Raw genomic sequence first — 101975 nt, forward strand, 5'->3', positions numbered from 1 at the left:
ATATGTTGCATTATGACATGAGACAAAAAATTTTTTAAAAATAAAATGGGGTCTTGCAATGTTGCCCAGGCTAGTTGAAAACTCCTGGGCTCAAGTCATTCCACCCCAGCCTCCAGAGTAGCTGGGGTTAAAGGCATGTATCACTGTGCCCAGTTAGACGCATTTTTAAGCAAGGAAACAGAAGAAAGAGAATTCTTTATAGAGGCTTTGGAGAAATAACACCATTAAAAGTATTCATACTATTATCTGGTACTAAAATACAATAGTGAGGCTAAAAAAAACTCTTTCAAAAATGCTTCAAAATATATTAAGACCATGTTTTACTAATGCTACTGCTACTCCTAAGTGTTTTGCTTTGTTTTGAGACAGGGTTTCACTCTGTCACCCACGCTGGAGTGCAATGGTGTGATCACAGCTCACTGCAGCCTCAACCTCACGGGCTCAACTGACCCTCCCACCTCAGCCTCCCTAGTAGTTGGGACCACAGGTGTGTGCCACCACGCCTTGTTTTTTTTTTTTTTTGAGACAGAGTCTTGTTCTGTTGCCCAGGCTGGAGTGCAGTGATGCAGTCTTGGCTTACTGCAACCTCTGCCTCCTAGGTTCAAGCGATTCTCCTGCTTCAGTCTCCTAAGTAGCTGGGATTACAGGCACGTGCCACCACACCTGGCTAATTTTTGTATTTTTAGTAGAGACGGGGTTCTGCCATGTTGGCCAGGCTGGTCTCGAACTCCTGACCTCAGGTGATCCACCCACCTGGGCCTCCCAAAATGCTGGGATTACAGGCATGAGCCACTGTGCTCGGTCTGTTATTTTTCTGTATAGATGGGGTTTTGCTATGTTGCCCAGGCTGGTCTCGAACTCCTAGGCTCTAGTGATCCACCTGCCTCGGCCTCCCAAAGTGCTGGGATTACAAGTATGAGCCACTGTGCCCAGCCAACAAAATGGTTTTAAGTCTCCTTCCTTCTCTTTTATGGGTGTGGGGAGTCAGCATTTCTTTAAACTTTGCACATTATAGGTACTTAGTAAATTATTTACTAAGTGAATGATTTTCTTTTTTGCTTGACACAAGTAGCTTAGTAATAAAAGTGCCCAGGCAAAATGCCAGAGATACCTTGAAGAGCTCAGAGTGGTACTCCAGTAGAAACCAGACCAGTTGTTCTGCCCACACTTTTAATAATGATTTGGTCTGCGAAACTGATATGGCAAGAGTTTTCAGGACCACTGTTTTATTATCATACTGTAAACAGAAACATTAACATTAGCATAAATGGTTTTTAAAGGAAAAAAATAGCAAAAAAATGGTAAAACTTAGCAAAATTTTTCACTTGGTTTTGCAACTTGTAGGCATTGGGCTTTGACGCCACGCCATAAAAGTAAGTAGCCGTCGTAATTCTTCTCTAATGTTCGGCAACAGCAATCTTAGATATAGTTGTATTGCTTCAAGTGCTTCTGCCCTTTTCTCATTTTCTGTTATATGGGTTACAAAGAAAACAAAGCATAGGATGAAAAATGGAGAGTATAGTAAGTATTTATTTAGTAGTCAATTAAAATGCTACAATGTTGTATTGGTTTGCAGGTTCTTTTCTACAATTAAAACTTTTTATTATGGAATTATATAATTCTATGTAATATGTGATGTAGCTATATCCAGCATTATCGAACATTATTTTGTTTTTAACATGAAATTATATGGCCACTTACATAGCTAAAAAATGACATGTCATTCACTTTTTATTTTGCTGAAAGTTTATCAAATTAATAACTCAGAAGTTAGTATTTCTAGGTACCTCAGTTCTTAAATCCTTATACTATATCATATGCTTTTTTCTTTCTTTTTTTTTTTTTTGAGACGGAGTCTCGCTCTGTCACCCAGGCTGGAGTGCAGTGGCACGATCTCGGCTCACTACAAGCTCTGCCTCCCGGGTTCATGCCATTCTCCTGCCTCAGCCTCCAGAGTAGCTGCGACTACAGGCGCCCGCCATTACACCTGGCTAATTTTTGGTATTTTTAGTAGAGATGGGGTTTCACCATGTTGGCCAGGCTGATCTCGAACTCCTGACCTCAGGTGACTCACCCTGCGTCGGCCTCCCAAAATGCTGGGATTACAGGTGTGAGTCACCGCGCCCGGCTATATCATGTTTCTTAGAATGTCCCTGCGATGCTCTGTGATGTATTCCTTAGATTTATGCACTATACTATATTAGTTACATTTGATAATAGAATTTACAAGGTAGGCAATAGTAGTGAAGTAAAACAAGACTTCCTGAAGTACCTTGACATCATAGAAGAAAAATATTAAAATGTAATACTCATAGAGTATACACAATTTTCTATTTCATCTTGTATATTTTAAAGTATTTTATTACACTAAAAATTAAAGTATAAACATCCTGTCTTACCTAAAAGTTCAATAAGTCCTGAATAAATATCAAAATACTCATCAGTTAATAGGCAATCTCTCTCTTGAGCATAGTATTTTGCTATGACATCAAAGAGTATCTTCTGACTGTTCAATCTTGTCTCTTCATTTCTGTTTTGCAGTAACTGCTAATTATAACTACTAACTGGTCAGGGAAATACTCCAAGCATTCAATTGCTGCATTAAGCTAGTTATTGATCCTAGAGGGAAAATGCAAACCAAAATAAAGCAACGGTTAACATTTCCATTTAACTAAAGCACTATTTGATAAAACATGATAAAAACTAGCTTATTAAAGCTAGATAAATCTAAAGAAGAAATTATTTTTTGGGAGAAGCATTTCAATACATTTCGCTGGATGAGTGAAGGACTGTATGAGAGGGAATGGCTGTATTCCTTACTGAATACCACCACACCTTTATGGACCTTTATTTTCAAGAAGTTAAAATAATTTTTAATGAACGCTTTATTATTTATTTCTAATTTTGTTAGTAGTTACCCTCCCTTTTCCTGCTCCGATGAGATGCATATGGTTCTATTATTATTTGAAAATAAGATACCAAATATTTCCCTAACCTAGATGTACTGTTTACCCCACCATACATTGTTTCCACAGTAAGATAAGAAATTTAGGGTCCTGTCATCCCTGCCCTCCAGTGACTCCTTTAGAAGGCCTTTATTTCTCCCTTTTCCATATCTGCTGCCCTCCCAATCCCCAGGTTTTGCCAAGATAGGTTAGTATTTATTGTAATTTCCCTTAAGGATATGTCCCTTTTTTTTGACTTTTTTTTTTTTTTTTTTTTGGTGCAGGGTCTTACTCTGTTGCCAAGGCTGGAGTACAGTGGCATGATCTCGGCTCACTGCAACCTCTACCTCCTGGGCTCAAGCAATCGTCTCACTTCAGCCTCCCGAGTACCTGGGACTATAGGCGTGCACCATCACGCCCGACTAATTTTTGTATTTTTTATAGAGATGGGGTTTTGCTGTGGTTGCTCAGGCTGGTCTCAAACTTCTGGACTCAAGTGATCCATCTGCCTTGGGCTTCCAAAGTGCTAGGATTATAGGTGTGGGCAACTGTGCCTGGCCTGAATTCTTTATAATCCTCAAATATCTTTCTTTCCTTCCTCCCTCCCTCCCTCTCCCCTTTTGTTCCTTTCTTTCTCCCTCCCTCCTTCCCTCTCTTTCTTCTTTTTTAAATATGACACAGGGTCTCGCTATGTCACCCAGCTAGAGCGCAGTGACATAGTCATAGCTCGCTCTAACTTCCAACTCCTGGGCTCATGTGATCCTTTCACCTCAGCTTCTTGGGCAGCTGAGACTACAGACATGTGCTGTCATGCCTAGCTAATTAAATTTTTTTTGTTTTTTTTTTTAGAGAGACAGGGTCTCGCTATGTTGTCTTCCTTGAATTCCTGGCCTCAAGCAATCGTCTCACCTTAGCCTCCCAAGTTGCTGGGATTACAGGCCCTTTGGCCCTTCTTTCCTTCTTTCTCTTTTTTTTCTCCTGACAGATGAATAGTACATCTTGCCTAATATGTGTGATTGTCTTCCAGATCCTAGTATTGCAGATGAAAAGACTAATGAAAGTTTGATTGCTTTTCTCTTACAGATAACCTGCCCCTTCTGCCTGGAAGCTTTTTAAGGCAGACTGGCTCCTGTGGGTTCCCTGCAGAGGCACCTGCAGAAATCCTGTTTCTTTTCTGGTGTCCCTATACTACCCCTGACTCAAGGGCAGGAAGACTCAGCCCTTTGTTTGGGTCTTTCTTGGCCTATTGCGAATAAGAGAAATCTGCCATGTACAAACAGGACCACAGTTGACTAAGAGGGTCCAGAGGTCTCTGATCACTAATCTCTTCACAAGATACGACGTTTTCTGGTCCTCAGCTTTGGTGTCTAATCTTCTTTCCTTGTTTGGCTCACATAGGAGGAAGCACTATATCAGTTCTCCCTGCTGGAATCCCAATAGTACTCAAGGTCTAATGCCTATAGTTTCCATCAGCTGCTTTATTCAGAAGTGAGAAATAGCTTGGAGTTGGGAGTAAACGGGAAAGGAGGCTCATTCAGGGTTCCCTTAATCTCTTATCTACAAATTAGGCTGATGTTATGATAGGGCTTATCTCGTCAGATTATAATTTTTTCTCTCATGTATGTCTCCCCTTCTAGACTATGGATTCTTCTAGGGCAGGGATAAATAAGCTGGTAGAAACTGGGATGGCTATATTATTTAGGATAATAAAATGGAAATGACAGAATTTTGGATGGTGCAGGGAGAAGACGACTGACATATAAATGAATTCATATGAACCAAACCACTCTGATTTCCAGTGATCTTGTAGGTCATGACCGATGGCTTTGTTAGATCAAATGGGGATTCATAATGATAATTTATAAAAGAGAGATGGTATCAGCTTATAACATGAATATTTTCTCACATTTTAAAATAGCAAGGGCAAATATGTGAAAAAAACTGTTTATAAATTATTTGACAATAACAATGGTCACTTATTCAGTAGACATAAACTTGGAATAAGTTCTCTGTCTAGGCAAGTATTAGCGGTAACAAGATCTTCCTCTTTGTTTAATAGAAGATTTTGTGTTTTAACTGGAGGCTCCAAAATATTGTCCAAGAATGGAAGGTGAATCGATCAAAGAAGACATAATAATGTTTGTTCTTTCCAAACATCTTGTATAACTTGAAAAGGAAAGTAATGCAATGATCAAGATTGGCAAATAAAACATACACATTCAACCAATATTATAAAATAATTCTATTTCTAAATAATACAAAAGCAAAACTGGTTCAGTAGTAATATTATGGGTTAATTTAATGATTAGATAATTTACACTTGTTATATTACAATTTTTCAAGATTGATCTTAAACATCAGAGTTATGAGCCATATTAATTTTTTGTTATGCTGATCATAAAGACACATTCCAAATATAAAAAACTACTAGTCATGCTTATAACTTATATTATACATCTGAAAGAATATAAGATTACTATTTATCTTTCTATTTATAGTAACACAGATAATTGTAGTTCGTTGTTTTTAAACTAAAATACAGTATTAGGCCAATTTTATCTTGGATTTCCAGTCATTCCTGTTAAGTTCCTGTTAAGTTTTTCATCACCCTAACCATCATCATAATTAATACTTTGTTTTTCCTTTATTTTTATTTTATTTTTATTTATTTACTTATTTTTTGAGACAGAGTGTCACTCTGCCCAGGTTGGAATGCAGTGGTGCAGTCTCGGCTCACTGCAACCTCTACCTCCCCTGCCGAAGCGATTCTCCTGCCTCAGCCTCCAGAGTAGCTGGGACTACAGGTGTGCACCACCACGCCAGACTAATTTTTGTATTTTTAGTAGAGATGGGGTTTCACCATGCTGGCCAGGCTGGTCTCAAACTTCTGACCTCAAGTGATCCACCTGCCTTGGCCTCCCAAAGCGCTGGGATTACAGGTGTGAGCCACCGCACCCGGCCTGTTTTTATTTATTTATTTATTTTTGAGATGGAGTTTTGCTCTTATTGCTCAGGCTGGAGTGCAATGGCACACCACAGCCTCTGCCTCCTGGGTTCAGGTGATTTCTCCTGCCTCAGCCTACTGAGGAGCTGGGATTACAGGCATGCGCCACCACGCATGGCTAATTTTATGTTTTTAGTAAAGACAGGGTTCCTCCATGTTGGTCAGGCTGGTCTTGAACTCCCGACCTCAGGTGATCTGCCTGCCTTGGCCTCCCAAAGTGCTGAGATTACAGGCATGAGCCACTGTGCCCGACCTATTTTTTATTTTTTAAGGCTAGTCAAGTGAAGCAGTGGAAGTGGAGAAGGAACAAAGAAATCTGTAACTGGTTGTAATCAATTAGTTGTAAATACCATTGCACTTGGACCAGCCTGGTTTTCCTTTAATCTAACAAAATTACAAAAGCAATGTTATAGTAAGTTTCCTGCAGAGCTCCCAAGCCAGTGGCCTGTGGACTAAATTTGGCCCACAGCCACGATTTGCTTGGTTATAAAGTACTTTGAAGAAAATTAATGTATAAAAATGGGAGATTTCATGTGAAATTCTAAAATGTATAGATAGATAGATAGATAGATAGATAGATAGATAGATAGATAGATAGATAGATAGGGTCTTGCTCTGTCATCCAGGCTGGAGTGCCATAATATGATCATAGCTCACTGCAGTCTCAAACTCCTGTTCTAAGTGCCAGGGATATAAAGGTAAACAAAACAAGCAACCATAAAACAAAAACAGGATGCCACAAGAAAGGAAATTCTGAGAAGTTAAAAGTGCTTTTAGGAAAAAGTAAAAAAAGAAGAAAAAAATGAAAAGTGCTTTTAGGTATCAGTAAGAAAACTGGAGGATACATTTGAAGATACTTCCTAGTAGGTAAAACAAAAAAATCCCGAAAATATGAACAATAAGAGAGAAAAATATATACAAATTACTGCCTGGGCGAAAGAGTGAAACTGTGTCTCGATGGCCAGCCGAGGTGGCTCATGCCTGTAATACCAGCACTTTGGGAGGCTGAGGCAGGTGGATCACTTGAGGTCAGGAGTACGAGACCAGCCTGGCCAACATGGTGAAACCCCGTGTCTGCTAAAAATACAAAAATTAGCCAGGTGTGGTGGTGGGCACCTGTAGTCCCAGCTACTCTGGAGGTTGAGGCAGGAGAATCACTTGGAGGTTGGAGTGAGCCAAGATCACACCACTGCGCTCTAGCCTGGGCAATGTTGAGTGAGACTCCGTCTCAAAAAAAAAAAAAAAAAAGAGAGTTATCTTTTAGCTTGTCTTCTCAATTCCACACCCTTTCTTTGGGCACCTTGTATTTCCTTTATCATGCCAATGTTAACTATTGTTGATAAATCATACTCCTCCAGCGTGCAAGTCATGACTAGTCTTGCTTCTGGTCATGGTTTGACCAAATGGAGTAAAGGGCCATTAATGAATTTTGTATATATCTCTCCTAACTGCCCTGGCTACGGTGCTCTTTTTTCTGCCATTAGTGGCATTTTAAGGAGAGAAACACTAGTAGATGAAGTACATAGTAAAGGGGAGTGGTGCAATAGGTAGTCTAGCTAGTTTGTTGTGAGAAAGGGAAAGAGTAGGAAGATGTTTGGGAGGAGTATATACAATGGACAAAGGATACACTCATAAGAAGATGGTCTTGCAGTACAAATACTAAGGACTGTGGTGAGTCCGTATGTTTTCTCTCGTAGTACAGACTATAGCACCTCCAGTTAATCTGGTCATGGTCATTGTAAAAAATGAATTAAGTGTTACTAGATGTATACTGCCTCACCTGTCTTACCTGATGTAATTGCTCTGTAGAAGAAAACTCCTACAGGGAAGAGGAGGGAGTCAACACACTAATACACTACTTAAATCACATTTAAAACGTCAGTTCTTGGAAACAGTGAAAGTATTAGCGATTGCCTAAGGTTAGAGAGAACGGAGGAAAGAGTAGATGAAGCACAGAGAATTTTTAGGGCAGTGAAACTATTCTGTATGATACTATAATGACAGATATATGTCATCAAAAATTTATACAAACCCATAGAATGTACAATACCAAGACTGAGCCTTAATGTAAACTATGGGCTTTGGGTGATAATGATGTATCAATGTAGATTCATTGATTATAACAAAAGCACCACTTCGGTGCAGGATGTTGATAATGGGGAAGGTTGTGTGTGAGTGGAAGCAAGGGGTATGTGGGAACTGTACTTTCTGCTCTATTTTGCTGTGACCTTGAAACTGCTCATAAGAACCTGTTAAAAAGAAGTTAGTTCTTCCTTACCAAGTTCTGAAAACAATAATGAAAACAAATTACCTTCTTTTGAAAGCCGGAGAAAAGGTTTCTGAACTGTGATATTTGGACATAAAGCTGGATTCCCATTTATTGTATGAATAAGTTCCTCAATTCTTTCCTCACCAATCTCTTGTGCTAGAGGATTTGAAATCATTTCATATTCTGGTCTGTTAAAAAATAATATGTGGCTCTTTTCATTATACACAGAACCAAAATTTCAAATATACATTTAAATTAATGTATTAAAATTTATTCATACATTCTCTATTTCCAAAAAGGATTTCAGGCAGCTTATAATAAAATATGCAAATAATTCATTTAATAGACTATCACCAAAAGAGGACAAATTAGAATTCTAAATCCAGAAGAAAAGCATATATGCTAATTCTAAGGTTAACATAGTTGTTATGATGGAAGAGAAAGTTTTTGATCTGAGTTTCCAGAAAACCTTGGCTTTTAATACATTGGCTAAGTCATTTTTCAAAATTAGAAAGCATATCCATTCCTTAGAAGACATAGTTTTTCCTGGTATAAATTCTGAAAAATGTATGTGATAATGTCTTCAACAACTAAGCAAAACAGAAAACAAAAATGTATTTGCTCTAAGGAAAACAAAATGTTGTAAAGGAAAAGGAATAACATATTTTTGGTTACAGCAACAGATGCTGCTATATTGGGAACAGTAAAAACTACCGAGATATAATTCACATCCCATACAATTCACTTTTTTTTTGAGACAGATTCTCACTGTGTCGCCCTGGCTGGAGTACAGTGGCACAATCTTGGCTAACAGCAACCTCCACCTCCCCAGCTCAAGCGATTCTTGTGCCTCACTCAGCCACTTGAATAGCTAGCATTACAGGCACCTGCCACCACACCCCGCTAATTTTTGCATTTTTAGTAGAAATTTTCTACTTTGCATTTTTAGTAGAAATTTTTAGTAGAAATTTTCTACTAAAAATGCAAAAATTGGCCAGGCTGGTTTCGAACTCCTGTCCATCTCGCCTCAGCGTGGGCCACCCTGCCTGGCCAAAAGTCACCCTTTTAAAGTGTATAACTCAATGCTTTCTAGTACATTCACAAAGTTGTGCAGTCATCACTATTATCTAATTCTAGTCTATTGCATCATTCCAGTTTTAGAGGAGATGCATAAGTGTATTAATTTTTACATGGATTTTTTTTTAATTGGCTTCTGAAAAAAAGTACACATTCGAGTTTAGCGCAATAAAGATAGTTCTTCTAGGGTCTAAATAAAATATATTACAGTATCTTAGGTAACACTAACTTCAAGGTTTCTTTTGGTTTTATTTCATCATTGAACTCATTCAGCATCCTTTTGTCTTTTGCAACAATTGTAAGATGATTTATTGCCTAGAAACGTGTAGAGACGTGTTGGAATCTTCAAATTCCAATTCCTTTTCTTTTTTGAAAAGCTTCTTCATTCCTACTGGTTCAAATACTTTGTGATTCATTAGAACTTGGCAAAGACGAACTCCTTTAAGACGAGAGATCTCATTGCTACTTAGGCATGTATTTTGCATACGACGACTTAAGACCACATTGACAGCATCAGAACCAGTAAAACAGTCTTCGTATGTTCGTAAACGATGCCTCCTTCTTTTTATTTTCACTTGGGCCTGAAGAGAGTGAATAATACCATCCCATAGCTGAGTAGCTTGAAAAGGACCAGAGCGTCCTGAAAAAAATTAAATATACATTTCTAACAAATCTAGATTATACAAAAATATGCAAACTTTTCAGTTTTGACAACCTTATGCCTGTTGAAGGCATATCTGCTGCTAACATCCTTCTTATGTGTCATTTCACATCTTACATAAACTATAGTATATTTATTCAGTTGCACCATGTGGGTCTGCCAATAAAAACAGAGCAAACCTAGGAACTTGCTTTACTGATGTGAAATATATTATTACCTAAATTTATATACCCTTATTACATGGTTAACTACTAGCTATACTTAATCTTCAAGAATGTTATTTTAGGGCACATTTAAAAGTAATGCAAATACATTTGAGTATTGATTATTACAGAGTTGTGGCTTCACCAAACTCTTTGCCTTTTCTTTTTGCCCTTTTGAACAATGGTAAGCTCTTCATTAGGGAGATCAAGGCAAGGAACTAAATAATCAATTTTTTAAAATTGTTTAAAACAGCTGTTTAAAAAGTTTGCTGAGGCCAGGCACAGTGGCTCATACCTGTAATCCCAGCACTTTGGGAGGCCAAGGCAGGCAGATCACCTGAGGTCAGGAGTTCGAGACCAGCCTGGCCAACATGGTGAGACTCTGCCTCTCCTAAAAATACAAAAATTAGCTGAGTGTGGTGGCGTGCGCCTGTAATCCCACTTACTCGGGAGGCTGAGGCAGGAGAATCTCTTGAACCCAGGAGGTGGAGGTTGCGGTGAGCTGAAATTGCGCCACTGCACTCCAGCCTTGGTGACAGAGCAAGACTCTGTCTCCAAAACAAAAAAAAAGTTTGCTGAAAAACGAAACAGAGGGTCACATACCCACTTGAGTCGAATACTTGAATATAACCCAATTATCTAAATTATGAAATGAAACTACCAAACATTGCAGAGATACTGGGCTCTAGAAAGTGCTTCCACTGTTGCTCCCAATTAAGGGGTTTAGATAAAGATGTGCCTTATCTTACATGAACATATTGGCCAATGAAAAAAAAAACAGTCCTTATCACATGCTGAACTTACTCTCCAAATAAAAGAAATCTCACTTCTCTGGGCAAAAAGAAAAAAAAATTGCTGAGAAATAATGAAAACCTAAAAACAATAAAAATGTCCATTACTGGCCAGGTTCAGTGGTGGCTCATGCCTGTAATCCCAGCACTTTGGGAGGCTGAAGCAGAAGGATCGCATGAGCTCAGGATTTCAAGACCAGCTTGGGCAACACAGGGAGACGCTATAAAAAATACAAAAAATTAGTGGGGCATGGTGGCATGCTCCTATAGTCCCAGCTGCTCAGGAGGCTGAGGTGGGAGGATCACTTGAGCCGGGGAGGTCAAGGCTGCAGTGAGCTATGACCTCCACACTGCACTCCAGTCTGGGCAACAGAGTGAGACTTTGTCTCAATTAGAAACAAAAACGGTTGGCCAAGTTCGGTAGCTCACGCCTGTAATTCCAACACTTTGGGAGGCTGAGACAGGTGGAGGTCAGGAGTTCAAGACCACGCTGGCCATCATGGTGAAATCCTATCTCTACTAAAAATACAACACAAAAAAATTTAGCTGGGCATGGTGTCGTGCACCTGTAATCCCAGCTACTTGGGAAGCTGAGGCAGGAGAATTGCTTGAACCCAGGAGGTGGAGGTTGCAGTGAGCCGAGATCACATCATTGCACTTCAGCCTGGGCAATGGAAAAAAAAAAAAACGACAACAGTCTATTACCTGAAAAAAACAGTTAAATTATGATATACCCTTACTATAGAATAGTAGCCAGCCATTAGAAAGAATGAAGTAGAGCTATGTTTATAGTGTGCAAGGATCTCATTAAGAAGGGAAAAATAAAAACCCAAAACAAAATTTTTTTTAAAATGAGCTGAGCAGAACAACTTGTATATTATTATCCTACTTAGGTAAAAATGAATTCCCAACCTACATAAAAATGTATGTAAATAAACAGAAAGAACTGGAAGAATAAACTTCAAACGAGTAACCTTGGGGAAGAAGGATTGTAATGGTGGCTGATGAAAGAGGATGTTCATTTTTTAATATATGTTTTTCATTTGAGCCCAGTCAAGTTAACATCATTTTTTATTCTATGTTTCTGACTTGTTATAATGGGCACATATAAATTCATATTTTAATTAACTGGAGACAGTAAAAACTACTGAGATATAGTTCACATGCCATAAAATTCACCCTTTTAAAGTGTACAATTCAGTGTTTTCTAGTACATTCACAAAGTTGTACAGCCATCACTATTGTCTGATTTCAGACCATTGCATCATTCCACAAAGAAACCTATAGTTCGTAGTCATTCTTCATTCTTCCCCACCCCAGTAAAATTTTAATTAAAACATTTAAAGAATGATAAGGGAATAACTTAGAACATCTAGAATGTTTTTCTAGATTTGCAGGGGGAAGTGGGTAGAATCCAAGAATTTAAGCTCTCTTCTCCGACTACGTATAACCGCAAAAGGTATGCCCAACTACACGTATGTTTACGATAAAATGACAAATAAAAATCCACCACCCTCAAATTCCTTCTGTAACAGAAGTCACCCGTCTAATCACTCCAGAAATCTTATCCCCAGACATTGTGGGCAGAGCGTAGACTAAGGAGGGGAGGCCAGAAAGTGATGGGCGGAGTTGGGCAGGAGGGTACTCGAAGGAGTTGGCGGAAGACAGAGCGGTGGAGCCTAGCTGTTTTCCATGGACAATCTACCTCTCTAACCTTCCTTAAACAAGTAGGCTAGATTAAAGAAATCACTCCTCTAGCTCAAGGAACTTGCCCTCTAGTACTTTAACCCCTTGTTGCTCTAAGTGTAGCCTAGGGACCAGCAGCATTGGTGCCATCTGGACATGTATTAGAAACGCAGATTATCAGACCCTACTCCTCAATCAGAATCTGCATTTTCACAAGATCCTAGGGATTCGTATGTATATTAAAGTTTGGGAAAAAATGCTTTCCTGCATGCTCCAAGGGCACTTCACCAGAGTAACCCCTAAAAAGCCTCAGTCCTGGGTCCCCCAGTCCAGTGCCTGGGAGACCACGAAGGGGGCGGGCTAGGAAATGGGCGGGGCCCTGGACCGATGAGGAGCAGAGTCCCAGCCGCCCGCTCCCCTCAGCTCCCCACTCCACCTTCACTACACCTTTGACTAGGATATACAGGGCTGCATGTCCTCCTTTTCCGGCAGAAGCCACCTCTACGGTTCATGGAACTTGGCCCGTTCAGCCCTGGGCCCGGAAGCTCGTTCTGACTGCCAAGTCTACGGAACCGCGGAGTCAAAAGAACCGCCATAAGCTCGCGTGCTGGTTCCTCCTCTGGCACCATAGCCCCGCCCCCAACTGACACCAGGGGGCGGAGAGAAGTCCTGGCCCCGCCTCTTCCGAACCAGCAGGAAGTGACGTCATGCCCCCGGCCAGCAGGTCTTTTAGTCTTTTTCCCCCTCCCTTACTCTTCGTCCCCAGTCCCTCCCCTCCTCACCCCCTTCCCTCCTCCAGCTCCGACGTTTGCGACCGCGGGGGCGGCGGAGGATATGGAGTAAAGCCGGAGTCAGCGGCCAGGCACCAAGGCAAAGCAGGAATAGCCAGGCGGCGTTTGTTAGGGGGGCGGGGGGAAAGAGCCCCAGCACCGCCCCTCCTGGAAGGAGAAGGAAGAGGTAAGTGACCGGCCGCCGGCACCGAGCAACCTCCCTCACTGGCCGCGCTCTCGCCTGGGCTCCCGGGGCCGGCGAGGAGGGAATGGAGGACTCGCGCCCGGGGTAGGCCTCCCGGGGCCGCCTGGGCTGGTGAATGTTGCCTGGTGACGGGCCTGCCGGCGGCCGGCCGGGCGATCGGCGGTCGGCGCCCGCTCATAGCAGGGCTGGGCGACCAGCGAGCTCCGGGGAGCTGATCCGAGAGGGCCGAGTCCTCGGAAGAGGCCTTGAGGCGACGGGAGACCGGGGATCGGAGTCAGCTGCCGAAGGGAGAGCCCCCCATGCCGGCTGGGGAGCTCGGGTTTCGGTGGTGGAGAACGTGGTACCTTTCGGGGACATTGGACACTACTCTAGGACCGAGTGAGAGAGCTCCCCTCAGTTCTGAGATCTGGAATTCGGTAGCTTGGGTCACCAGCCGGGGCCCTGCCGCCCGCAGTCCTTCTCTGACAGTAGCTTTAGTTCTGGAATGGAAGGTTATTGTGTGTGAGGTGGGTGGGGCAGGTGTTTTGTTAAGACAAAAAACCCCACCGGTTACTCCTGCAGTCTTGTTTTTCTAAGCGGAAGAGAACGGATGGAGGAAGGTTTAGACCGATAAAGCTTGCAAAAACTTCTTGGACTCTGACTGAGCACATACCTGTGATCCGTAATTAAGGAGACCATATTATCAAATCCACCCTCTAAAGCACTCGAGGAGGCTCCAGACAAGCCGCTTAAAAGCGCTATATGCCTGTAGTGACTTCATTGGAAGGTGTCAACTGTTTTTTAGTACGTGAAACTCAGGAATTACTTGTGATGACACTTTTTAAAAACATTGGATTCTATGAATGAGTTTTCTAAGTAGCATGTCTCCGTTCTGAAAAATAAATAGTTTGGCAAAAATGCTCCAAATCAGCCTGTCACTGTAAAACCCCGTCATGTTCTGGTGATGGCTTGAAAGTGAGATGCTTGAAGATTCCTTTTGGACTTTGCAGGTTTGTTGTTGTTGTTTGGTTTGCTGTCTTATTCTTTAGCACAAATATTTTTAAAATATTTAAAAATGAAATCAGCTGAGTATATAAATTACTTCTTGAGGCAACATTAAACTGTAATCTTAAAGAATGCTTTTGGGGGATTGTGTAAAGGAAGGGAACCTAATGGAAGGTGAGGGCCTTCATTCTTTTTAGGTTTACATTACTCACATGCAGAAACCTATTTGGTCTCTAAGATTCATAAATACCCAATAAAATATATACAGGCACATTGTACTTCTGTAGTATGGAATACTTCCTGTACAGATCAACCCTGTTACTGGGAATAACTACTCATACTCACATGTTTGAAATTCATGATATACCTCCCTTCCCTCACCCCAGGAAGAAAAATAGCTCCTCTTACTGTGTTTAACTCCGTGGGTAGCATCACTATCCATTCTTTTCTATAGAAGTTGAAGTTTGACAGTTCCTCTCTCATGCCTCATACTCAGTCTCTCATGAAGTCCTGTTGATTTTGCCTCTTGAATATCTCTTGACTCTTGTCTACTCTTAGTCTGTAACAGTAGTCCTCCTGTTCCAAGCCACTGCCATCTCTCATCTTGACCACTTCCCTAGCTTCCTGATTATGGTCTGCTTGCATCTACTGTTGTCTCCTGTAGTTTTCCACACCAGACTTAGTGACTTTTTCAAAATGTAGACCTAATAACATTGTCTTTGTGTTTAAAATCTTTCAGTGGCTTCTCGCTATTTTTAAGTAAATCGAACATATTAACATGCCTTACAAGCTCTGCATAGTCGGTCCCCTTTCCAATCTCATCTCCACTGTGCTTTCTGACATTCCCTTTCTCCCCTAGTCACTCTGTCTTTTCTGTTCTCCTGCTTCAAGTATGTGGCTTTGGTTATGCTACTTCCTCTGCTTGGAAATGCCCTTCCTTTCTTTTTTTAGCCAATTATGCCTATTCATCATTCAGCTTACTTCAGGGAAGACTTTCCTGATTAGAATAGATTCTCCTGATTATGTGTTCTTACCACACCATTGAAGAGTTGCCATGTTTATTAATACTTAATAAATTAATTAGACCTTCCTCATCTCCTGATGTGTAAGTGCTGAATGTTTGTTAAATGAATTCATTTTATGCTTACTGAATGTGCCAGTAATTGTACTTAACATTTACCTCATCATCACCGTTAATCCTTATAACAATCACTTGAGGTATAGCTAGCTTTTCCCCTTTTTATAGATTAGAAATAGTGTTAGGGTGGGTAGTTAGTCATGGCTGTAGTAAATATTAGAATTGGCATTTGAACTCAGATTTCCTTACCACTGAAGACTGTGTACTTAACCATTTAACTTAATTTTAGCACTTTGCTGTTCATCAGAATCACTTGGGGAGCTTTCTCAGGATACAGATACACTTCATCTTTATAGGTTCCGATTCCAAAGGTTTGAGATACTACATAGGCATCTATATGGTTTAAGAAGTCATCCAGGTTATTTAGATGTTCATCAGAATTTGAAAACCACTATCTTAGACAGTACTTGTGTTTTATGAGTTTATTTTCATACATTGTATTTGAGATTTTATACTTTTTTTTTTTTTTTTTTTGAGACAGAGTCTCGCTCTGTCGCCCAGGCTGGAGTGCAGTGGCATGATCTCGGCTCACTGCAACCTCTGCCTCCTGGGTTCACGGCATTCTCCTGCCTCAGCCTCCCGAGTAGCTGGGGCTACAGGTGCCCGCCACCATGCCCGGCTAATTTTTTTGTATTTTTAGTAGAGACTGAGTTTCACTGTGTTAGCCAGGATGGTCTTGATCTCCTGACCTCGTGATCCACCCGCCTCGGCCTCCCAAAGTGCTGGGATTACAGGCATGAGCCACCGCGCCTGGCCGAGATTTTATGCTTTCTTAAATTAAGGAAGAACTGTAGACTTTAAGGAAATAATCATTTAGTCTAATTTCCTACCCAGTTATTCCTTTTCCCTCTTCTCTAGCTGGAAGGCCTGCATAGAGATAAACTGTCATCCCTCTGCTACTGCTTTAAAAAAAATTACAATAATTTCAAGAATCTGATTAACTTCTTGTTGTAAAAACTATAGTTCACTAATTACATGGACTGGAAATAGCTTCAAAAAACTTGGATGTAATTTTTCCTCAGATCTTACTTATTGTTTAAATTACTAATTTGATATTTAAGCATATGTTGCCTAAAATTTCATGTTGCTTTTTTTTTTTTTTGTATTTTTTTTTTTATTTACATAGAGACAGGGTTTCACTATGTTGCCCAGGCTGGTCTCAAACTCCTGAGCTCAAGTGATCCTCCTGCCTTGGCCTCCCAAAGTGCTAGGATTACAGGCGTGAGCCATTGTACTTGGCCTCATGTTGCTTTTTAAATCTTATTGTACAGTGGTCTTAAAATTTGTGACCAACGACGGAAACTGAATGTTTTACTTCTTGTTTCTCCCACTGCTTTCACCCATGGTGAAAAGCATAGTGCTTTTCACCTAGTAGGTACCTAATAATTCGTGTACTAACTTGGCTGTACATTGCTGAGTCTCTTCAGTTTTTTATGTTCATTTTTAAAATCAGGCTTGTCTTCTGTAATCTGTTCTGGCTCAACTGTGTCTGATAATTAGATACTTTTTATAATTGTAAAGAGAATGATTGTACTCAGCTGTTTTAATCTTTGTTCTGAATAAGATTAAACATGATTTCTGTGTAGAACAAAGAAGAGCATTATCCATTTTTTGAAAACTTTCTTTTTAAAAACTTCTAGTAATCTCTGAGTGCTCCCACAAACAGAAACGTATATTTCAAGAATACATCTTAAGGCCAACTCTGGCCTTAAGGTTAGCCCTGCTCCTTTCAGAGCAGCTAAAAAAAAAAGAGAGAGAAGGTATCTTAAGATCATCTTTCTTTAAATACAGGCAGCTAAGTACTGCATATGGGAGTATAAGCACACATTTTTTCCCCCAGATTTTGTGAAGCATTTAACCATATTTCATGTCTTCTGAATGTAATTTTTATTTAGAATTACAAAAATTCATTGAATAACTGTAAGTGATTATATAAATGGTATTCTCTTATTTTCAGGCATTTACATACAAATCTCAGACCTTTGTGCCCCTTTAAGGGATAAAGCAAACTATTTTGAGTTTCTTTGTTTTATATTGCTGTTCTTTGTAGTCAGTGTCTATTATTTTGTGCTTTTTGAAAGTCTAGTCTCTGCTAGGTGCCATGAGACTGAAAGTTATTAAATGTAACTTCATTGCCAGATGTAATTACAATAAGCTTTTTATTTGCATTGCAGTGACTTCAACAAAAATGGAAGCTCATTCTGCTTTTTAATATTTTATTCTCGGGATTGTAAGCTTGGGAAGCTGGGGACAAAATTAAAAATATATTCCTGGGGAAGTATAGGACTGTATGTATTCATGTTATTTGAAAATTCAGAAAGTCTTTCTTAAGCATAAATATAATTTTACCTGTTGTATTTCTTGCTGTATCTAGAATTCATGAGCAGGCAGGACTGAAAGAATTGCCAGTTCCTTTCAGCCACCTGCTGTCAAATGCTGTAACACTCATCCGACTTTCTGCCAGGTGCATGCAAAATCTAGTATTACAACAGATTCACATTCTGGTTCTACTGAAAGCCAGGTGATGGCTGAGCTAGATGGTAGAGAGATACAATCTTGGAATCATACTGAAGCTACCCCAAATCCTATTTTGGCTGAGATTTAGGAAGGGAAGATGATTGAATTTCTAGTGAATTATAATAAATGGTATGCAATGAGAAATGCCTTACATGAATAAGAATTTTCATCATTTATAATTTTGTCATTGGAAAATATAGGCTTTTTTCTTCATTAATCAAAGGAAAAATGAAAAGCTATAATTTTAAGAAAAGATATTTGGACTCTAAGTTTCTTACATGTCAAATGGCTATGCTAATAATTCAAAATCTCAAATTTAAGTTCAGGTCTTATTTTACAGGCTCCTTGGAGATTACTCAGTCCTTGACCTTCTGTAATTTTCATGGTATTCTTCTTGGGTCTCCTTGGGTGATATTTTTCAAGGCCATAGTCTACCATACTGGCTCATGGTACACCAATTTTTACGTTCAGTCTGGACGGTTTTTTCTAAGTTTTTGGACTGCGTGTCTAAAAACCTACCAGATACCTCCATCTGAGTGTCATTCAGGCACTCAAATTCTACATGTCCAAAGTTGAGTTCTTCCCTCATAAAACAACTGGCTTCTATATGTCCTGTCTTGGTAAATGGCTTCACCTTCCAGCAAGACTCTGAAATTGGAGGTGGGGTAGACTTCTTAGTTTTGTCCTTTTCTTCTCTTGGTTTTAAATTGTTTCTTAATTTTTCCTTTCTTCTCCTTTCTCACTGCTATTTTTGTAATTCAGCAACCTTTCTCCCTTTAAAAATTTGTTTAAAATGTGAAATATAACGCATAAAAGTATATAATGTAGTTGAACATGTAAATACAAAATCTGTATAACTAGCACCTTTGAAATACCTCCTTTACCCACCATCTCTTCTCTATCTTCCTTGTCCATGTTTCCTTTATTTTCTTGCTTTGTATATATTCTGAATTATAAATATCCCTGAATTGCATATTGAAGTTCTCTTCAGTCTTGCCGTATTCTCAGCCTCCACTTTTAGTATATCTTCCACTCTGCTTGATAGAGTGATTGATCATCTTACTTATGCCTGAAACCCTTCTGTGGCTTCCATAGCTTGATTTCTTACTACTCAATGTCCTTGGTGATCTGGCTTTTTAGTCCCCTTTGCCATACTTTCTCCTTTTTCTTTAGCTTTTAACTGAACTTGGTTTTCACTTTGTGATTTTACTCCTACAGTTCTCCTATTCTCTATCCAGTTTACTCCTCTAGCATGACTGTTTTTGGGAAACATTCTATTCCTCTTCTTTTTGTTCCTATAACACTGTGCATGTATATTCTGTAGCATTTTATCACCTGTAGGCTAATGCTGTGGTGGTTTTGTCTGTCTTCCCCTTTGATGTAAGATGTTTCATAGCTTTTCATTTACTTCCTTCCCAGTTTCTCATATGGTATCAGATACATAGTGGATGGTCAGTAAATATTAAACCACCAAATGAATTTCCATGCCTATTCTCTGCCGTATGTACACCAGTGTTGACTCTGGATGACGGATAGCACCTCAAAATTGAATATCAATTCTGAAAATACGCTTTGTTTTCATATGGAACTCTGTAGTTTTCAGACCACACCATAGTCTTCCTCCCTTACGAATCTTGGCACATGGTATTATAATCCCTTCCGGAATACTTCTTCTGCCTTTTCTTACCTGAAAAATACTTTATAGTTTTGAGCCCATCTTAATATTTCCATAGCATGTACATTCTTACCACAGGTTATTTGCTGTAACTCTTTGCAGGACTGAGTCTGCTATTGGATGGAGTCCCTAAAAAGCAGAACCTCTGTATTCTCAGTGTATAACAAGGTGCAAGGCATTTAATATGTAGCTTATCAGGCAGCCTTAGAGGAATGGATATGTATGGTTTTAAATAGAATTTTGTATCCTTTCACCTTCCCATCAAAATCAACAGCAGATGTTCCTAGAGAACAACTTGGCGTAGCCAGTAAATGTTTTCATAATGACAGTAGCTACATTTTCTAGCTGCTTACAAAAATGCAGCATTAAATTAGAAAGGGAAAGTGAGTCTCCATTTCCATTTATAGACAGTTCAAATCTTTAATAGAAGAAAGTGGGTTATACTTACGTAAGTAAAATTTTGTTGATAGAGAAAACGGGATACAAACTACCTGAGATCAGTGGTCTTCAAATATTTTTGCTTGTATATCAAATAATTTTGAATAATGTGTGCTCCTTTTGCACATTTTTAAAGTTGATCACATCTGGAGTTTTTGTTAAGAGTTTAAATAGTTGCACAATATCTAATTTCTAAATTGTTGTATATTGTGATAGTGCTTTACTTCATCAAAACCTTGGATTTTATCAATTGAAATGTGTTCTTATATCTCTGTGACAACCATCTTCTTAATTGTAATTCTGTGATAGATAGCATGTGTTCTTGTTGTTATTAACATCTGTCCTGAAAGAAGCAAGGTATAGCCTCCTTCAGTATTTCTTACCAAACTTCCTTGTGCTTTACTCTTAAGTGGCTTTCTTTTAGAATTAAATCTACAAGTTGCATCCCCCTCCTCCCACAAAATTTTTTACACCTAGGAAAATGGCCTACGGTAACACTGGGATGGCTGAGAGAAATACTTTGTTTTAGTCAAGTGGGAAAAAATTGTGAAGAAAGAAGCAGTTAAGGAAAATCTTCAGGACATAGACTTGGTCTCAGGCAAATCAATTTTAGGAAAGAGTACACATGGAAGTTGACAATTTGGAAAGTGATAGGACTTTAAAACTTTGTTTGTGCCATAGACCCTTTTGACAATTTAGTAAAGCCTGTGAATCCCTTCTCACAGTAATATTCTAGAATCAATTTGTCACTTTCTACAGAAAGCCTGCTGGGATTCTGGTTGAATTGTGTTGAGTTTGTAGATTATTAAGGATAATTGACACATTAACCATACTGAATCTTCCAATTCATGATCATAGTATATCATTCCGTTTATTTAGGTTTTCTTCAGTTTCTGTTAGCAGTTTTTTGTTTTCATTGTATAGATCTTGCATAGCTTGTTAAATTTATTCATAGATATTTCATACCCTTGAAACATTATTTTTAATTTTTAAATTTTCTAATAGAAATACCTAGAAATGCAATTTTTTTTTCAAGACAGGGTCTCACCCTGTCACCCAGGCTGGAGTGCATTAGTGTGATCACGCCTCACTGCATCCTCAACCTCCCAGGCTCAAGTGATCCTTCTGCCTCAGCCAACTGAGTAGCTAGGACTGCAGACATGTGCCACTGCTCCTGGCTAATTTTTAAAAACTTTTTGTTTTTAAAAATTATGTTTTTTTCCCAGGCTGATCTGGGAAATGTTTCCCAGGCTGATCTCAAACTCCTGTACTCAAGCAGTCCTTCCACCTCAGCCTCCCAAAGTTCTGGGATTACAGGCATGAATTACTATGCCCAGCCTAGAAATACAATCTTTTCAAATATGTTGTTCTTGTATTCTACTATCTTGCCAAACTTATATATTCGTTCTGGTAGCTTTTTTGTAGATTCATTCCTTCTGATGTTCTGTGTATGCAGTTGTGTCATTTGGGAATAAATTGTTTTCTTTCTTCACAGTCTGAATGCCTTTTATTTCATTTTCTTGCTTTATTGCCTTGGCTAGGACCTCTATTGGAATGTTGAATAGAAGTGGTAAAAGTGAGTATACCTACCTTGTTCTGAAACTTAGGGAGAAAAGTGGTCAGTATTTATCTTTAAATATAATATTAGCTGTAAATATTCAAAGATGCTGTTTATCAGGTTGAGGAAGTTCCTTTCTGTTCTTAGTTTCCTGAGGGTTTTGATTATGAATTGGTATTGAATTTTGTTAGTTTTTTTCTCTGCTTCTACTGAGATTATCTTGCTTTTTTTCATTATTCAGTTAATGTGAATTACATGGATTCATTTTTAAATGTTGAATTAACATTGCATTCCTGAAGTGAACCCCATTTGGTTATGGGGTTGGATGTGATGTTCTAATATCTTAAGGATTTTTACATATTAACGAGGAACATTGGTTTGCAGTTTTATTGCCATGGCATTATTTGGTGTTGATGTCAAGGTAATACTGACTCTATAACATGAAATGGAAAGTATCCTCTCCTCTTCTGTTTTCTGGGAGAGTTTGTGTGGACTTGGTATGATTTTTTTCCTTAAATGTTTGATGATATATGCTATTCATGTAGAAGCTTTAAGATTAGAATCTGTGGAATTTCTGTTGTTGGTCATTTGTGTCTTTTAAATTTTTTATTTTCTTTTTTTATTTTTATTTTTGAAACAGGATCCCACTCTTTGTCACCCAGGCCAGAGGGGAGTGGCACAATCATGGCTCACTGCAGCTTTGACCTCCCAGGCTTAAGCAATACTTCCACCTCAGCCTTCCAAGTAGCTGGGACCATAGCACACACTACCATGCCCTGCAAATTTTATTTTTCTTTTTTTGTAGAAACAGGGTCTCCTTATGTTGCTTAGGCTGGTCTTGAACTCCTGGGCTCAAGTGATCCTCCTGCTTTAGCCTCCCAGAGTGTTGGGATTACAAGCATGAGCCACTACACCTTGCTACAATTTTCTTGATGAATGCAGCTAAAGTTTTACTGATTTCATTGATCTTTTCAAAACTTTTTTTTTACTTCATTGGATTTTTTTTCCTCTTTTTCATTTCTCCATTAAATAAAGTATTAAATTACATTAAATTCAAATTACATTAAACTCTTTCATTGATTCCTCCTCTTCTGTGTACTTATTTTAATTTTCTCTTTTTCTAACTTCCTAAGGTGGAAGCTTAGACCATTATTACAGACTTTTAAACCCCCTAATATAAACATTTACAACTATAGATTTCTTTGTAAGTACTGCTTTAGTTACGACTCACAAATGTTCATTTTCATTCACTTCCAAATATTTTTTAAATTTCTTTGTGATTTCTTTTTTAGCCCTTGGATTATTTAAAAGTGTTGATTGGCCAGGCGTGGTGGCTCACACCTGTAATCCCAGCACTTTGGGAGGCCGAGGCAGGCGGATCACAAGGTCAGGAGATCGAGACTATCCTGGCTAACACAGTGAAACCCCATCTGTACTAAAGAATACAAAAAATTAGCCGGGCGTAGTGGCGAGCGCCTATAGTCCCAGCTACTTGGGAGGCTGAGGCAGGAGAATGGCGTGAACCCAGGAGGCGGAGGTTGTAGTGAGCCGAGGTTGTGCCACTGCACTCCGGCCTGGGCAACAGAGCAAGACTCTGTCTCAAAAAAAAAAAAAGTGTTGATTAATTTCCATATATTTGCAGTTTTTCTATGTATTTTAATCTATTATTGATTTCTAGTTTAATTTTATTGTAGTCAAAGAAAATAGTTTGTATTATTTCAGTAGTTATAAATATTTCGAGACTTGTTTCATAGCCAAACATATAGTTCATTTTAGTGAATGTTACATGTCTACATGAAAACAATTTGTCATTTGTAGAGTGACTGTTTTAGTTCAGGTTGTTTGGTAGTGCTGTTGAAGTCTCTGTCCTTACTGATTTTCTTCCTGCTTGCTCTGTGTTACTAAGTGAGAACTCGTGAAGTCTCCAACTATAATTATGAATTTGTCTATTTCTTCTGTCCATTCTGCCACTTTCTGCTGCATTTATTTTGAAGTTCTCTTATTGGGTGTGTACATATTTAGTATTGTTATGTCTTTTTGGTGAATTGACAACTTTGTCATTACAAAATGACCTCTTTGTCTTCAAGCTTATTCTGTTATTAATATAGCCACTCCAACTTGGTATATTTTCACATTCTTTCACCTGTGTTTTTATACTTTTAAAGTGGGTTTTTGTAAGCAGCATATAGTTAGGTCTTGCTTTTTTATCCAATTTGACAATCTCTGCCTTGTAATTGAAATTTTAAATTGTTTACACTTAATGTAATTTATTGATATGGTTGGATTTAAGTCAACCATCTTGCTATTTATTTTGTATTTGCTGCATTTGTTTTTTTTTTTCCTTCCTCTTTTCTGCTTCTTTTTATATTTATTCAGTTTACTTTAGGGTTTATTTTTATCTTTATAATTTAGTTATATCACTTTATTATTTTGTAGTTATTTTATTATTCAAGGGTTTACAGTATATATCATTTAACTTACCACAACCTGCCTTCAAATGATACTGTACTGCCTCACATATAATGTAAGGATCTTTAAAAAATATACTTACATTTCCCCCTCCTGTTCTTTCTCGTGCCAGTTCTTCTACATATGTTATAAGCACAATACATTTTTATTACTTTTGTTTTAAATGATCAGCTATCTTTTAAAGATATTATGACATGAAAAGTATTTTTTATATACCTACATCATTTTTATTTTTATTGTTCTGCTTTAAAAACTTTCTTGTTTTTTTTTTTCTTTTTCCTTTCTTTTCTTAGAGAGAGGGTCTTGTTCTGTCACCCAGGCTGGAGTACAGTGGCACAGTCACAGCTCACTGCAGCCTCCACCTCCTGGTCTCAATTGATTCTTCTGCCTCAGCCTCCTGAGTAGATGAGACTACAGTCAGGTGACACCATACCTGGATAACTTTTCTATTTTTTGTAGAGATGGGGTTTTACTATGTTGCCTAGGCTCGTCTCGAACTGCTGGGCTCAAGTGGTCCTCCCAGCTCTACTAGTTTTTATAGTGATTATCTGTTGTTTTTCTGAAAATGTCTTTATTTTACATTGAGTTTTGAAAGTTTTTTCCCCAACCTATAGAATTCTAGGTTGACAGTTTCCTTTACCAGTTTTAAAGACCTCATTCACTTGTTCTCTGGCATGTGTTGTTTCTGCCAAATCTGGGGAAATTCTTTTTTTTTTTTTGAGACAGAGTCTTGCTCCTCGCCAAGCTGGAGTGCCGTGGTGCGATCTCGGCTTACTGCAGCCTTCTCCTCCCGGGTTCAAGTGATTCTTCTGCCTCAGCCTCCTAAGTAGCTGGGACTACAGGTGTGCACCACCTTGCCCAGCTAAGTTTTGTATTTTTAGTAGAGATGGGGTTTCACCATGTTTGCCAGGATGGTCTCCATCTCTTGACCTCGTGATCTGCCTGCCTCAGCCTCCCAAAGTACTGGGATTACAGGCATGAGCCACCGCACCTGGCCAGTCTGGGGAAATTCTTATCTTTGTTCTTATGTGTAATTTACTTGTTTTCTGTGGCTGCTTCTAAGATTTTTCTTTTAATCACTGATTTTCAGCTATTTGGTATATCTATGTATGGGTTTCTTTGTGTTTATCCTGCGTGTGGTTTATTTAATTTCTTGGAGCTTTGTATAGCAGCAGTCCCCAACCTTTTTGGCACCAGGGACCAGTTTCCTGGAAGACAGTTTTTCCATGGATGGGATGTGGGGGACTTGGTTTCAGGGTGAAACTCTTCTACCTCAGATCATCAGGCATTAGTTAGATTCTCACAAGGAGCACACAACCTAAATCCCTCGCATGTGCAGTTTGCAGTAGGGTTCACGCTTCTATGAGAATCCATTGCTGCCACGTATCTGACAGGAGGCGGAGCTTAGGCAATAATGCTTGCTCGCCTACCGCTCCTCTGCTTTGCAGCCTGGTTCCTAAAAGGCCATGGACTGGTACTAATCTGTGGCCTGGGGGTTGGGATCTACTGTTGTGTAAGTCACATCATCTTGCTTCTTGGCATGTCAAATAGTTATTGATTGCCTGCTGAACATTGTGAATGTTACATTGTTTAGTATCTGAATTTTTTGTGCATGTTATATGTCTTCTTTTCATGACTATTGGGTTTTGTTCCGGTAGGCAGTTTAGTAATTTATTATTATTTCGGTTATTTGAGAATTGATTTTAGAGCAGATTTAGATTAGCTTTTACTCTAAGGGTGGTTTACCCCACTATTAAGGCATGGTTCTTACAAGATTTCTGCTAAATGTCTTAGTGGTCAGTGAAGACTCACTACTCCAGCTGATGAGATACCAAATGATTTGCAGCCTTGTGTGAACTTTGAAACTATTCAACTCGTAGCTCTCTAGTTTGGTTCTTGCCAGACCTGGTGGAGTGTCACACTATGTATGCATAAGCATGTGTGGGACCAGGGAACAGAGCATGAAGGGGACCTCTATGCATTTTCTTTAGCTTCATTCACTTTGAAATTGTGTCTCAGAACTTTCATCTACCTCCGCATTCTTGAATGCCAGTTTGTCCCTCCAGCTTCTCAATTCAGCTAGATAGCTACCTGGAATTCTGCTTTATGCTCTGTAGTTTGCAATGTGCCTCTGGGGCAATCCTGGTTCTCTTGTTAGTTCTCTTTCTTACTGGGATCAAAGGCTCTTGCTGCCTGTTCAATGTCTGAAAAATGTGTTTCATATATTTTGTTCAGTTTTCTAGTTGTTAAAAGCAAGAGGGCAGATTCACTCTTTGTTCCTCCCTTATGGCCAGAAGTTAGAGTAACTTATTCATTTATTTACTTAGAGTAATATTTTTAAATATATGAAATAAAAAGTATAGAATAAAAACATTATTTTGAAATAATTGTAATAACATTTCCATAACTACAAAATGGTTTTATGTATGTTGAATGCATTCAATATAAGAAAGCCTAGTATGGGGTCCTAATAATACCTCTAATTATCTTTGAAGTCTTTACCTGACTCCAGATTAGGAACTGCTACCTTAAAACTGTCTATGCCCATGTATTCCCTGAGAAGTCTTCAGGTAACCCTAGAGATACAGACATTATAGTTTGAAGAAAGCTTCCTTTAGCTTTCTTCAACTAAAGATGTCAACAGACATCATCACAATTAGAGTCTATTTTAATTTACCAAAGGAGAAAAGTTAAGCCTGGCAATTACTAATTATTAATACGGGTTGAATATCCCTAATCCAAAAATCTGAAGTGCTCCAAAATCTGAAACTTTTTGAGCAGTGACATGGTGCTTAAAGGAAATGCTCATTGGAGCATTTCGGATTTTAGATTTTTGAATTAGGGTTGCTCAATCAGTAAGTATGTAATGCAAGCATTCCAACATCTGAAAAAAATTAAAAAATCCAAAATGCTTCTGGTCCCAAGCATTTAGGATAAATATTCAACCTGTAACAACTACTGATCATTATGCTTATTAAAAATTACCAAATAAATATTATTATTAATGACACATCATTCATAACAAAGCTATGTAAAATTTTAAAAATAATCTTCAGATTTTATGCTTATGCTTATTTTTGATGCCTGTATGTATTTTATTGCCCCTTTACCATCAGTGCTTTTTTTTTTTTTTTTTTTTTCTTTTGGAGATAGAGTCTGGCTGTCACCCAGTCGGGAGTGCAATGGTGCTATCCCAGCTCACTGCAGCTCCCCATCCCGGGCTCAAACGATCCTTCCACCTCAGCCTTCCAAGTAGCTGGGAGTATAGGCACATGCCGCCATTCCTGGCTAATTTTCATATTTTTCGTAGAGACAGGGTTTCTCCATGCTTCCCAGGCTGGTCTCGAACTCGTGAGCTCAAGTGATCCACCTCCATCAGCCTCCCAAAGTGCTGGGATTACAAGCATGAGCCACTGTGCCTGGCCAATGCTTCTCTTTTAGGAGATTTTCTTAAGTGATTTGATAGTTGAATGTAATTATTATTTAATAATGAGTAAAACTTTTTATAAAATACCAATTTGGGCTAGACATGGTGGCTTATTTATTCCTGTAATCTCAGCACTTTGGGAAACCAAGATGGGAGGATCACATGAGGCTAGGAGTTTGAGACCAGCCTGGGCAACATAGCAAGACCCTGTCTCTACAGAAAAATAATAATAAAGAAAATACAAATTTATTGCTTAGTAAAACATTAGCATCTTTTAAGTTTTATATTGTTGTTTTTAATGTGAAGTGATCGACACCTGTGAAAAGGGGTGGAAAAAGAAAAAATAAGAGTAAATTTTTAAATGTGAAGTGAGAGACAGACCTTCTATATTTGTTGTTGTTGTTGTTGTTTTTGAGACAGAGTCTCGTGCTGTCACCCAGCCTGGAGTGCAGTAGTGCGATCTTAACTCTTGACTCACTGCAACTTCCGTCTCCCGGGTTCAAGCAATTCTTGTACCTCAGTCTCCCGAGTACTGGGATTATAGGCGCGCGCCACCATGCCTGGCTAATTTTTGTATTTTTGTAGAGATGGATTTTTGCCATGTTGGCCCGACTGGTCTTGAACTCCTGGCCTCAAATGATCCTCCTGCTTTGGCCTCTCAAACCCCACAAACCCCACTTTAAGTCTTTTTTTTTTTTTTTTTTTTTTTGAGATGCAGTCTCTCTCTGTCACCAAGGCTGGAGTGATCCCGGCTCACTGCAACCTCCACCTCCTGGGTTCAAGTGATTCTTGGGCCTCAGCCTCCCAAGTAGCTAGGACTACAGGCACCCACCACCATGCCTGGCTAATTTTTGTATTTTTAGTAGAGATGGCGTTTCACCATGTTGGCCAGCTGGTCTCAAACTTCTGGCCTCAGGTGATGCGCATGCCTTGGCCTCCCGAAGTGCTGGTATTACAGGCATGAGCCACCATGCCCATCCCCCACTATAAGTCTTACAGGATCCGTGTTATACAGTTGAGCAATATTCATTCTCTTTCTTAATGTCATTGTCAAGTGTGAATATATCTATTCCTGGTCAGTGAGAACTGAGGTTGAAACAAACAGTTTGATTTCTGGACTTACATTTGTACTAAAGTGTATTGGGTTCTCTGAGGACAAAACCAACATACAACTTTTATCTATATAGGATTATTCTGTTCGCTGTTTGGGAGATCTTATGCTTTTCAAATTAAACTATGAATAAATGCTTATACAAATAAGAAATGATCAGTTCTCCACTATCCTTCTGTTTTTCTAGGTGACTGTAACTACCCAATATTGCAGCCATGGAGTCCATGCTTAATAAATTGAAGAGTACTGTTACAAAAGTAACAGCTGATGTCACTAGTGCTGTAATGGGAAATCCTGTCACTAGAGAATTTGATGTTGGTCGACATATTGCCAGTGGTGGCAATGGGCTAGCTTGGAAGATTTTTAATGGCACAAAAAAGTCAACAAAGCAGGTAAGTTTTAATTCAGCATCCAGTTGGAAAAAACACACATGCTAAGAACCATAAAATGCATGTATGCATTTTTATGTTAAGAAATGCCAAAAGTTCTTAAATGAGTTTTTTATTTTTATTTATTTATTTATTTATTTTTTTGAGACGGAGTCTTGCTCTGTCACCCAGGCTGGAGTGCAGTGGCTGGATCTCAGCTCACTGCAAGCTCCTCCTCCCGGGTTCACGCCATTCTCCTGCCTCAGCCTCCCGAGTAGCTGGGACTACAGGCACCCGCCACTTCGCCCGGCTAGTTTTTTGTATTTTTTAGTAGAGACGGGGTTTCACCGTATTAGCCAGGATGGTCTCGATCTCCTGACCTCATGATCCGCCCGTCTCGGCCTCCCAAAGTGCTGGGATTACAGGCTTGAGCCACCGCGCCCGGCCTTAAATGAGTTTTTTAGTTCTCATTTTATCTTACGATGTCATACAAAAAACAAATGCTTTTAAATATGCTCTGAATCCTCCTGGTTACAGATATACTGTTTGACATACCATATCATCTTGAAATCTAATTTTGCTTACTTCATAAACATGTCAGTTGAGCAAACTAGTATATTAAATTGTAATATTTAGTGAAGTATATGTTTTAGGATAGAAATTGCCATGTTTGTTAAATTTTCTTTTCATGTTTGTCAGTATGTTACTGGCAAAATACCCAGTTAAATTTTTCAATGTTAAGTGTGTCTTAGTGCAGTCTTAGTGCTGGGATTACAGCGTGAGCCACTGTGCCAGGCCAAAATCACTGTTTTCAAAAGTACTTTTACTTCCCTACAAGTGAAATATATGGGTTGTAAAATGTAAAGGATTTCTTATATATACCTCCCAATAACTACCACAGTCATACAATTGTGGGTAGGCATTATTTGCTACTTTTCCGAAGTTAGCTTATTTTCCAGCTAAGTACATTGAAGACCAAATTGGCTTTGGTTATCCTTTTATGAAATAGGAATCTTAGTCCTGTGATAATTTGCTGGTATGTCATTTGTATCCAACCTGTTAAATCTTGTTTTTATTGCCATTTGGAAGTCTTTATTGAAATTCAGAGTTGATCTGCATCTGAAATGCTGATTGATTTGTTGCTTTTGAACATTGCTTTTTCTTCAATTCACCATAAGCTCATCCAAAAAAGTAAATGGTTTCTTGAGTATTGACTACCTAAAAACTATTAATGAGGTCATGAGTTGTGTAAATGAACAACCTCCTCTGATTCCAGCACACGTTGCTTTTACAATCAGTTATATAAGGGGAAAACAAAATAACATTTACAAAATTAGACATTTTTATTAAGGATGTGATAATATATAATAGCATCTCTGTGCCTAACCAGAAAGGTTCTAGGTAGTTGTGGTAATATCAGTATTTCATTTGCTGAAATCTCCTGATGATGTTGGAGCTTCTAGAACATGAGAACCAGGCACAAATGATAGACCCCCTTCTCAACTGCTGACTGTCAGCACTGGATTTTTTTAGGAAACTTTACTGCATTCCACTTTTTTTCTATATATATTGCTTTGGAATGAAAGGTGGTACACCAGTGAGCTCAGTGGATATAGGTTCAAATTTTCTTTTTTTGCCTCCATCAACTTGCAGGGGTCAGAACTAAGTATCCTGTCTTTACTACTGGTTAATTTTTTAAAGAATAGCTAAGTCCTTAACCACCTTGACATTGAAGCATCATTTAAATTTCCCCTTTAATTGAAAAGTTTTAATTCTTTCTCATTTGTCTCATTTTTACTCAGTGAATCATACCAAATATACGATCTAGAGCTGTGCTACCCAATATAGTAGCCAAAGTTAAATTAATTTAAATTCCTTAGTTGTACTAGTCACATTTCAAATGTTCCGTGGCCGCATGTGGCTCGTCTAGGACCACTGTACTGGACAATGTAGATATAGAACTTTCTATCTTTACAGAAAATTCTGTTGATAGGACAGTACTGATCTAGATAACCTGGAAGAAAAATAATGAAAAAAGATAACTGTTCTTGATCTCTTTTTTCTCCGTAAAGAGGCATTAAGACTCAGGGCGTCCTTTCTGCCCTCTCAGTCTTTCTTGTGCCGTGTTGCAGTTGTGTTATATGGCAGCATATATGATCTGAAATTTGACATTGAGTTTGAGGTAAACAATGGGTTAGGAGTTTGGGACAGGGGATTTTCACACATAGTTTTAATATTTGAAGATGGCCAGGTGCGGTGGCTCATACCTGTAATTCCATCACTTTGGGAGGCTGAGGTGGGCAGATCACTTGAGGTCGGGAGTTTTAGACCAGTCTGGGCAACGTGGTGAAACCGCATCTCTCCTAAAAATACAAAAATTAGCTGGGTGTGGTGGCACATGCCTATAGTACCAGCTACTCGAGAAGCTAAGGCAGGAGAATCTCTTGAACCTGGGAGGTGGAGGTTGCGGTGAGCTGAGATGGCGCCACTGCACTCCAGCCTAGGTGACAGAGCAAGACTCCGTCTCAAAAAAAAGAAAGAATAAGACATTAAGATTTTTCAGTTATTATTTGGATAAATTTACCAAATTATAAGGTTCGTAAACATATTGAAATTGATAGCTCTTTACTGATAGCTTATTGGCTTTTGAAGCTACTATTTAAGTTTTATACTAATGGTATATGCTATTAGTGAACTTGTAGAGCTGTTTAGTTTCTTTTTCTTTTTCTTTTCTTTTTTTTGAGACAGCGTCTCGCTCTTTCGCCCAGGCTGGAGTGCAATGGTGTGATCTGGGCTCCCTGCAACCACTGCCTCCCGGGTTGAAGCAATTCTCCCACCTCAGTATCCCGAGTAGCTAGGACTACAGGCGCGCGCCACCGTGGCTGGCTAATTTTTGTATTTTTGGTAGAGACGGGGTTTCACCACCTGGGCCAGACTGGTCTAAAACTCCCGATCTCAAGTGATCCGCCCGTCTCAGCCTCGCAAAGTGCTGGGATTCAGGCATGAGCCACCACGCCCGGCCTAGTTTCTTTTTTGAGTGTTCATTTAGAAGCGGCTCTTAGTTTCTCGTTATTATTTTTTTCTGGAATCTCAGCTGGGATGCTAAAGACATCTCCAGGTGATATTTAGAGAATAAAAATTGTGGTATTGGCCGGGCATGGTGGCTCATGCCTGTAGTCTCAGCACTTTGGGAGGCCAACCTGGAAGGACCCCTTCGCTCAGGAGTTTGAGACCAACATGTGCAATGTAGGGAGACTCTGTCTAAAAAAAATTGTGTAGTCTGCTTAATTTTTAAAATATAAACTTATTTTTAATAACTTATGTTCAGCATATTATAGAATATTGCACAAATCCTGAGTGTACAGCTTATGTTCACAGTGAATACACCCATGTAACCAGCATCCAGACCAATTAAAAAAAACTACTAATACTGGTGTCCTTTCCTAGTCATTATTCCTAACCACTACCCTGTCCTTTAACACTAGAATAATTCTGCCTGTTTTTGAACTTTATTTAAATAGAATTGTATATACTCTTATATTTGACCCCTTTTCCTTAATAGTATATGGATAAGCTAATCTGTGTTGTTGAACAACGCAGTTTTTCTTTTCATTGATAAGAGTACAGCTGTAGACATTCTTGTTTGTGCCATTGGCACATATGAGGCATTACCTAGGTATGGAATTGCTAGGTTGTAGTGTATGTGTTCATTGCCAAATAATTTTTCCAGTGTGATGCCAGTGTACTAGAAACTTCCACCAGCAGTTACAGTTTCTTCACATCCCTGCCAATGTTGTTATATAGTCTTTTTAATTTTAGACATTCTGGGTGGAGGGTTTATTTAATTTTTGAAAATTCAGTGAAATATTCCCTGCTTCCCTGTCTTCTGAACTTTAAGAATGTCTGATAGGTAATTCAGACATAGAATTTATACCATTATATTTCTGTTATAGCTTTCTAACTGACTTAGTCTTTTTACACAATTTCATGTTTTCAGGCTTAAAATGGTCATTTGAATATAGGTATTATTTTCAAACATATTGTTATGTTCTTTGTTATAAATATTTATTTGAGAGGCATTTCTGAGGCAAATGCCCTTGGTTGAATTTCGTTGACTTTGCTAATTTTTAAGTTATACTTTATTTAAACTAGTCATTAAAGATGGAAATTTTTATTTTGGCCAAGCTACAGATATAATGAGAAATGTTTACCATATATACGTACATACGTGTATGTCCTTTAAAAATTGGAATACTATGTTATCTGTTAGGTAGGAATATTATGACTATCAAGGCTGCTAATTTGTTTAAATGATTTCTAATAAAACACCACATACGTTTAATTTCCATCTCAGCTATGTCCCTGATTTTTACCTCCTTTCAAGTAGAAGAATAATTCTACATTTTGAAATTTCTTTCAACTGTCAAATATCAAGCTAAGGGATTTATTTTGGAAGAAGATGTTTAAAAAAATGTGTATGTATATGTATATGTTTATACATGTAATTTTGCCTGGTCTTGGGATATTTAAGCATTTATTTAGTAAGCATTTCTGTTGATCTTGACATAAGATTCTGTGTTGTCAAGGAATTACCCTTCAAAATTGATTAGTTTAACATTTATGAGTAGTCTTCTAGTATTCTACATTTATTATGACCTTTTATATTTGCTTTTGCAGTAGACCTTTTTTCTTGAAAAAAAAAAAAAAAAAAAAAAGGTAGCTTTGTGTTAGTTTGCTTTAAAAGTTGTATTTGTTGACCTGATATTTTTGCCCTACTTCAGGGGCTTCATAACACCTCCCTGAAATGACTGTTTCTATGAGGATAGTGAAGATTGATTGATTTCTAATAATTATTATATAATAAATACTTAATTGTTGTTCATATCTTACCCACTCTACCAAACGTCAGGTTGGCCATAATCCCTTCCTTACTATAAAATGTACAGGACATAATCCTTCCTTACTACAAAATATACATTGTGTTATCCAGATGCCAGTATTCATGGATGAGGCTTGCTAATATTATTTATACAAAAGCATAATTAAATTATAATAAATAATTAAATTAGAATAATTAATAGTTTTAAAATAAAGGAAACTTTTGTGCAAAGCCAAATATGCTAGTCATGTCACCTAGACAAAATATAATCATAAACTAGGAATTTTAAGGGGTATGTTTTTACCTTTCATTCTTCTCAACAACTTATTTTTAACTTAATGTAAATAAAAGTTTATATTTTGGTTTACTGTTTTGAAGAAAGAACATCCCAAAATCAGATGAAAAATAGAGTGTGTGATGCTTGATAGTCACCACCAGCCAGTCATGAGGGTCCATAAAATAGAGATCTCAGGGAACATCTGTGTTCCAGAAACCACCTCTGGTGCCTTAGTGGAGGTCGTGATCGCTGTTGGAAAATTATGTAATTTAAATTTTATTACTTAAAACTATCTTGTTATCAACAGAGCTCAACTTTGTAGTAAGCAAACTAGCTTCTTTGTTGTTTTTTTTCCCCCCCAGAGATGGCAGTTTTAATATGTTGCTCAGGCTGGAGTGCAGTGGCTATTCACAGGCACAACAATAGCTTACTACAGCCTTGACCTCCTGGGCTCAAGCGATCCTCCCACCTCAGCCTCCCAAGTAGCTGGGATTACAGGCATGTGCCACCATGCGTGACTCACAAGTAGCTCTTAAAAATTATAAATTAGGTCTGTATCAAATGGGACGTATACTGTATTGTGACAGATACTACAGTTTTTTAGAATATTTTCATAGCCTTTTTTGTTTAAAGTTAGGCTATTGAGAAAAAATACCTTTTAGTGAGTGTCTTTCTTTGCCAATGTTTTTAAAGAATAAGCAATGAATAAATAAAGAATAGTATGCCATATATTGCTTATATTTTGCTCTAATAATTTTTGTATTAAAAAACTCTCAAAATTTAACTACAGTTAACAGTTGTTGAATCTTAAGCAGAAGACATACTGGATGATTGTGCTATTTGATCTTTTCTGTATATTTGAAATTTTTGTTAATAAAAAGTTAAATATTTTAATTAAAAATGATAAAAAGCTTTAATTGCTTATCTTTATTTACTATCAGAAGGCAATAGATATCTGAGTATCTTCTAGGCATAACTGCTGGGTTCTGTGGTAGATACAGAGACACATAAGACATTGTTTCTTTCTTCAAGAAGATTGTAATACATAGAAGGTGATTGAACTTTTGCATAAGTGATATGTGTTAGCAGAGTGGGTAGTATAGAAAAGTAGTAAAAGAAAAATGTAAGTTAGAAATTAGATTATGGTATATTCTGATGAGAGGCTTTGTACAGTGTAATAGTTTTCTTTTAGGAAGTCAGTATGAGGCCTGAGGATTAACAACACAACCTTGTTAACATTGGTTAATTTTAATCAACTGATTGAAACAAAGAGAAAATATTTTTAAAATAGTTGATAACCTATTCTGACTTATTTAGGAATCTATCATCTTTGACCTAAAACAATGGACTGAGAGAATTCTGTGATTTTTTTTTTCTTTTCTTTTTTTCTTTTAAGAGATGGGTCCTTACCGTGTTGCCCAGGTTGGTCTTGAGCCCCTGGTGTCAAACCATTCTCCTGCCTCATTTTCACAGTGTTGGGATTACAAGCATGAACCACCATGCCCAGCCAGTGTTTTCTTTTTCTTCATGAACTGTAGTGTTCCTCTTTACATGTGGTGAAACTGCAAGAGCTATTTCATGTGGTCCTTTTTATATATATATATTTAGAACATCTTGAGCTGAGCATGGTGGCTCATACCTGTAATCTCAACACTTTGGGAGGTTGAGGTGGGAGGCTTGCTTGGGTCCAGGAGTTTGAGACCAGCCTGGGCAACATGGTGAGACCTTGTCTCTACAAAAAAATTAAAAAATTTGTCAGGCATAGTGGCACACGGCTGTGGTCCCAGCTACTCGGGAGACTGAGGTGAAGGGATCACTTCAGACCAGGAGGTGGAGGCTACAGTGAGCCATGATTGTGCCACTGCACTCCAGCCTGGGTGATAGAGTGAGACCCTGTCTCAAAAAAAAGAAAAAACAAAAAAAACAAAAAAAATCCTTGAAAAATAAAACATTTATTTATTTTTATTTATTTATTTTTTTTGAGATGGAATCTCGCTCTGCTGCCCAGGCTCCAAAGTGCTGGGATTACAGGCATGAGCTACCGCACCGGCCACAAAACATTTAAATTGGATGTATTTATAAAATGTGTTATAGCAGAAGACTTACTAAAATAAGATTGTGCACATGAATGGCAAGATGGGAACTTGAAGTTTTAGGTCATTTGTTTTTAGTTCAAATTAGTATTATGTAAAACTCTTACCTCCTGGTTGTCCTGTGCCTCGTAATGATCAGGAGTTAAGATGAGGTGTTTATATGAGTGCTATTTAAAGCTGTTACTCAGCCTAAATGACTGATTTCTTTCTTGAAGACATGCATCGTGTTTTACTTTGGTGTTCCGTATTTTCCCTGTGTTATTTCTGGGGCGACAGAATGATGTCTTGGCTAAAAATATAGTCCTGTGGACTGTGTTTGAAACTTGACTTTTTTTATCTTAGAAAACATTTTTCTTCTCCACAACATCCTCATTTGTAAAGTTAATATACTTGTCTCATAGGGTTTCTGTGAGGAATAGAATAATTCCTGAAAAGTACTTAGCACAGTGCTTGGCACATATAAATATACAAATGCTATCTATTGTTATTTCTATTATATAAATAGTTGACTTGGGAACCTCTTTATTTGTAAGATTTTCTAGTAGACTAATGCCTGAAACTTTAGCTGTAGAGTGTATTATATTTTCATGTTTTATCTCATTCTGTTTTTGACTCTGGTTTGAAAATAACAATGACCAAGGTTTGAGTTCAGGGTCAACATAATAAATGGCAGGAGTTAAATTCCATTTTGGGTTTGTGTGACTCTGGAAACTGGGCTCTTGATCACTGTTGTATTCTTACATGCTGCATGTTTATTTCTGTGTGACATGGGAATGGTATTGGGTTTATATCACATCATTTTGTTTAGCTTAATATATTGATGTTCCTTATCAAGTTGACAGGATGTTGAATCTCTATCTTTCAAAATTGATTCTTGACCATTGGTCTTGAATGTGTGTATCATTGATCATATATATGTGTCATTGATCAGATGGGTGTCAGCAGATAACTCATCAGTAATAGAAAAGTAACAAAATACAGGTCTTGATGTTAGTGGTGTAACGACATTAGCTGACATAAATTGAATATGTCAAGTACTAGAGTAAGTTCTTTTTATGTTACTGTGTGATTTATTCTTCAGTGTTCCTTTGAGGTATTCATACTATTCTTTATTCTTTTTTTTTTTTTTTTTTTTTCTGTTGAGAAAACTTGCCCAAAGGCAGCTGGTCAGTTGAAGGGAAATTGACTCAAAGTCTCCTCTGATCTGATGCCAACGTCTGGAGTGCTGTATAAATACATTCTCTGTTGTTTTATTGTAGTAAATGCTGCCTTATTCACAAATGCTTGGGGGAATGTTGTGTTTTAATTGAGTTACAGTGCTAAATAATTCCTTTTTGTTGCCACTTTTCAGAGACTTACTCCTCTAATATCCTTAACCCATTTATATACATAAGGAACCCTCATTTTACAAGTTATGTTTGAGAAATTTATCAGATTGGATTTTTTGCGGTGAATCTCTATGAGATGATTGAGTTGCCAGGCTAACTTGTGTAAATAATAATGCTAATATAGCAAAAATGCAGAAGAAAATAATTAGAAGAGAAAAAAATGAGAATAGAAGAATAATGTCTTGGATATTGATATTGATAGTTGAGTAGCAGTAGGTTTAATTTGAGGCTTTCAAAGACATAGAAATTCTGAAAGAGTTTCTAAATCTTTCAAGGAATTTTGGAAGGCTAGCATTCTTTGCTAATTTTGCTTCCAGTTTATTTTGCATTATTACCAAGACCACACATCAGTGATTTAATACATCACCTATCGGTAGAGTTTTTTTTAATTGATTTGTTAAGAGTAGGTAACTAGATGAGAACTGTTTTTCCTTGGGTATCTGAGGGATAGTGAAAGGAAGAAGATGATAGGGAGGATGTGTGCTTTTAATAGTATAAAATAAGCTGTGAATGATTTCAAAGAGAGGTGGTAGGAGAGCAAGTCCCTGTACTAGTAACCATTTACATTTACTGCCCCTAACAAGATGGGGGATAGGAAGGTATGAGATAGAATATAGATTATTCATATCTAAAAGATACTGCAAATTTGTTTTTCTTACAAACAAGTGCTCCCTGACATACAACCTTTCTTTCAAAAAGCATTTCAAGATTTCGTAGTATACTTCAGGATTATCATTGTAAGTTACATTTTAAATTTTTAAACATTTTCTTTGAATTCTGTGTCCGTAAGAGTTTACTACACAGGAAACAACAGACTGTACACAGTTAATATGTATCTGTGATAGCAGAATTCAAAGGTAAGGTTTTTTTCCTGTGTTCTTTAGATGAGGACTCTAGGTTTTACACCTTTCAAAATGTTTAGATTTACTATCATAAGGAAACCAACTCTTTGATATCAGAAAAGTATTACAATGATGCTAAAATTTTTATGGTGTAGTTATTTCTATTTGTAGATTGTGACGTTCATATAATTTTATTACTTTTCTATATTTCTTGACTAAAATTACCCAATTCTTTTATTTAGGAAGTGGCAGTTTTTGTCTTTGATAAAAAACTGATTGACAAGTATCAAAAATTTGAAAAGGATCAAATCATTGATTCTCTAAAACGAGGAGTCCAACAGTTAACTCGGCTTCGACACCCTCGACTTCTTACTGTCCAGCATCCTTTAGAGGAATCCAGGTAAATTTTTATAAAAACTTACATAGTAGACTTCCTGAACAAATAGTTAAAAATAATTTTATATTTGAAATCTGTCCGTTTCAAGTATTGTCAGTGAAAAATTCTTATACTGTCAGTGTTGAGTTCTTATACATTTGTTTTCTCCCTAAAATTTATTTGCACTGTCTATGTATATATCTCTCTTTGAAATATTAATACTTTCTTTACTTTTGCCATGATTCTGTACTTCAGTGCCTACCCTGTGCTCTTCACTACAGTAGTCAAAATAGAAGATGCAAGGGTATGGAATACAGTTCTTGCCTGAAAGTAGCTGTCCTTGCTAATTTGCTAGAATTTCTTGTCTCCTTTTCATTGGTACAGTATTTGGAAGCCAATTTTGTGTGTGTACCAACTACTGTTTCAGACATTTAACCTTCTACTATGCCCAGCATGTCAGTCCATAGCTCTCAGTTACTTTACCATCTATTTTTCTCAAGGGTGCACTTAGGAAGTGTTACTGAGAATGACAAGAAAATGAAATTTATGTAATCTTAACTGGACCCTCAAGCCTGTGGCACTTTTAATACTCCTTTAGATAACCTTTTCGACATTACTTATAACCCCAAATGTATGCCTTTCTTCCTTCTTCCTCAGCAGACTGTATTCCCCTCTCTTAATTCAGAAAATCTTAATCAGATCGTTTGGTATTTGTGTCCTGTGGCCCTGTTGGCCCTTAGGATTTTTAAGTATAGGGGAAAAATGGGAAGATGGAGGACACAGAGCTGGCAGGGTTCCAGGCTGTGTGGAATGAAGGTCCCATCTCCCTTCAATTGTACAGTTTTGCTTTTATTTTTTATTATATTTTGAGTTTCTGCAACTTGGAATCTTCAGTAACCCACCCTTCAAAGGCACAAGATCTTTTTTTTAAACATAAAAGGAAAAATACAAATATTTACTATGTGAAAAACTATGCTAAATGCTTTACATTGTTTAGTTTATCTAATTCTCACAATTAACACAGAACAGAGGATCAAAGAAACAATGGTTTTAAGTGCCAGAGCTAGGATTCATTTTGTCATTTTGATTCCTGAGTCCATGTTTTTATTTTTTACTGCACCCTGCTGTATCTACTCAAAAATATGCTCATGTGTCAGTTGATTGATCGAGACAGAGTCTCACTCTGTTGCCCAAGCTGGATTACAGTAGTGCCATCATAGCTCACTGCAGCCTCGAACTCCTGGGCTCAAGTGATCCTCCTGCCTCAGCCTCCCAAGTAGACTACTACAAGTATGTGCTACCATGCCCAGCTAATTTTTTGATTTTTAATTTAAAACTTTTTTGTTTTGTAGAGATGGGGTCTTATATATTACCCAGGCTTATCTTGAACTCTTGGCCTCAAGTGATCCTCCCTGGGATTACAGGTGTGAGTGACTGTGCCTGGCCTCTTTTTCTTTTTTAATTTTTGGGATGGGGTTTCGCTATCGTTGCCCAGGCTTGTCTTGAACTCCCGAGCTTAAGTGATCCTCCTGCCTCAGCCTCTTAAGTAGTTGGAACTACAGATGCATGCCACTGTACCTGGCTTGCTCATATGTCTCTTGCCATAAAAATATTTTTCATTGCCTTTCTTTTCATTGATAAACCCAGAACACTATAGTTTCTGTCTCTTTAATACTGTTGTGAATCCTGTATCCCAACATAGACTGTATCCCAGCGTAGAAATCTATGTAATCTTAACTGGACCCTCAAGCTTGTGGCACTTTTAACACTCCTTTAGATAACCTTTTCGACATTACTTATAACCCCAAATGTATGCCTTTCTTCCTTCTTCCTCAGCAGACTGTATTCCCCTCTCTTAATTCAGAAAATCTTAATCAGATCGTTTGGTATTTGTGTCCTGTGGCCCTGTTGGCCCTTAGGAATTTTAAGTATAGGGGAAAAATGGGAAGGTGGAGGACACAGAGCTTATCCCACACGTATCCTACACTTTCCTGACTCTGTATTTCTTGGTGCTATTTCCTCTGGAGTGTTTTCTATCAGTATCTCTAATGTCACCTATTAGAATCCTACCTATCCTTGTTATTTTATGTTGTATTTACATGCCTTATATCTCGTAATTACGTTTCAGGTCTCTTGAGGGGAGAAGGACTATGAGTTATACTTTTCTGTGTCCCTGCAGCTTTTTGTATAGCGATTTAAATATTATAGAATTAGGAATTTATTGCCAATCATGAAGAGAGACAATTCAAAGATTACTTTAAGATATCCTAATTGTTAGGTTGTAAAAATTGTAGTAGTATTGATAGAAATAGGGACACTTTAGGGAAGAAAAAGAAAACTTCCAGTTTTTAATGAATTAATAATACTGAGATGACACTGGAATTACCCAAAGGAAATGCACTACAGAAAGAGTAATTCAGATGACAGTCCAGAGTTGGTGATGTATATGGGGATGAGTCACTTACAGGCAGTAATTAAAACCTAAAACAAAGTGAGTTTTTCAAGAGTATGAGTAAAAGGAGCAGAGTACTGAGGAAAGAACCTTGAAATGTAGGGAAAACGAGAGCCAAAGAAAAAATTAGGAGAAATATTGTCGTATGGCAGGAGAATTGGCAGCATGTCATGGAAGCAAAAGGAAGGAAGAAAACCCACTAACACTGGGGAACACAGAATAAAAAAGAAAATAAGAACAGAGAAGAATTCGTTACATTTGACCAGTGAGAGGTTGTTAGTCACATTCAGTAATTTTAGTAGAATGACAGTTTGGAAGCTAAAAAAGTAGATTCAAAGGGACTTAGCAGAGAAGACACTCTGTGAGTCTGTAAGACAGGTCTTTTTTTTTTTTTTTTTTTTTGACCTTACAGTTCAACAAAAGCATGCCTTATGGTCCATTGTGTTAATGAGCTAAGTGTTGGGAGTACAGAATAAGGCAGCTTCCTTGATGATGGTTGAGCAGGTAGCAGGACAATGTGACCCTTTCTCTCCTTCAACCTAAGCTCTGTTTTTATTTCTTATATATTAAGCTTCTGCATATGCTCTCATTTGAAAAACAGATTTAAGGCAGAAGAAAAGTTATTCAGGTACTGGAACAGATGAGACATCTGTTAAAGGACATAACTGCCATTTAGCAGTTACTACGCAGGCCCAGAAGCTTGTTATATAGCCACGTTACTGAACTACTCTGTAGTTCTTCATTGCCAGAGCCTAAAGCCCAAGGCCTAAAATGTTAGGGCTTGAGTGGCAAATGCTTGGTAATTATAATACCTGTGGTTAGCTTATTGAGCTTACATGCTTTATGTATTTTACATGATTTTCTGATTTGATCTTTATATTAACCCTTTAAGGCGGATCTATTATCACCATTTTACAAACGGGTGAAGTGAGGCTCAGAACAATAGTGTCCATTGTTACCAAGATAGCACATAAGGATGCTGGGACTTAAAGTCAGGTATCTGTCCTCAAAGCCTGAGCTCTTGATCATTACTCTGTAAGGCCATTGAATGTTAATATCTAACATTTTCTGAGTTTATAAATATTCTTGTACATGAAAGACTAGTAATTTAAAAAATTTAATAACTGATACCTTTCAAAATGACATATAAAATAGATAAAAGCAAAACTGCTTTGTGAAGTGGGAACTGGGCTGCTGGAGCTAGCTATGCCTTGTCTCTCGTCCTGACTACTCCTATTCCAGGGTCATCTGTGGGAAATCCGGAAGTTCCTTTGAGCGTATTCTGAAAATTAACAGCTTTATAAATAAAGATAATACCATAGGTATAATGTAACGGTATTTTTAATTAGTTTATTGGTTTTCTGTAAAGAATATCAATCATTTGAACAAGACTGTTGAAGTAGTGTTTTATTTTCTCACTTTTTAAGTTTTAAAAAATATCACAATTATCACAACACTTAGTTTAAAAGACCAAGTGATTTATCTAGTATAATTTGTATGCAGAGGCTCCTAACTTTGTTGGTTTAAGTGGATTATGTCTATGCTGAAATTACCAAATGTAAAATAGTCTACTTTCTTGATAGTTTAATAGAAGTACTAATATTTTATGTATATTTGATTTTGATAATGTGTAATAATATGATAGTAAAAACCTTTTTCTTTTTTAAAACAGGGATTGCTTGGCATTTTGTACAGAACCAGTTTTTGCCAGTTTAGCCAATGTTCTTGGTAACTGGGAAAATCTACCTTCCCCTATATCTCCAGACATTAAGGATTATAAACTTTATGATGTAGAAACCAAATATGGTTTGCTTCAGGTATGTGTTTTTACTTAACATGTAAAAAAGAGTTGTTTCCTTTAAAATTGGTTTTAGCATTTCAAACTTATTAGCCATGTAAAACTACTTTATGTAAACTTTTGGTTCTTGTTAGTAATTTAATCATTATTCCTATGTTCTGGAAATTTTTTCTGCAGTTTGTTGTTAGGCTTAAATGATATTTTAAACATGTCAAACTGATAACATTGGTAACCTTTGGGGGGATCACTTATTGGCTGGTGGATGGAGTCAATTCCTTTTGATTCTTTCGAATTTTAAACTGAACAAATTTTATAAAGCATTCAATTGAAATAAAAAAGTCTTTGATAAAAATAAAAATTTTATCTTTAAGGAATTTACTTAGTAGATATCAAGCGGTATTGTTAGCCTTTTCTTTCTTTTCTTTTTTTTTTTTTGAGATGGAGTTTCATTCTTGTTGCCCAGGCTGGAGTGCAATGGCGCGATCTCAGCTCACTGCACCCTCTGCCTCCCGGGTTCAAGCGATTCTCCTGCCTCAGCCTCCTGAGTAGCTGGGATTACAGGCATGCGCCACCACGCATGGCTAATTTTTGTATTATTGGTAGAGACGGGGTTTTACCATGTTGGCCAGGCTGGTCTCGAACTCCTGACCTTGTGATCCACCCACCTTGGCCTCCCAAAGAGCTGGGATTACAGGCATGAGCCTCTGCGCCTGGCTAGCCTTTTCACATATGCTCATTTTTTTCAGATTTCCTTTCCCTGCTTACCAAAGTAGTATCTTCAAAGCTGACTTTGGCAGCTTATGCCTGTAGTCCCAGCACTCTGGGAAGCTGAGGAGGGAGGATCACTTGAGCTCAGGAGTTTGAGACAACCCTGGGCAAGACAACATAACAAGACCTTGTTTCTACAAAAAAATTTTTAAATATTAGCTGGGCATGGTGGCGTGCACCTGTAGTCCCAGCTACTCAGGAGGCTGAGGCAGGAGGATTGCTTGAGCTTGGGAGGTTGAGGATGCAGTGAGCTATGATAGTCATACTGCACTCCAGCCTGGGTGACAGAGTGAGAACCTATCTTAAAAAAAAAATAAAATAATATCTTCAGTGCCATAGAATAAATTTATATAGTAGATTCTAAGTTCCTTTTGGGCAGACATTATTTTTATTACATTTGAACAGCTTTATTAAGATATAATTGGCATACAGTAAACTACACATATTCAAAATATATGGTTTTATAAGTTCGACATATACTTACCTGTGAAACCATCACCACAATCAAGATAATTGCATCTATTCGTAACTCCCAAGAGCTTCCTCATACCCCTTGTAATCCCTCCTTCCTGTTCCTTGCAGTTTTTCTGTGCCTTATCTCAGAAAGTTACTGACCTGCTTTCTATCACTATGGATAGATTTGCATTTTCTAGAATTTTATAAGTGGAATCATATGGTACCTGTTCTTTTTCGGTCTGGCTTCTTTTTGTTTTTTGAGATGGAGTCTCACTCTCTTGCCCAGGCTGGAGTGCAGTAGCGCGATCTTGGCTCGCTGCAGCCTCCACCTCCTGGGTTCACGCCATTCTCCTGCCTCAGTCACCTGAGTAGCTGGGACTACAGGTGCCTGCCACCACGCCTGGCTAATCTTTTGTATTGTTGGTAGAGATGGGGTTTCACTGTGTTAACCAGGATGGTCTCAATCAATCTCCTGATCTCGTGATCCGCCCGCCTCGGCCTCCCAAAGTGCTGGGATTACAGGCGTGAGCCACCGTGCCCGTGCTGGTCTGGCTTCTTTTAACCAGCATAATATTTGAGATTCACATGTTGTGTGTATCAATAGTTGACTTTTTTTTTTTTTAAATGCCGAGTTGTTAATTTTATGAATATACCACAGTTAGTCAATTTGCCTGTTAATAATACTTAGGTTGTTTCTAGTTTTTGACTACTGTGCATAAAGCTGCTATGAACATTCATATACAAGTTTTCGTATGAACATACACATTCATTTCTCTTGATTAACCGAGTACTTGGGAGAGAAATGGCTAGATCGAATGGTATGTGTATGATTCACTTTTTAAGAAAATGATACTGTTTTCCATAGTGGTGGTGCCATTTTACATTTCTGTCAGCAGCATATAAGAATTCCATTTTTTTTCACATCTTTGCCAAAATCTGCTATGTTTGGTCTCTTTGGTATCAGTCATTCTAACAGGTGTGCAGTAGTATCTCATAGTGCTTTTAATTTGTATTTCTCTGATCAATAATGATAGCGAGCATCTTTTCATATGCTTCTTTGCCATCTGGATGTCTTTTTAGGTGAAATGCCTCTTCAGATATTTTGCCCATTTTTTTGAGTGGGTTGTTTTCTTATTATTGACTTATGTGTGGACACAGTACATAATTTACATAATTTACAAAGGTTTTCTCCCAGTTTGTGGCTTATCTTGTTATTCTCTTCACTGTATTTTTTAAATAATTGTGGCAAAATAACATCTTAACTTTTTAAAAATTATTTTTAACTTTTGTGGGTACATAGTAGGTATATATACTTATACATGAGATACTTTGATACAGGCATGCAATGTATAATTGCATCATGGGAAATGGGCATCCATCTCCTCAAGCATTTATCCTTTGTATTACAATCCATTATACTCTTTTAGCTATTTTTAAATGTACAATTAAATTATTACTGACTTTAGTCACCCTGTTGTGCTAGCAAATTCTAGGTCTTATTCATTTTTTTCTAACTGTTGTTTTTGTACCCATTAACCATCCCTACTTTCCCCCACCTCCTGCAATTGCCCTTCCTAGCCTCTGGTAACCATCTTTCTACTCTCCATCTCCATGAGTTCAATTGTTTTGATTTTTAGCTCCCACAAATAAGGGAGAACATTGGAAGTTTGTCTTTTTGTTCCTGAGTTATTTTGCTTAACATAAAGACCCCCGGTTCCCTCTGTGTTTTGTTGCAAGTGACAGGATCTCATCCTTTTTTATGACCGAATAATACTCCATTGTGTACATGTACCATATTTTCTGTACCTATTCATCTGTTGATGGACACTTAGTTTGCCTCTAAATCTTGATTATTGTGAAATATCAGCAAAGTGCAGATATCTCTTTGCTATACTGATTTCCTTTCTATTTTTGAGTATGCACCTAGGAGTGGGATTGCTGGATTGTATGGTAGCTCAAATTTTGGTTTTTTGAGGAACCTCCAAATTGTTCTTCATAGTTCTTGTACTAATTTACATCCCCCCGCAACAGTGTACGAGGGTTCTATTTTCTCCACATCCTCTCCAGCATTTGTTATTGCCTGTCTTTTGTATGAAGGCATTTTAACTAGAGTGAGATGATATCTCATTGTAGTTTTCATTTTTGTTTCTCTGATGATCATTGATGTTGGGTACCTTTTTTTATGCCTGTTTGCTATTTGTATGTCTTCTTTTGAGAAATGTCTATTCAAATCTTTTGTCCATTTTTGATCAGATTATTAGTTTTTTTTTTTTTTGATTGAGTTTTTTGAGTTCCTTATATATTCTGGTTGTTAATCCCTTGTCAGATGGGTAGTTTGCAAACATTTTCTCCTGCTCCGTGGATTGTCTCTTCACTTTATTGTTTATTTCATTTGATGTACACAAGCTTTTTAACTCGATGTGATCCCATTTGTCCGTTTTTACTTCGGTTACCTGTGCTCGTAGGGCATTATTCAAGAGTTCTTTGAGAACAATGTGTATTCTGTAGCCATTGGTTGAAATGTTCTGTAACTGTCTATTAGGTCCATTTAGTCTGTGGTACAGATTAAGTCTGATGTTTCTTTGTTGATTTTCTGTCTGGAAGATTTGTCCAGAATTGCTGTCAAGAACCTAGACCTGGATTTGGGCACCTCAAGAACCCACTTGGGGCTCTTCCCTGCTGTGGCCAAGCTGGTACCTAAGGTGCAAGACAAAGTTCCCTTTGCTTTTCCTCTGGTTTCTCAAATAAAAGGAGTCTTTCACCATAGCCACCACAGCTGGGAATGTTCTGGGTCACCGCCCCGAAACCAGCACAGCCCAAGACCCATGGCGTACTACGTGGGTATCACTATTGGTTATTCAGGGCCCGATGGCTCTTTAGTTAGCAGATGATGAATCCCGCCAGGACTGGGTCCTTCCCTTCAAGGCAGTGGGTCCCCTTTAGCCTAGGTATGTCTAGAAATGTCATCCATGAGCTGGGATCTAGATTGGGCCCTTAAGACTGCCTGGTGCTGTATTCTACTGTGGCTGAGCAGTTACCTAAATGCAAGACGAAGTCCTTTTTACACTTCACTCTCCTCTCTTCAGACAGAAGGAAGGAGACCCTTTTGTTGCTGCCAACTGCATTGCCTGGGGTTGGGGGAGGGATGGTGCAAGCACCCCCTTATCTGTCCCAGCTGTTGTCTCCCTAGATCTCCCTAGGACACTTGCCATCCTAGTCAGTTTACTCTAAGCCTAGCCCAGGACTAAGAGTTGCATAGAAATTGCAGTCCTTTACTATTTGGTATGTTTTTGCAGTGGCTGGTACTGGTTTTTCCTTTCCATATTTAGTGCTTCCTTCAGGAGCTCTTGTAAGGCAGGCCTTGTGGTGACAAAATCTCGCATCATTTGCTCGTCTGTGTAGGATTTTATTTCTCCTTCACTTATGAAGGTTAGTTTGGCTGGACATGAAATTCTGGGTTGAAAATTCTTTTCTTTAAGAGTATTGACTATTAGCCCCCACTCTCTTCTGGCTTATAGGGTTTCTGCAGAGAGATCTGCTGTTAATCTGATGGGCTTCTCTTTATGGGTAACCCAACCTTTCTCTCTGGCTGCCCTTAACATTTTGTCCTTCATTTCAACCTTGATGAATCTGATGATTATGTGTCTTGAGGTTGCTCTTCTCGAGGAGTATCTTTGTGGTGTTCTCTGTATTTTCTGAATTTGAATGTTGGCCTGTCTCGCTAGGTCGGGGAAGTTCTCCTGGATAATATCCTGAAGAGGATTTTCCAACTTGGTTCCATTTTCCCCTTCACTTTCAGGTACACCAGTCAAACGGAGTTTTGGTCTTTTCACATAGTCGCATATTTCTTGGAGGCTTTGTTCGTTCCTTTTCATTCTTTTTTCTCTAATCTTGTTTTGATACTTTATTTCATTAAGTTGATCTTCAGTCTCTGACATTCTTTCTTCTGCTTGATTGATTCGGCTATTAATAATTGTGTATGCTTCACAAAGTTCTCATGCTGTGTTTTTCAGCTCCATCAGGTCATTTATGTTATTCTCTAAACTGGTTATTCTAGTTAGCAATTCCTCTTTTTTCAAGGTTCTTAGCCTCCTTGCATTGGGTTAGAACATGCTTCTTTAGCTCAGAGGAGTTTGTTATAACCCACCTTCTGAAGCCTACTTCTGTTAATTCATCAAACTAATTCTCTGTCCAGTTTTGTTCCCTTGCTGGTGAGGAGTTGTGATCCTTTGGAGGAGAAGAAGCGTTCTGGTTTTTGGAATTTTCAGCCTTTTTGTGCTGTTTTTTCCTCATCTTCGTGGATTTGTGTACCTTTGGTCTTTGATGTTGGTGACCTTCAAATGGGATTTTTGTGTAGACGTCCTTTTTGTTGATGTTGATGCTTTCTGTCAATTCCTTTCTGTTCGTTAATTTTCCTTCTAACAGTCAGGCCCCTCTGCTGCATGTCTGTTAGAGTTTGCTGGAGGTCCACTCCAGACCCTGTTTGCCCTGTTTGCGGAGGCTGTAGAACAGCCAAAGATTGCTGCCTATTCCATCCTCTGGAAGCTTCATCCCAAAGAGGCACCCACCAGATGACAGCCGGAGCTGTCCTGTATGAGGTGTCTGTCTACTCCTGCTGGGAGGTGTCTCCCAGTCAGGAGGCACTGGGGTCAGGGACACACTTGATGAGGCAGTCTGTCCCTTAGCAGAGCTTGAGCGCTGTGCTGGGAGATCCGCTGCTCTCTTCAGAGCCAGTAGGCAGAAATGTTTAAGTCTTCTGAAGCTGTGCCACAGCTGCCTCTCCCTCCAATGCTCTGTCTCAGGGAAATGGGAGTTTTATCTATAAGCCCCTGACTGGGGCTGCTGCCTTTCTTTCAGAGATGCCCTGCCCAGAGAGGAGGAATCTAGAGAGGCAGACTGGTTATAGTGGCTTTGCAGCTACAGTGGGCTTTGCCCAGTGCGAACTTCTAGGTGACTTCGTTTACACTGTGAGGGAAAAACCGCCTACTCAAGCTTCAGTAATGGCAGACACCTCTCCCCCACCAAGCTCGAGTGTCCCAGGTCGATTTCAGACTGCTGTGCTGGCAGCAAGAATTTCAAGCCATTGGATCTTAGCTGGCTGGGCTCCTTGGGCATGGAATCTGCTGATGAAGACCACTTGGCTCCCTGACTTCAGCCTCCTTTCCAGGGGAGTGAACAGTTCTGTCACGCTGGAGTTCCAGGCACCACTAGGGTTTGAAAAACAAACTCCTGCAGCCAGCTTGGTGTCTGCCCAAACGGCACTCAGTTTTGTGCTTCAAACCCAGGGCCCTGGTGGTTTAGGCACCCAAGGGAATCTCCTCATCTGTAGGTTGCGAAGACCATGGGAAAAGCATAGTATCTGGGCCAGAATGCACCATCCCTCATGGGACACACAGTCCTTCACGGCTTCCCCTGGCTACAGGAGGGAGTTTCCCAACCCCTTGAGCTTCCCAGGTGAGGCCAAGCAGACTCTACTTCAGCTTACCCTCTGTGGTCTGCACCCACTGTCTACGGGCAAAATAATCAGCTAGCATCATAATGACAGGATCAAATTCACATATAGCAATATTAACCTTAAATGTAAACGGGCTAAACGCCCCAATTACACAGACTGGCAAATTGGATAAAGAGTCAAGGCCCATCAGTGTGCTGTATTCAGGAGACTCATCTCACATGCAAAGACACACATAGGCTCAAAATAAAAGGATGGAGGAATATTTACGAAGCAAATGGAAAAAAAAAAAAGTAGGGGTTGCAGTCCTAGTCTCTGATATAACAGCCTTTAACCAACAAAGATCAAAAAAGACAAAGAAGGGCACTACATAATGGTACAGGGATCAATGCAACAAGAGGAGCTAACTATCCTAAATATATATGCACCCAATACAGGAGCACCCAGATTTGTAAAGCAGGTTCTTAGAGACCTACAAAAAGACTTAGACTCCCACACAATAACAGTGGGAGACTTTACACCCCACTGTCAATATTAGACAGATCAATGAGACAGAAAATTAACAAAGATATTCAGGACTTGGAACTCACCTCTGGACCAAGTGACCCAAATAGACATCTACAGAACTCTCCCCCCAAATCAAAAGAACATACATTCTTCTCAGCACCACATCGCACTTATTCTAAAATTGACCATATAATTGGAAGTAAAACACTCCTCAGCAAATGCAAAAGAACAGAAATCATAACAGTCTCTCAGACCATAGTGCAATCAAATTAGAACTCAGGATTAAGAAACTCACTTAAAACCACACAACTATATGGAAACTGAAGAACCTGCTCCTGAATGACTACTGGGTAAATAATGAAATTAAGGCAGAAATCAATAAGGTATTTGAAACCAATGAGAACAAAGACACAACATACCAGAATCTCTGGGACACAGCTAAAGCAGTGTGTAGAGGGAAATTTATAGCACTAAATGTCCACAGGAGAAAGCAGGAAAGATCTAAAATCAACACCCTAACGTCACAATTAAAAGAAAAGCAAGAGCAAACAAATTTGAAAGCTAGCAGAAGACAAGAAATAACTAAGATTAGAGCAGAACTAAAGGAGATAGAGACATGACAAACCCTTAAAAAAATCAGGGAATCCAGGAGCTGGGTTTTTAAAAAGATTAACAAAATACATAGACTGCTAGCCAGACTAATAAAGAAGAAAGGAGAGAAGAATCAGATAGATGCAATAAAAAATGATAAAGGGGATATTACCACCGATCCCACAGAAATACAAACTACCATCAGAGAATACTATAAGCCCCCCTATGCAAATAAACTAGAAAGTCTAGAAGAAATGGATAAATTCCTGGACACATACACCTTCCCAGGACTAAACCAGGAAGAAGTCGAGTCCTTGAATAGACCTATAACAAATTCTGAAATTGATATAGTAATTAACAGCCTGCCAACCAAAAAAAGCCCAGGACCAGATGGGTTCACAGCCAAATTCTACCAGAGGTATAAGGAGCTAGTACCATTCCTTCTGAAACTATTTCAAACAATAGAAAAAGAGGGACTCCTCCCTAACTCATTTTATGAGGCCACCATCATCCTGATACCAAAACCTGGCAGATATGCAACAAAAAAAGAAAATTTCAGGCCAATATCCCTGATGAACATCGATGCAAAAATCCTCAATAAATACTGGCAAACCGAATCCAGCAGCACTTCAAAAAGCTTATCCACCACGATCAAGTTGTCTTCATACCTGGGATGCAAGGCTGGTTCAATATTGCAAATCATTAAACATAATCCATCACATAAACAGAACCAATGACAAAAACCATATGATTATGTCAATAGATGCAGAAAAGGCCTTTGATAAAATTCAACAGCCCTTCATGCTAAAAACTCAATAAACTAGGTATTGATGGAACGTATCTCAAAATAACAAGAGCCATTTATGACAGACTCACAGCCAGTATCATACTGAATGGGTAAAAGCTGGACGCATTCCCTTTGAAACCCGGCACAAATGCCCTCTCTTAGCACTCCTATTCAACATTGTATTGGAAGTTCTGGCCAGGGCAATCAGGCAAGAGAATGAAATAAAGGGTATTCAGATAGGAAGAGAGGAAGTCAAATTGTCTCTGTTTGCAGATGACATGATTGTGTATTTAGAAAACCCCATCGTCTCAGCCCCAAATCTCCTTAGCTGATAAGCAACTTCAGCAAAGTCTCAGGATACGAAATCAATAAAAAATAACAAGCATTGCTATGCAACAATAACGGACAAACAGAGAGCCAAAGAAGTGAACTCCCATTCACAATTGATACAAAGAGAATGAAATACCTAGGAATACAACTTACAAGGAATGTGAAGGACCTCTTCAAGGAGAGCTACAAACCACTGCTGAAGGAAATAAGAGAGGACACAAACAAATGGAAAAACATTCCATGCTCATGGGATAGGAAGAATTAATATCGTGAAAATGGCCATACTGCCTAAAGTAATTTATAGATTGAATGCTGTCCCCATCAAACTAGCATTGACTTTCTTCACAGAATTAGAAAAAAGTACTTTAAATTTCGTATGGAACCAAAAAAAGCCTATATAACCAAGGCAAACCTAAGCAAAAAAGAACAAAGCTGGAAGCGTCGTGCTACCTGACTTCAACCTATACTATAAGGCTGCAGTAACCAAAACAGCATGGTACTGGTACCAAAACAGATATATAGACCAAAGAAACAGAACAGAGGCCTCAGAAACAATGCCACACATCTACAACCATCTGATCTTTGACGAACCTGACGAAAACAAGCAATGGGGAAAGGATTTCCTATTTAATGAATGATGTTGGGAAAACTGGCTAGCCATATGCAGAAAACCGAAACTGGACCCTTATACAAAAACTAACTCAAGGTGGATTGAAGACTTAAACATAAGACCTAAAACCATAAAAACCCTAGAAAAAAAGCTAGGCAATACCATTCAGGACTTAGGCATGGGCAAAGACTTCATGACTAAAACACCAAAAGCAATGGCAACAAAAGCCAAAATTGACAAACAGAATCTAATTAAACTAAAGAGCTTCTGCACAGCCAAAGAAACTATCATCAGAGTGAACAGGCAACCTACAGAATGGGAGAAAAATTTTGCAATCTATCCATCTGACAAAGGGCTGATATCCAGAATCTGTAAGGAACTTAAAGAAATTTATAAGGAAAAACAACCCCATCAAAAAGTGGGCGAAGGATATGAACAGACACTTCTGAAAAGAACATTTATGTAGCCAACAAACATGAAAAAAAGCTCATCATTACTGGTCATTAGAGAAATGCAAATCAAAACCAGTAAGATACCATCTCATGCCAGTTAGAATGGCAATCATTAAAAAGTCAGGAAACAACAGATGCTGGAGAGGATGTGGAGAAATAGGAATGCTTTTACACTGCTGGTGGGAGTGTAAATTAGTTCAACCATTGTTGAAGACAGTATGGCGATTCTTCAAGGATCTAGAACCAAAAATACCATTTGATCCAGCAATCCCATTACTGGGTGTATACCCAAAGGATTATAAATGATTCTACTATAAAGACACATGTACACATATGTTTATTGCAGCACTATTCACAATAGGAAAGACTTGGAACCAGTCCAAATGCCCATCAGTGATAGACTGGATAAAGAAAATGTGGCACATATACACCATGGAATACTATGCAGCCATGATAAAGGATGAGTTCACGTCCTTTGCAGGGACGTGGATGAAGCTGGAAACTATCATTCTCAGCAAACTAACACAGAAACAGAAAACCAAACACCACATGTTCTCACTCGTAAGTGGGAGTTGAACAATGAGAACACATGGACACAGGGAAGGGAGCATCACACACCAGGGCCTGTCGAGGTGGGAAGCTAGGGAAGGGATAGCATTAGGAGAAATACCTAATGTAGGTGACGGGTTGATGGGTGCAGCAAACCACTGTGGCACATGTATACCTATGTAAAAAAACTGCATGTTCTGCACATGGATCACAGAACTTAAAGTGTAATAATTAAACAAAAAAGAAAAGAAATTGCAGTCCTTGTGTAGTCCTAGACTGCCTTTCAAGTTTATCTAGGTCCCCAGAACACTTTGGTTCATGGTGGAGAGGCCTGTCAAGAAACTCAAGTTCTGACCTCTGTGATGGATGATTCCCATCTGACTAGGTCTGGTTCAAGTGCTCCCTTAGAGCATGTATGCTAGTTGAGCCCAGCCTGGCTTTGCTTTCTGCTGTTACAGGGTAGCACTGATATCAGTATAAAGTCTCCTAGTCACTACACTCTCCTCCACGTGCACAGATTATGTCTCCATGCTGTACAGCCCCCATAAGGGACTGGGGAGAGATGGTGTTGGCAATTGAGGACTGACTGTGTAACCAGCCATGAAAGAGTACTTCTTCAGTGCCTCTTTCAGTGATACAAAGTTAAAACCAGGTACTGTGAGTGTTCACCTGATGTTTGGTTATTTTGATTTTTTATTTTATTTATTTATTTTTTGGTGCATAGCTAGTTTTTAAAATTTGGTGTTCCTGCGCAGGGAGGATATACGGTATAGGATTCTATTTAGCCATCTTATTCTTCCTTCTTCCATCTTAACCATTTTTAAGTGTACATTTGAGTCCATTCATTAAGTACATTCACATTGTCATGGAACCATCACCACCATACATCTCCACAGTTGTGTTCATCTTAGAAATCTGAAACCGTGCCCCTGAAACAATAGCTCCTTATTCCTCCAACTGCCCCTCCCTTCTTTCCCCTGGCAACCACAATTATAGTTTCTGTCTCTATGAATTTGACTACTCTAGGTACTTCATGTAAGTGAAATCATACTACCGTATCATACTACTGTTTGTCATTTTGTGACTGGCCTGTGTTAGCATAATGTTCTCAAAGTTCATCCATGTTGTAGCATTTATTAGAATTTCCTTCCTTTTAAAGGCTAAATAATATTCCATTGTATGTATATGCATAGCAAATCTAGTGTCCATTGATAAATGATAGTTGCTTATACATGTTATAAGCAGCTTATGTGCCCAGTCATCTATCAGTGGACACTTGAATTGCTTCCACATTTTGGCTATTATGAATAATGCTATGAAAATGGGTATACAAACATCTGTGTAAGACCCTGCTTTCAATTCTTTGGAGTATCTACCCAGAAATGGAATTGCTGGATCATACACTGATTCTATTTTTAGTTTGGGGGGGAACAATTATACTGTTTTACATAGCACCTATATTCCCACCAACGGTGCATAAAGATTCTAATTTCTCCTTATCCTCACCAGCAGTTATTATTTTTTTCTCCATATTTTAATTATCCCATGGTATGTAAAGATGTGGATTTTTTTTTTCTTTTTTTTTTCTTTTTTGGAGATGGAGTCTCGCTCTGTTGCCCAGGCTGGAGTTTAGTGGCGCGATCTCAGCTCACTACAACCGCCACCTCCCAGGTTCAAGTGATTCTTCTGCTTCAGCCTACCGAGTAGTTGGGTCTAGAGGCACGCGCCACCACACCTGGCTAATTTTTGTATTTTTGGTAGAGATGGGGTTTCACCATGTTGGCTAGGCTGGTCTCGAACTCCGACCTCCTGTGATCCACCTGCCTTGACCTCCCAAAGGGTTGGAATTACAGGCGTGAGCCACTGTGCCCAGCCTGAATTTTCTCTTTTTTTAAATAGTAGCCATCCTCATGGGTGTGAGGTGAGAGCTCATTGTGGTTTTGATTTGCATTTCCCTAATGATTAGTGACTTTGAGCATCTTTTCATGTGTTTATTGGCCTTTTGTGTTTTCTTTGGAATGTATGTTCAAGTCCTGGAAATCAGTGTTCATTGGTTTGCCAAAAGCTACTCCTTGGAAACAGAAATCTAACCTTTAGTTTTGGTTGACACATTTGGTGGTGATGTCAGGGACAAATATAAAAATTACCACATATTAATCCAATGTGAGAATAAGTGAACTTCAGTTGAATATTTGAAAACTGAGTACAATACTATTCAGGAAAACTGAATTTCAATCTGAAGTGTAAGTATATAAAAATCTTAATATTCATCATCTGCAGCTCAAAAATCAAAGATTTCCTCACTTTTCAAACTCAGGAACTGAATAAATTTGGACATCAAAGGATTCTTTATCTTTTCTTCTGCTTACATGCATATAAGAAGGAACTTAATAGGTGTACTCTGGTTTTATAACTAGATTTTTCTCACTAATCCTCAGATTGTCCTGGCAATTGACTACATCTATGTATACTTTGGTATTTATGATGAAATTTGATTTTTAGCTGACATGCAAAACTTTTATTGTGAGGAGTAGCAGTAATTATGATTTTTATGAGACATTTTACTGTAATTGAAAGGAGTTTTATTTAGTGTAAAATGTGTTTTTTCCATTTACAGGTTTCTGAAGGATTGTCATTCTTGCATAGCAGTGTGAAAATGGTACATGGAAATATTACTCCTGAAAATATAATTTTGAATAAAAGTGGAGCCTGGAAAATAATGGGTTTTGATTTTTGTGTATCATCAACCAATCCTTCTGAACAAGAGGTAATGAAAGTTTTAGTCTTCTAATTTTTGAGGCCAGGGAAATTTTGATTGTATCTGGAATGGACTGGAAATAGGCTATGTGGTACAGTGGTATGTTTAGATGTACAGCTTTATAGAAAATTTCTGGTGTTCATTGCACTTAAGAGTATTCTTTGGCACATTACTACCACAGTAGTTAATGTTACTTGAGAAAAGGATGCAAGAGTTAAATAAATTTAGGAACTATTTGGTTAAATAGGGTTTTTTTTTCCCCCCTCAGAATGTCAAATGCAGTAACACATGTGACTCTGTAGCAGTGTTTCCCGTTTATTGGGTCATGGAATATTCTTTATATTCTTAAGGAGCATAATCATAGCAATAGCAATAGCTAACATTCTTATTGAAGCACTTTTCCACACACTTTTTCTGTACTTGTTTAATCCTTACAACTCAATGGGGGGGTATAGGAATAATACAGATAAGTTAAGTAGGCTCAGAGCATAAAAGAACCTGCCTAAATTTAGGTAGATGTAAGTGATAGAGCCAGAATTTGAACACAGCCATTCCGCTTCCAAAGCACCTTTTCTTAATGATTATTAAGAATCATTAATGCCTATTCATACTTAGAGAAACACTGCATTAAATCAGTTCTGCTTTGTGTTGATTGGGTCTGCATGGCATAGAAGATCCTTGGTGATATGGCACCTTATGATCCTTGGTGATAGGTTTTTATTATATGTAGTTGTTAGAGGGCCTGTGATTTGACCTAAGATTTGTAAGTTGAGCAGCCATTTTTAAGGTAATTAGAACTAACTAGTATTGGTTGAATATATAGCATGAGTGGGTCAGACACTGTGCTAGGTCAAACTTCTACACATTTGTTTAATCCTTACTACAGTCTTTTGAACTTTTTAACTAAATCACATAGCTAATTAGTGAAAGAACAAATTTCAAACAATGGTCTCTATCTGAGCTCATACAACTTTTGAAGCCTGTGTATCATAAAACATGAGCCAGACCTTCACATGTTCATATTACATATTACAGTGATAATTTGTCTTCTGGAAGAGACTCCAGTAATCTCAGTTGTAACCGTTCTTATTTCTCAGTTTGTTGCATAAACTTTTTTACATTTGGGGATTTGGGAATTTTGGGATTGAAGATGTGATGGCATTTTTACTTGTATGACCGAGTAGAAATTTAAAGATAGATTGCTACTGCTTGATAGTTGTTTGGTTGAATTTGAAGTAACCCATGTAATTCCTTTTCTTCCTACAGCCTAAATTTCCTTGTAAAGAATGGGACCCAAATTTACCTTCATTGTGTCTTCCAAATCCTGAATATTTGGCTCCTGAATACATACTTTCTGTGAGCTGTGAAACAGCCAGTGATATGTATTCTTTAGGAACTGTTATGTATGCTGTATTTAATAAAGGGAAACCTATATTTGAAGTCAACAAGCAAGATATTTACAAGAGTTTCAGTAGGCAGTTGGATCAGGTATTTGCCTATAAATAATTTGCTTGCATTAAAAAATTTATTAAATGTGTCTGATTTTTTTCCAAAATGTGTTCAGGAAATTCTCTAAATGACATGAGTATCTCATTTTAAGTTTGTATAAGGTCTGTTTAATAATTTAATATATTTTTATTTTAACAAATTTGTAAGTAACGCAGACTAGGCCAGGTGCGCTGGTTCACGCCTGTAATCCTAGCACTTGGGGACACCCAAGGTGGGTGGATCACTTGAGTCCGGGAGTTCGAGACCAGCCGTAACATGGCTAAACACCTTCTCTACCAAAAAAAAAAAAAAAATACAAAAAATTAGCCGGGCTTGGTGGCACATGCCTGTAGTCCCAGCTACTTGGAAGGCCGAGGTGGGAGGATCAGTTGAGCCTGGGAGTTTGAGGCTGCAGTGAGCTGTGATTGTGCCATTGTATGCCAGCCTGGGGTGACATAGTGAGACCCTGTCTCAAAAAATTTCTTGTTTCAAATAAATAAAGAGGACTAGTTGAAGTTTGTTACTAGAACTTTAATCATGGCATTTGAGTAAACATAAATACTGGAACATTTTACTATAGGAATAGAAACAATTTTGGGTATTAAAGATAAGGATTTTGTTTTACAACAATAGAATTAACAATTTGTTTAAAATGTAGTCAGTATATTTGTAGTAAAATATTGAGTAAATTTTTAAATGTTTTCTTAAATGTATATATCATTTAAAATATTTTATACTCATTTAATGTTATCACTCTTTTGAATAGTTGAGTCGTTTAGGATCTAGTTCACTTACAAATATACCTGAGGAAGTTCGTGAACATGTAAAGCTACTGTTAAATGTAACTCCAACTGTAAGACCAGATGCAGATCAAATGACAAAGGTGAGTACATGTGGATTTCTGCCTAAGACGGAGGGACAAAAAATGAGTTGAAGTAGATTAAGTTTTTGGATTTTCTTTAATTTTTTTTTCCCCCAGAGATCCCTGTTCTGCGATTAAGTTCTTCTAAAGCAACAGTCAGATACAGCCCCAAGTAACCTCTGTATCCTTGAATGTATTAAATATTCAAGTTTGCTTAATCTTACACAGCTAAGTATGTACATAATTGCTCTGATAGAAAATTAAGATTTCAAATAAGCAGAGTGCTAACAGTCACAATTAAGTAAACAGATATTCTAGACTCCTGGACAATTCATATTCCTTTATTTCACTCATATAACCATGGAATTTTTTTTTTTTTTTTTTTTTTTTTTTTTTTTTTTTTTTTTTTTAAAAGACGGAGTTTCACTCTGTCATCCAGGCTGGAGTATAGTGGCACGATCTCAGCTCACTGCAACTTCCACCTCCCAGGTTCAAGCAATTCTCATGCCTCAGCCTCCCAAGTAGTTGGGATTACAGGCACCTACCACCACACCTGGCTAATTTTTGTATTTTTTGTAGAGACGGAGTTTCACCATGTTGGCCAGGCTGGTCTCAAACTCCTGACCTCGGGTGATCCACCGCCTCGGCCTCCCAAAGTGCTGGGATTATAGGCGTGAGCCACCGTGCCCAGGCCAACCATGGATTTTAACTAATAACTGGTATTTTTATGCCTTCAAGTTATTTTATTTAATCTTTCAATATTTTAGACTTACGTAAAAAAGTTTTTACCCAGCCTTTTCGCAGGTACAGATTCCAAAGATTTGAATTTTAAAAATAATTTATTTTCTTATTCAGAGTTTTATAATTAGAATATCTAAGGTGATCCTCAGCATTTTGCTAAATGTTTCTGATTATTTTTTTAACCATATTGTGACAGTTTCAGATGAGAGAAGTACTTTCAACTTAACATTTATCAAAATACTTTATTTCCTTTTTTTTTTTTTAGATTCCCTTCTTTGATGATGTTGGTGCAGTAACACTGCAATATTTTGATACCTTATTCCAAAGAGATAATCTTCAGAAATCACAGTTTTTCAAAGGACTGCCAAAGGTTCTACCAAAACTGCCCAAGGTTTGTTGTTGATAGTTTCTTATTAATAACCAGGATTTTAGAAGTTTAATGTTTATTTTGACTTACTACCATAACTCTTCCAAGGAAATAGTGTAACTTTGCCTGAGGTACATAAATGACTATAAAACACTGCCGACTGAAGCCAAAAGTTCAATGGACCTTTTTTTGCATGGTCCAAAAATAAATAGAATAAAAAATTAAGAAGGATACTAACTAGGCAGAGACAGCAGTTGGATATTAAAGGTCAGAAGAAGAGTCCACAAGCTATCATGTGGAGTTCACTGTCTCACCAGCAATTAAAGGGGTACCTCTGTTGATGTAAGCCTTTCCAATTCCTTTACTCCTTTTCTGACTTATTGAATGATGAGTGTAATACAGTTTTTAAAATGTTGGTGAATGCTGAAGAGGAATACTGGTTGGAATACTAATAATTCCTGGTTGTAAAAACATTTCCAGTGTTTAATCTGTCAGATATTCATTGGTTACCTACTGTTTGTCTGACCCTTTACTTAGATGCTATGGAGAGTAAAGAGGAGGCATAAAATATTGTCCCTGCTTTCACGCCCTTATAGTAAGTGTAGCTAGGGTTAACATGTGAAACAGTTAACAGTACATGATAGTGTTTATGTTGTGTGGTATGAATCATAAGTAATGAAGGAATTAAGAGGGAAACAAACATAGCCGTGAATACTAATTAGGGAAGGTTTCCTACAGGTAGGGTGACTGTGTGTCCCCTTTTACTCATGACCTTTCCAGTTTATGCTATTTATCCTTGCATAATTAGCAATAACATCCCATTGTACTCTCAAAATATACCAGTTTCCATCATAAATTGTACAGTCACCTTACCTAAAGAAATTAGAGGTTTCAGACTGTAGTGTTAATACTAAAAACCTGAAATAAATTTTATTTTTTTATAAAAAAACATTTTTGCCTTTCAGCGTGTCATTGTGCAGAGAATTTTGCCTTGTTTGACTTCAGAATTTGTAAACCCTGACATGGTACCTTTTGTTTTGCCCAATGTTCTACTGATTGCTGAGGAATGCACCAAAGAAGAATATGTCAAATTAATTCTACCTGAACTTGGCCCTGTGTTTAAGCAGCAGGAGCCAATCCAGGTATGTTATAGATATTTTTGTGTATTTTATCTACTGTTACTTATGATGGTGACTATCACTGAAAACAAAAGGAATGAATATATGACTTAAAAAAAACTGAGGTAAGTGTATGAGACTTTCTTTTCCATTAGTACATGTTCAAGGCAAACTATTTTTAAAATTATGATTAAGCTTTGCAGTTAAACGTCTATAGCTCCCCGTAAGTTACCATCTCAGAAAATAAACTGCAATGAAATTTTGCATGTGTTACACTGTTCTTTGTGTACTATATATATACTTTGTAGAAAGTTACAGGTTTAGGAAAATAAATACTTGTTTTTCTCTTGCACTTTGAAGTATTAGAAGTATTTTTGATTATTTTGTTATTTAAGTCTTTAATATGTAGGTGCTTTTTGCCAGTTGTTTCTCTCCATTTTATTGCTAATAACTACTTCCAGTAGAATAGGAAAATGCTTACAGCACCGTGGAAATAATGTGTGTGTGTATTGTAAGTGAAAAAAGTAATCAGTCTCTCATGTACATGATGTATATTTGCTACATTCAAGTTAATGTTGGATTTAAGAGCAGTAGGGTCACATACCTGGGTTGAACTGTGGCTTCTTTATCTCCTTACTTGAAGTATGACTTGCGTCATTACCATCTTAAAGCTTCTATTTCCTCATTTCTGCAATGAAAAGGATTGTTGAGATTAAATGAAATTTTCTGGCACATAGCAGATATTGTTACATGTTTGTACCACTGTATAATAATAGCTTATTAGTTATATATCAACTATCTGATTTAATGGTTTTATGATTCTTTGTAGTCCTTCCCTTGAAAGGAGGGGAACAGAAGCAAGTATATGGTGGTAAGGCGAGAGTTTCTGTGGATTAGGGAAAGAACAAGTGAGGGAGTGGTAGCCTTTGAAGCAGGATTCCCCCAAATGGTCAAGGTGTCATCTGGGAATGTTGGTGGAGCCACTGTTTCCTAAGCTATGCATCAGTCCAGATAGTACCCTAAGGAACCTATAATCTGAATTCTTATTTGTCTCCATTCTTTTTTCTCTTAGTTGTCCAGTTAAAAATACCTTTTGGGCCAGGTGCAGTGGCTCACGCCTGTAATCCCAGTTCTTTGGCATGCCAAAGCAGGCAGATTGCTTGAGCTCAGGAGTTCAAGACCAGTCTGGGCAACATGGTGAAACCCTGTCTCTACAAACAAATACAGAAATAAGCCGGGTGCTTGCCGGTGGTCCCAGCTACTTAGGAGGCTGAGGTGGGAGGATCACCTGAGCCCTGAGAGGTCAAGGCTGTGGTAGCTATGGTCGCGCCACTGCACTCCAGCCTGGGTGACAGAGTGAGTGAGACCCTGTCTCAAAAAATAAAAAAAATTTTTTTTCTTCTGAATATTCTTCCCTGAGTCTTGGCAGAACTAACTTCTGCATAAATAGAAGGGGCAGTATGTTCCTTATAATTTTGGTATGTGGAAGAATGACCAGGGACAACTTAAAAACATTTTTTTCTAAAATTTTTTTGTAAGAGATAGGGTCTTGCTATGTTGCCTTGGCTGGACTCAACTTCTGGGCTCAATCAATTCCCCTGTCTCAGCCTCCCAAATAGCTGGGACTGCAGGTATGTGCCACTGCACCTGGTGTCTGGAATTTTTTCTTACACTCCTTCTCAGTTCTATACTTTCTCTTTTTCTCTTGAGCTTCGTAGAAGCCAAGTGATGGAATTTACTTCTTTGGGATATCTCACTTTACTGGCTTTTTTCACCCTGTAGCTTTCCAGATAGTTGGTACATGTGGGCAAGTGATAGATTACTGTAGACATGTGAGAGGAGATTAGTCTTTATTTAATTAACATTTAAACTTAGAGCAGATGTTAAATATTGTGCCTCCAGAAATGTAAGAGACTTGATTTGTATGTTTTTGTCTTCCACGCCTTCAGGCTAGCAACATGGTGAGTGTCAAAATATATGAGTTATTCTTTTGAAGAAGCTTTACATTTGGCATATATTGAATCTCTTAAAGATTCCAGGTTTTAATACATTGTTTCTGTTTTCTAAACAGATTTTGTTAATTTTCCTACAAAAAATGGATTTGCTACTAACCAAAACCCCTCCTGATGAGATAAAGAACAGTGTTCTACCCATGGTTTACAGAGCACTAGAAGCTCCTTCCATTCAGATCCAGGTACAGTATTTGATTTGTTTTTCTTTAATGATGATTTTGATTCTTAAAGCAGAAGAAGAGGTATAAAGTACATTTTGGAGTTAAATCATAAAATATGTAACTCAATAGTAAATATATTTATCTTTTGAATCACATTATCGGTACACTGTAACTAAAATATATTTACTCCTAACTCATTTAAAGAATCAGTGTATTGTAAGTGAAAAAAGTAATCAGTCTGTGTACATAATACCTGTATTATGAGGTCGATTTGTTGCTTTTATATATCAGAAATGTACTATTATGGAAGAAGATTTGATATATTGTAGTTTGTATTATTGTATACCTTCTTCTTTCTGCTTCTTTGTAAACTGATAATTATGAACAAAAATTCCAAAGATACATTTGCCTTTTTCTTTTCTTTCTTTCTTTTTTTTTTTTTTTTTTTAGACAGAGTCTTGCTCTGTCACCCAGGCTGGAGTGCAGTGGCACAATCTCGGCTCACTGCATCCTCCGCCTTGTGGGTCCAAGCGATTGTCCTGCCTCAGCCTCCCTAGTAGCTGGAACTACAGGCACCTGTCACCACACCCGGCTAATTTTTGTATTTTTAGTAGAGACAGGGTTTCGCCATTTTGGCCAGGCTGGTCTCGAACTCCTGACCTCAGGCAATCCTCCTGCCTCAGCCTCCCAAAGTACTGGGATTATAAGCCTGAGCCACCATGCCTGGCCACATGTGCCTTTTGCTCATGAAAACATTGAGTAGGTATTTTCCCATACTCATAATTTTCCTTCATGCTTGGTAACTTAGTTTTCTGTGTAGAGATGCTGTTTCTTCTGCAGTGAAGTTAATTTGTACAGCAGGTAGATGGAAAAGCAAACAGTAATTTGGTGTGACCATTCTTAATGCATGTATAGTCATACTTTTGTTCCGCAAAGGCAATCTTAAAACACCATATACTTTACCAAACTGTTAGTTTTGCAGTCTTTGCGATTAAAATTTTGGTTCTATGAATTCTTTGTCTGAAAGAAATTCCAGATCACTATTAAAAGTGTAATTTAGTTTTTTCACTTTGAAAATACATACTTATGTTAAGAACATCTCACTGCACGATGGTTTCGTAGTAAAAGCTTATAGTCTCTGCCAGTATAGACATTTTAATAAAATAGGATTTTTTTAAAGTTATTTACTCTAAAGCTTTTTATTCTTAATATGAACCTAATACTACATATTTAAGGTCACTTTTTGGACTTAATTCAGTCTTTGTCTGCTAAGTTATTTCGTTTGTTCAAGGCTGTGAGGTTGATGTTAACATTTTTTTCCTTATAATTAGATTTGCCTTCTTAAAGGTGAGGGTATGCTGCCTTTGTCCAAATGACATGGATGAGTGGGGAAGGTGTGTCTACCTCTGTTTCTTAGTTCTTTCTAAAGAAATTGTGAATTATAGCCTCACAAAACATTACCACAGGCTCTGTGCAGCCAAGCTTGTTTTATATTTAGTGATATTAAAGAAGAGGGAGGGGAAGATTAAGTGATATGAAATTCATTTTTCATTATAGTTAGTTTGGCCAGTAAGTGTCAACAAGTATTTTATTGAAGTAGTATATAATTCAGATTGACTTTTGTAACTTTGCTAAGTTTTGGAAACCAGCATTTCTTTCTTTTTTTGTTTTCCAGGCTGGAGTGCAGTGGCACAATCTTGGCTCACTGCAACCTCCGCCTCCTGGGTTCAAGCAAGTCTCGTGCTTCAGCTTCCCAGGTACCTGGGATTGCATGCATGGGCTACCATGCCTGGCTAATTTTTTTTGTATTTTTAGTAGAGACAGGGTTTCACCATGTTGGCCAGGTTGGGGAAACCAGCATTTCTGGTACCATTCAGTGTAAGTCTTTAGTCACGAAATTAGCACTGTTTAGTTGATAAAGCATATCTAAACAATTAGGAGAATCCTAGAGAAAGCAAGAAATAAGAAATCTTTTCCTCAAGGTTCTTGCAAATAGTAGGCTAGAAAGTAACATCTGAAATTCATTTTTAAATTGAAGTTTTTAAAGTTAAGTTTGATTAGAAATATTTAAGAGGCTAGAGATGGTTCTGAAAACATTTGTACAGGTAGAAGATGGTTTGCAAAAGGTAGCGTTCTTAAAAAGAGGCATTATAAACATGTATATCAGACACAATTTTTGAAAATTAATTTACCTTTTAAATGGACATCAAAGTTACCTTCACCTCCACCCACCCATTATAAAGTGTAAAATAAGCAGAAGTTTCTGAGAATTTGCTTATTAGACTCCTTTGAGGTTCGATTTTGTGTTTTTCAGTCTCTTGTTATTAAGTTTCTCATCCCGGGCTGGGTGCCATGGCTCATGCCTGTAATTCCAGTGTTTAGGAGGCGAAGGCAGGGGGATCACCTGAGGTCTGGAGTTCGAGGCCACCCTGGCCAACATGGCGAAACCCCGTCTCTACTAAAAAAAATACAAAAACTAGCTGGGTGTGGTGGCAGGCACCTATAATTCCAGCTACTCAGGAGGTTGAGGCAGGGAGAATCGCTTGAACCCGAGAGGCAGAGGTTGCAGTGAGCTGAGATCGTGCCACTGCACTCCAGCCTGGGCGACAGAGTGAGACTCCGTCTCATAAATAAATAAATAAATAAATGTTCCTCATCCCGTCTCCTCTTTGGGAGAGAGCTCTCCCCTACGTTAGCTAAGTGATTTAGACAGAATTTAAGATTTGCCTCTTTGTAACGTCCTGCTCTGAGTTTGATTGGATAGCATGTCACTTTCCAGTCGCTTTTTAATAATACAGGTGTTAGGGGGTCCTTTCCTATAAGTCTGCCTGTCTCTGTCTCTCTGTCTTAAAGTCTGATCTTCTGTAAGGAAGCTCCTTATGGGAATATAGGAACGTAGTGTCCCACTGACTGCTTACCCTTGCCTATTCTTTTCTCCCAAATGTGGTCCTTAATTAATTAATTAATTAATTTTTGAGACACGCTTTCACTGTGTTGCTCAAGCTTGAGTGCAGTGGCCCAGACTTGAGTGCAGTGGCACAATCTTAGCTTGCTGCGGCCTTGACCTCCCATGCTCTCTCAGGCTCAAGTGATCCTCCCTCAGCCTTCCTAGTAGCAGGGACCACAGGAACACACACCACCATGCCTGGCTCGTTTTTAAATTTTATCAGTCACTTAATTATTAATAGTTCTGAGTGGATGCAAACAATTAACTCTCTTGCATTTGCCTTTTGGAAGCCTAAGAATAAGTTAAAGCAAATAAAATATATCCAGTGTTCTGATAACAGATTTATAGTAGTTAATTTATTTCTACCATCTAACTATAAATGGATGTCTTGAAGTTTGCCTGGTATTTTCAGTAGTATCCTTCCTAATTCACATTTGTGCTTCCATTTTCCTCAGTGATCCCTTCTCCTATGCTTTGCTACAAGGATCATCTCTCATATCGTAGCTGAGATGTGTGCACTTTAGCCAGTTAGTTCTCAAGCCATTTCTTCTTCTTTTCATTTTCTCATTTAGTTCGCTAGCCCCCAATCTTCCCTCCGTTTTCCTGTTACTCCCAGAATTACCAGTTCTCATTTCTACTATGGTACCACATTAGTTAACAAAAATGTTTTAAATCTTTTTTTTTTTTTTTTTTTTTTTTTTTTTTTTTTTTGAGACGGAGTCTCGCTATGTCGCCCAGGGTGGAGTGCAGTGGCCGGATCTCAGCTCACTGCAAGCTCCGCCTCCCGGGTTTTTACGCCATTCTCCTGCCTCAGCCTCCCGAGTAGCCGGGACTACAGGCGCCCACCACCTCGCCCGGCTAGTTTTTTGTATTTTTTAGTAGAGACGGGGTTTCACCGTGTTAGCCAGGATGGTCTCGAACTCCTGACCTCGTGATCCGCCCGTCTCGGCCTCCCAAAGTGCTGGGATTACAGGCTTGAGCCACCGCGCCCGGCCTTAAATCTTTTTTTCCCCCATTTCTGAGTTATGCTTGCTTTAAGTTTCAGAATTTGGAAGTACTTACAAATACAAAAAAAAAAAAATTAAAATTCGCTCTCACAGATGACTATGGTTAACATTTTCAGATATAGCTTTCTAGTCTTTTTCGTAAGCCTGTAGATAGACACAGGTACCTACACATTTTAGAACTTGGGTGCAGTAGCTCACACCTGTAATTTTGGCACTTTGGAAGACTGAAGCGGGAGGATCCCTTGAAGCCAGGAGTTTGAGACCTGCCTGGGCAACATAGTGAGACCCTGTCTGTACCAAAAATAAAAGATGATAAAATTAACCAGGCATGGTGGTGCGTGCCTGTAGTGCCAGCTACTTGGGAGGCTGAGTTGGGGAGGAGGATCACTTGAGCCTAGGAGGCTACAGTGAGCTATGAATTTGCCTCTGCACTCCACCCTGGGTGACAGAGCAAGACTCCCCCCACCCAAAAAAAAAACAAGAAAATTAAAAAAAATTTGGAATTATATAATACTGTGTCCTCAATTTTCTTCTCAAAATTATTAAACACTCTTTTAAGGCCAGACTCTGGTTCATGCCTGTAATCTTAGCATTTTGGGAGGCTGAAGTGAGAGGATCGCTTGAGCTCAGGAATTTGAGACCAGCCTGGGAAACATAGTGAGACCTTGTCTTTACAAAAAATTGAAAAATTATCTGGGTGTGGACCAAGGCAGGTGGATCACCTGAGGTCAGGAGTTCGAGACCAGCCTGGCCAAATGGTGAAACCCCATCTCTACTAAAAATACAAAATGTTAGCTGGGTGTGGTGGCATGTGCCTGTAATCCCAGATACTCGAAAGGCTGAGGCAGGAGAATCGCTTGAACCCAGGAGGTGGAGGATTCAGTGAGCCAAGGTCATGTCACTACACTCCAGCCTGGGCAACAAGAGCAAAACTCCATCTCAAAAAAAAAAAAAAATTAATAATAATAATTAGCTGAGCGTGGCGGCATGTACCTGCAGTCGCAGCTACTCAGGAGGCTGAGGCCAGAGCATCGCACAATCCTGGGAGACTGATGCTGCAGTGAGCTATGATTGCGTCACTGCACTCCAGCCTAGGTGACACAGCAAGGTCCTGTCTCAAGAAAAAAAAAAATTTAAACACTCTTTTCAATGTATTTTTTTTTAAAGTGTTTGTATTTTATCATATGGATATATATATAACAGCTAAGAGAATTACTTGAGAGGAGTATTTTTACATGATTTCATACTTGATTTTCTCTTGTTATGAAAGATAGCAAAACTTTTGTGTTCTTGTTATTTAAACATAAATGAGAACTTGTGTTATCAAAGAAAGAGATTAGGAATGAGATCAGGGAGTTTGGGTATTATGCACTAGTTATTATGACCTAGTATGACTTTGAGTAATGTCTTCTGAGCTTTTTTTCTCAGCTGTAAAACTGAAAAGTGATTATAACTATACATCCATTTTTCAAAGAGTTATTGAAAGGACCAAATAATACATATGAAAATTTATTTCAAACTATATGACAGTTTTGCCATGCAAATGCAAAACTTTATAATATCTGAGAGAAAAGATGAGTCTTTCCCTAATATTGATTCAGTTCATTTTCTTGATAGGAGCTCTGTCTAAACATCATTCCAACCTTTGCAAATCTTATAGACTACCCATCCATGAAAAATGCTTTGATACCAAGAATTAAAAATGCCTGTCTACAAACGTCTTCCCTTGCTGTAAGTAATTGCATATTAATTTTTGTTTTTCTTTCACTTGTCAGTGCTTTAAATTATTTTCTTATTGCTTAATAACCCTTTTATAGAATTCTGATGTATTTCATCTTGGCTGTAGATAACCTGTATATAGTACTATAAAAATGAGCTGTTTTATTTGATACATAATTTATAATATTGCATTCCTAACCTTACTTGCTGTCCCTTTACTTTGAGTGCTTCAGTAAAAAAGTTGGGTGATTATTTTTTTCTTAATCCTTTTCTGCTTTAACTCACTTTATTTTGTTGTTAGTTTAAAAATATGAGAGTTTAACTTGGTATCTAAGCCTAAAAACTTGTTGAATAGTTTCCTTTTATAAATAACCTTTATTTTTAGTTATTGGTCTCTAAATTTCTTATTTCTCACTGACTTGCTTACTTTTTAAAAAAGTAGAGTACAATAAAGCAATAAGTTAATATGAATACAAGTAGGAGAAACAGTTGTACTAAAAAATGTAGACCAAGGGAATAGTTGCCTTCTTTGAATACAAAATTTTTTTTTTTTTTTTTTTTTGGGAGGGGGGACGGAGTCTCGCTCTGTCACCCAGACTGGAGTGCAGAGGCGCAATCTCGGTTCACTGCAAGCTCCGCCTCCTGGGTTCACGCCATTCTCCTGCCACAGCCTCCCGAGTAGCTGGGACTACTGGCGCCCGCCAGCACACCCGGCTAATTTTTTGTATTTTTAGTAGAGATGGGGTTTCACCGTGTTCATTCAGTTACTTGTTAGTCAAGGAAGGTAGAATTGATAACGAAGTTTTCATTATCTCATATTGAAAGCAATAAATGTCCCCAACCTTTTCTCTAACACTAAATATAATAGTTTATCACATTGATATTTCTTTATAGAAGTAATTTTGAATGCTGTCTTCAAAATAGCAGCTTTAAAGAGGAGAAATGTTCTCTTTTGCCTAACCAGTTCTTTATATTGATTTTTGATAATGGGCATATTATTAAATTTGCATTTTGTAAAGCTAGTTCTCTGGAGATCCTATCTTTATCTGATGGAATGTGAATTTAAGTAAAAATAAACAGCTTAATAAAATTATAGGCAAAAGCAATTTGAATGATATGATTTTATCTTATAGCCATTGAATCTATTTTAGTTCATGTTTCTTGGTCGAAAGGCTTTGAAATGGAAAATGTAACATCAAAGTAGAAAAACAAATCATTACTGAAACAAACAGGCGTGAAATGAAATAGTCAAGAAGCTTTAGTTCTCATTCTCACTTTGTTACTAACAACCCCTGTGACCTTGAAAAGTCACTGTGCCCCTCTGAGTCTTTTCACCATCATTAAAAACAGCTGTTTTCTTTGAAATTCTCAATTTTATGATTGAATTTTCAAAATAGATGGTAGTAATATACAGCTTAACATTTAGTTTTCAAAATGCCCTTTAGAAGATGTTATAATCATACTATATACCTTATTTTATGGCAGCATAAATTTATTTTAACATATATTTTCTCAAAGTACATGTTGTAGGCCAGACATGGTGGCTCATGCCTTTAATCCCAACACTTTGGGAGGCTGAGGCGGGGAATCCCGAGCTCAGGAGTTCAAGACCAGCCTGAGCAACACAGCGAGACCTTGTCTCTACTAAAAATAAAAAAATTTAGCTAGGTGTGGTGGCATGGCGGGAGGATCACTTGAGACCAAGAGGTTGAGGCTGCAAGGAGCTGTGATTGTGCCGCTGCCTTCCAGTCTAGGTGTCAGAGCAAGCACCCCCACCCCCCAAAAAGCAAAAAAAAAAAATTCCAAAACCAAAACAAAACAAGAGTACCTGTTCTAGTTCAGTTCTGAGCATATGCAGGGGTATGTAGAAATGGGAAGAAGCATGGATACTTAAATGATGTGAATTGCTGCCCAGTGATATTTATGTTTCTTTTAAAGACGCCAACTGGTCCTTAAGGCATGTTGTTTACAAGAAGTTGTAATGAATGTAATTATATTTAGAACAGTAACTAGGAATGGATTTATATTTTATATGCACCTTTTAAGTGGATTTTGGATAGCACTTTCAGTGCTTCTGCCTACCTTCAGAGTGGCAAATAGGAATTCCTAAATTGTATTCATAGTCCTATATCTCTAAAAGTTTAAAATTCTAATTAGGAAATTCCTGAATCATGAGTTCGAATTGTATCTTAATACTCTTCCCTGAAAATAAAATTTTTAAAAATTGTACAGAGTTAGGTAAAATGCTCCAAGAGCTATATTTATTCATTACTTACATGACTAATATTTTATATATCATAAAAGTAAATAAGTATTTTCAGTTTTGCTTAATATATATATATATCTCAGTAGAATGCAGCTGTTCCTTTTATAAAACTGATTATGAGTACAAGTAGAGCATTCAGATACCTTTTTGAACTTATAATATCTCTTGTGTTTGAATTTCAGAAAACAATTGTATGCTATTTTTTAGAAATGGAAAATTTTCCCCATTTCTCCTGTAGAACTATGGTGCTTTTTTAGCCAACAAAATTATTTTCTGCCTTTCTTGTTTAACTTTTTTTTGAAAACTGGAGTTCTATTAATACTATGGTCCTGACTTAAAGATATTCTATCTTAAGAAATTCCAAATAGAAGTAGGGTATGATGTATTTATCAAATAGTCAAGTGAATATGGAATTTTGATAAAAGCTTCTAAATAAGAGGTCTTAATAACTGTATTTAGAAATAGAAAACAAATATATGAATACCTTCACATGTTAAAATATTTAGTTTAAGAATGAACTGAACCTAACTTAGAGTAAAATACTGGAATGTGGGTGAACTTGATCACTTGGTGCAAAGAATGTAGTCCTTTTTATTATTCAAATGTCCCCAAAGGAGTGTTATTATGATAGTAACACATATGTAGTAAAAGTTTCTCAAATCCTGATCACTTTAAAATGTTACAAAATTGTAGTCATTCCTTGTCTTTATCTCTCTGGTGACCTGGTAAAGCAGTCATAAATTGTGAGACAAACCAGGAAAATTAGTAAATAAGTGAATTTCCTATGTTAATAAAGAATGAGAGCTTCTAAATCTACTTTTATTCTTGAGACTTTAACATTTTTATATGAAGATTAAGTTTGCACTTAAATATTTTGTTCTAGATTTTGAAAACTTTAAATGACTAATGCAATTTACCTTTTTTAATAGGTTCGTGTAAATTCATTAGTGTGCTTAGGAAAGATTTTGGAATACTTGGATAAGTGGTTTGTACTTGATGATATCCTACCCTTCTTACAACAAATTCCATCCAAGGAACCTGCGGTCCTCATGGGAATTTTAGGTAGCTGAAAATTTAATGTCATTTGATGCTGTTTTATCATGCAAATAAATTTTCCAATCTATAAAACCATTATACTCTCCTTTCGTGTATACAGCATTTCATAATTGAAGAATGATGAGATAAATGTCATAATACACCTTTTCTCTTTAAGTTTAGCAAAAGCAGTAGAATCTTGATATTTATAAAGAAATAAGATGTTTAAGAATTCTAGCTTTACAAATATCGTGATAGCGTGTCTTTTTCCCCGCAAAGTGGTGCAAAGTGAGAGAGGCAAACAAAGCTACTAGAAATGCTGATACTGATCTTAGTAGTAATACCTGAGGTTTATTTGATACTCAGTTTGTAAGAGGCAAAGTATTTTCTCTGCATTACCTTATTTTATTCTTCCCCAAATTCAATGAAATAGGTACTATTGTTTCTATTTTACAAGGAAACTGAGGCTCAGAGATGTGAAATAAGTGATTCAAGATCATGCAAGTGATAAGTGGTAGGAGCTGGTTTTCTAATATATTTTGTGGCTGACATGCTGATGAAGCATGTTAACCTTATAGGACATTCTGTGCTGTCAGCATAATTACAAATTACTAAGAAACTCTGAAATCATTTATATATAGTTAAAGTTATGAAAGTCCAATCTGGAAATGCCAGGGGTCTGCTGCACTATAACAGGCATAGCTATAGAGTCACTAAAACATTAACAAGTTCATTTTTATTTAATTAAAGGTTGTTAATTTTTTTTTTTTTTTTTTTTTTTTGAGATGGAGTCTCGCTCTATCACCCAGGCTGGAGTGCATTGGTGCCATCTCGGCTCACTGCAGCCTCCGCCTCCTGAGTTCAAGCAATTCTCTGCCTCAGCCTCCTGAGTAGCTGCGATTACAGACACCTGCCACCATACCTGGCTAATTTTTTTGTATTTTTTGTAGAGACAGGGTTTCATCATCTTGGCCAGGCTGGTCTTGAACTCCTGACCTTGTGATCTGCCTGCCTCGACCTCCCAAAGTGTTGGAATTACAGGCATGAGCCATCGTGCCCGGCCTGGTTCTTTGTTAATATTTAAGAAAAACTATATTATTCATCCATGTATTCTTAACACCTAATGTAGTGCTTGGCCTGTAGAAACTGCTCAGTAAGTATTTGTGGGAATGGTTAAGAGGTATTTATTGTGGACCTCTGTAGACGTAGAAGGTACTCTAGGGATATTGCATGGTCTTGGCTGGGTGCAGTGGCTGACACCTGTATTCCCAGCGCTTTGGGAGGCTGAGGTGGGCAGATCACTTGAGCCCAAGAGTTCAAGACTAGCCTGAGCAACATGGCAAAACCCCGTTTCTACTGGAAATACAATAATTAGCTGGGTGTGGTAGCATGTGCCTGTAGTCCCAGCTACTTGGGAGGCTGAGGTGGGAGAATCACACGAGCCAGGGAGGTTGAGGCTGCAGGGACCCATTATCGTGTCCCTGCATTCCAGCATGAGCAACAGGGCAAGACCCTGTCTCAAAAAAAAAAAAAAAAAAAAAAAAAAAGTATTTTTGAGCAGGAGTTTGGCGTAGTAGAAATTCAAGCCCTGGCTCTAATCCTGGCTCTGTCAGTTCCTGAGATGACTTTGAAAAGTTTATCCAATGAGGATGAGACCAACGTCATTTTAGGATTCTTGTGAGGCTTCACTGAAACAAAGGGAAAGTAACAAACAGTGCTCAGCAAATAAGCATTTAGTCAGTGCCCAATAAAGTTACCCTTTGGGTATATAAGTCATGTGCACATTAACAGAATAATGGCGGATGGTATTTCACAAAGCTTTGGATTATGTACAAAACACTTAGAACTCAAAGGCATTCTCAGAGAATGAGGAGGAAATGTACTCAGTTTACCAAATGAAGACTTTGTGGATAGATGTAACAAGTGGAGTATTGAAGATTGAGTAAATAGGTGAGACAATAGGGAAGGAATTTGTGGAGTTGAATTCAGTTATTAAATTTCAGACATGTTGAGTTTGATTTGCTGAAGAAGTGGATAAAGGTGTAGGACTTATATTTTGACTGTACCTATACTTACACCCTTTAAAATAGATGCCTTGAGTATGATTTCTGAAGTATGTATTTAGATGTTTCAGAATAAAAGACCATTCTGTAACTTTGCTGCTGCACAATAAGAATTGAACGTGGTTCTGATAAGCTTCTAATGTTATGCTGTCATTTATTGTGCTTCTAAACCAAAAGAACACAGGATAAATATGTCATGGTGTTTAAATCTGGCCTGATGATAAAGGCTGAAATCATTCTGATTCATATGTAAGAACATCATTATTCTAGGCATTGATTGGGAAAAATTTGTACTACACAGATTATCAAGGGATTTCATACACATATATTATTTTCATGATTTCTATGAATTGATGGTGTTAACTTAGGAAATTTGTCACATTCTTTTCTATCAGGTATTTACAAATGTACTTTTACTCATAAGAAGTTGGGAATCACCAAAGAGCAGCTGGCTGGAAAAGTATTGCCTCATCTTATTCCCCTGAGTATTGAAAACAACCTTAATCTTAATCAGGTAGGAGTATTTTTGTGCTTTATTCATTTTATTCAGCTTACTGTTTTCTTGGCATTAGATATATAAATATATTATAAAGTTTGGTTAAAAAAAAAGGTGGGGGTAAAATATGCCACAGAACTAAATGAAGAAAGTTTGTGGGGTGACTTCATTGGTAAATAGTAAATGAGCAGGATGTTGAAAAATATGTAGGATTTGGGACTACTTTAAATCTAGGGCTGGGAAATTGACATAAATGAAGAATAAAGTTATAGAATGTGTTTGGGGAGTATATTCATTATTTATTGATTGCTACAGAACAAATCACCACAAACTTAGGGGTTTAAAGCAACACACATTTATTATCTCACAGCTTCTGTGGGTCAGGCCAGGACATGGCATAGTTGGATTCCCTGCTCAGGGTTTCTCACAGTGCTGTCTATAGTCAAGAACTTGGGGCTCATTCAAGGCCCAGCTACAGAGTAATCTGCTTCTAAGTGCACTTACATGGTTGTTGGCAAGCTTCGGTTCCTTTTGGGCTGTTGTGCTTAGGGCCTCCATTCTTAGCTATTAGCTGGATGCCACTGTCAGTTCCTAGCCACATGGGCCTTTCCAACATGGCAACTTGTTTCATCAAAGCCTGCAAGAGAGAGTCTGCTAGCAAGACTGAAATTACAGTCTCTTGTAATCAAGGAAGTGATATCCCATCACCTGTGCCATAGTCTGTTGCTTTAGAAGCAAGTCACAGGTTCAGCCCACACTCAAAGATAGGGGATTCCACAAGGGCATGAATGGCAGGAGGAAGAGATAATTGGGGACCATTTTAAGAGTCTATATACCACTTAGAAGAAATAATTCAATTTGGTTGGGAGATATATATAATACAGTAGGAGAATGAGAAAGGTACATTGAGAGTAGAATAGGTAGACTTAAAATGTCTGTCTGGTTTAGGTATTTGAACTTTCAAGGTGTGGTAAATGTTTGAGCTAAGGAATAATGTGTCCAAAGAATATTGTGGAATTGTCTCTCTGCATACCTCTATCGCTGTTTGTCACAGTTGTGTTCTTATGTGACTGATTCTTCCTGAAGATTAGAAATTCCTCAAAGATTATTAGAGCTTATTCTTCATTATAGTCCCAGCACTTAGTGCAATGACAGAACCAAAAATATATATTGAATTGAGAGAAAATTGAAGTATAGAGTAGACGGGTCATTTTTATTCACAACAGAACCAGTATTTATTGAAATATAATGGAAAAGCCTGAGTTGGGTTACTGTTTAACTGAGAGCATCAGAGATGGATAGGCAGGGAGGATTTAGAACCGAAAGTGAATTACAGCAGTGAGGGAAGCAGAAAGCTGGAAGTTGAGAGCTTTTGGCATTGGGGAGAGTGCTGAGCGAGCAGAGTTTTGGGAGGCAGAGAAATTTATAAAACTAATCAGAACAAACATTTCTTTTGAAGTAATAGGGTAAGTCTCTGAAAATTAGTTCCTTGGTTTTAATTTTTTTTTTTTTTTTTGAGGTGGAGTCTCATCTTGTCACTCAGGCTGGAGTGCAGTGGTGCAGTCTCACCTCATTGCAACCTCCGCCTCCTGGGTTCAAGCAATTCTCATGCCTTACCCTCCCGAATAGCTGGGATTACAGGCGTGAGGCACAATCTCAGCTCACTGCATCCTTGACCTCCTGGGCTCAAGTGATCCTCCCACCTCCGCCTCCCGAATAGCTAGGACTACAGGCATGTACCACCACTCCTGGCTAATTGTTGTATTTTTTGTAGAGACGTGGTCTCTCCATGTTGCCCAGGCTGGTCTCAAACTCCTGGGCTCAAGTGATCTTCCTGCCTTGGATCCCCAAAGTGCTGGGACTACAGGTGTGAGCCATGTGCCTGGACCAATGTTGTTTCTTTATCTGGCTACTAGTTACATTGGATGTGTTCAATTTGTGTGAATTGTGATTTTTTTTTTTGTGCACTTTAACATGTATACTTTTCTGTTAGTATATTATACTTCAATAAAAAGTTTTAGGAACCGTAATCAGTGGAAAGTCAGTCATAGTAAACTGCTTTGGAAACATGCCTTTTGACTTTCTCATAAGACGAAGAAGCTGCTGCCGATACAGCATGGTGAAAGGCAGTGTAATGTAGTAGAAAAGGGTGCAGACTTTGGAACCAGGCTTGGGATGAATTCTAACTCTGCCATATGAGCTCTTTAGCATCTCTGAGTTGCTTTACCTCTCATTGAGCCTGAGTTTCCTCATTTGTAGATTAGAAATATTAGTGAACCTACTTTGAAGAGTTGTGAGGATTAATAAAATAGTGTATGTATAAACACTCAACACAAAGATATAATTATAAGATTTGGGGAAAGGAGGAGAGCCATTTCTAGATTCTTCCTGTAACATATGGTGTTATTCAAATAAGTTGTTTATGATGATCCTGAAGTACCATAGGGATGAATGATCAGCAGTTGACCAAAGTTAGCCAAAGCTTAAACTGTATTAAGACATAGTGCTAGGTATGCTTTATGAAATTTAATTATTTGAAAGTTGGATTATGTACATTTAATATTTCGACTGTCAGAAAACAAGGTTTATTTTGGCCAGATATGTCATTGCAATCTGAATAAGCAGGAATTTTCTATGCATATTAAATAGATTATTTCTAGTTCGGCACAAATTCAGATGTTTAATTTTGAATTATCCCAGAAGATCAATATATAACTGCTACGGGTGAATTTATACAAGGCCCCTGAATAATAGCAATTAAACAACTCAGGATATAAAACTCATTATTGAGACATATTTTCTGGAACTTAAAAGCCTCATCAACTATCATATCATCACTATACAAAGATATTATAAAAGCTTGCTATGATATCCCAAATTTAAATGTATCATTCTTAGTGAATATCAGTGCGGTGACTGGATCCTATTCTACTGGTAAAAATTGAGAATATTATGATTAACTTAATGAATTATCTTAATTGATTACATTTGCTGCTAACTTGAAACATTGTAACCATATCAATTTCTCATTATACCAGTTCAATTCTTTCATTTCCGTCATAAAAGAGATGCTTAATAGATTGGAGTCTGAACATAAGACTAAACTGGAGCAACTTCATATAATGCAAGAACAGCAGAAGTAAGTAGGTTGCCCATGAATTATATGTGGTCCAGGAGTGAGATTATAGTTGTCTTATGATTGATTTTCTGGAATATGGAATAGAAAAATTGCTGGATTTAAATTTGACCGTATGTAAAACATTTCAAAATTTACCATAGTATTAATAAGTTGAACTGAATTAAAATACAATGTGGTTGAAAAATCTAGTGTCACTTCTGAGTACAGAAGTTTAATATGATATAATTTTAGCATTTTATCTACATAAAGTTCTGTTTCTGAGAAATCCCTTGTCAGCAATAGCCACTAGCATTGTAAACTCAGGTTGATGAAAACTAAAAGCACCACTTAGGAAAATTTTTTAAATTTATGAACTTCTAGTGTTTTGATTTTTTTTCATTCTCTTTTCTCTAGCCCCACAAACATTTATAGAACATTCATTTCATATTTAGCATCACAACATTCACCTCTTTTTATTTTTAGGGAGGATTTTCTAAATTATTTGCAGAAAACTAGTATTCAAACAAGAAGGCAAAGATGGAAATCGTTGACTGTTGAATCCAGTTTATTAAAATCAAAGCCCCATTGTATTCTTTGCTCCAGAGTAAAACACATGAATTTAGGGTACTTATTAAAGTTTAATCCTGAACCAAAAAACATCTAGAAATCAGTAAAATTGATATAAATCATGAACAAGGTCCCCAAGTAGAAACTCTTTAGCTTCTGCCCACAAGATGAAGACTTAAAGTAAACACACATGGTATAGAAGTAGGTGAAATAGCCCTTTGTATGCTTGAAGTATTCTATAGTGTGTATGTATGTAGTCTTTGATGGAATTACTATGTTAACATAAAAATCTGGAGAAATAATTTTTAAAATGCATTATAGGTAGAGATCAATTTTTAATACCAAGTATTTATATTTGAGTTGGGAAATGAACCCTTCCTTTTTCTTCCTTCTGTCTAAATCTTACCTGTTTCTCAGGACATAGATCTGGCTCACATAACAGTGATTATAGAATTCATGTTAGTACAGACTCAGAACTTAATCACATTAAATTCCCCATATCATATCTTGTCTTGCAGTGAGATGTTAAGCTCTTTGATAAGAGCCATGCTTGACTGGTTTTATGACACCTTGAATAAATTCTCCAGTAAATCCCAAATGTTGAGTTTAAGAAATGGACTTACATACAAATGTTATTTTGGGGGCAAGCAAACATTAACAGTAGAAAACAATGGAAAAGATGACTCTTCTTAAAGAAAGAAACCACAGTTTAATTGGGGTCTAATAAATTCCATGTGGATAAATAATTTTTAGCATGAGTATTTAAGACTATACATTTCTTTTTTGTTGTTTTGTCATAATTCAACTCTCCTACAGATCTTTGGACATAGGAAATCAAATGAATGTTTCTGAGGAGGCAAAAGTTACAAATACTGGGAATCAGGTAAGAAGATACTTAAGTTTTGTAGAAAGTGCTTCATTTGGAGGGCTTTTAATCTTTAAGCAACAAAATCACATTTTTATTGAACTTATTTAAATTGTTGACATTTTTCTATTTCAGCAAATTGACAAGGTTTTTAACAACATTGGAGCAGACCTTCTGACTGGCAGTGAGTCTGAAAATAAAGAGGACGGGTTACAGAATAAACATAAAAGAGTGAGTTTCCTTATTGTTCTTTCAGCCCTCTTTTTTATACTACAGGACTTCCTGTAAACCACAGATTTTTGTTGGGAAATGCTGTTCAGCAGCTTAACAAGAAACATTTGTAATTATCTTTCTGAAATTCCTTTATCAGTTAAACATAACCCTAACCCATTTTGAAAATAAATGTACTTAAGATTTTTAGCTTCCATTATTACTTGACTTGCTGCAAGGTAATATTTATAGACTCCTTGTCTCCTTTGTCCTTTCTCTTGTACTTTGCCAGTCACACTCCTTGGTGAATCTCACTGTCTTCTCTGCTTCTCCTCCTGTGTTGATGGCTTCTACTATAGATTTGTGCTGTCCAGCTACCTTAGGCTGTCTCTGATTGTTGCTCATCAGTTTTTAATTTCTGTCCCACTCACTACATTCCCAACAGTTTGAGTTCCAAACTCTTTCCATTCTTTTTGAGCCTAGCAACCTCATCTTCTGTCATTTCATGGTGTCAAATTTTATAGTCCATCAGATTTTCACTTTGACACTTTCACAGAGTACTGGTCAGCTGTTTGGTAGCATGGCCATCAACTTGAGTTTGTCTCGTGTTTTCTCATAATTGGATTAAAGTTGTACATTTTTGACAGGCATACTACAGAAGTGATGATGTACCCTTCTTGGTTTATTCCAGCAGGGGTACATGATGTATATACATTACTTACTAATGGCAGACCAACAATATTTTAAAGAGGATTTTCAAAATAGATCTGATTCCATCTCATAAGTAGATAAAAAATCTGAGCACATTTTTTTCTTCTCTATTTCTTGCTAAAATTTTGCTCCCCCTCTGATTTTGAATATTAAACTATAATAGGATACTTTCCTCTTGGTTAGCATCCAGTAAAAAAACTGTAAGTCAGTTTGTGACTTCTGCTGAGGGCATTCTTCTATTCATTCATAAATGTGAATACCTGTATGTGTAAAGCCAAAGGACTACTGGACATAGTAGTTTACAAAATTATAAGAGAACATTGTGAGCTTTTAGTTTAGCAAAGTTGATAAAAGCCAAGACATTGAATTTGCTGTAGACATCAGGGCAGTGAAAGAACCGTATGTTGTTTCATTCTTTCTTCGCTTTTTGTGAGTTCCTAAAATATTCTTGGGGTGAGATAGATTAGAGTTTAAAAAGATTTCCCAATTTTCAAGAATGAAATCACTAAATCATATTGTTATTGTCTGGAAAAGGGTGATTCTAATGAATAGTTTAAAAATAATTATTATTTTCATACTGGAAATATTTTTGCACAGATCCTGTGAGTTTTTATCTAAAGTTAGATTATATAGTGATTTGAAATACAACTTACTGTGGCAATCACCAAGATAAGAGTAGTTTGCTTTTCAGTGAAGTAGTAAGATGTCCTTTACCTGAAGAGATAACTTTTGTTTTACAAATGGACTTAAGAAATTGCCAGTTGATTTTTTGCTTTATTTTGTTTTAAGGCATCACTTACACTTGAAGAAAAACAAAAATTAGCAAAAGAACAAGAGCAGGCACAGAAGTTGAAAAGCCAGCAGCCTCTTAAACCCCAAGTGCACACACCTGTTGCTACTGTTAAACAGGTCAGAGTTCGTTTCTTTTGCATAATTTCAAGAATACTACTGTTAAGGAGTAAGGTGGTATAGAACTTAGTCTACTTGTATTTGTATAAAAATGTGTCTCAAATAATACCTTAATATGTGGTTTCTAAGAAGTATGGGCATAAATGATTCTCCAACTCTGCTATAACCTGCCTAATGTACTGTGTTTTGTGACAATGCTTGTTACCAACAAAGAAGAAGCTAGAGGAATAGGATTAGGACTCATAGTGCTCATTCAACTCTGTTCACTCTGAAGTGATCAGAATATTATATTCATGCTCTTAACGTATTTTTGAGCTAAAGTTATTTTCTATGTTTGTCTTTTCAATTGTAGTTAGATGTGTAACTTGGTTTAAGATGTACCTACATGACCTGGCTAGTATTTGTTTTCTCCTGTGTTCCAGGCACTGTTCCAGGTATTGGTGCTATGGCAGTGAATAAGGGCCCTTCTTGTAGAGAGTTTACACTGTTACTGGTTTCAGAGATAGCTTTGTCTTAAAAGCTTTCTTTAAATTATTTTTTTGTTACCTCTTAGTCACCAACATTTTGTCTGAGAAAAACATCTTTGCAGGCCAAGAGGCAAAATTGAGAATATTTTGTAGGTACTTTTTTTAAGAATAGTGGAAACAAATTCCTATAAAATTTTGATGAAATTCAAACTATACAAATAATAGTAAAAAAATTACTGTGTTTTTTGTAATATAGAATAAGAAGAATGTGATTCTGTTTTTGATGAGATAACGTTTTGCTTAATTGGAGTTTAAAGTTAGTATTCCCCATCATCAAATCGATTGCAAATATTCCTCTGTAAAAACCATACAAAAACACGTGGCAGGCTGTATTTGACCTACAGGATATAGTTTGCTAATTTGGTATAGACCGTTGAGCTTAATTCTAACTTGTCCTTTATGATTTAATCTGTCAAATGTTTACTAATTATAAAGTATTTTATATTTCTTAGAGATAAAGTAATTCTCTCATATTTTTCAGACTAAGGACTTGACAGACACATTGATGGATAATATGTCATCTTTGACCAGCCTTTCTGTTAGTACCCCTAAATCTTCTGCTTCAAGTACTTTCACTTCCATTCCTTCCATGGGCATTGGCATGATGTTTTCTACACCAACTGATAATACAAAGAGAAATTTGACAAATGGCCTAAATGCCAATATGGGCTTTCAGACTTCAGGATTCAACATGCCCGTTAATACAAACCAGAACTTCTACAGTAGTCCAAGCACAGTTGGAGTGACCAAGATGACTCTGGGAACACCTCCCACTTTGCCAAACTTCAATGCTTTGAGTGTTCCTCCTGCTGGTGCGAAGCAGAGCCAACAAAGACCCACAGATATGTCTGCCCTTAATAATCTCTTTGGCCCTCAGAAACCCAAAGTTAGCATGAACCAATTATCACAACAGAAACCAAATCAGTGGCTTAATCAGTTTGTACCTCCTCAAGGTTCTCCAGCTATGGGCAGTTCAGTAATGGGAACACAGATGAACGTGATAGGACAATCTGCCTTTGGTATGCAGGGTAATCCTTTCTTTAATCCACAGAACTTTGCACAGCCACCAACTACTATGACCAGTAGTAGTTCAGCTAGTAATGATTTAAAAGATCTTTTTGGGTGAGGTGTCTTACTTCTATTTTGAAGGATCATTTCAGTTTCAATCATGGGTGAGCTGATTTACATCTTTATATAGTTGGCTTGGAGGAAGTACTTCTATGGGAAAGTGAACATGTGACAGGAAACATCTGTGTCCATGCCAGCATAGTAGTTGTATGGACTTCTAACCAGTTGAGTTTTTTTAAAGCATTGAGGATTTTTTTCCTCTTACCAACTCCTCTTCAGGTTTTTAAAGACCCAGCCCTTCCCAATCTCAAAGAGAAAAAGGACAACTGAGTTATCTTGAACAGCAGAACTTTTTAATCAAATGTTTATTTTGGCTTGTGGATCTTGGTGTTATTTAAAAAATTGAGTTGATGGTCATTGCAAGCTCATCTGTTAAGTACTACATGGTACACAGTCTACCTTTACAAGTCATTAGTCTTCATTATAATATGTAAAAATCTTTATCCTGTATTGATTTGTTTGCATTTAAGATGACAGTGAGAAAATGATAAGCATAAAGAGAAGTATCAGGTTATTTGCTTTTTTCCAAACTTACTTTTCAGATGAACTAATGTTTAGTACAGAGACTGAGCAAATACTACAAAATTTAACCTAACCTTCATTTCATTGGTTTAAATGTGTTATTAACCTTCTTAAGTGCAAACTCATCATTGTAAATTATATTTTAGCATGGTCTGCCTCAAATAGTAATGTATTTTTCTGCATTCACTTGGATATATTTAGAATCACTTTTTTCCTCCTGTATCACAGAAGAGGTATGTGCTGATTTGTTTGGATATTTGACAAAGCACTCTGATGTGACTTCCCTGACTACTACCTTCATATTTAATTTCAAATTCAAACTTCTGAGGTTGCAACATATATGAACTGTGTTTTCAAGAGAAGATTTGTAAGAATTAAACTATATTTAATGAGTAAACTTTTGAGATTTATGCTGTATTGTTTCAAATGTAATAAACTTTACTTCTCTAAAAATTGAGCAGTTGTATCTTCTGACCACCAACAGATTAATATTCAGCTTGCCGTGATAGTCTGACCTCATTAATTACTGCTACTGAAGTTTAATTTTTTTCTAGGAATTTTAGGAACCTTTTGTTTAAACATTTTAATTTCTATTAGACATTTTTAGGAAGGAAAGAATCAATTCTCTTAACAGGAAACGCGCTTTATTTTTCAAAACCTTTCTCTGATATTTTTCTTTAATTTGCTGATTATTCAACCACAGAGCCTTTTGCTATAAATGTCATTTGTATTTTAAAAAATAATATTCCACTCTTATAACTTTAAAACCGTCTTTCAAAGAACTATATATGTATTATAGTTGCTGCCATAGAGTTGATGGTTTTTAATTATCTGGAACCAGCAATCATTTAAAATAAATCATATTAAATTTAGTATGCTGGTACTAAGTTTATTCATTTTATATGGATATTCATTGAAAATATATACACATACTATATGTAATATACAGCACTTGATTACAAAATGTAATTTGATTACATTATTGCTGGCAGCATTCAGTTAAGAGGGTACTTTAAAAAATAGAAGTCAGCTTTCAAATCTGATGTCTGTATGGGCTGTATTTGGTTAACTTGATTTTAGAAAAAGAACTAATAGAATTGCTAAAGAAATTTATCCAATAAATGAAAAACAGTAGGAAGATCAAATGTTTTTGTCAAATATATTCACAGCTTGACCAGATTAGCTGTCTTGTTTGTAATGCAATATTAATATACCTTTTGGGAAAAAGCTTATATATGGAATAAAATAAGTATTGAAGAATTTTTCTTTGTAACAATTTAGTAGTTACTGTTTATTGAGAAATTGTTTTTTATTTTGTAAAAAACATGGTGTTAGCATTGAACTCTTAAACAGAAAGAAAGCTTAATATAACAGCTTATGGAACTTGAACTACTAAATATGAAAATAGGTTATTTGAAAAAATACAGTATGTAAAATTTGCTCATTCGTTGAGGTAATGGTGCTATGTTTTTACAGAATTGTTCCTACATCTTTTTTCTACTTTCTCAAAGGTGTTTTATTTCAACCATTTCCATCAATTGAACTGTTACCATTGCCTTTTTCTGTTGAGAAATTGCCTCTGAAAAATAGTGCTATTTTTAAGCTTAAGTGTTCTTAAGTGAATGAAATTTTCAAAGTACTAGATCACCTTAAAATTATTTCACGTACTGAAAACAGTTAAGTCCCTTATGCTTAGAGCAGAAAATATTTAGGTTAAAGAGCATCTGTCAACAGAATCTACAAAAAAGATTCCCTTGCGTTTGAGTTGGTTCTCTATTCTCCTATTGCTAAAATGTGTGATATATATAGAGGATGTATAAAAGGAAATGGAAATAGACTACGTACTTGTCTGGTTTTTGTTTTTATTTTGGAATGCTTGTAAGCCTCCTTTACACTGAATAAGGAAGTAGTTTTGTTTTTTTTTTTAACCTGTAAAATACCTCACATGGTTGTTTTTACACATGAAAGAAAAAGGTATATGCGAACATACCTGGTATCAATAGGAGTATGCACCAAATAAATTTTAGCTTTGATAAAACTTTCCATATTAAGTTGTGATTTCATACTTTGTGATTACTGGTCTTAAAATAATTTTGGAACAAATGAATCTATAAGAATTCAAACTATATAGGATTTTAAGTATCTACATCAGTAGCTTTTAAACCGTAACTGTGACACTCAATAAGAAAGACATTTTACCCTGCAACTGCTATATAAAATATATACCTGAAACAAAAGTTTCAGAAAATGTCTTTAATAGGTGTAATGTACTCTTTTTATTCTATTAATTTTTTAAAAAGTTGATTACAATTGCTAAAGGATTTCATGACTTAGTGTGAATATAACTAAAGTAGGCTGGGCGTGGTGGCTCACGCCTGTTATCTCAGCACTTTGGGAGGCTGAGGCGGGCGGATCACAAGGTCAAGAGATAGAGAGCATCCTGGCCAACATGGTGAAACTTCGTCTCTACTAAAAATACAAAAATTAGCCAGGCGTGGTGGCATGCGCCTGCAATCTCAGCTGCTCAGGAGACTGAGGCAGGAGAATCGCTTGAACCCGGGAGGCAGAGGTTGCAGTGAGCCGAGATCACACCACTGCACTACAGCCTGGGCAACAGAGCAAGACTCCGTTTCAAAAAAAAAAAAAAGAAGTAATTCAGCCCTCTCTCTCCCAGCAGAGATAGAAACAGAGGACCTGAGGCTTGCATGGCTTAACCTGAAAAAATCAGAACCTGTAATAGAAGCTAGATTTTTTCCTAATCTGCTCTCTACCGCTTTGCATCTGTTATTGTATGAATTCCTGTGGAAGTGCTTTTGTTAAGACGGACATATGTAGCAAGTAGGTGTTCAGTACTTATTGGGTATCGTAAATATGTTTACATTGAGAAAAAATGGTTATGAAGAGAGGAGAGTTGAGATGACAGAAATGTACATAGTCAAAATCAGCCTCTGGGCTGCTGGTTTGAAATATGAGTGAGGAGAGTTGGGAGACCTGGGTTAGCAGTGTTTGTAGTACCCAGACATATAGCGAAATTAAAGCTTTTAGACTTGGGGGGGAGAAGGGAGTGCAGTTGAAAAAGCCATTTCACCAAGATGGAACTTGTTGAAGGTTAGAAACTTTTTCTACCCAAAGAAGCGAAGTTGCTCCAGCCACTCAGAAAGGATATAACTACCAGGGGTAAAAACCACATGTGTAACTTAAAATTTTCTAGTAATCCCATTAAAAATAGGTGAAAGTGATTTTTTTTTTTTTTTTTCCCTTTGAGACGAGTCTCCTGTCGCCTAGGCTGAAGTGCAGTGCTGTGGTCTCGGTTCACTGTAGCAATCTCAGCTCACTGCAGCCTCTACCTCCCAGGTTCAAGAGATTCTCCTGCCTCAGCCTCCTCACTGGGACTACAGGCACCCGCCACCACTCCCAGCTAACTTTGGTATTTTTAGTGCAGACGGGGTTTCACCATGTTGGCCAGGCTGGTCTCGAACTCATGACCTCAAATGCTCTGCCCACCTCAGTCTCCCAGAGTGCTGAGATTACAGGCATGAGCCACAGTGCCTGGCCCTGAAATTGATTTTATTGTATTTTAATATTGGCAGGTATGGTGGTTCATGCCTGTAATCCCAGCACCTTGGGAGGCCAAGGTGGGTGGATAGCTTGAGTTCAGGAGTTCAAGACCAGCCTGGGCAACATGGTGAAACCCCATCTCTACAAAAAATACACAAAAATTAGCTGAGTATGGTGGCTTACGCCAGTAGTTCTAGCTACTTGGGAGGCTGAGGTGGGAAGGTCACTTGAGTCCAGGAGCCAGAGGTTGCAGTGAGCTGATAACACACCACTGCATTCCAGCCTGGGTGAGAGAGTGAGACCCTGTCTCAGGAAACAAACAAACAAAAAACTATTTCTGCATGGAATTGATATAAAAACCTCATATTTTACATCTTTTTTGGTACTTAGTCTTTGAGATGCAGTGTGTATTTTACACTTAGCACATTTAACTTCAGATTAGTCATATTTCAGGTACTTAGGAGCCATGTGGCTAGTAGCTGTTATATTAGATAATATGGATATAGGCTGGGTGCAGTGGCTCACCCTGTAATCCCAGCACTTTGGGAAGCCGAGGCGGGTGAATCACCTGAGGTCAGTAGTTTGAGACCAGCCTGGCCAACGTGGGGAAACTCTGTCTCTACTAAAAATACCAAAAATTAGTCAGATGTGGGGCGCCTGTAATCCCAGCTACTTGGGAGGCTGAGGCGGGAGAATCATTTGAACCCAGGAGGTGGAGGTTGCAGTGAGCCGAGATTGCACCGCTGCACTCCAGCCTGAGTGACAGAGTGAGACTCTGTCAAATAAATAAATAATAAGATAATGTAGATGTATATGGAAGCTCAGTGACCAAAGAAGTGAATGATGGCTATTATCAACCTATGGTCTCATTTCCAAACCTATCCTTTGTCTTGCCTTGTACTGTCTTTTTCCTTTGCCAGCTGGGAAGATGAGGGCCCACGAGTGGCACTGCAAAGCAAAAGCTGTAAGAAGATACTTTACTTATGGTTGTGAGTCTCCCATTTTTATACACCATAGAAGCCCAGCAGTCCCAACAGAGGAGCTCCAGCTGCACCTCAGGTTACCTTCTCCCAACCCTGAGCCACTGTGGAGCAGCTCCCATGGGCTGCTTCCGTGCCAGCTCTGCCACTCCATCAAGCAGCTGTCTCTCTGTGGCCCATTCCCTGGGACAAGTTTCTTCACCATGGCAGGCTGAATGTTCCTGTAGAAACCACAGCCTCTCCAGGGAAGTCTGATCTCAGCTTGGGAGTGAGGTAGGGGAAGAGAGCCTCTCCTGGTCTTTAGTTCATTTTTTTCACTTTTCTTCACCCTAGGGACAGTATTTGCCTTTTACCTGCTACTTCTGTGCACTTTAGAGTCCTCTTTTGCCCCTACAAATAATTAACCAGCTTCTACTAGTTAGCAAATATTATATTAAAACTTCCCTGTTCAAGTATCTGGTGTGGGGTTTCTGTTTCCTTACTGTATCCTCACTGATACAGCCTGAATCCAATAATAAGTCATTTTAAAATGGGGCCATATATATACCGCTATCAAAAGCCATATGGAATTGTGTATACGTATCCTGTATTAAAACTTCATGAATGTTCTTTTGAAAGTTTCCATGGTAGAAATGCAGTTTGGCTACTTTAATTATACCTACTGGATACTGTTCCAATTTTGTCTTTTTTGCTCCTATGTTTTCGATATGTTCCTTTGTGTGGGTGACCTTGGTTGCTAGTAAAGGCAGTGTTTGACTTTTATATAAAGGTAAATGAGATAGAGACTTTAATGTCTATAGTTTGAGTGTAGGAATAAACATAGGTTTGCCCCAAGTCTGTGTCCCTAAGCCTACCCATCTTTTTGAACACAATGATCAGAAAAAACTCAAATATGAGGCATATCCATGGAAACACGAGAAGCATATGGTGTATGAAGTTTGGAGCCAGATAAAGGTGCTTTTTTTTTTTTTTTTTAAATTTCAGGCTAAAATTGTAGTATTCACACTTCATAGATGTGGGGCAGGGTACTTTACACATTTGTGTGTTGTAACAGATCCAGGTTTTTTTTGTTTTGTTTTTTTGTTTTTTGTTTTGGTCTAAGACAGGGTCTGGCTCTGTCACCCAGGCTGGTGTGCAGTGGCATGATCTTGGCTCACTGCAACCTCCACCTCCCAGGCTCAAGCAATCCTCCCACCCCAAGCCTCCTGAGTAGCTGGGGCTACAGGCATGCGCCACCACACCCGGCTAATTTCTGCTTTTTGTTTGTTTGTTTGTTTTGGTGAATACAAGGTTTCAACATGTTACCCAGGCTGGTCTTGAGCTCCTGAGCTCAACTGATCCACCCACTTTGACCTCACAAAGTGCTGGGATTACAGGAGTGAGACGCCGCGCCTGGCCCCAAAATTGTTTTTCAGAAAATCTTGTCTCTAACAATTGGCACTCTTAAGATCATTTCTGTAAAGAGATGGAAAGGCTTTTCACTTAGGTGGGTGTCCTCATTAGACTGCTCATGTTTCATAAGAGGTTGTCACGTCTGTCTCCAGCTACAGTGATTATGTGAATCCGCCCTCAAACAGCAATAGTACCTGTGCTCCAGCCACTTGTCAGAGAGCAACCTTTAACTCTCTATTGCCCAATTGGCAAAATCTTGTTTTTGAGAGATGTTTATGGAGGAAACCAAAAATTGAGTAATCCATTCATTTCTCTTAAAAATTCTGAATTAAACCCACTCTTGAGACCTTTGTGCCTGGGTTGCCGTGTTTTGGCCATGCATCAGGTTTCTTTTATCACTGGTAGCTTTTGACTATGCTTTAAACCGTATTTATGCCAGGGATGACATTGGTTCACTCCCACATAAATAGCTTCTTTGAGGACCCACTGGAGAGATTTCAGATTTCAATTCAGGAGTAAATGTGCTTCTAAGCAAATGGTTTGCCCTTACTTTTTTTTTTTTTTTTTTGAGACTGAGTCTCACTCTGTTGTCCAGGCTGAAGTGCAGTGGCACGATCTCGGCTCATTGCAAGCACCGCCTCCCGGGATCAAGCGATTCTTCTACCTCAGCCTCTGGAGTAACTGGGTTTACAGGTACCAGCCACCAAGCCTGGCTGATTTTCATTTATTTTTATTTTATTTTTTATTTTAAGTAGAGACAGGGTTTCACCATGTTGGCCAAGCTGGCCTCAAACTCCTGACCTCAGGTGATCCACTCGCCTCGGCCTCCCAAAGTGCTGGGTGGCGTGAGCCACCATGCCTGGCCTGCTCCTACCTTTTAAAGTCTGAAGAAAGTAACAGATTAGGTAATGACAGCTGAGAGATTCAGCCAAATTTGCCGTTTACCTGTAGCAAATGTATAGGACAATAATATTATGCAATATTTAATGCTTACCTTCTGGCTTTATCTGATTTTTAAAAAATCCTTATTTCTCCTTTGCTCTGATTTCCTTCTAAAAAATCTTTTTTATCTATGTTCATGGAAATTCTCTCTGGGAATCAGATAGAGTATAAACAGTTAGATGGACTGAATGAGAGTAAATCTTGTCTCTTTCACTTAACTGACCAGAGTAAGTTTTCTCTACCATGAAATAAGATCACACCTTACAGGCTTATTAGGATTAGATGAGGTAAAGGTGTGCAAAGCATCTAGCACAGCTCCTGGCACATAGTAGGTGCTCAACAGATTTTTCCACTCACTTTGTGATGGATATAGAGCTCTAAAATAAACTCTACTTTAATGAAAAACAAATACTTCACCTGGCTGGGCGCTATGGCTGATGCCTGTAATCCCAGCAGTTTAGGAGGCCAAGGTGGACGGATCACTTAAGGTCGGGAGATTGATACCAGCCTGGCCAACATGGTGAAACCCCATCTCTACTAAAAATACAAAAATTAGCTGGGCGTGGTGGTGCACTTCTGTAACCCCAGCTACTTGGAAGGCTGAGGCATGAGAATCGCTTGAACACGAGAGGCGGAGGTTGCAGTGAGCTGAGATCACACCACTGCACTCCCTCCAACCTGGGCAACAGAATGAGACTGTCGCAAAAAAAAAAAAAAAAAAAACACAAAAATCTTCACCTGGCACCATTTGAATGCACTTATTTTTCAATAAATATATAAATAACACTGAGCCATAAAATACTGTAGTCTTGGCACTGTGAGATTCTTGGGACACAAATAGGAATGGAGATATAGGCCTTGCCCTCAGGGGGTTTGTACTGTAGTTATAAAGGTAGTCGAGTAAGCAAACAGTTGCAGAGCAGTGTGATACATACTGTGAGCAAAATCCATGTAGGAGGGACACACAATCTAGATAGTCAGGAAGGCTTAAAGGAGACAGAGCCTGAGCTCAGCCGCACAGAGCTTTTGTAATTTTTTTTTTTTTTTTTTTTTTTACTGTTTTTTGTTTGTTTGTTTGTTTTTTGATGCTACCAAATGATTACTTAGGTCACATTTTCCCAAATTAAGTTTGAACTACTGGGGAGTGGATTAGAGCAGATAACTCCCAAAGTCCTTTTGAATTCTTAGATGTTATGAAAACTTCTCAAATTAAGGGAAATCTGGTCAATTTTTGATGATCAAGAAAAGCAAAATTAATGCTAGCTGCCTAAATTAGAACATGTGGAGAAACACCAAACAGAGAAAAATGTTTGCTGCTTAAAACATTTTCTATTAGAGCCAGAGATGACAGCAAGACAAGGAGCAGAATAAGTGAGCTATAATGTTATTTTTAGCTGGTTTATATTTTATTGAATATTTCATAAATTTAAGAATCCACACTTGGGGGCTTAATGTATATAGAATAAATCTTTTAAAACCGTGGCTGGATTTTGGGGTTGTGGGGGAAATGTCTGCCATAAATATATTTAGTCTGTAAACTACCAGAAGATGTCACTATCTTCCAAGTAATCATCCATTACAGTAGCCCTTTTACAGGTGCTTTTTTTGAACATGAATAGGCTAGGGAAGGTATTGGTAAGAATATACTGCCTTTTGGTGTAGCATCTACAAAAGTATGGGATCATGAGAAATACTTGTGAACGGTGTGTGGGTTTGTTCTGCCTTGACCCTTAACCCCGCCCCAAGATATCATCCTTTTTCACTGCTCTATATGTTAAAATTATCTGGACACTCAGGGTTCTATCTGCACCTTCAAGAAAAATGAGGGTGGTAAAAACAAATCCTTCCAAATATTTTCTCTGGTTTTGATCTTTCAACATTTCAGTTTGCATTTTTACAATACACTGTAACAGATTATCAGATTTTCTAGGATATTTTGGTCTTGGACACAACCTAAATATCCCTGAGTATTTTTTTCAAGTCACCATGCATAGTGCATAAAGCAAATCCAGTGTTTCCACATTGCAGTAATACCAAATGAAAGGAATCCATCTTTCCTCATTTCCTCACAAGGGGGGATTTTGGAGCAAACAGGTAGTATAACACATGTTTAAAAAAAATAAGCCTGTAATTCCAGCACTTTGGGAGGCTGAGGCAGGCAGATCACTTAAGGTTAGGAGTTTAAGACCAGCCTGGCCAACATGCTGAAACCTCATCTCCACTAAAAATAAAAAAATTAGCTGGGCCTGGTGGCACACACCTGTAATCCCAGCTACCTGGGAAGCTGGGACAGGAGAATTGCTTGAACCCAGGAGGTGGAGATTGCAGTGAACTGAGATCATGCTCACTCCAGCCTGGGTGACAGAGCAAGACTCTGTTTTAAATAACAATAATAATAATAATAATAATAATAATAGTTTTATTGTCTTTACAGCCAGAAAACAGACTAGAAAATCAATAATTGAGTGTCTTATGTGGGGATACCCCAACATAAGATACCTAACCTTGGGGAGAGATACCCTCCAAGTTGAAATGAGAAATAATTTGTTATAGGTAACCAATGGCAGCAAGCAAATGAGCACATGAGTATGGCTTCTTGTCGCATCTCTGTCTGATACCTCAAAGCATCACTGGCCTTCTCCATGCCCTGGGCTTCAACAAGAAAGTGGAGTAGACGGCTCAACATAGTTCTCTCTATATGTAGTGATAAGACTCAAAGGAGCAGTGAAAATGAAGTTGAAAGTTCTTCATAAATATAAGGAATTCATGTTCAAAGCAAATTCTTGATGTTTATCATGCGTGAAATACTTAATGAATGATTCCATGCTGTGTAAAAACACTCTAAAGTTCTGTATTTTGGTTATCTGACCATTTCTTTTCAAATTTCGTTTAATATTTAGACAGTTACAGTGACAGATTGAAAATGGAAATTGATATGTTTCCAGGATCTCCATATATGCATCTTTATATTTGCAAACTATTATAGAGATGTCTTTTATATATAGTGTAAAAATCCTGTAATTTAGGAAATTAGAGTCAAATTAATTGAACTCCAAATTGACTGAGTGGCTGACTTACAGTGAGCTGAAATTAATGGGACTAACAGTGTTTTATTATGGACTGGAAGCAGCATATAAGAATAAAGTGACATTTGTAATCTTGTGGGATTAAATCTCAGCTCCACCAATAACTATGTAATTTTGGACAAGTTATTGAGTGAGCCTCAGTTTACTCACATGTAAAATAGGGATAATATCAATTGGGCCATTCTACTTTGTCATATACACTTTTTTATTCTACTCTGTGAGAATAAAATGTAATCATGAAACTCAAGTCAGAAAGACGATACGGAAGCATTTACAACAGAATGGGATAAAGGTTCCCATTAGCCTTCCCTTAGAAGGGGGGTCTTACCCAGAATGGGGTGGGTGGTAGCAGTCTTAATCCAGAGGCCAGTATATCAGTGTTTGATGTTAATTTCTCTTCACTCTGCTGTCAATTTGCCCTGATTTCCAGTGGAACATTTTAAAGAAAGATAGAAAATATGTAACCCTAGAAACCAGCACCCTATTTTATTATTTTGGAGATGAGGTCTTGCTATGTTGCCCAGACTGTGCTTGAACTCCTGGGCTCAAGTGATCTTCCCCTCTCAGCCTCCTGAGTAGTAGCTGGGACTACAGGTACACACCAGTGTGTCCCACTCATACTTTATTCTAAAAATGTCCATGGTAGCTAGGACAAGCGTACCTATAGTTAGGTGCTCAGTAATGTTTCTAAAAGCACAAGGATTCTGAGTATATCTTTCCTCAGTTACACTAAAGACACTCTACTACTCAGAGTAAGATTATATGATCATGATGTACCATGTACCATGGTGGTACAAGTTCAGGAAATGATCTTTAGGACCTAGTCCCAGCTCTCTGAATTCTGCTGGCCAGGTTACCTTGGGCAAAATTTGCATCTTTATTGCTTTATCTGCTTATTTGTTTCATAAGGTTGTAGTGAGAATCAAATGAGATATTTGAAAATGCTTTGTATATAAGCTTGACTATCAGTAGGAGAATTAATGTCGGCCGGGCGTGGTGGTTCAAGCCTGTAATCCCAGCACTTTGGGAGGCCAAGACGGGCGGATCACGAGGTCAGGAGATCGAAACCATCCTGGCTAACACAGTGAAACCCCATCTCTACTATAAAATGCAAAAAACTAGCCGGGTGAGGTGGTGGGCGCCTGTAGTCCCAGCTACTCGGGTGGCTGAGGCAGGAGAATGGCATAAACTTGGGAGGTGGAGCTTGCAGTGAGCTGAGACCCAGCCACTGCACTCCAGCCTGGGCGACTAAGTGAGACTCCGTCTCAAAAAAAAAAAAAAAAAAAAGAGAGAAAAAAAAGAATGTCAAATATGGGAGTTCAATAAAAGAAATTGAGTTTATATATATATTGGTTAATATTAATGATAGTCAACAATATACAAATTTTAAAGGATTGAGAGAAGTCCTGCATAAAAGAAATTTTTATGTTTGTTTCAGGATGTTATGAGGGTGAAAAGAAGGAGTATGGAGTTGGGATAAGGAATAGGGTTGGCTGGAGAAGCTGCCACAGAATTTAGGAGAGAAGGAACCCCAAGATGACCAGTTCTCTTCATTACTTTTGTTTCCTTATGAAGTCTCTTATGGAAAGGGTGAATCGTTTGGTCATTACCTCTGATCCTGGTTGAAATGTTCCATCTAACACTTTGGTTGAATTTGATGAAATACTTTTCTTGAGTCTTGAGTAACTATTTGAGTTGTTTGGGATTTGCTGGTTTCCTTTTTTTTTTTTTTTTTTTTTGGTCTGGGTGGCAGATTAGAACAACCTGGCTCACGACCAGCCTATGCGCTCTCCTTGTCTTGCTGTTGCAGACTGGAGTCCTGCATGTCACCAAACTGGGTAGTCAGGCTCACCAATCTGGTGTTAAGTAAAGAAACACTTGGTATTACAGGTTTGGGTTTTAAATAATTGCAAGAGTCAAGACTATTTGTAAAGAGCAGAAACTATCTTGAGCAATTTGTTATAAGAATGTGAGTATTTTGTGAAACCCAAGGGTAAAAGGACAAGTGAGTCTAGGCAGATGAGGCCTGGAAGGCCATGAGAAACATCCTCACCCCATTCCCTCGCCCTGTTATAGTTTCATTGTTTTATTTCTCACTCTTTTCCAAGACCAGTGTTCTCTGCATCTCTACACCACAAAGTTAATGTAACCACCTTACAGTTATAATTCCAGAGTCCTGCAAGATTAACTAGCAGTCTTGTAATTCCAAATTTAAATTACTAGGAAGGTCAGGTGCGGTGGCTCACACCTGCAATCCCAACACTTCAGGAGGCTGAGCTGGGCAGATCACTTGAGGTCAGGAGCTCAAGACCAGCCTGGCCAACATGGCAAAATCCTGTGTCTACTGAAAAAAAAAAAAAAATTAGCTGGGCGTGAGGGCACACACCTGTAATCCCAGCTAGTCAGGAGGCTGAGATGAGAGAATTGCTTGAACTCAGGAGGCAGAGGTTGCGGTGAGCCAAGATTGTGCCACTGTACTCCAGCCTTAGTGACAGAGTGAGACTCTGTCTCAAATAAATAAATAAATAAATGAATAAATGAAATAACTAGGAGAATCTCACATCTGACTGGTTCAGCTTGGTGCAGGTGCCTACCCCGGTCCATTCAACAGTGCTCAGGGGGATGAGAAACATACTTAGCTACAGAACTTTTGGAGACCTGTCACTATGAGAGAGAGGGGGCAGGGGAGACTGGAAGTTCCCTGAGAATGAAGAATTGCTATGATCTGGGAAAGCACCCCTAAAGATGCCTTAGTTACTATTATTTTCCCTAAGAGAAGAGGCATTTTTAGTACAGGATGATGGGACGTCATTAAATAGATATCAATGGCTGGGTTTTATTTTTCTACTGTATCTACAGTCTATGTATCCCCAGCACAGACCCAGGCTTTTGTTTCACACCCCCACAGAGAATTTCAAACTGCATGTAATTTCCTATCTTTGCTATATTCCATATTTTGAGATGGGGAGCACATGGTGTTTTTTTCTTTTTTAAAAGTTTTGTCTTTATTAAGATCCTTATTTGTTGAATTATTGTCATTGCTTTTTTCCTTTAATTTTTTTAACTTTTAACTTCAGGAGTACACGTGCAGGTGTGTTACTGTGCCATGGGGGTTGGTTGTACAGATTATTTCATCACCCAGGCATTAAACCTAGTATCCATTAGTTATTTTACCTGATCCTCTCCCTCCTCCGACCCTCCAGCCTCTTATAGGCCCTAGTGTGTGTTGTTCTTCTCTTTGTGTCCATGTGTTCTCATGGTTTAGCTCCCACTTGTGAGTGAGAACATGCAGTATTTGGTTTTCTGTTCCTGTGTTAGTTTGCTAAAGATAATGGCCTCATTCTCCATCCGGTCCCTGCAAAGAACATGATGTTTTTCTTTTTATGGCTGCATAGTATTCCATAATATATATGTACCACATTTTCTTTATCCAGTCTATTATTGATGGGCATGCAGGTTGATTCCATGTCTTTGCTGTTGTGACCAGGGAAGCACATGTTTCAGTGCTCTTCTGCAACAACTGAATTGCATAGTGTTCAAGATCATCATTCCAGTCGTGTTTTCTACCTCATGGGCATTCCTACCTGACTCTCTAACACTATGCAAGGTTCCCCAAATGCCATGCTGTCTCATGCATGTCTTTGTTCCCCCATTTTTTCCTTTTGTTTGCCTCAGTCTTTCTCCTTCCTGACGGTTTATAGTATCCTCCCCTCATCTAGGAAGCCCTCTCCCACTCCCATCTGGAGGCTCAGGTAGGTGTCCTTGTTTGTGCTCCCCCAGCCCTCTCTTGTGGGACTCACTGCACTGTAATGGACTCATTCATTTTCTGGTTGATTTCTTTCTTCAAGGGGAATATCACAGTTCAACCTATATCACCAGTGCCTAAGAAGGGCCTGCTACCAGGTAGGTCCTCAAGAAAAGGAAGCAATGAATAAATGAATGAAATGAGCCTCATTTCTGTATAGTCTTGGTTTATATTTTCTAGTCCCTATTATCAACAGTTCTACTGTAGAAGGTAAGAGCACAACTCTGATGTCAAACTTTCTGGGTCCATATCCTCTCTCTGCTCAGTTTCCTAGCTGTGTGAACTTGAACAAGTTTACTTCACCTCTTTCAGTCTCCTCATCTGTGGATGGTATAATGACACTTCCTACCTCAGGGTCATTGTGGGGAATTTGAGTTAGTGCATGTTAAGTGCTTAAAGTCGGGCATCTAGAAAATTCTCTATAAATCTTAGTTGTTATTATTATCAAACATCTAAATCACCACAAGTAACTGCAGATCTGGGTATGCTTCCTAAGCAATACATTCTGCAGGAATGGTTAGTGCTCTCAGAAGTCATTGACCTTCAGGAGAGATGGATGTGGTCTTTGCCTAGTATTGCTTCCATTGTGTGCTCTAAAAGATAAGGAATATAAAGGTATGTTGGGCTGGAGGAATGGGTTAGAAGCTCCACCAGTGGATGCTTTCGGTAAGAGAGTGTGTCTATCATGGTTTATTGTTACTGTATTTGCTTTTAATGAATGAGTAAGCTTTTTGAGGACAGGCAAATACTTGGTGGAATGATTAGACATGGGGATTCCTGGGGCCTTCCTATTCTCAGTCTTGAGGGGTTATGATGGGAAGGTTGGTGACCAGAAACTATGTTTTTAAAAGCCAGGGCTAGACAGAATTTTGTTGTTGTTGAAACTGAAGTGTTTAGGAACAAGCTGAGGGCCGGGCATGGTGGCTCATGCCTGTAATCCCAGCACTTTGGGAGGACAAAGTGGGAAGATCGCTTAGGCCCAGGAGTTCAAGACTAGCATAGGCACTATAGTGACACCCTGTCTCTACAAAAAAAAAAAAAAAAAAAAATTAATTAGCTGGGTGTGGTGGTGCACACCTGTAGTCCCAGCTACTTATGAGGCTGAGGCGGGAGCATCACTTGAGCCTGGGAGGTTGAGGCTGCAGTGAGCCATGATCGAGTCACTCACTGCTCTCCAGCCAGGGCAACAGAGTGAGACCCCATCTCTAAAAAGAAATAACATAATCCTGAGGCAGGAACAAGGTGTTCCTAAAATTTATAGGAAATGCAAAAGATCTAGAATAGCCAAAACAATTTTTTAAAAAGAGCAAAAGTGGAAAACTTTCATTTTTCAATTTAAAAACTTACTATAAAGCTACAGTCAGGCCAGGCACGGTGGCTCAAGCCTGTAATCCCAGCACTTTGGGAGGCCGAGACGGGCGGATCACGAGGTCAGGAGATCGAGACCATCCTGGCTAACACGGTGAAACCCCGTCTCTACTAAAAAATACAAAAAACTAGCCGGGCGCGGTGGCGGGCGCCTGTAGTCCCAACTACTCGGGAGGCTGAGGCAGGAGAATGGCGTGAACCCGGGAGGCGGAGCTTGCAGTGAGCTGAGATCCGGCCACTGCACTCCAGCCTGGGCGGCAGAGTGAGACTCCGTCTCAAAAAAAAAGAAAAAAAAAAAAAAAGCTACAGTCAAGGCAATGTGGTACTGGCATAAAAATACACACATTGGACTGGGTACAGTGGCTCACTGTTGTAATCCTAGCACTTTGGGAGGCCAAGGCAGGTGGATCGCTTGAGGCCAGGAGTTCATTTAAGACCAGCCTGGCAACATCTCTACAGAAAATACAAGAATTGGCCAGGCATGGTGGTACATACCTGTAGTCCCAGCTACTTGGAGACTGAGGTGGGAAGATGGTCTGAGCCTGGGAGGTGGAGGTTGCAGTGAATTGAGATAGCACAACTGTGCTCCAGCCTGGGAGACAGTGTCAGATCTTGTCTGAAGAAAAAAAAGAATAGATGTATAGATCAATAGAACAGAACCAATAGTCTGGAAATAAATCCTTATATTCAGTAGATTTTTGACAAAGTTGCCAAGGTAATTTATTAAAGAAAGGATAATACTTTTAACAAATAATGCTGGGACAAGTGAATATCTACATGATGAAGTTAGATATTTATTTCACATTATACATAAAAATAAACTTTTTTATTTTTGTATTTTTTTGAGACAAGGTCTTGTTCTGTTGCCGAGGCTGAAGTATAGTGGTACAGTCACAGTTCACTGCAGCCTCGACTTCCTGGGCTCAAGGGATCCTCCTGCCTCAGCCCCCTGAGAAGCTGGGACTACAGGCTCATGCCACTACACCTGGCTAATAATTTGTATTTTTTGTAGAGACAGGGTCTCACTATGTTGCCCAGGCTGGTCTCAAACTCCTGGGCTCAAGTGATCCTCCCACCTGAGCCTCCCAAAGTGCTGGGATTACAAGTGTGAGCCACTGCGCCCAGCCTAAAAATAAACAAAAAATAGATCATAGACTTAAGTGTAAGAGCTAAAACAATAAAACTTATAGAAGAAAACATTGGAAAACATCTTTGAGACTTCAGGTTATGCAAATATTTCTTAGATAGAACAACAAAGGCACAGTCTATAAAAGAAGAAAAAATGAATACTTTGGACCTAATCAAAATTCAAAATTTTTGCACTCCAAAATGAAGAACAAATAAAATGAAAAGACAAACAGGAGACTGGGAGAGAATATTTCTAAAACATGTATCTAATAAAGAAGTTGTATCCAGAATATATACTCATATACCTCAGTAATAAACAGATAAAAACCCACTTACAAAAATGGGCAAAAGGTTGGGTGCGGTGGTGGCTCACGCCTATAATCCCAGCACTTTGGGAGGCCGAGATGGGCAGATCACCTGAGGTCGGGAGTTTGAGACCAGCCTGGCCAACATGGTGAAACCCTGTCTCTACTAAAAATGCAAAATTAGCTGGGTGTGGTGGCACACACCTGTAATCTCAGCTATTTGGGAGGCTGAGGCAGGAGAATCACCTGAACCTGGGAGGTGGAGGTTGCAGTGAGTTGAGATGGCACCATTGCACTCCAGACTGGGTGAAAAGAGTGCAACTCTGTCTCAAAAAAAAAAAAAAAAAAAAGGCAAAAAGAGTGAATAAAAATTTTACCAAAAAGAATATGAATGACTACAAAGCACATGGAAAGATGGTCACTAGTCACCATGGAAACGCAAATTAAAACCACAACGAGATACCATGTTACACCTTTTAGAATGGTTACACCAAAAAGACAGAAAGCAAATATGGCAAGGATGTGGAGAAATGAGAACCCGCCTGCATGCTCCGGGGAATGTAAATTATCCACTTTGGAAAATAGTTTGGTCATTTCCTAAAAAGCTAAACCTACACTTACTTTATCATCCAGCAATTCTACTCCTAGGTATTTATCCAAGAGAAATGAAAACATATATTCACACAGACTTATATGCAAATATTCATAAGTCTTATTCATCATATCCAGAAATTGGATATTATGAATACTCAATATTTAAGACATGTAAATACTTAGTGAAATGATTAGACTGTGAATTCCTGAGGCCTCGTGTTCTCAGTCTTGAGGGGTTATAATGGGAAGATTGGTGACCAGAAATTTTCCTTTTAGAAGCAACTGTCTTTTTATAAACCATCCTAAATGTCCATCAACAGGTCAATGGAGATACAAAAAATGTGTTATATCCTTACAATGAAGCATTACTCAACAAAAAAGAGAAAAGGAACAAACTACTGATACATGCTGTGACATGAACAGACCTCAGAATCATTATAGTGAGTGGAAGAAACTAGACACAAGCAACCATAAACTGTATGATTCTATTTACATGAAATGTCAGAAAAGGCAAATCTATAGAGATAGAAGGTAGATTAGTGGTTGCAGGATATGGGATGGGAGATGAGGATTAACAGTGAAAATGAAGGATCTAATTGGGGTGGAAATACTCTAAAACTGCTTTCTGGTGATGGTTACACAACTCAGTAAATTTATAAGAATCTGAATTGTCCACTTGAAATGGGTGAATTATTTGAAATGCAAAATATGTCTCAGTAAAGTGTGTGGGGGGAGAAAGAGGGAGGAAGGGAGGTGGAGACAGACGGGGAGAGAGAGAGAAAGAAAGAAGGAAGGAAGGAAAGGAAAAAGAGAGAGAAAGAAAAAGAAGGAAGGAAGAAAGGAAAGAAAGAAAAAGAAAGAAAGAAAAAGAAGGAAAGAAGGAAGGAAAGAAGGAAGGAAGGAAAAGAAAAGAAAAGAAAGAAAATAAGAAAAGAAAAGGTTGGAGCCAGGCTGTTTGGATCTGAAACCTGGCTCTGCTACTTACTAGCTGTATGATCTCAAGTAAGTTAAACCTGTTTTTGTCTCAGTTTCCTGCCAATAAAATTGGGGAAAATAAGTTATTTACCACAAAGCCATGCTGGGAAGATTGTGGTGATACTTCAAGAGTGCTGGGCTGGGTGCAGTGGCTCACACCTGTAATCCCAGCACTTTGGGAGGCTGAGGTGGGCGGATCACGAGGTCAGGAGATCGAGACCATCCTGGCTAACACGGTGAAACCCCATCTCTACTAAAAATACAAAAAATTCGCCGTGCATGGTGGCGGGTGCCTGTAGTCCCAGCTACTCGGGATGCTGAGGCAGGAGAATGGTGTGAACC

At 38.1% G+C, this 101975-nt stretch overlaps 2 protein-coding genes across 3 annotated transcripts; one reads left to right on the forward strand and one right to left on the reverse strand.

The window, feature by feature from the left end:
• Window positions 1–983: 983 nt before the first annotated feature.
• Window positions 984–13271, reverse strand: DEPDC4 (DEP domain containing 4). The gene is given in 11 exon segments (XM_015431421.3): window positions 984–1237; window positions 1326–1363; window positions 1366–1467; window positions 2400–2549; window positions 2552–2619; window positions 4913–5102; window positions 8261–8406; window positions 9525–9566; window positions 9568–9630; window positions 9632–9935; window positions 13073–13271. Coding segments are annotated over 11 exon segments (1506 nt in total). The 5' UTR covers window positions 13266–13271; the 3' UTR covers window positions 984–1027.
• Window positions 13272–13337: 66 nt separating this feature from the next.
• Window positions 13338–83953, forward strand: SCYL2 (SCY1 like pseudokinase 2). 2 transcript variants are annotated; one of them, XM_005571983.4, is made up of 18 exons: window positions 13338–13593; window positions 29116–29320; window positions 39018–39175; window positions 43276–43420; window positions 56521–56670; window positions 57928–58149; window positions 58916–59032; window positions 60018–60143; window positions 61085–61261; window positions 63309–63431; window positions 68982–69095; window positions 72279–72411; window positions 74843–74961; window positions 77982–78082; window positions 79445–79511; window positions 79629–79724; window positions 81204–81323; window positions 82332–83953. In XM_005571983.4, the coding sequence occupies exons 2-18, from the start codon at window positions 29144–29146 to the stop codon at window positions 82974–82976; spliced, it is 2790 nt and encodes a 929-aa protein (XP_005572040.1). In that variant the 5' UTR covers window positions 13338–13593; window positions 29116–29143; the 3' UTR covers window positions 82977–83953. The 2 variants fall into 2 exon arrangements, with proteins under 2 accessions (XP_005572040.1, XP_065380765.1); XM_065524693.1 differs by lacking the exon at window positions 13338–13593 and adding an exon at window positions 13836–14600.
• Window positions 83954–101975: the final 18022 nt, after the last annotated feature.

Source organism: Macaca fascicularis, chromosome 11, assembly GCF_037993035.2.
Source record: "Macaca fascicularis isolate 582-1 chromosome 11, T2T-MFA8v1.1".
Classification (NCBI taxonomy): Eukaryota; Metazoa; Chordata; class Mammalia; order Primates; family Cercopithecidae; genus Macaca; species Macaca fascicularis.

What these genes read in the sequence shown, in the direction of transcription:
- SCYL2 (XM_005571983.4), top strand. Translation starts at nt 29,144, where the DNA reads ATGGAGTCCATGCTTAATAAATTGAAGAGTACTGTTACAAAAGTAACA. An exon ending in CATCCTTTAGAGGAATCCAG is followed by an intron (nt 39,176 to 43,275) that starts GTAAATTTTTAT and finishes TTTTTAAAACAG; the next exon opens with GGATTGCTTGGCATTTTGTA. An exon ending in CTCCTTCCATTCAGATCCAG is followed by an intron (nt 63,432 to 68,981) that starts GTACAGTATTTG and finishes TTTTCTTGATAG; the next exon opens with GAGCTCTGTCTAAACATCAT.